This window comes from Neoarius graeffei, chromosome 3 (genome assembly GCF_027579695.1).
Source record: "Neoarius graeffei isolate fNeoGra1 chromosome 3, fNeoGra1.pri, whole genome shotgun sequence".
Taxonomy (NCBI): domain Eukaryota; kingdom Metazoa; phylum Chordata; class Actinopteri; order Siluriformes; family Ariidae; genus Neoarius; species Neoarius graeffei.
Window position 1 is genome coordinate 64,610,753 of NC_083571.1, and position 144,179 is coordinate 64,754,931.

A 144,179-nucleotide genomic window follows, 5' to 3' on the forward strand; every position below is an offset into this window, starting at 1 on the left:
TCCAACCAGACACAGGGTACCAGGATGGATCAGGCAGGTCCGAGGACACAGAGACACAGACAACCATTCACACTCACATTCACACCTACGGCCAATTTAGAGCCACCAATTAACCTAACCTGGTGTCTTTGGACTGTGGGGCAAACTGGAGCACCCAGAGGAAACTCACGCAGACACGGGGAGAACATGCAAACTCCATACAGAAAGGCCCTCGCCAGCCACTGGGCTCGAACCCAGGACCTTCTTGCTGTGAGGTGACAGTGCTAACCACTACACCACCGTGCCACCCATTACTGTGAGTTTTATTTTGGTTTATTTTATGTGGTTTATGATTTGTAGACAATGTATTCATGGGTTTTTATGAGAGTATTTGGGTCTTGCTTGTGGTCATTTGGTGTGTTTTTCATTGTGGTTTATCTGTAGTGTGTGAACTCATTCTTTGTGCTTTATAATGTTTGATTGTATGGTCAAATGAAGCTGTAAGAACAGATTCACTCTGTTTTGCTGACATTTCAATTGAGTGTGATAGAACAGCAGGAAAGTTCCGTTTGCTTTGTGTTGGTTTGTGTTTTTTCAAATCAAATCGCTCTCAGTGGTGTGTGAAAGCTGAATCAGGCCTTGAAACTTGGATTAGTAACCTGGTAGAAAGGTTTCCATCTGTTTTGTGGGTTTTAAATACTGTGTTTATGAGTTTGTGAGTGTCTCTGTTGGTTGTGCATTGTTTGTTTTGTGTATTTGTGGACTTTATTCATGTGTTTTTACCAGAACAGACCATGACGTGCTGCACACTCAGCCGTCACAGCATTGTTGTGCAAATACTAAACTGTGAGAACACAAAGGCTGAATTTAATCCGCAAGGACTATAGGTAGTGTGTGTGTGTGTGTGTGTGTGTGTGTGTGTGTGTGTGTGTGTGTTTGACTGGTCATTGGTGTTTTGCTTGTGTCAGTCCTATGACTGAGCCACAGCTCTTCATACACTTAATTCATTGAAAAGCACACACACACACACACACACACACACACACACACACAGAAATGGATGAGTAAGTTAGCCGGTACGGTGGCTGTCAGGTGTCCAGAGTGTACTTCCTAGTACTTCCAAAATGATGTCATCATCTATGACCACACCATCATTGAGTGGCCTGTCAACTGATGATTTTACTTTAAATAGATATTTAGAAATTGTATTTAGGTATTTGGGTGGCACAGTGGTGTAGTGGTTAGCACTGTCACCTCACAGCAAGAAAGTTCTGGGTTTGAGCCCAGTGGCCGACGGGGGCTTTTCTGTGTGGAGTTTGCATGTTCTCCCTGTGTCTGCATGGGTTTCTTCCCACAATCCAAAGACATGCGGTTAGGCTAATTGGCTACTCTAAATTGCCAATAGGTGTGAATGGTTGTTTCCCAAGCCCAGAAATGAGAGGGTTGTGGCAGGAAGGGCATCTGGCATAAAACTATGCTCCAATTAATATGACATGTGGATCAATAAGGTCCACATGGACCTCAACCTGGCAATAGTGCTGGACAAGGAAGAAGAAGAAGCACTTAGTTATTTAGCCTGTAAAACTATGGGTCATAACTTCTATGAAAGATAGTGCAGTACATTCCATGTTGTTCTAGCATTTTATTGCTGGCATTTTAGTTCTAGCATTTTATTACTCTGAGTAAAAATACCAACAATGATTACATCTGGTTCAAATTTTGATCACAAAGATATTTGAAAATTGCTCCAATTTTTATATTTCGCAGGAATGGATCCTTGATTTTATTCATTTTTGACTCCCTGTATGAAAATCTGTTCTAAGGAAACAAGACAAAATTCTATTTTGAGGACAAAATTGAGGAAAACGGCTCTATTTCCATTTTTCAAATGTTGTTCCAAACATTGATCATGAAAAAAAATTCTGATTTCAGTTTCAGAATGCTTAAACCTGTGGTTCCAAAGAAGAACACAGGCCACTGAGAACCTTCCTCCACTCCATCTTGTTCTGTGCTTCTTTCTCTAACTGCTTCCAGGTGTTGCCAGGTGTCTGGATCTCTGCTGTTGTGTTCCATCTCCAGGTATTCCAGGGGTGACCTCTCTTTCTTTTCCTCTGGGGGTTCCATTGTAATGCCTGTCTGGTGATGTTGTTCCTTGGTTTCCATAGGGTCTGGCTAATCCACCCCCATTTTCTTCCCTGTATTTGGGTTACCATGGGTGTTTCTTTTGTTCTTGTCAGCAACTCTTCATTGGTAATCTTTTCTGGCCACCATATCCTTAGGATCTTATGTAGGCATCTGTTGACAAAAGCCTGGCTCTTCTTTAGGAGTGTTTTTGTTGTTTGTCAAGTTTCCTTTCTAATGCTGGGTAACATCTGGAAGGCATGCAACATCTCGACCTCCACAAAATTGTGCATCTTCATCTCAAATGTGAAATCAGTTTTATTGTATGGGCAGTTTCAGAATACTGAAAAAAAAAAGAATCAGATTCCAAAAATTTTATTATGACTTAAATATTAATAAATAACACATAAATATGTAATTGTGATGACATATAGCACCTTTAAAGTACTATGTACAGGAGTTGCACCTTGAATGATTAATTAGGTATACCTATGAATGATACACATCTTCATACAATATTGCAAGTAAAATATACACATTCAAGGACAAAAGATGGACCATGAGGTTGCTACAGCTGTGGTAAGGAAAGGTATGGGATAGTACCCTGTTTTATTCTGAGAGTGCATCATATTATATCCATACAGGAGGGAAAACATGCGGCTGTTATGTGAGAACTGCAGATCTGGCAACATGGATGTGCACAGAGGTATCTGGGATGGAAAGGAGGAACAGCTCCACCCCCAGACAGCATCATTACCATCACCATCAGCAGCATCAGCATCAGCAGCAGCATTGCACAGAGAGTGAGAGAGAGAGAGAGAGAGCTCTTACACTCACAACCTGCTGCTGCTGCTGGCGCTCCTCTCCATGCATGTGAGTACTGTCCTGCTCATTACTACTTATCTTTAATAACTAATGCATGTTTCATTCATGAATTTTAGTATCTTGTCTTTGTTGGCGTGAAGTATCTTTTCATCCTGTCTTGATGGATACTCATGCCATCCTGACTTGACAATATTATCGCCTGATATTCACGTGCATGCACTAAATGTGTTGCAGCTTGGATCTCAGTGTAAATGTCATGCTGGGGTTTTATTTTTAAAACCCTGCTTGAAAGATGCCCCTTTCATAGTACATGCAAAAACAACAACAATGACAATAACAACAACGGGAACAGGAACAGCTCATATGTGTGTGCTGTTAGCCTGAGCCAATGTCCCATGTCCTGAAGTGTGAATGTGCACATCCTGAACCATGGCTTCATCTTACACAGCTGAAGCTATGCTGCATGGGTTTAGTGGCTTTAAGGTGAAAAAGCTTTCCTCTCATCCCATTATAAAGCAGCTCTCTCTCACATCCAGCTCTGTTTATTCTGAAAGAGATGTTTGGACAATTAAAAGAGTCATGCTCATTTAAAGCTGCAGCTGATACATGGCTGAGTCCTGAAAAAAATTCTGTTCATGCATATATATGTGCAGTACATATATATGAGAATGAGTCAAATGAAAACCTTATTTTTTTAAAAAAATTTTGCATTGTTGATAGGTGTGAAATGTTATAAATCATTAAAAATGTAAAATGTTATAATCTTTACAGATTGTTTAAAATATTTTCCCCCTTTTTGGTATTAAATTTGTCGCACTTTTAATGTTTTAATTTGATTCATACTCAGATATTTAATAAAATATTTACAGACATACTACTGTAGAATGAGATTATTATTATTTTGCATAATTAAAAGCACAGAATTACAAAATTATTTTAAATAAATAAACACACACACATACTGTATATTCATTCAATATATTTGCTATATAATAAAATATTTTCTTGCATGGGAATATTAACTAGCACATAACTAGTTATAATTTTTATTTTTATTAAAAAAAAAAAAATATATATATATATATATATATATATATATATATATATATATATATATATATATTCAATAGCATTTTTTTTTGTAATATCCAACATGTATTTAAAAAAATGCAAATGTACTGCCATGGGAATAATAACTAGCACATAACTAGTTATTATTATTATTATTATTATTATTATTATTATTATTATTATTTATTAGCATATAGTAGTTTTAATAGCTTTATCTATCTATCTATCTATCTATCTATCTATCTATCTATCTATCTATCTATCTATCTATCTATCTATCTATCTATTAGCATGGGAATATTAATTATCATATACCTAGTTTTTATGCACAAGTTCAGAAATGAAGAATATGCTGCTGTTTGACAGTGACCTGGCTGATTAAAAGGCAGAAGCACTGTGAGAGATAACGTGGTGTTATTCCTCCAGCTTGGTATCACATCAGTTGTTCCTGTGAGCACTGAGTCCTGCATAGAAATGCAGCACACACAGCAGTGTGTGTGTGTGTGTGTGTGTAGTTAGAACGTGTCAAGTATACTGTGAGCCCATACACACATACACGACTTGGACTGTCAAATGATTTTAAACTCCATGCATAATGGGGCTCTGTCCATTAACAATGTGAGTGATTTTGATTTCTGTTTTATTTATTTTTTTATTTTGAGAAATATCTTTAATGCAAAACTACTCTGACTTATGTGGGTGAGATGTGGCTGCTGATTCTGACTGGCATGATTTAAAAATGCAGTTTGCATCCCCCTGCTTCAGAGCAGTTATCAGTAGCTAATGCAAATCAGTCGCTCCTCAGCCGTTTCTACAGTAACCTGGAGGAGCTGATGTGCTGCTCCTTCACCCAGGACCTGCACCTGTCCGCCAGCCCATTAACGTTTTCAAAAGCGATGACTCCACAGACATCTCGCTCAAGACAGTCATGAACATTATGGAGTGATGCATCTGAAGGAAATAGCTTCAGACGGATTTAATCTCTTCGGTCAGAGGCAGTTTTGACATTGCATCGTTTCATGGTGACCTTGAGCGTACATGTACAGCTGAGCACAAAAGCCAGGCAGCGCTGTGGGACTTTCCCATGGGCCTGTGCAGGCTCTCTCTCTCTCTCTCTCTCTCTCTCTCTCTCTCTCTCTGCTTCTTACTCACAGATAACTTTTCGCTTAAATTAAACCATACAAAAATCTGTGATTCAAAATATTGCCATGTAATACATCAGGCTGTATCTCCAGACCATCTGAGCCTTGCCCCTTGTTTCCTGTAACTAACCAACTAACTAACTGACTAAAGGGTATCATGGTGGTACACTGGGTAGCATTATTGTTACCAGGGTTCCTGGATTGAGCCTGAGCTCGGGTTACTGTTCGACATATCTTCTCTGCGTATCTCTGTGGGTTTCCTCTCACCTCTAGAAAGTCATGCAGTAGGTGGTTTGGCAAATCTAGGTGTGAACCAGTGTGCTCTTGGTGCTTGATATGGACTGAATGCATTCCTACCTCATCCTGTGTTCCTGGAAACTACTGCAATCCTGAACCAGGGTAAAGCATTTACTGAAGATGGATAAATAACAACAACAACAACAACAATAATAATAATAATAATAATACACGGCACGGTGGTGTAGTGGTTAGCACTGTCGCCTCACAGCAAAAAGGTCCGGGTTCGAGCCCCGTGGCTGGCGAGAGCCTTTCTGTGCGGAGTTTGGCATGTTCTCCCCGTGTCTGCGTGGGTTTCCTCCGGGTGCTCCGGTTTCTCCCACAGTCCAAAGACATGCAGGTTAGGTTAACTGGTGACTCTAAATTGAGCGTAGGTGTGAATGTGAGTGTGAATGGTTGTCTGTGTCTATGTGTCAGCCCTGTGAGGACCTGGCGACTTGTCCAGGGTGTACCCTGCCTTTCGCCCATAGTCAGCTGGGATAGGCTCCAGCTTGCCTGCGACCCTGTAGAACACGATAAAGCGGCTAGAGATAATGAGATGAGATGAGATAATAATACAGATAATGTGATTGTAGTTTCCCTCCCAGGCAGTAGAGGGATCTAACAATAACAAGCTACACCCTCAACCATATACTTGACAGGCAAGCTGAATTTGTCACCAAATTTTTTCACTATTGGTGAAAAAGCGATACATCTAGAACTCTACAACTGAAAGTGATTTTGGTTTGTCTTTCTTGGGGAAAGCTTGTTTGCAGAACATAATGTTTCCCTAGCAGAGTTCCAAGTAGAACCTGTCAACTAACCCTTTTTTTCTTTCCCTCCTTCTCTTATTGTCATTTCCAGGCTACTATGAGGAAGCCACTGGAGTGCTAAAGGTCATCCGGATTTCCTGCACAGCAGCGGCATGTATCGTGTGTGCTAAGACGTACTAGCCGAGTGTTGCATCATGGGTCAGCAATCGCACCACGTTGTCCGGAGGAAGCTTCGTCCAGCACGGGTGCTCGCACTCCTCCTCGGGATCTTGGCAATAAGCTCCATTTCCTTCACCACCCTTGGTGCCTTCTTCTCCTCCTCCTCCTCCTCCTCCTTGTGGAGCTCCACCTCCCAGCTAGAGAAGCCTCATGGCCCTGTTTCTCACAGGACTCTCCTGTCAGTTAGTATTACCAATGCATCAGGGAACAAAGGCGAGTATCCTGAGGACATATTCACGTTGGAACAGCGTCGTCAGGGTGCAGTGATCCTGCACATGCTTGGCATGCTGTACATGTTCATCGCATTGGCCATCGTGTGTGATGAGTTCTTCGTGCCTGCACTCACGGTCATCACCGAGAAGCTGGCCATATCAGACGACGTGGCTGGAGCCACCTTCATGGCAGCCGGAGGCTCCGCCCCTGAGCTCTTTACCTCAGTTATTGGTGTGTTCATCTCTCACAGTAATGTGGGCATTGGCACTATCGTGGGCTCAGCTGTCTTCAACATCCTGTTCGTGATTGGCATGTGTGCTGTGTTCTCACGCGAGATCCTCAACCTGACGTGGTGGCCACTTTTCCGCGACGTCTCCTTCTACATCCTAGATCTGATCATGCTCATCGGTTTTTTCCTGGACAACATCATCAACTGCTGGGAGAGTGTGATCCTGCTGCTGGCGTATGCCACCTACGTGATCTTCATGAAGTACAACGCCCAGGTGGAGGCGCTCGTCAAGGGCTTGATGAACCGTAACCAGGTGGTGGAAGTGGCTGAGACACAGCCAAAGGTGAGCCAGATGCCATTCTTCTCCTTTTCCTCAAGGTTCATGCTTCTTTTTCTCCTGTCTTTTCCTCCCTCACTTCCATCTTCTCTTCAGGACCTTCTCTTTTCTTCCTGTCCTCCCCTCACTGCTCCCCACCTCACAATTCCTTCCTTTCTTCTCCTTACTTCTGACTTTCACTTTCTTTCCTCTTACTCCTTCTCCTTTCCTTACATTCTGTCATGATTCTCCTCCCTTCATTTCCCATTTTTTCTCTTCTACTCACTACACCTCCCATTCCCTCCTGACTGACACCTGACCTTCACTCACAATTGAATTCTTTCTTTCATCTACCTTTTCTCCTCTTTGCCTTTCCCCAAATCTTATCCCAACAATAATTTTTTTCATGGCTCGTGTTTCCATTTGTTCACTTTTTTCCTTTTCTGCCTTATAGCTTTCCTCTCATTTTGGTACATCCTTTCTTTTCTCTTCCTCTCCTCATCTCATCTTTTTTCCCCTCATGTTTTGTTTCTTCTCTTCTCTTCTCTTCTCTTCTCTTCTCTTCTCTTCTCTTCTCTTCTCTTCTCTTCTCTTCTCTTCTCTTCTCTCATACTCCCAAATTGATTAATCCCCTTCCTGTTCTCTCTCATTTGCCTCCTCTCCACTCTTCTCCTTTCCTCTCTTCCTCTTCCTATCTCACTCTCCTGCTCCTCTTTTCTCTTTCCTTTCCTTCTGACCTTTCTCCCCTCCTCCTTCTGTTCTCTCTTTTCCACTTCTGTCCTCTCCTTTCTTCCTCTCCTGTCCCTTTTCTCCCCATTCCTTTCCTTTCCTTCTGCCCTTTTTGCTCCTCTCCCCATCTCCTTCTGTTCTCTCGTTTTCTCTTCTGTCCTCTCCTTTCTTCCTCTCCTCTCCCTTCTTTCTCCCTTTTCTCTTCTTCTTTCCTCTCCTCTCTTCCTCTTCTGTCCTTTCCTCCTTCTGCACTTTCATCTCCTCTCATCTCCTCTCTTACCTTTGTTTTTCCTCCCTTCCCTCAAAATTCACTCCTGACCTTTCTGTCCTTCCTTTCCTCCCCTCACAATTCACTTCCTTCCTCTCCTCCCTTTCCTTTTCTTCTCCTCTCTTTATATCACTTCCTGCACTCTACTCACCTCTCCTTCCATCTCTAAAGACTCAGTCCTCTTTTTTCACTCATACCTCCCTCATGACTGACTCTCCTGCCCTCCTAAGTCTCTCCTTTCCTCCTTTCCTCTCTCTTCATGGCTCCTACTTTCTCCGTTCCTTTTCTTCACGTCTCTTTTCCTCCAATCCTTTTACCATTTTCCCTTCTTTACCTCCTCCAACCTTTTTTAACCTTCCTTCTTCCTGCTGATTAAGATCTCTCCTCCTGTGTCCTTCTTGTCCTGTCCTCACCTCATGTTTCACTCCTTTTCTTTTTCTCTTCCTCTCTCCACGACTCCCCTCTCATTTTCTTCCTTCCAACTCCGCAGTCCACTCCTCCCTCCCTCCCTCTTGCTCTGATCTGCATGTCTGCGTTTCAGGATTGAGCACCTGGTAGTGATGGAGCGAGACAGCAAGAGAGAGAGAACGATAGAGCGATACAGAGACAGATTGATAAGGAGCGATGGAGCCTTAGGGTGATGAAGTGAAAATGATTGAGTGATACTGACAGAGCAATACTGATATGGTGGTGAAATTTCACCCGGCATGCCTTTTTTTCTGCACTACATTTTCACCAACACGTTGCATGTTGCACACCAAAGAGTCGGCCCTCTAGGTTGCCTGGCAACAGGTAGCGGTTTGGTTAGCAGGCGAGACGGCTCTACTCGCACTCAAGCACACACAAGCATGTAATCATCAATGATTATGTTTCTTATAGTGCAGTGCACAGACTAAATACTCCAAGCTCCGCCTGCTCGTTTTCATGAACGGTAAACACATCCGAATAACATTTCATGCTTACGTAAATGCAGTAGAAGGAAGCACCTACTCTTCAGTGTTTCTCGCTAATGTTTAGCAAGATCATAGGTGAACTCACTATCGTCCTGGGATCTTGAGCTTGGACAGGGTTTTACCTGATCAGCTAATTACTGTCTGTAGTTAAATAGATAATTAAATCACAGGTGTAAAACCTTTTAGGAAAATTTGGATAATTTTTGGAAGTCATTACAATCATTACAATTACATGCATACTAATATTCCATGATTATTCTGAATATGACAATATCGGGAATTTGATACAAGTCTTGTAAACAGCATGTTCCATTTCAATATTCTGAATGTAGCATTTTCCAATTCATCATCATCATCATCATCACCATCATCATCATCCTTCGGCATCACAAGCCAGGTTGTTTTGCACAATAGATTGACACAGAGTGCAGTCCTGCACGACAGCTTCAAATCCTCTATTTCGATCCCTGTATCCCTTGATATCAACTGAGAGAACGTTGTCTTCTGACAGCAAATGGGGAGGTTTTGGGTCCATAACAGTAGTGATCATATGACCTCATTCTCTGCCCTCAAGCAGTGTCCGGTGAACTGAAGGCGTCTGCTTCTGAGCTTCTCTGATATCAGTGGTAGGTTTCTGTATATTCTCTCCCTTGTCGCATGCTTGGAACAGTGAATGTTCTGCACTCTACAAAAGAGATTTGTGTATGTTCCATCGAATCGTTTCTGATCTTTCTGTGTTAGGATCCAGGTTTCTGAGCTGTAGAGTAGAATTGGCTCTACTAGGTACTGGAACAAGTACTTAGTACCTAAAGTAGTCAAACTAAAGCAGTCATACCTAAAGTACCTAAAGCAGTCAGACCAGATGGTATCCCGCTTGAGGCTTGGAGATGTTTGGGTGAGGCGGCTGTGGAGTTCCTAACGAGATTGTTTAATAAGATCTTAGAGAATGAGAAAATGCTGAATGAATGAAGAAAGAGTGTGCTAGTCCCAATATACAAGAATAAGGAAGAGGTACAGAGCTGCAGTGATTACAGAGGGATAAAATTGATGAGCCACACCATGAAGTTATGGGTAAGGGTATTGGAGGCGAGATTGAGAAGAGAGGTAGCAATCTGTGAACAGCAGTACAGGTTTATGCCAAGGAAGAGCACGCCGGATGCAATTTTTGCTTTAAGAATGTTAATGGAGAAGTACAGGGAAGGCTAGAGAAATCTACATTGTGTATTTGTAGACCTGGAGAAGGCATACGATAGAGTGCCGAGAGATGAGTTATGGTATTGTATGAGAAAGTGTGGAGTGAATGAGAAGTATATTAGAGTGGTGCAAGACATGTATGAGAACAGTGAAACAGCAGTGAGGTGTGCAGTTGGAACGACTGAATGGTTCAAGGTGAAGGTGGGACTTCATCAAGGATCTGTTTTGAGTCCTTTCTTGTTTGCCATAGTGATGGATAGCTTGACGGATGAAGTGAGGCAAGGGTCACCATGGATGTTTGCGGATGATATTGTGATATGTGGTGAAAGTAGAAAGGAGGTTGAGTTGGGTTTGAAGAGATGGAGGTATGCATTGGAACAAAGAGGAATGAAGGTGAGCAGTAGCAAAACAGAATACATGCATCAATGTGCATCAATGAGAATGGGGATGAGAGTGTAGTGAAGATGCAAGGAGTAGACATAAAGAAAGTTGGTGAATTCAAGTACCTGGAGTCAACTGTGCAGGAAAATGGGGGCTGTGATAGTGAGGTGAGAAAGAGAGTGCAGGCAGGGTGGAGCAGTTGGAGAAGGATTTCGGGAGTCATTTGTGATAGGAAAGTCCCAGCAAAAGTGAAAGGTAAGATGTATAAGACAGTAGTGAGACCAGCTGTGATGTATGGATTGGAGACAGTACCCTTAACAAAGAGACAGGAGGCAAAGTTGGAGATGACAGAGTTGAGGATGATAAGGTTTGGAATGGGAGTGACAAGGTTGGACAGGATAAGGAACAAGCACATCAGAGGGACAGCACATGTGGACAGCTTGGGAATTAAGCTAAGAGAAATGAGACTGAGATGGTATGGGCACATCCTGAGAAGAGATGCAGAGCATGTTGGAAGGAGAATGTTGAGGATGGAGCTGCCAGGCATACGAAAACAAGGAAGGCCAAAGAGGAGATATATGGATGTGGTGAGAGAGGACATGAAAGTGGCAGATGTGGTAGAGAAGGATGCGGAAGACAGGGAGAAATGGAGATGAAAGATCCGCTGTGGCGACCCGAATCGGGAGCAGCCAAAAGAAGAAGAAGAAGAAGGTACTGGAACAAGTAGATTTTAGAATCATTTTGCAGATTCGAATGCCAGACTTTTCCAAGCTTGTTCCAAGCTGCCAAGCTAGTGCCTTTCATTCTTTGATGTCTTTTTTCAAGTCTATGATCCAGGATCCTGGGTATTTGAAATCTTCTACTCGTTTGATCTTTACAGTGGAGAGGGATTTCAGGTCTTTGGGATTCTGGCCAGTGTTGATGTACTCCGTCTTGTTCTCATTGCAATGTAATCCAATCAAAGCAGCTGCTTTTTCAAGGGACTGGAGCAAAGCCTCTGCGTCTTCAGTTAGTTCTGAGACCAGTGCTAAGTCGTCTGCGAAATCGAGGTCAGTGAGTTGCTGTGCCAGATGTCTTCAGCTACGTCTAAGTTGGATCTGCAGACCTCTTGTATCGGCCTTTCTTAATTTCCAAAATCCAAACTAAAGGCCGTGGGTGGCGTGGTTTCGGTTCAAGTTTACGCACAATACAAGTTTTCCAAAAAAGAGGTTCCAAGTTTATTCCAACGCAAAATAGTCCAGGTTTTCTTTAACTAATAATTCCAACAAAAATTTTCCATATACTTCATCCAATACTTTAGTTCATTTAGTGTGTGTGTGTGTGTGTGTGTGTTAAAAATCTTTTATCTCCCCAAAACCATGTCACGCCGCCTGACATTGCTTCCAAACTAAATTAAAGAGGCGGGCATGGCCTAAATACTTACACCTGCACCTAAGTAGGCATTTCCAAATCACAGGTCGTAGTGAACTTAACAAAAAGCAGAAATGGCCATGACACCTCTCTTATTCAGACTGTCAAGTGACAGGTGCAGAACGGCGTTGAGCACAAGGCTAAAGATAAAAGGAGCAAGGGTATTGCCTTGGAGGACTCCTGCTGAGATCTCAAAGAACTCAGTTTGTCCATCAGGCATGATGACAGTGGCCTCAGTGTTCACGTAGAGTGACTTTATAGCTTCCACAATTGGTTTGGGTATACCAGAGAGTGGGACGATATCAAATGTGGCTTGTCTGCTTATCGAGTCAAATGCCTTGCAGAAGTCTACAAAACATATCATTAGTGTCTTGTTATACTTCCACATTTCCTTGATGTGCCATAAGGACAGAATTTGAGAGATCATTAAACGCCCTTTTCTGAACCCATTTTTTGCACAGCAGAGGATTGACCTCAGGAACAATGCAGTTTAGGAGGAACCTGTTATAGAGTTTTGCAGTGATTGGAGTCAGAGCGATGGCACAGTAGTTTGTAGGTAGTGTCAGATCTCCTTTTTTGGGTATTGGAATGATGCCAGACTTCAGCCATGCTGAACGTGGAGCTAGTCAGTGAAATGTGTGATTACAGATGTCCAGCAACAGGTCGTGGAAGATGGGATCTTTCCAGATAAGAGTGGGGATGTTGTCCAGACCTGGTGATTTTTAAGTTTTTAGAGTCTTAACTACTGCTTTGAGCTCTTTTATGGTAAACGATTCTGTGTTTATGTTGAGTGCATCAGTGATCTGGATCTTTGGTAGCTCTTGATCTTCTGGAGTTGTCGGGCCTGTACCTAAGAGATTTTTGAAGTGGTTTAGCCATTTGTCTTTCCCCTCTGCAGCTGAGCCTCTTTTTACGCGAATAGAGGGCTTGCTCTTGCACTCTGTGAGGTCACTGATAGTGTCCCAAGTAGTAGCGTGCTGATTGTATACGTGTTGTCACAATATTTGGTCAATTTTGCCTTGGATGTATTCCGCTTCAGCGTTGGTGTAAGCTTCATCAAGCTGCTTCTGGGCTTTGTTGATATTTCGTAGCGAGGACTTTGATGCCTTGTTCTGGTGTTGTTTTCTAGCAGTGATGACAGCTTTATGTGCTGCCTTTACCAAATAATGGGTGCTAAGTGATGCACTTTTCTGTTTCTTCTTTTTGGGCAGTGTTGATATTGCAACTTCTTCAGTGCATCTAGTGATGTTATCATAAGTCTTTTCAATATCATCTTCTGGGTGTGAGAGCACATTATAGCAGTTTCTCACTTCGATGACAAATTGTTGATGAGTGTCTGCATCAGAGGAGATGAATTTCCAGTCAGTGGTTTTCATAGGATTGAAGTCAGACTTTTTCAAGGATCTAAGGCTCAAACAGGTGGTGCAAGAGACAATGCAGTGGTCAGAGCCAATGCTGCAGAACGAAGAGTAGGACTGGCTGTTTCTAATGCTGTTATTCTACTTCTTTCTGATTAGAATGTAATCTACCTGTGAGCGACTTCCAGACAGATGTTGGAATGTCCACAAGCTTGTTGCTGGTTTCATAAAGTTGGTGTTTATGACCATTAATTGAAACTCCTCCGCATAATCAACTAGCATTTCACTGTTACTGTTAGTTACTTCGTTGTATGTGTAGTGGTGCTCCTGCGCCTTTAAGTGCTGCCGTCGCAGCATATGGCGTCACGTTGACGTCATTACGTGTGCCAGTAGCCTTAGTACGGCTGGGAACCCTTAAAAGTGTACAGCCACCACCACCAGTGAGTAAGCTTTGTTGGTTGTACTCGTACCAGCATTTGATTCGCGTTGTGTTCAGCCTGGGAGCTGCTGCAGCTGTGTAGGCAGCGTGTGGTGGGCTCACGCTCTCAACGGAAGGTATGTGGACCAACATTTCCTTGGTTAAGAGATGAGACCTAATGTTGCATGAATTTTTGCTAATGCGAGCATCTCGCATTGTTTGTTTTAGCGTCTTTATTGGGAGGCTAACCACCATAGCCTGCTTGTCCGTACACCCGTACCAGCATCTGGTATGCTGTTGTGCCCGTCCTGGGAGCTGCTTCTGGTACGTAGCTCTCGCTAACATGGGGTTCAGCTTTATGTTTTTGCCTTGTCCCATGGCTAACGCTTTCTCCTTCCATGCAGGGTAACCATTTGTGGTGTTGTGTGTCTCTGAGCATTTGGCTCACTCGGTTTCTGCGTATATTGGTATCTATATCATCGGGCTTCGGGTAAGTAATGTTATTTTTAAGACTGATGTGTATTGCGACTAGTAACATTTAATAACTAGCTTAGCTAACCTCGGACCTGCTTGATCCATCCTGGTGCCCTGTGTCTGGTCGGAGTTTTATCGCCCCACTCCTGTGAAGGACGGCCCCATGAGGACAGTTGAGGGTTATACCTGTTAAAACTGTTAATATTATAGTCAGGCTGTCTGTTGTTGCCCAAATGAGGATGGGTTCCCTTTTGAGTCTGGTTCCTCTCGAGGTTTCTTCCTCATGTCGTCTGAGGGAGTTTTTCCTTGCCACCGTCGCCACAGGCTTGCTCATTGGGGATAGATTAGGGATAAAATTAGCTCATGTTTTAAGTCGTTTAAATTCTGTAAAGCTGCTTTGCGACAATGTTTATTGTTAAAAGCGCTGTACAAATAAACTTGAATCTGGCAACCATTGTTTGCCTTTAGGCTGCTGGGCGCTGCGCTACGACTGGGCCTGCCCTACGGATCTTCGTATCCACCTCTTCTGTTTTCGGCTGCTGTTCTGCTTTTGATTCATTTGGCTACGGCCCTCATGCTGTGGTATAGGAACATTGTTGTGCGGCCGCACTCGATTGAGGGGCCGCACCCCATAGTAGTAGCCGCCGCGAGTGAGTGAGGGCCCATTGTAACGAGTGTGTGTATGTTGGTGTGTGTGGTTGTATGTTGGTGTGTGTAGTTGTGTGTTTATGTGGAGGTGAGAGAGTGCGAGTGTGAGTTGGGTGTGAAGCGGGTGTTAGGTGCCCACTAGTGGGTACAGTGTTTTGTGTTTGACTGCTTTGGTTTTTGTATTTATTTTGGTTTGTTTTTGTGTATTTTGTTTGTATTTCTTTTGTACTTATCTCGTGGGGCATTGGTTGTACTATAGGGTTTGAGTGGGCTTCACGTTGGTCCTCACGAATGCTGTGCTGGTTAAGGTGCCTTGCTGTGCCCTTGGGCATTTGATATTTGCTGTGATTGGTGTATAGCGTGCTCTGTGTGTGTGCTATCACTTGAGTTGTGAATTGCCGATTACTGGCTCTGTGGGCTTGGCCGGCACCGCGAATCTGTGTACAGTGTGTTTTTATATTTTTTGTTTTTGTTCTTTTCTTTTGTTTACTCTTAATTGTTTTTTTTTATTGCTGTACTGTACCATTGGTGGGCCAATTAACCCCACCCCCACCACGGTGTGTGTGTGTTTGTGTATGTGTGTGCGTGGACCGTGCACTACCGACTGTTTAAAGATTTTATTAATGAGAATATTTAAAGGAAAATAAACATTTGTACGATTTGAAATAGAACCTTGTCTCTGTTCACTTTGCACTAACCTGAGCGCCTTTGGCGGGTAAACTGTGAATCTACTTTAGTTCCAGGGGGGATTTATCTTCCCCTGGTGGCGTAGTCGAAAATATCTTCTCTCGGCACTGCTGCTGCCATGCTATATTTTGGTGTAGCCAGCAGGATATGCATGAAAACAGAGACGGGTGTTCTATTGGGTAGATCGGTTTATTATTCTAGTGATATAAGTCGGTTGTATGGTCATTATATGCAAGGGTGTATGTCGTATGGGTGTCTGAGTGAATGAGTATTGCTGAGTGTCTGGCGTGAGTTCTTTTCCCTTTGTCTAGGAGCAGAGCAGCAGCCAGCTTCAGGAGACTGCAGCCCTTTGGAGTTCCTGTTGGCTATTTCTGTAAGTCTAAACATTCTAAATTTGTTCGGTGCTTTTGTACGGCATGTCTGAGGAGGATCGCGAGCTTAGGGACCAATTGGCTCAGATGAGAGCCGAGAATGAGCGCTTAAGAGCTGCTCAAGCCGCGCACGCTTCGACTGCGAGTGCAGCCAGTTCTAGTGCGTCTACAGTATCCACTACCGAACGACTAGTCTTTGCCCCTAGGGAAAAGAAGTGCCCATATTATAGGGGAAGTGTAGGTATAAGTATCGAGGCGTGGAAGGAGGAAGCGGAGGCCTGTATGTGGGTCCGTCACCTTTCTACAATTGATAAAGCCTACTTCCTCTTCGATCATTTGGAGGGCGAAGCACGGGAAGAGATTCGGTATAGGTCGAAGGAGGAAAAGGAAAACCCGGAGAAGATTCTTGAAATCTTGCAGGAGCTGTACGGTTGCCCACAATCATATGTTGCTTTGCAGGAAGCTTTCTTTTCTAGAAAACAGCAAGAGGGAGAGTCACTGCTGGAGTTCTCGATCGCCCTGATGACCTTGATGGATAAGGTCAAACGGAGCACGCCTGAGGGCATTTTTAATGCAGATGTTCTGCTGCGTGACCAGTTTGTGGAACATGTTAGTGAGGGTGCATTGCGTCGTGACTTGAAGAGTTTCATTAGGTCTAAACCAATGGCTATGTTAATCGAGGTCCATAAGGAAGCCATTCGCTGGGAACGGGAGGGCTCTTCTGTACCCTCACGGCTGCCTAGTTTCTCTTTACCCTCTGGTGATCGAGTCTTTGGGGTCCCTGGTACATCTTGTGTTGTGACCAGTGGTCCTCATGGGGGGCCCCTGACTAGGTCTGACATGGAGCAATTGAAGGCTGACATGGCGAAGTTAATGGAATTGGTGCAACAACAGCAGCTTCAGCTGAAAACTCTTTCCCAAGGTGCGGCTGCACGGGAGGAGCCGCAGCGGCGTGGCCGGTCTTCTCGGGAGGGGCCTATCATCTGCAGACGCTGCCGTCAACCAGGCCATTATGCCGGTGACTGCGACGGGGAGCGAGTCTTGGGGCCTTCACAAGTCCTTCCATACCGAGGCCCTAGGCCCCTAGAGGGTCGGCCTTCCCACTCGAACCAGTCATTGGAAAACTAGTGCCCGCCGGACTGAAGAGCCACAGTCCGGATGGGGCTTCTCAGGGCTCGGGCATTCAGCTTGCGTCTCTCACCGTTGCCAATGCTTTATTGTCCAATTGTCCACATTTGCTTGTCGTAATGGGAGGGGTTCAGGTTCCATGTCTTATCGATACTGGGTCTATGGTGTCGACTATAACTGAAAGTTTCTTTTTGGCCTACTTCGAATCTTTGGGGCTGGAGCATTTAGAATCATGCCACTGGCTGCAACTTCGGGCCGCTAATGGCCTAGAGATTCCATACTTGGGCTATTTGGAACTGGATGTCGAGCTCTGTGGTAAGAGTATGCATGACTGCGGTGTTTTGGTTGTTCGCAACCCCCTGGGGGGCATGGTTGCCAAGGTTCCGGGGGTTCTTGGCATGAATGTGATTAGCAGGTGTTACCAGGAATTATTTGGGCAGCATGGCCCCATGCTTTTCAATCTCCCGTCCGTGTCTACAGCCCCACAGCCGGTGGTGGAAGCGCTGCAGCATTGCTATCGGGCCGAAGTTCAGTCCCCAATCACGACCAGTGGTGTCGTGAACGTTGGGGGTCGAAGGCCATGGCGGGTTCCTGGGGGAACTATGAAGATGGTCACTGCCACCTGTTCAGAGCAGCAATCAGGACTTGGCACGCTGTTTGAGCCGACGGACTGGGGGTTGCCAGGAGGGTTGCTGGTGTCCCCAGCTCTTGTGCAGGTGGTGCGTGGCTCAGTGCAGGTCCCGGTAGTTAATGTGGGTTGTACTGACATTCTACTTTACCCTCGTACCAGGCTTGGGCAGCTGAGCCCCGTGTTTATTGTTAGCTTACCACGGGACGTGGTAGAAGTCCATTCGGTTCCCGCCATGACCGGTCCCCCTTCGCCTGCCCCGTTGTCAGTGGAGGAGCAGATTAGGGCGGTAGACTTGTCCCCTTTAGCTGAGGAGGAGCAGTCCCAGGTTCGTGCGCTGCTATTGAGATATTCCTCTGTGTTTTCTGCCCACGAGGGCGACTTGGGTTGTACCACCCTCATTTCCCATGACATCCCACTGTTGGATCCAGCCCTGGTTAGGCAGCGCTATAGGCGCATTGCCCCCTCCGATTACGAGGCTGTAAAAACCCACATTAACCAGCTTCTTCAGGCAAAGGTCATCAGAGAAAGCAGCAGTCCATTCGCCTCACCTTTGGTTCTAGTGAAAAAAAAGGATGGAAGCTTAAGGCTTTGTGTGGACTATCGTCTGCTAAATGTGAAGACTCGGAAGGACGCCTTCCCTCTTCCTCGAATTGAGGAGATGTTGGACATGTTGGCCGGTGCTCGCTGGTTCTCTACAATGGACCTAGCCAGTGGGTATAATCAAGTCCCTGTGTCGGAGGGTGACCGGGCCAAAACGGCATTTTGGACACCATTCGGGCTGTTCGAGTGGAACAGAATGCCGTTTGGTCTTTGCAATGCGCCAAGCACTTTCCAGAGATTAATGCAACGCATGTTTGGTGACCAACAGTGCCATTCCGTACTGTTGTATCTTGACGACATCGTCATCTTTTCGTCCACTGTAGCGCAACATCTGCAGTGGTTAGAGTTGGTCTTGACATGGTTGCAGGCGGAGGGGCTAAAGGCCAAGTTAGGGAAGTGTGCGTTCTTTAAACCGTAGGTTCGCTACTTGGGACACGTCATCTCCCAGCAGGGAGTTTCTACCGACCCTGATAAAGTGGAAGCGGTCTTAAAATGGTGGTGACCTACCAACGTGTCTGAGCTTCGCTTGTTTCTTGGTTTCGCCAGCTATTATCAGCGGTTTGTCAAGGGCTTTGCAAAGTTGGCAGCCCCATTACATCGACTGGTGGCCGAATTGGGCGGCAGCAGATCCAGACGGGCATCAGGGCAGAGGCTCCAGGATGCCTGGTTGGGGGAGTGTGAGGCGAGTTTCGAAGGGCTCAAAAATAAGCTTGTTTCTGCGCCGGTGCTGGCCTATGCAGATTTTAGCCGGCCCTTCATCCTAGAAGTAGACGCAAGCTATAGTGGCTTAGGTGCGGTGCTTTCCCAGGAAATGGATGGTAGGGTTCGGCCGGTAGTGTACGCCAGTAGGTCCTTGAGACCAACTGAGTGAAATATGAGCAATTATAGCTCCATGAAACTTGAGTTTCTCACCCTAAAATGGGCCATTACAGAGAAATTCAGGGAGTATCTATTGGGGCAGAAGTGCGTAGTTTACACCAATAACAACCCTTTGAGCCACCCCACCTCCGCGAAGCTGGGGGCTGTAGAGCATCGATGGGCGGCACAGTTGGCGTCTTTTGATTTCGAACTTAAGTACTGGTCAGGAAAGTCCAACCGTAATGCCGACGCTCTTTCGCGGCAATACTCACTGGACGATGAGGGTGCGTGTGATTTGGCTTCAGGAACTGCAGTCCCCAGACTGCTGCAGCAGGTAGCAGTTCATGGAGGCAGCATTAAAGCCACTCAATTGGTAGTTTCTGTGTTGCCGTCCCACGCCCCTCCTGACCTGCATGCTTTACAGGCGAGTGACCCTATTATTCAGTCATTCTTGGTCTTTTGGAAGGACCGTAGGCGGCCGACTCGTGCTGAAAGGGAAGCCCTCCCGCCCCTGGCTCTGGTCTTGCTGCGGCAGTGGGACCAGTTGATTGAAATTGAGGGGGTACTTTACCGTCATGTCTTGCATCCCAGTGGTCGTGAAGAGTGTTGTCAGCTGATTTTGCCAGCCGCTTTACGGTCAGAGGTCTTGCAACAACTCCATCAACAGCATGGCCACCAAGGGGTCAATCGGACCCTGGAGTTGGTCCGGCAACGGTGCTATTGGCTACGAATGTTCGTGGAGGTCTGCCAGTGGTGTGAGGAGTGCCCGCGATGCCAGGTGGCTAAGGAAACTGCTCCCTCTGCCTCCACATTCATGGGCCATCTGCTGGCCTCTCGGCCCAACGAGACGGTGGCCGTGGACTTTACTGTCCTGGAGCCCACGTCTGGGGGGATAGAGAACGTCCTAGTAATTACAGACGTTTTCAGCAAGTATTCCATTGCCATTCCTACACGGGATCAGCGGGCCCCAACTGTGGCCCAGGCCTTGATAACTGAGTGGTTCTATCGGTTCGGTATTCCCAGTAGGCTTCATTCTGATCAGGGGCGTTGTTTCGAGGGCATTCTAATCCAACAACTTTGTAGCATGTACGGTATCCAGAAATCACGAATGACTCCATATCATCCGGCCAGTAACGGCCAATGTGAGCGGTTTAACCGTACATTGCACAATCTGCTGCGCACTCTGCCAGCCTCCCGCAAGCGTGACTGGGCCACCTGTTTGCCACATGTGCTCTTCTGTTATAACACCACCCTGCATCAGGCTACGGGGGAATCTCCTCATTTCTTGATGTTTGGGCAGGAACCGCAGCTGCCAGTGGATTTTCTTCTTGGTAGAGTTCGGCCGCCGGTCCAGGGACAGGTGTGTGACTGGATACAGGAACACCAGACCGGGCTCCAAGTGGCGTTCGATGGGGCTAGGGAACGTTTGGCCGCGGCGGCAGAATATCACAAAAACAGGCATGATGCACGGGTGCGGGGTCCTGCTTTAAAAGTAGGACAGCTGGTGTATGTACGTGATCTTGGGGTGCGGGGTCGAAGCAAAATCCAGGACCAGTGGAGTCCCTTGGTGCACACAGTAGTGCGGGCTCCTTCAGAAGCTGGGGCTTTGTACACAATTGCCCCTGTCAGGGACCCGACGAAGGTGAAGCACGTGCATCGGAACATGCTGAAAGGACTGGTGGGGCCGTATGACCCCGCCAGTCCTTCAGGTTTGGTTCAACCAGGAGCCCCAATTCTCGCTGACTCAGGGGAGCTGTCTAGCGAAGATGATGTCCTCCTTGGGGAGCAGGTGAGTGGCTCCGGCCTGTATGTTCTTGCCGGGCATGATGCACCGTGGGGTGATGTTCATGGAGGAGGTGAGAGTACTCAGGATGCCCCTTCCAACAACCTGGCTGTGGGCCCGTTGGTCACTCAGCCGCCTGTACCCAGCCTTGGTAGTAGCGAGCAGCCTCAGCATCGCACCACTCGAGCCACGGCGGGACAACATTCTAACCCCCATCGGTTGCCTTGTGGGGTAAGGACCACTAATCGGTGATGGGGCTTCACTTTTGGGGTTCCAGGTAGCATGAGTTGTATCGTCAGGCCGATGATAAATGATGGGGGGGTAGATTGTAGTGGTGCTCCTGTGCCTTTAAGTGCTGCCGTCACAGCATATGGCGTCACGTTGACGTCATTACGTGCGCCGGTAGCCTTAGTATGGCTGGGAACCCTTAAAAGCGTACAGCCACCGCTACCAGTGAGTAAGCTTTGTTGGTTGTACTTGTACCAGCATTTGATTCGCGTTGTGTTTGGCCTGGGAGCTGCTGCAGCTGTGTAGGCAGCATGTGGTGGGCTCACGTTCTCAACGGAAGGTATGTGGACCAACATTTCCTTGGTTAAGAGATGAGACCTAATGTTGCATGGATTTTTGCTAATGCGAGCATCTCGCATTGTTTGTTTTAGCGTCTTTATTGGGAGGCTAACCACCGTAGCCTGCTTGTCCATACACTCGTACCAGCATCTGGTATGCTGTTGTGCCCATCCTAGGAGCTGCTTCTGGTATGTAGCTCTCACTAACATGGGGTTCAGCTTTATGTTTTTGCATTGTCCCGTGGCTAACGCTTTCTCCTTCCACGCAGGGTAACCGTTTGTGGTGTTGTGTGTCTCTGAGCATTTGGCTCACTCGGTTTCTGCGTATATTGGTATCTATATCATCGGGCTTCGGGTAAGTAATGTTATTTTTAAGACTGACGTGTATTGCAACTAGTAACATTTAATAACTAGCTTAGCTAATCTGGCAACCATTGTTTGCCTTTAGCCTGCCGGGCGCTGCGCTACAACTGGGCCTGCCCTACGGATCTTTGTATCCATCTCTTCTGTTTTTGGCTGCTGTTCTGCTTTTGATTCATTGGGCTACGGCCCTCATGCTGTGGTATAGGAACGTTGTTGTGCGGCCGCACTCGATTGAGGGGCCACACCCCATAGTAGTAGCCGCCGCGAGTGAGTGAGGGCCCATTGTAACGAGTGTGTGTATGTTGGTGTGTGTGGTTGTATGTTGGTGTGTGTGGTTGTGTGTTTATGTGGAGGTGAGAGAGTGCGATTGTGAGTTGGGTGTGAAGCGGGTGCTAGGTGCCCACTAGTGGGTACAGTGTTTTGTGTTTGACTGCTTTGGTTTTTGTATTTATTTTGGTTTGTTTTTGTGTATTTTGTTTGTATTTCTTTTGTACTTATCTCGTGGGGCATTGGTTGTGCTACAGGGTTTGGGTGGGCTTCACGTTGGTCCTCACAAATGCTGTGCTGGTTAAGGTGCCTTGCTGTGCCCTTTTGGGGGGGATGCAATATTCGCTGTGCCCTTGGGGATGTGATATTTGCTGTGATTGGTGTATAGCGTGCTCTGTGTGTGTGCTATCACTTGAGTTGTGAATTGCCAATTACCGGCTCTGTGGGCTTGGCCGGCACCGCGAATCTGTTTACAGTGTGTTTTTATATTTTTTGTTTTTGTCCTTTTCTTTGGTTTACTCTTAATTGTTTTTTTTATTGCTGTACTGTACCATTGGTGGGCCAATTAACCCCCACCCCCACCACGGTGTGTGTGTGTTTGTGTGTGTGTGTGCGTGGACCATGCACTACCGACTGTTTAAAGATTTTATTAATGAGAATATTTAAAGGAAAATAAACATTTGTACGATTGGAAATAGAACCTTGTCTCTGTTCACTTTGCACTAACCTGAGCGCCTTTGGCGGGTAAACTGTGAATCTACTTTAGTTCCAGGGGGGATTTGTCTTCCCCTGGTGACATAGTCGAAAATATATTTTCTCGGCACTGCTGCTGCCACGCTACATATGTAAAGGCTGCATCTTCTGGGCTAATTTGGGCATTCAAGTCCCCTACAATGGTCAGGATATTGTGTGCTAGAACTGACTTAGTAGAATCTTTCAGCTTGTAATAGAACTGGCTGATGTCAGCTTCGGCAGAGATATTTGTTGGACAATCACGGCGGATTTTGGGTTTCCACCAAAGTCTGCGATCATTATGCAAGAGGAAATCTTTTCCACCTTCAGCAAGTTGTCTGATGCTCTTGGGGACAGTAGGAGGCCTACTCCTCTGACTGTTGATTCCTGATCATTATTCTGTGTGGAAATTGTTATCAGCTGATATCTATTGGTTGTCTTGTACTGAGTTACTGTATCTGGGTGGTATAGTCTGTGTTCTTGAATGCTCATAACATCAATGTGCTGTTTCCTTGCACAGTAGATTAGTTCTTCGTATCTACTGGTGTTGGATAATGTCCGGACATTGAAGGTAACTGTAAATTACTGGTGTTTTACATTTCAACAGGCATTTGGATCCCCTTTCTCCTTTTTCACAAAATCCCTGTCCAGAAGGATTTAGGAGGGTTTGGTCATCCATTTCACAGGGAAACTGAATCGAATTGGGACCTGAAGTGGCAGGGACTGAGACCCTTGTGTGGTTATACTCTCCATCCTTTCATTAGCTTAAGATATACTATAGATGTGTTGTCACTACTACCTAAGGTTGCATGTTGGCTGTTGGCTTGCTAGGAGCTCACGTGTCCTTTGACAGGTATTGCTTTTCATCCTGCTGGGTGACATGCCACCTGCCTCACCAGCGTACACTGGTGGGGAAGCCGATTCAGATGCCAACCACCCATCCATGCAGCAGCTTGTACTGGGTTACAATGTTACCAGTAGCAGGGACAAATGTCTCTGACCTGACACAATTTTCCAATTCAGATGTGTGGGATGTACTGATATTACTTAGGTTTTAGGAGCATTCTTTGGACATGAATACAGCACATTCAGAATATGAGTCTCAACTGGGGGTTTTACGGCAGTTTCTGACACACTACCTTTTTTCTGTTTACGGTCAGCTCTATTCGTTGTAGACAAACCAACATGGCAGCGTTTTACGTTAACAAGATGGAGTGTGCATGGCTGCATGCAAACAGGAATATTAATGGAATGTTCATTTTCATTAGCCATGCAAACAGTTTAGTAGGAATATTGTCTTTTCCAGAATAAGGGCAAAAGCTGGCATGTAAACATAGTGGGAGACACGGTGGTGCAGTGCTTAGCACTGGTTTGAACCTCGTGGCTGACTGGGGTCTTTCTGTGTGGAGTTTGCATGTTCTCCTCATGCTTGTGTGGGCTTCCTCCAGGTACTCCGGATTCCTCCCACAGGCCAAAGACAGCTGGTTGCTCTAATTTGCTTTTTACACAGGCAGCGGGAACAAGTTGCACCCAGAATATGTTGTGCCCACTTTCCTTCATGTTTACACATTCATTCTCTCTCTATTGGTGGCAAACCGGAGGTTAGAGAGGCAAACACAAAAGTGTGTATGCATAAATCAGTGATCAGAAGCTTGTTGTTAACTCACTTTATTGTCCTCTTGTTGTTTGTTTTTATTTAAACGTTTGGTGATTTGGCGGTAAAGCCAACTTTCACATACAGAAAACTGATTCACTCTAAGTGATATGTCGTGTCATTCAGGGAACGAATTGACTCTTTGAGTTGGCTCTTTTAGATGAATTTGAAATTGAAAAAGCAAACAGTGATCTGCATCCCAGCACAACTGGATGAATGTAAGAACTTCTTCTTTAGTCCAGTTATCACTGCGATTGGCTCTGTAATCCCTCAACTCCATCGTTTAAAGGTGGACAAGTTTGACAAGGAAAACCACTTGAGAAGAACTGACCACTGAATTTGCTGTGAAGCTGTCTTGTTCGGATGATAAATGACCTGGATGAACACTACTGCGCATGTGTAAGTCCTCCTACTTACCACCGATTGTGTTTAGACAGTAAGCAGGAACAAGTTGCGCCTGGAACAAAATGTTCAGGAACAAATTGTACCACCTCATAAAGTGGGGCAAGTTGCACCCACTGGTGTCAAATTGTTCAGGAATAAATCGTGTTTAGATGGGCAGTTGTGTTGGGGCAACTTGTTCCAGTGCAAATGCCCATGTGAAAGTAGTTTAAAATGCCCATCGTGAATAATAAATGTGAGTGTGAATAGTTGTTCATGTCTGTGTTCGACAGATTGGCGACCTGTCCAGGGTGAACCCTGCCTCTCACCCAAAGTCAGCTGGGATTGGGTCCAGTTTATAGATAATGGATGGATGGATGGATGGATGGATGTAAATGTAGTGAGTGTAGCGCTACTGCTAATATCTACTCTATCTGTCACAGTATAACATTAGAGTCTGGACAATCCTTGAAATGCTAAATTGTTAAAAGTAAAATGTGAAGTTTGGTGCAGATGTCAGTGTGAGATGAGTGTGAGTGTGTGTGTGTGTGTGTGTGTGTGTGTGTGTGTATGAGAGAGAGAGAGAGGAACTCTATGATTGTGCACAGGATGCTGTTGCTTGTGTGGGAGTGTGTGAAAGTGAGAGAACATTATATCAGTGTGTGTGTGTGTGTAGGGGTGCAGGTGAACATGGTAGTTTTTGGCTGCTGCAGGAGGACAATCTGTTCATCACTGTCTCATCTGCTCCAAGAGTTTGTCACAGTTCAAACTGCAGCACAGATGCCCTCGACGCTCATCTGGCCCACACACTGCCATGGAATGAATTTTCAGAAGGCATGATCTCAGAGTTCGAGTTAGTTTGAGTGCAGCACGAATTAGTGGAACTGCAGACCATGAAACCATTCTCAGTGCATCAAGGTTCTTGTGGGATTACTCAAACTCCAAACGGCAGAGCAGCCAGCGAGTCTTAAGCCGAACAAATTGTGTCCTACTTAAAACAATCCTTTGAGACATCACTACTCTTCTGGAACAGTCTATCAAGCATATTTTCTTTGTCCAGTTCCATATGCTTGGACGAAGTGTTTTGGAAATGTTGACGAGCTTGAGCTGGATGTTCTCAGGGTTAGCTCAGCTCTGTGCTTGCTAGCATGATTCATGAAGTCCAAATCACAGAAGACATCAAACAAGTCCATACAATAAAATTTTAGACCTCTTTTAGGAGGCTTAAAACTCCTAATTATCTGAAGAACCCTAGTTTCTTTGTAATTTTTTAGTTCTTAGCTTCCAAAAAGAGCTCTGGTGGAGGCTTCAACAGAAAACCTTGAAGGATCATGGATTAGTTCAGTGGGTGGCATGGTGGTGTAGTGGTTAGCATTGTCGCCTCACAGCAAGAAGGTCCTGGGTTCGAGCCCAGTGGCTGGCGAGGGTCTTTCTGTGTGGAGTTTGCATGTTCTCCCCGTGTCTGCATGGGTTTCCTCCGGGTGCTCTGGTTTCCCCCAAAGACATGCAGGTTAGGCTAATTGGTGGCTCTAAATTGACCGTAGGTGTGATTGGTTGTTTGTCTCTGTGTCAGCCCTGCGATGACCTGGCGACTTGTCTAGGGTGTACCCTGCCTCTTGCCCATAGTCAGCTGGGATAGGCTCCAGCTTGCCTGCGACCCTGTAGAACAGGATAAGCAGCTACAGATAATGGATGGATAGATTAGTTCATATTAGATTATTTTTATTTGGACTCACAGCCTTTTAGGAATATCCCAGTCCTCAAAAAAAATCTCCCAGCCTTACTTGCTCAATGGGTGAGCAGTACCCAAAACATCTCATCTCATTATATCTAGCCGCTTTATCCTTCTACAGGGTCGCAGGCAAGCTGGAGCCTATCCCAGCTGACTACGGGCGAAAAGCGGGGTACACCCTGAACAAGTTGCCAGGTCATCACAGGGCTGACACATAGACACAGACAACCATTCACACTCACACCTACGGTCAATTTAGAGTCACCAGTTAACCTAACCTGCATGCCTTTGGACTGTGGGGGAAACCGGAGCACCCGGAGGAAACCCATGCGGACACGGGGAGAACATGCAAACTCCACACAGAAAGGCCCTTGCCGGCCACGGGGCTCGAACCCGGACCTTCTGGCTGTGAGGCGACAGCGCTAACCACTACACCACCATGCCGCCCCGCTTTCACAACATTCTGTTCCCAAAAGCTGATGTTGGGAAAAAGTCTTTACACAACGAAGGTTTTCTTGCTTCTGTAGCTTTTAAAAACTGTTCTTCTGTTTCGGGACTTTTCGGGAAAAAAAGGGTATATTCCAACATGTAGCTAATGCTAATGCTAGGCCACAAATCTGCACCGTCACTAGAGTCATTTCAAGGAATTTTGTACGGATCATAACCGCTAATAAACTTTAATTTCTGTGTATATCTATCATTCGCTTCTTTCTGACTAAGATTGTCCAAGTAATCCAGTAGTAGAACTTTTTTAGCTGTAGTTTTCTTCGGACAACAGCAACAGACGCCAGATATCTCTGCTTGGCTTCAGTATGTGAACAGCCAATCAGCGGGTCCCGTATGTTTTTATGATTTTTATGTCACGATTTATAACCAATGGGAGACACCCTTTGTTGGCTGTCCACCAATCATAGGCTCCCGTGCCACAATGGCAGTATGTTGATAAATATTTAGAAAATAAAAACGATATCATTACGAAATATGAAACCATCAAAAACAATTAAAAAATCGGTTTTATATATATATATATATATATATATATATATATATATATATATAAAACCGATTTTTTAATATATATACCAATATATATACCAATACCGATATAATATATAACCAGTATATATTCGTTAGAGGTAAGGAACATTATTCAGTGATATTGTTTATTATTAACTCCAATCATAAAATAAAAGTTCCAAGTTTGACACCTACCCGCTTCAACCGTGCTGCTGGCACACGATGTCCTTGACCCTTGTCGCCCTTAGCCAATAGATAGTTTTCACATGACATCACAGAGTCGGGGATTCCCTGGTGGCGGCCATCTTGTGTGGCAAGCTTACTGTACGGGTCACTGAGCACACATTGTAACGCATGAGTTACATTTATTTATATATTATTTACATTTATAGTTACATTATTACTATTTAAAGCTAGCAATGGTGCACACCTGTTGTATTCATGGCTGTCGTAATAGGTCAGGTGAGGACGTCAAGCGGAGCTTTTATGGAATTCCCACTGTACGGGAGCACTAAGGCGAGTAAACAAAGAAACTCAGCATACAAAGGAGAAATCTATTGGCTTGCGAGAATCAACCGCAAGGATTTTCAGCCTTCCAAACACAGCAAAGTCTGCTCCGATCATTTTATAAGTGGTAAGTTGTTTAAATAAACAATCGTGTAACAAGCCTACATACCAGTTAATTATATTACAAAGTTTATGCTGACATGGTACTGTAATACCACTAATGGATGTAAAATTTCTCTTAAATCAACTCGATATTATACACACACATATTTATATGCAGTGTTGAGAGCTCTAAAATTCCAATGTTTACATACCTTGGCTGTAATTAGGACATGACTGTCACTTGTTTTATATGGTGGACTTCGCGGACCCAGCCACAGACAAAATAATTGTATGACTCCAGTGACTTGTATGCTTTGAGGTCGTCAAGTGTGTAGGCGCTTTTAGTATTCACGAAATAGTTCACAATATCAGGGTATGATATGGATGGCAGCCCTGCATAGTCACTTGAAAATGCATCTTTGTCCACTTCGTAGGGGTCAATTCCCCCAATCAAGGCCAGTTTGGCTTCATACCGTTGTCGTGAGATGTCGTCCAATGTATCTATATATTTCCGTTTGCTTGATTTTGCCGACATTGATCTTTATTTTAGAAAACTGACTATATATTGTCGTGTTGATAAATTCGTCCAAGATAACATAGCCAGTAATGGCAATGGTCCGTTTTGTTTGCCCTACAAGATGGCGGCTGGGGGGCATTCCCTGGAATGCCGTGACGTCAGTGAAAACTATCTATTGGTGTGATTACGTCATTACGTGGATCCCTCTGAGCCGAACATTTCCAATACACTCGAACACATGCATACTTCAACGAATTAATATATAGATTTAGGCACTGCCTAAAAGCGGAGCTTCCATCTGTTTCTGGGTTGTAGAATTTTCTTATATCATAGCCAGCCTCTTTTGCTTTATTTCTTTACCGGCTAACAGTGGCCACTAGGCGGTATGTATGACTAGGAATTACTAACACTGGCCACTAGGCGGTGTGTACGACTGGTAATTATTAACACTGGTATGGTGGAGGCCCGCACAAGACCGAAACCATCAGAAAACAACTTGATGGGTTTCTTTATGTATCCACACTCTATGCCTATGGGGCTCTGCTCGCCAAAAACAAAGAAATTTGAATGATTTCCTCAAAATATTTTTGTATTTTTATATATTGTCGTGTTGATGAATAAAACTTTTTAATGCATTTCCCGTGAAACGAGACGAGCTACTTTAGACTGGTTCCCTGCTCTCTTAGTGCCTGTGTGCCTGTGTTGCTTAGGTTGTCAGCACTAACTTCTGTCGTCCGATCGGACAATTACCATTAAAGTTTTACTCATCCTTGCACAGACTTTAGTCATCTCAGACATGAGGTTTTTCGAGTATTGTATCCTTTGATAATGTTTAAAGTTACAGGAGAAGAACATCTCAGCCAAGCACTGGGAACTCATTATGTTATATTACAGGCATTTAGCAGATGCTCTTATACAGAGTGATGTACAACATACCCAGAGCAGCCTGGAGAGCAGTTAGGGGTTAGATGTCTTGCACAAGGGCACTTCAGCCATTCCTGCTGGTCCAGGGACTCAAACCGACAACCTTTTGGTCCCAAAGCTGATTCTCTAACCATTAGGCCATGCACTTTCCAGTTCCCAATACATGGCTAAGATGAAAATGGAGATATTGTTGAACTTTTGTAGATCTAAACAAGTGATAGATGGGTCCCAGGACTGTCAATGAGTAAATATATTATTTTACGCAGCATTTTGGGAAGGATACAGAGCTTCATCTCGAAGGAATGTTCGCTTCTATAACGAAAGAATTCTGATGCCAAGTCCTGAGTTATGTACAGCTGGTGTTGCATCATGTATAAATTTCATGAACTGTAGAATAGCAAGTTCTGGCATGATCCATCATTTAAAAAAAAGTGTGGGAGCATGGAGAGCATATTGTCTCCACAGACACAGGAACACACATTGTGCTGACATTTTAATGGTCCTCCTGGGACCAAAGCACAAAATGCTTCACTCAGTTGAATGAGTCAAGTCAGAAGATATTGTACTAGAGAGTTTAGGTACAATTATTGAAAAAAAAATTCTACAATTTATTTACAATTTATTGGAATCTACAGTTACGTTGATAGGACATTGTGAAATGTATTAAAGTGTCTCACTGAGTAGTATTTTATTTTGGGGAGGAGGGAGATAGCATCATGTTATAAAAACATAAAAATTGATGGATGGTGGATGTGCTGGATCATGGCAGGGATCTTCCTTGGCGAGATTATCCCTATGGATTTAGAATACATGAGCTGGGATCGAGTTTTTGAAATATGATTTGTAAAAGCTGTATGGTGAAGCTTTAACCAAATCAGGATTTATACTTTGCACATAAAGAAGTTTAACCAGACCTCCCCTTTGTCTCTCTCTTTCTCTTTCTTGTTCTCCATAGCTCCTTTCACATCTGAAATCCATTATTCTATGAGGTAAAACCAACACGGAACAAATCTTCATTCCCACTCAGTTTTCCAGAACAGAAAAATAACAGATATTGCATATTCCCATCTTACTGTGTTTAACAGACTGCTATGTAGTGTGAACATCTGTGAGACATGTAAAATATGTGAGACCGGATATGACGTATAATTCACGAGGCAGCAAGTCCACCGTTGTGAAATGCCCAAGCCGAGACATTAGCTAGTTAGCTAGTTGCTGTACATTGAGGCAATATCAGTAGTTCCATCGCAATATCACTACATCATCATTTGCGTCACTGCCAGCAACATCATGACTGTCATAACACATACAGTAAATCTTATGCTTCCGATTCCCATTGGAGCTGTAGCAAAAGATTTCTGTAAATGTTACTTGGTCGACAAGGGACTAGATTAATGTTTCAGTTTTACTGTTTTGCTCCCATCCCCACAGAACACCATTTCTACATGATAACAGAAAATTTATGGTTTTCAGTGTGAGTGGGAATGAGGTACGCATAATGTCACATTATATGATGAAGATCCTCTTACGATAGACTTGTGATTAAGGGAAAAATGACTCACGTCATCAATCAGTGTGATCCTGTTAATACCGAGTTAATACAGAGATTCTTTCTGTCTCTTAGCATGGTTCTAGGGATGTCATAAAATATCAGTATGTTGATTATTGATTCACACATTATTTTATCAATATGCTTTTGAGACATCAATGTATTAAAATTCGATGGCATTTAATTTCAAAGTAGTATAATATGTGTGCTTTCCAGTTCATTCATTTGACCACAAGGGGGCAGTATAAACTCTATAGGCCTTGTTTAGTTATTATGACGTTATCTCGGTCACCTCTTGCCCAGTCACAATCAGGTAGCTAATATGGCTCCACCTAGTGGTGATTTCTTATATGACACTGAGTACTGATAAGCTTTCACAACTTAGATAATTAAAGGTTGGTCTATTAATTTATTTTGAAATGAAAAATGCTGATATATATACAGTATATAAATATTGATGATTATCTGGAAACGTTCTTGATTATCGACGCATGAAAAAACATCAGTTCCAAGCTGATATGTTTCGCCATCTTCATGAGGGTATTTGTAGCTGTCCTGTGAGTTTCATTAGTCTGCGAATGGCTTATTTTCGTGGCAATGGTCACACTCTGAGATTTTAATGAAAAATTTCCATCACTGCCAGAACTTTGTTGTTGGCCATCTTTGGTTGCAACAGCACCCAATCACATCATGTTAGGCGTTTTTAGACTGCCAATCTCAACTCATGATGTGTGACAGCAAAATCAGGATGTATATCATACAGGATAAACACAACTTAAGCTTAAATTATATCTGTTACTCCACCCACCAGGTGTAACCCCACCCTCAAGGTCTAGACTGCCGTGAGGCTCTTCATGTTGCACCTGGATGTTGCAGGTTTTCATATCCCCCAACATTATAAGCTCATTTTGAAGCTTATAAACTGGATGATGTGTTTTGGGTGGATGGAACACTTCAGATGCTGTTCAAGGCCTCCAGAATCTGAGCTAAAAAATACCCCTCATATAGATTTCCCTAATAGATTATATGCACACTCTGGCAGATTGAATATGATTATTTAAATCCTAATTAAAATCCAATTTAAATCAGCTCAGAGTGTAACATTTGCAGATGATATTTACCTGCCTGAGGTAATTTTCTTCCCGGCTTAATGCGATTTTATAAAATAACCCATATGGGGCGTGAAACCATGCAATCAGGAGACACTGATTTCACACACTGATTGCATTAGTCTTGGAAATAAACTTTACGAGGACTTGAAATTGAACCCTGTTATTACGTTTGGCTGCTTTATACTGTATGTTTCACCACGTGCTAACGTGAATGTTAATTCTTTACACGGTGTGAGGTTAAAGACGTTAAAAACAATGATTTTCATGACATCATTTGATCTAATGTGATGTCCATTTTATCTCCAGTACACAGAGTGAAGATTTTCATGCAGTGACACATGGACTTCATCATATAATCTGATGAAGAGCAAGCAAATCAAAAGCGTATCACTTTTAATAAATAAAAACGTATGCGTTGATATGATGAAGCTTTCTTTAAGGAGATTTTTCAGCATCAGTGCTTCATAACCATCATGTAAGTTTTCTGAGACAGAGGACAGAGGACTTTGCACATTAAGGGTTTCTTGGTAACATGATGAGCTGAGTTTTTTGTTAAGTGTTAAATGGCACTGATTTGTTCTACTGAGCAAGAAAAATAAAACTGGGTTTGTTTCCGAGGCTGCAGTTTGAGTTACTGAGTGATTTATTGTTTACGAGCTCGAAACACTTCTGTATCCATGATGCTTTAATGAGTCTTCAGTCGTTAATAAGCTTTTAGTAAAAGCCTGTCACTGTGGAAACTTAACTGTGTGTGTGTGTGTGTGTGTGTGTGTGTGTGTGTGTGTGTGTGTGTGTGTGTGGACATGCAGCTGTGCATGAGTGCACTTTTGCATATATGTTCTGTGTATGTGTGCATGAAGATTGATGTGTATGCATGAGCGCGTGTGTGTGTGGTGTGTGTGTGTGTGTGTGTGTGTGTGTGTGTGTTGTGTGCTGGACTTAATTACAGTTGCTCCAGATCATTGTGTCGGTGCCAGAGCTCATCTCCATCATAAAATGCTCTGAATGATGAATGGAAATGTGCAGCTTGGAGCTGCAGTGTGACGCTTTACACTCACACAAGTCCTAAACACTGAAACACTGATTTGTGTGTTGTCCCCCCCCACACACACATGCAGATGTTCGCATTTAGTCAGTCAGATACAACTCTGTATCCTGTCTATTTCTTTTTCCAGTCCATCATGTGTCAGTGTGTCGATGTGTGTGTGTCTGAGGAAAATTCACGTCTTGGTTTAATCCCAGGCTGCAAGGTCACCTGTAGATGATGGCGGTGGGGGAGGACAGAAAAACGGACATAGAGAGAGACAGAGAGAGAGAGAGAGAGAGAGAGAGAGAAATTTGAGGCCCAATCAATGGAAGCTATTTTAAAAGATGAGGTAATAAGCTAATGTAGTAGGCACTGTACAGCCACTGCATCAAGGACACGGCTTTCCCTTACTGAAGCATGATATGATCTGGTGTGTGTGTGTGTGCAATCTATAATCTTAAGGCTGCAAAATCTGTAGTCGTCATTGTCCTTGGTGGTGCAGCCATTAAAGAAAAAGTCCAGCATTATTCCTGCAGCACCTGTCGTGTGATTGTGTGAAAATCTCTTTCCTCCAAATGTATTTGTATCTCACTTTTAACAACAGACATTGTCACAAAGCAGCTTTACAGAAATTTAAAGACTTGAAACATGAGCTCATTTGATCTCGAATAAATGTACTTATCCCCAACGAGCAAGTGTGAGGTGACGTTGGTGAGGAAAAACTCCCTCAGATGACATGAGGAAGAAACCTTGAGAGGAACCAGACTCAAAAGGGTGATAACAGATAGCATGATTATAAATAACACGCTTCTATAACTGTGTCCTGTATATTCACAAAGTACAACTGTATAACCAGGAAATTCATTATAGTTTTATTTGTTGAAGTTATCAACTGATCATTGCTGGAGACTTGAGTGCAAAACTGTTCATGACAACTGCAGTCCTAAAGTTATAGTGGTGCTTGAAAGTTTATGAACCCTTTAGAATTTTTTATATTTCTGCATAAATATGACCTAAAACCAGTGGCGGCTGGTAGTCTTTCAAACAGGGGAGGCTGGTCGATTATGATATTTTCAGATTTTAAAAGAAAAAAGAAAAAAAACATCAGTTTTGCCCATACTCTTGCCTCTGATCTGGCTGATTGTTGTCAGGGTCACAAACTGTGAAATAACAGGTTATTTTGGCCCATTAGCCTACTGTCCAATATACATGATGGTGGTGTTGGGTGGGGATATTTTAACATTTTATGTTTTAAAATTGTGGCATGTTGTTTAAAAAGTGATCATTATTGAAAGCAGCTCTTTGTCAGGAACCTCAGCATTCAACGACACTTTCCCTATATTTTACTTATTTTGACTGAGAAATGTTTTATTGACAATTTTGATAACCCTTCACGTTTAATCCAGGTCTGTAGTGTGAAATGTTCTCGGCTGTGTTTTTGTTTAAAAATGTTTTCCAAATTGTAGCTGTGTTTAATTTATATCCAGAGAAATATATATTCCAATATAATATACTCAGCATAAACATTTTAAATAGATTCTATATTTTTGGTCCATCCATGACATATTACTAAAGTAGCCTATTTACTGTTGTTGATGTGGGTCACTTGCTGTTAGCCAATTCACTTTCTCATACCAGGAGAGCTGAAAGGAACGAGTATTATTCCCTACCTTTTTCACCAAGTCAATTTGAGGTATTGGTCTACCCTGCTCTTTAATTTTAATTTTTTCCTCGAAAGGAAGACTGGCAAATGGCTTCGCCAAAATTAAATCAGCAATGCTTGGCATCCGTGCGCAGCTTTCTTGCTAGCTGACTAGCCCCCTCAAGTTCAAGTTCAGTCACTCAAATAAACGAAATTTCTGGAACTAAGATAGCAAACTTGACAACACTATATTTACACTTTATTTACAATGAAAATATATATAAACTAAAAAAGCTGGTAGAAACTGTATGTAATGAATGAAATCGAAATGTAAGCTGATCTCTTACAATACACCACAGCACTTGCGAATCTGCATGGGACTGAAGTGAAATTCACCGCTGCCTGTCTAAAGTTGAAACAAGCTGTCAATCAAAGAAAATATCCGGCCGCTTTCACCAATCACCAGTCTCCTCGCGGAAACTGCCATGTCCCTCCCATGTGAGGCTGGGAGTCCGTAGGCGGGCATTTTCGCAGTATTTGTCCAATAACAGTCTTGCATTTTGAGATTGAAAAGCGCATAGCTCCCAAATGCCATTGAAGTCCACTGAGGCTGGGAGTCCGTGAGACTCCGTGGGCGGGCGTTTTCGCAGTATTTGTGCAATAACCGTCTTGCCTTTTGAGATTGAAAGTGCATAGCTCCCAATGCCATTGAAGTCCACTTAATCTGGGCTGCATCGCACTGTCACGAGGGGGAAAAACTCACGCACACATTAGGCGAACTGGGGAAAGTTATAACGGAATGATTTCGCACTGTACAGTAGTTGGGTTGAGCACATATATTTCTATGATTCGATGTTCGTCATTTTTAGAGGAGGCTGAGCCTCCCTCGTTGTCTTAGAGCAATCGCCCGTGCCTAAAACATCACCAGATTTTCACACAAGTCCTAAAAGTAGATAAAGAGAACCCAGTTAAACAAATGAGTCAAAAATATTATACTTGGTCATTTATTTATTGAGGAAAATGATCCAATATTACATATCTGTGAGTGGCAAAAGTATGTGAACCTTTGCTTTCAGTATCTGGTGTGACCCCCTTGTGCAGCAATAACTGCAACTAAACATTTCCAGTAACTGTTGATCAGTCCTGCACACCGGCTTGGAGGAATTTTAGCCCATTCCTCCATACAGAACAGCTTCAACTCTGGGATGTTGGTGGGTTTACTCACATGAACTGCTTGCTTCAGGTCCTTCCACAACATTTCGAATGGATTAAGGTCAGGACTTTGACTTTATTCAAAACATTAACTTTATTCTTCTTTAACCATTCTTTAGTAGAATGATTTGTGTGCTTAGGGTCATTGTCTTGCTGCATGACCCAACTTCTCTTGAGATTCAGTTCGTGGACAGATGTCCTGACATTTTCCTTTAGAATTCACTGGTATAATTCAGAATTCATTGTTCCATCAATGATGGCAAGTGGCCCTGGCCCAGTTGCAGCAAAACAGGCCCAAACTATGATATTACCACCACCATGTTTCACAGATGGGATAAGGTTCTTATGCTGGAATGCAGTGTTGTCCTTTCTCCAAACATAACGCTTCTCATTTAAAGCAAAAAGTTCTATTTTGGTCTCATCCGTCCACAAAACATTTTTCCAATAGCCTTCTGGCTTGTCCACATGATCTTTAGCAAACTGCAGATGAGCAGCAATGTTCTTTTTGGAGAGCAGTGGCTTTCTACTTGCAACTCTGCCATGCACACCATTGTTGTTCAGTGTTCTCCTGATGGTGGACTCACGAACATTAACATTAGCCAATGTGAGAGAGGCCTTCAGTTGCTTACAAGTTACCCTGTGGTCCTTTGTGACCTCACCGACTATTACATGCCTTGCTCTTGGAGTGATCTTTGTTGGTTGACCACTCCTGGGGAGGGTAAAAATGGTCTTGAATTTCCTCCATTTGTACACAGTCTGTCTGACTGTGGATTGGTGGAGTCCAAACTCTTTAGAGATGGTTTTGTAAACTTTTCCAGCCTGATGAGCATCAACAATGCTTTTTCTGAGGTCCTCAGAAATCTCTTTTGTTCGTGCCATGATACACTTCCACAAACGTGTTATGAAGATCAGACTTTGATAAATCCCTGTTCTTTAAATAAAACGGTGCCCACTCACACCTGATTGTCATCCCATTGATTGAAAACACCTGACTCTAATTTCACCTTCAAATTAACTGCCAATCCTAGAGGTTCACATACTTTTGCCACTCACAGACATGTAATATTGGATCATTTTCCTCAATAAATAAATGACCAAATATAATATTTTGTTTCATTTGTTTAACAGGATTCTCTTTATCTACTTTTAAGACTTGTATGAAAATTTGATGATGTTTTAGGTCATATTTATGCAGAAATATAGAAAATTCTAAAGGGTTCACAAACTTTCAAGCACCACTGTATGTGAACCGCTAGGTTTAGTTAATTTGAAGGTGAAATTAGAGTCAGGTGTTTTCAATCAATGGGATGACAATCAGGTGTGAGTGGGCACCCTGTTTTATTTAAAGAACAGGGATCTATCAAAGTCTGATCTTTGCCACACGTTTGTGGAAGTGTATCATGTCACGAACAAAGGAGATTTCTGAGGACCTCAGAAAAAGCATTGTTGATGCTCATCAGGCTGGAAAAGGTTACAAAACCATCTCTAAAGAGTTTGGACTCCACCAATCCACAGTCAGACAGATTGTGTACAAATGGAGGAAATGCAAGACCATTGTTCCCCTCCCCAGGAGTGGTCAACCAACAAAGATCACTCCAAGAGCAAGGTGTGTAATAGTCGGAGAGGTCACAAAGGACCCCAGGGTAACTTCTAAGCAACCGAAGGCCTCTCTCACATTGGCTAATGTTAATGTTCATGAGTCCACCATCAGGAGAACACTGAAGAACAGTGGTGTGCATGGCAGGGTTGCAAGGAGAAAGCCACTGCTGTCCAAAAAGAACATTGCTGCTCGTCTGCAGTTTGCTAAAGATCACGTGGATAAGCAAGAAGGCTATTGGAAAAATGTTTTGTGGATGAATGAGACCAAAATAGAACTTTTTGCTTTAAATGAGAAGCATTATGTTTGAAGAAAGGAAAACACTGCATTCCAGCATGAGAACCTTATCCCATCTGTGAAACAAGGTGGTGGTAGTATCATGGTTTGGGCCTGTTTTGTTGCATCTGGGCCAGGACGGCTTGCCATCATTGATGGAACAATGAATTCTGAATTATACCAGTGAATTCTAAAGGAAAATGTCAGGACATCTGTCCATGAACTGAATCTCAAGAGAAGGTGGGTAATGCAGCAAAACAACAACCCTAAGCACACAAGTCGTTCTACCAAAGAATGGTTAAAGAAGAATAAAGTTAATGTTTTGGAATGGCCAAGTCAAAGTCTTGACCTTAATCCCATTGAAATGTTGTGGAAGGACCTGAAGTGAGCAGTTCATGTGAGGAAACCCACCAACATCCCAGAGTTGAAGCTGTTCTGTACGGAGGAATAAGCTAAAATTCCTCCAAGCCGGTGTGCAGGACTGATCAACAGTTACTAGAAACGTTTAGTTGCAGTTATTGCTGCACAAGGGGGTCACACCAGATACTGAAAGCAAAGGTTCACATACTTTTGCCACTCACAGATATGTAATATTGGATCATTTTCCTCAATAGATAAAAGACCAAGTATAATATTTTTGTCTCATTTGTTTAACTGGGTTCTCTTTATCTACTTTTAGGACTTGTGTGAAAATCTGATGATGTTTTAGGTCATATTTATGCAGAAATATAGAAAATTCTAAAGGGTTCACAAACTTTCAAGCACCACTGTATCATGTCAATCTCAGCCATCATAGCAAAACTGTAAGTGTACAGAGCCATCTTCCACTTCCGCATTTAGACTGTCCATATGGCGCCATCCTCCACAGGAGTAATGTGATGAGACTCCAGCCAGAAGTAGGGCATCAGGATGGATCAGGCAGGTCCGAAGAGCAGAAGTGGTCAGCACCACTGGTGTCTCAGGATTGACATGTAACTCAACAGAGAGAGACAGACAGAGGGAGAGATGGGGGGGGGGAGTGAGAGAAAACACAGGTTGTTAGGTATTAGATGTCAAGATTAGAAGTAAAGATGGTACAAGACTATTTTTTCTTTTCTTGAAAACAACACAGATACTGATATCTTGAATATCAGCTGATATCAATAGCTATCTAAGATTTTTGTTTTTAATTTCTTAGACCCAACAGACCTGGTACTGGTTCCAATAGAACACGACTATAATTGACTTCTGGTTAAAATAAATAAATAAATAAATAAAATCCTGTTTTGCTAAGTTCTACACTTACTAAAACATTTGCAGTATCTGTGCACTTTGTGGTATTTCTATTTCTATATGTCATCTTTCATATTTCTATGTGTGCCATTTTGGAGATGCTCAGACCCAGTCATCTCGCCATCACAATTTGTCAAAGTCATTCAGGTCCTTATGTTTGCCCATTTTTCCTGCTTACAACACATCAACTTCAAGAGCTGACTGTTCTCTTACTGTCTAATATATCCCACCCCTTAACAGGTGCCAGTGTAACAACATAATCAATGTAATTCACTTTACCTCTCAGTGGTCAGAATGTTATGGCTGATCGATGTATATATACATGCGCACAAAGTATATAGATCTCATCAATAAACTTTTATACAAAATTGTACATGAAACGATACTGTAAATCGGTGTATATAAGGTTCTGGCCTCACCTTGTACCATATGTGATGCTTGTGAGGTTCTGGCTCTGCACTACAGAGAAACAGCTGATTGCAATCAGGTTCGAAAATTACTTCTGAGAATGGCTAATTATCAAAATGACTGAACTGACTCGCTGAAGTCACCCATGTGGCCTTCCAGAAGCTTTAGCCAGAGCACAAGAGAGGAACTCGGACTGTATTCAAGGTGATCTCGACATGCATGTTTCCCTAAGGTGTGTGTGTGTGTGTGTGTGTGTGTGTGTGTGTGTGATGACTACAAGCTGACTCACTGTTGTGCTGTAAAATCTGCTGATTTCATTGTGAAACAGATGTACAAATTAAACCACTAAAACAGACAGCACTAGTTTTCTTAGATACAGTGCATATGCTGTGCTTGTTGAGTCACACAAAGACTAGATTATAGATTTGCCTTTGAAAAAAATTACACACATGAATATTGACTGCATAGATGAGAACTGCTCTAATAAACAGCTTCAGTGAGTAGATTGCAATCTGCCACTGTAAAATTCAACAAATGAGGCTTTAATTAATTGCACAAATAAGCTCGTCTCAAGAGAAAGATTTTAAACTATAATCCAAGGACATGATGGAAGAATCTGTCCTTTAACCCCCCCCCCCCCCCCCAATATAACATTAAAATACTATATGCATGTACAGTGTCTTGCAAAATTATTCATCCCCCTTCATGTTTGTCCTGTTTAGTCACATTACAAGCTGGAATTAAAATGGATTTTTTGGGGGGGTTGGCACCATTTGATTTACACAACATGCCACCTATTTTCAAGGTGAAATTTGTTGTTTTATTGTGACAAACAATAATTAAGATGAAAAAACAGAAATCTGGAACGTGCATAGGTATTCTCCACCCCCACCCCCCAAAAAAGGCAATACTTTGTAGAACCACCTTTTTCTGCAATTACAGCTGTAAGTCTCTTGGGGTATGTCTCTATTAGCTTAGCACAGCTAGCCACTGGGATTTTTGCCCATTCCTCAAGGAAACCTGCTCCAACTCCTTCAAGTTAGATGGGTTGCATTGGTGTACAGCAATCTTCAAGTTATGCCACAGATTCTCAATTGGATTGAGGTCTGGGCTTTGACTAGGCTATTCCAAGACTTTTAAATGTTTCACTTTAAACCACTCCAGTGTAGCTTTAGCAGTATGTTTAGGGTCATTGTCCTGCTGGAACGTGAACCTTCATCCCAGTCTCAAACCTCTGGCTGACTCAAACATGTTTTCCTCCAGAATTGCCCTGTATTTAGTGCCATCCATCTTCCTTCAGTCCTGACCAGGTTTCCTGTCCCTGCAGATGAAAAATATCCGCACAGCATGATGCTGCCACCACCATGCTTCACTGTAGGAATGGTGTTCTCAGGGTGTTGGGTTTGTGCCACACATGGCATTTCCCATGATGGCCAAAAAGATCAGTTTTAGTCTCATTTGACCAGAGAATCTTCTTCCATGTGTTTGGGGAGTCTGCCACATGCTGTTGAGCAAACTCCAAATGTGTTTTCTTTAGCAATGACTTTTTTCTGGCCACTCTTCCATAAAGCCCCACTCTGTGGAGTATATGGCTTAAAGTGGTCCTATGGACAGATACTCCCATCTCCGCTGTGGATCTTTGCAGCTCCTTCAGTGTTATCATTGGTGTCTTTGTTGCATCTCTGATTAATGCCCTCCTTGCCCGGTCTGTGAGTTTTGGTGGGCAGCCTTCTCTTGTAAGGTTTGTAGTGGTGATATATTCTTTCCATTTTGCTCTAATGCATTTAATGGTGCTCTGTGAGATATTCAAAGTTTGGAATATTTTTTTTATAACTCAACCCTGATCTATACTTCTCCACAACTTTGTCTCTGACCTGTTTGGAGTGCTCCTTGGTTCTCGTGTTGCTTGCTTAGTAGTGTTGCAGAGTCAGAGTCCTTCCAGAACAGGTTGATTTATACAGACATCATGTGACAGATCATGTGACACTTTGATTGAACACAGGTGGATCTTAATCAACTAATTATGTGACTTATGAAGTGAATTGGTTGGACCAGCTCTTATTTAGGGGTTTCATACAAAAGGGGGCGAATACTTATGCACAGTCCAGATTTCTGTTTTTTCATCTTAATTATTGTTTGTGTCACAATAAAACAACAATATGCATCTTTAACGTGCTAGGCATGCAATTTTAATTTCCCTGAGGGAACCCGCCCAAAGGGATCAATAAAGTTCTATCTAATCTAATCTAATCTAATCTAATCTAATCTAATCTAATCTAATCTAATCTAATCCAATCCAATGTTGTGTAAATCAAATTCTGCTAACCCTCCAAAAATCCATTTTAATTCCAGCTTGTAATGCAACAAAACAGCACAAACACCAAGGGGGATGAATACTTTTGCAAGACACTGTAAATATCAATCAAGTACAATCAAAGTATAAATAGTGTTTTGGAGTTTTTTTTTTTTTTTTTTAGAATATCTTGTGAGATTTGGTTTCTAAACCTCTCCTCAAGTCACCCCAGATACAATCCATTAATAATCCATTAATAATCTACAGATTTACTGGAGGAAGGACATGCTCTGTTTATTGTTCGTGCATCATAAAAAGATATGATCAGAAACCTGTGGCTTAACAAATGGGATTTTCAAAATATGATGATCAAACAGTTGACGGAATTTGAACTAGGCAAGTGGAAAGGATTTTGCTGGAAGATCATGAGTTTAAATTCCATCTACAGTGGGGAAAATAAGTATTTTCCCCACTGTAGATTATAAAGAGTCATGTGCAGCATTATTTGTTGATCTTTCAAAAGCTTTTGATACAGTTGACCACATAATCTTGTTACACTGGCTGTCTAAATGTGGGATGTCTGTTAATGCTATTGAGTGGTTTAAAAACTATCTGTTTAACAGATATCAGTGTGTCACATGTGAAGGCATTATGTCAGGGGAGGCAGAACTAATAGTTGGAGTCCCTCAAGGCTCCATATTAGGGCCTCTGTTGTTCACAATCTACATAAATGATATTTGTATAAATGTAGATGCAGCTGTACACTTATACGCAGATGATACAATCATATACAGTACTGCCAGATCTCCATATGAGGCACTAAAGAAAATGCAGGATGCTTTCACAATTTTACAAAAGAATCTATTGAAATTAAAACTGGTGCTTAATTCTAAAAAAAAAAAAAAAAAAAAAATGCTGTTTACTCACTCTAGTAACATGCAAGATTTACCTCAAATTGTCACTCTACATGGTCAGGAAATTGAAAAAGTAGCATATTATAAATACCTGGGTTTTTTACTGGATGAAAAGCTCTCATTTAAACTCCATGTAGAGAACTTGGTAAAGAAGTTAAGGGTTAAGTTAAGTTTTTATTATAGAAATAAGGCTTGTTTTAATTTAAAAGTAAGGAAGGAACTTGTGGCTGCTACCTTTTTGTCTGTTGTGGATTATGGAGACATTCTTTATATGCATGCAGCAAAGTCTGTATTACGCTCACTGGACTCTGTTTATCATTCTGTCTTGCGCTTTGCCATTAAGGCTGAGTGTTCTACACACCACTGTAGTTTATACAGTTTATCAGGTTGGCCTCCACTCTCAGTTTGTAGACAGCATCACTGGCTTATTTTCATTTACAACCCCGATTCCAAAAAAGTTGGGACAAAGTACAAATTGTAAATAAAAACGGAATGCAATGATGTGGAAGTTTCAAAATTCCATATTTTATTCAGAATAGAACATAGATGACATATCAAATGTTTAAACTGAGAAAATGTATCATTTAAAGAGAAAAATTAGGTGATTTTTAAATTTCATGACAACAACACATCTCAAAAAAGTTGGGACAAGGCCATGTTTACCACTGTGAGACATCCCCTTTTCTCTTTACAACAGTCTGTAAACGTCTGGGGACTGAGGAGACAAGTTGCTTAAGTTTAGGGATAGGAATGTTAACCCATTCTTGTCTAATGTAGGATTCTAGTTGCTCAACTGTCTTAGGTCTTTTTTGTCGTATCTTCTGTTTTATGATGCGCCAAATGTTTTCTATGGGTGAAAGATCTGGACTGCAGGCTGGCCAGTTCAGTACCCGGACCCTTCTTCTACGCAGCCATGATGCTGTAATTGATGCAGTATGTGGTTTGGCATTGTCATGTTGGAAAATGCAAGGTCTTCCCTGAAAGAGACGTTGTCTGGATGGGAGCATATGTTGCTCTAGAACCTGGATATACCTTTCAGCATTGATGGTGTCTTTCCAGATGTGTAAGCTGCCCATGCCACATGCACTAATGCAACCCCATATCATCAGAGATGCAGGCTTCTGAACTGAGCGCTGATAACAACTTGGGTCGTCCTTCTCCTCTTTAGTCCGAATGACACGGCGTCCCTGATTTCCATAAAGAACTTCAAATTTTGATTCGTCTGACCACAGAACAGTTTTCCACTTTGCCACAGTCCATTTTAAATGAGTCTTGGCCCAGAGAAGACGTCTGCGCTTCTGGATCATGTTTAGATATGGCTTCTTCTTTGAACTATAGAGTTTTAGCTGGCAACGGCGGATGGCACGGTGAATTGTGTTCACAGATAATGTTCTCTGGAAATATTCCTGAGCCCATTTTGTGATTTCCAATACAGAAGCATGCCTGTATGTGATGCGGTGCCGTCTAAGGGCCCAAAGATCACGGGCACCCAGTATGGTTTTCCGGCCTTGACCCTTACGCACAGAGATTCTTCCAGATTCTCTGAATCTTTTCATGATATTATGGACTGTAGATGATGATGATATGTTCAAACTCTTTGCAATTTTACACTGTCAAACTCCTTTCTGATATTGCTCCACTATTTGTCGGCGCAGAAATAGGGGGATTGGTGATCCTCTTCCCATCTTTACTTCTGAGAGCCACTGCCACTCCAAGATGCTCTTTTTATACCCAGTCATGTTAATGACCTATTGCCAATTGACCTAACGAGTTGCAATTTGGTCCTCCAGCTGTTCCTTTTTTGTACCTTTAACTTTTCCAGCCTCTTATTGCCCCTGTCCCAACTTTTTTGAGATGTGTTGCTGTCATGAAATTTCAAATGAGCCAATATTTGGCATGAAATTTCAAAATGTCTCACTTTCGACATTTGATATGTTGTCTATGTTCTATTGTGAATACAATATCAGTTTTTGAGATTTGTAAATTATTGCATTCCGTTTTTATTTACAATTTGTACTTTGTTCCAATTTTTTTGGAATCGGGGTTGTATAAGGCAGTGATAGGATTGTTGCCCTCTTATTTAGCAGTCTTCTGTCTAATAGAAAACAATAGGTACAATCTGAGGTCTAGCAATAGCATTCTTTTTACTACACCTCCTGTACGATCTGAATTTGGTAAAACTGCCTTCCGTTACAATGCTCCTTCAACCTGGAATGCTCTGCAGAAACCGTTGAAGCTAAGCACTTTTATCTCACTTAATGAATTTAAATTGTATGTTTCAGAGGCCTTCAGCTATAAGTGTGATTGTATGTAGTTTACTGCTCTTATCTCTTGTTTTTTGTTTGTGGTTTCTTATGCTGTTTGTTGTATGATGTCTTGGTTGTTGTATGTTATATTTTTGTGTTATATTTTGTTCTTCACTGTATTTAATTTTTGTTCTGTTAGGTGTTGTGTTTTGTTATGTTGCTGTGTAATGTGGTGTGCTTTGTGTGGTGTTTTTATGTTTTTGTGTAATATGGTGTGCTCTGCTTTTGTGTTCTTATGTCTGTATTAATTGGTGTTTGTTGCTGTTTATGTGTGTTTGGCTTTGTTTGATGTTGGTCTATTTGTCGATGAGGTTTCTCTATTTTTTTACTTAAATTTTAAAGTGTTGCCTTTCTTGGCCAGGGACCATTTGAAAAAGAGACGATAGTCTCAATATGACTCCCCTGGTTAAATAAAGGATAAATAAATAAAATAAATAAAATAAAAATAAATTTGAGTCAAGTCAAGTCAATTTTATTGTCAAATATGCTATACATGCTTGACATACAGCTGATTTTGCAAGTTTTCCCACTTACAAAGAATGGAGAGGTCTGTAATTTTTATCGTAGGTACACTTCAACTGTGAGAGACAGAGTCTAAAAAAAATCCAGAAAATCACATTGTATGATTTTTAAATAATTAATTTGCATTTTATTGCATGAAATAAGTATTTGATCACCTACCAACCAGCAAGAATTCTGGCTCTCACAGACCTGTTAGTTTTTCTTTAAGAAGCCCTCCTATTCTCCACTCATTACCTGTATTAATTGCACCTGTTTGAACTCGTTACCTGTATAAAAGACACCTGTCCACACACTCAATCAATCAGACTCCAACCTCTCCACCATGGGCAAGACCAAAGAGCTGTCTAAGGACACCAGGGACAAAATTGTAGACCTGCACAAGGCTGGGATGGGCTACAGGACAATAGGCAGGCAGCTTGGTGAGAAGGCAACAACTGTTGGCGCAATTATTAGAAAATGGAAGAAACTCAAGATGACTGTCAATCTCCCTCAGTCTGGGGCTCCATGCAAGATCTCGCCTCGTGGGGTATCATTGATCATGAGAAAGGTGAGGGATCAGCTCAGAACTACACGGGAGGACCTGGTCAATGACCTGAAGAGAGCTGGGACCACAGTCTCAAAGATTATCTTTAGTAACACACTATCCCGCCATGGATTAAAATCCTGCAGCGTGCGCAAGGTCCACCGCTCAAGCCAGCACATGTCCAGGCCCGTCTGAAGTTTGCCAATGATCATCTGGATGATCCAGAGGAGGCATGGGAGAAGGTCATGTGGTCAGATGAGACCAAAATAGAGCTTTTTGGTATAAACTCCACTTGCCATGTTTGGAGGAAGAAGGATGAGTACAACCCCAAGAACACCATCCCAACCGTGAAGCATGGGGGTGGAAACATCATACTTTGGGGGTGCTTTTCTGCAAAGGGGACAGGATGATTGCACCGTATTGAGGGGAGGATGGATGGAGCCATGTATCGCAAGATTTTGGGCAACAACCTCCTTCCCTCAGTAAGAGCATTGAAGATGGGTCGTGGCTGGGTCTTCCAGCATGACAGTGACCTGAAACACACAGCCAGGACAACTAAGGAGTGGCTCCGTAAGAAGCATTTCAAGGTCCTGGAGTGGCCTAGCCAGTCTCCAGACCTGAACCCAATAGAAAATCTTTGGAGGGAGCTGAAACTCCGTGTTGCCCAGCGACAGCCCCGAAACCTGAAAGATCTGGAGAAGATCTGTATGGAGGAGTGGGCCAAAATCCCTGCTGCAGTGTGTGCAAACCTGGTCAAGAAATACAGGAAACGTCTGACCTCTGTAATTGTAAACAAAGGTTTCTGTACCAAATATTAAGTTCTGTTTTTCTATTGTATCAAATACTTATTTCATGCAATAAAATACAAATTAATTATTTAAAAATCATACAATGTGATTTTCTGGATTTTTTTTTTTAGATTCTGTCTCACAGTTGAAGTGTACCTACAATAAAAATTACAGACCTCTCTATTCTTTGTAAGTGGGAAAACTTGCAAAATCGGCAGTGTATCAAATACTTATTTTCCCCACTGTATGGTGAGGATACAACAGAGCAAAGTTGGCTGTGCTCTCTGGGTGGGAGGGGCATATCCTCTCTTCCATGGCAATCACAGCATCACTGGCTGATGGTAGGCACCTGTGAGCTCATGTATGCAGAAGAGGGTAGATAGCGCTTTCCTCTGACTGTTTTATACTGCCCTGTGATACAGCCTGAGCAGCAGTTCAGAAAAGATGTGGTTGGACCCTGTGTCCTTCACGTGTTAGTCCTCAGGGAGAGATGGCTTGTGGGTAAGAATGGGCAGGTGGGGAAAAAATGCCTGGGTTAACAGGAGGTGAGTAGAGAAACTCAGTGTGAGGTTGATTTTTGTGAATTGCATTACAAATCTATAGGGTGAGTCAAAACACTGACACAAGACAAGATGAGGGAACTAGGCAATGGTCTAACCCAGGAACAACACTGAAATAACACAATTTCAGCCCCAACTTCTCCATCGCAGAATAATTTATGGAATCTGCGGCAAACCACAACTCCAACCCCTCAGCCAGAAAGCTTGGCAAAACATCACTGCAATGCAGTTTTCTCCATCTGTGAATTGTTGCAGATGCAGCAGTATTTTCAAACACATTCAATGTCCTTGACAACGATCACCTCTACTCCAAGTAGCAAGAACTGGCAATGCAAAATTATTTGGCATGTCATCACCTAATAGTTGTTAGGAACACCAAAAATAAAAACAAACAGAAACCAAGGCTATGTACAGCCTAAAAAGAGCTGTGTTCCTTTGCACTGTACCTCCAGTTCTCTTTGCAGAATAGACAGTTCTCACTGCCATGTATAAAGCAGCACTACTTCCAGTTTCTCAGGCTCTATCTCGGCAAAGTCATGGTCGACAGCTCTCGTGTTTATTTTCATCAGATCTGGGAATGTGGCTTATTTTGGCAGAGATGATTCCAGGTGAAAACAACAGATCACAAATGATAAAAGTCGCACTGAGTGAACTCCCCATCAATTATAAGACTTTGAAAGTTGTGTACTGACTGTGAGGCATTACAAGAACTAACTGCACAGTAGAAGCAAAGTAATGAAGAACTAAACACCAAAAAGGTGAACACAGTCAGGCAACAGAGCAATGATTGGACAGAGGTAGAGACAGGACTCGAACATCGAACAGGAACCAAAACAAACACAAACGTTTGCCACTATGGGAACAGTGACGTGAAGAGGGAAACCATGACAGCCTGGTTAGCATCTGGCAGAAGAGAAATCATGGAGAAATGATTTGGTCTTTATGGCAGCAAAGAAACCATTAACTATAAGAAGGCAAAGTGAGGAAGGAGGGGTGTCATTACTTTTGTGTTCTAGAATACTCCAAAGATTTTGCAGCGTCATCCTGAGGAGGAAAGTCTCATGGAAAAATAATCAAGTTCTCAACTTTTTGTTGTTTTTCCCATAGCTGAAGAGCAAACCCAGATGTTTTCATCACTCTGGTTTTGAATTTGTTTGAAGCTGTACATACTGTACTGCAAAACAAGTACTGAAATACCAAAGAGGCAGTAAAAGAAATGATGCCTGAACCCACAGCTGTTTTTATTATTCATTTATTACCCATCTGCTTTCTTTTCCATCGCAGATAAATTAACACAGCATGCGCTGTTCTCCATTCCTCATGCATCATTTTACAGCAGCAGAAAGTCCCTCTTTTGTCTGGCTATAACCTTTGGCAGCTCGGTTGTTGTTTGCTTCAGTCTCGATTGAGCATCAGATTTAGACATAATATTGAAAATTAAAAAAAAGCTTTTTTATTTTGTTATTATTACCAAAACAGACTGTGTGGCAAAAATCTTATCACCTGAACACACTGCAAGCACCATTAAGACCACGATTAACACGAGGTCATGCAGAGAATTTGACCGTCTGTGTTTAGGACTCCGTACTCCATCCTGACGTGTTTATGGGTCTGTGGTGTCCTGTGCTGCTTTGTTGGCGATGAGGGCCGTAATTAGGTCCCATAATTAGTCTCCTATAATGAGTTCTACTTGAAGAAAATCAGGTCATTAATTAGCAAGTGACTTGATTTGTTGTACGTGTGTTTTGTGCCTCTTGAGGTCGTTGATTGTCCACCAGATGTCTTTGAGGGCAGAATGGAAAATCACCAATGACTCAGAGACGAGGGCAGAGTGTGTGTGTGTGTGTGTGTGTGTGTGTGTGTGTGTGTGTGTGTGTGTGTGTGTTATACACATTCTTACATTGTAATAATTGACTAACCTCAAATCATCTCGTTAAGTAATTATGTAACAAAATATTTATAAAATTTATATGGGGAAGGATCTGGAGTAAACAATATGTTGATGTATTTTCCTAAGTCACATGCATCAAAAGACAGTGATCAAAATAAAGCATGCAGTCGTCCCTTATTACCTCCGCCAAGGAGGTGATGTTTTCGGTAGCGTTGGTTTGTTTGTTGGTTGGTTTGTCTGTTAGCAACATTACGGAAAAAGTTATGAACGGATTGCTCTGAAATTTTTTTCCGGAGGTGTGACTGGGCACAAGTAACAATCCATTAAATTTTGGCGGTGATCCGGATCACCGTCTGGATCCCGGATTTTTAAAAAGGATTCTTGGCGGAGGTCTGCGCTCTCCGAGTGCTTTTCTAGTTTGTTGAGTAAAACACGACGTGATAATGTCATGATGTTGTGACAGTTATTTTTCTCTTGCAACATGTCCTGAAATGTTTTAATTCTTCTGGAAACTTGGACTGTGTAACATCCATGAAACAAGCTAGTGATAATTTTCACATACAGTGCTGTGCAATAGTCTTCAGCGCATGTAAAGAAATGCTGTTGACCAAAAATGGCTTAAAAATAATGAAATGAAATGTTTCAACATTGAAAAAAAATACTATAAACAGCAGTCAGCCATAATAAATGAAACAAAGTCAATATTTGGTGTGAGACGACCCTTTGCTTTAAAAAAAAACGTAGTCTCAGGTACAGTGAGTGCAGTTTGATGCGGAAATGAGCTGTAGGTTTTACTGAGCATCTTGCAGAACCAGCCACAGTTCTTCTGCACACTTTGACTGTCACACTCACTTCTTCATTTTGCACCAAAACCCAGCAGCCTTCATTAGGTTTTCTTTTTTCATCTGAAAAGCGCTCTCTTATGGAATATGCTGCTCAGATACAAACAATTTTTTTCTGTAACATTTAATTTTGTGCTGGAAAACGAACGTTTGGACTCTAAAATGTTTTTGTACCGACTCAATAATATAGAGGTCATAAAATATAAATCAAGAACAAAATTTGTACAGAAAAAAATAGGGTGTCTAAGACTTTTGCACAGTACTATACATTATAGCAGCTATAAACCTATAATCACTCACCAGCCTGTCTTTGTTTCTTACTCTTGAAATTAATACGGCAAAACAAAAGAATTTCCCGTCGCTGACACTGGAGACTCCTTCCATAAATGGAAAACTTCCCCATGTTAAGAGTTATACATTGTTCTTTAATTAATAACAGTGTACTGATCAACATACTAATTATTAATAACTATTTATTAACTTCGCTTGCTTGGTATTTATGGGAAAATATCAGACCAAGGGCTTGACAGTATGGACCAAGCCATAGTCTGTATACTCGGTCCATACTGTCAAGCCCTCGGTCTGATATTTTATAAGGATTTTATTATATGGCTTTTTTATTTCTAAAATTAAAATAGATGGGCATTATAATGAGGTGTGATGCTACTTTCAGTCATGTCATATTTGCTACGTAGTTGAGTCACGCATTCAGAATTAACGGCTAGAGGTTTCAAAACTGAATTTCTGTTAGCAGTTAGCGGTTTCTGAATGCTCTTCGTTGCTCATTTCTTGAATAACGTGGTGACTCTTGTTTGTCTTTTGGCTGTTTTTGATTCTGTTTTGATTTCCAATTCATCTTTTTTGTCATTTTGTTTTTGTTTATTTTTTGCAAGATTGAAAGCCGGCGCCTTGGAAAGAAAATCTGTAATCGCCCACGGGCATTACGGGAAAATACTGCCTGCCAAGGAACCAATCAGAGTTTACGATTTTACCAGAAGTGGCTTGTGCCATACATAGGGTGACCATTCGTCTGGATTTCGTCCGGACAGTCTGGTTTTAGAGCCGTCTGTCCGGACGTCTGTCACGCGTACTCACTTTTTACATTTTGTCCTCATTTCGGACCCTCAGCCGCCACCGTAGCATCAATCGTCACAAATCCCCGCCCATTATTTACACTTGCTATTCTGCGATGACATACAGGCAAAGATAGCCTACAGGGATTTCTCGTATACAAACATTCGCGCTGCGCGCGCAGCTGATGGAGCCTCTGCAGCCTCTGATTGTCTGGAAGCTGCTGTCACTCAGAAGCTGCGCTCACGCGATTGACTGATTTTTACTCCTCTGAGCTGCGCGCGCAGTGCGAATGTTTGTACGGAAAAACCTATGAATGTTGGCACGCATGCTGTTGAACAATACTCATGCCGAAACGAAAGACATTCTTTAAAAATGCTTGGTGCTTAGAGCATCGTTTTGTCGGCAAGAGCCAAAAAGGAGAACATTTCGCCTTCTGCAAGCTCTGTCGCATTGACATTGATGTGGGGAGCAGAGGTAAAGGTGTGATAGACAGACACGCGGACACAGACCGCCACAGAGAGAATGCCTAAATGATGCCTGGATGAGCAAATGAACATTCTAGACTAATGTTTTTGTTGTTCAGTAATGTTTAATGATGTTTTATCCAAATTCCTGTGGATAAAGTTATAGGCCAAATGTAAATGACATGGTTGACTGTCATTTTTCATGTTTTTCTTTTTGATATTTTTTTGGATGAGCATAAATGAACACAACAATGTTTTGTTTTTAGTTTAGTTCCTGTGGATAAGCCAAGGCCAGTATAGTAGGCTAAATGACAGTAGGCCTACATGTTTCTTGATTCATTTTTCGATTTTTCATTTTTTTTTCTTTTTGATGGTCATTTTCAAGTGAATAAATATGTTGGCCTATGGCATGGCAAAGACTGTTTTTTCAGTGTCTATAGATGGACACAACTCTTTACAGTGACTTTACAGTGATGTTTTGTTTCTTGTTGACATGATCTTGACCATCATTTTCCACATTTCTCTTTTTGATAGGTGTTCCAAGTTAATAAATATATATTGACTTCATACGTTTTTTTCATAAGTTTTTCTTAAACCCCCCACCCCCCACCCCCGTAATACGACGGTGTCCTAACTTTAGGGCCTTTGTCCTCACTTTTGGACACAAGTGTCCTAACTTACAGACTCATGTCGGTGGTCACCCTAGCCATACAATAAAACTTAAATGGTATTATTTTGTCTTCAAATGGTAGAAAAAGGCTTCTGCAAATTTAATCCCTGCTCTCCGGATGTATGAATTTGCACTTCTGTGTTGCATAAGTGACATTTGTTTTGTTGTAAATCACACTGAAGGTGCTAAATTGATTTAGTTGGATTGACTCCTAGGTTGAAACATCTCACACGCCCTTACAAAAATCCGTCTGAGGTTGTGTCTTTTGTTGATGTGTGCTTGTCTTGTCAGCTCCTGAAGCCCCACATCAGAGATACAAGCTCTTTATTATACAATGCATTTTTAAAAATACTGACATCAGTCTACACAGCCCAGAAGTGTCTCTGCTCCGACAGATTGCTGACCGTAGCTTTAAGATTCTCCTCCACTCACCAGCTCCTGAGTGTGTGAGCTCAGTGTGTGGTGGTTTCGCTGGGTCGTGATGGGCAGCGGTATTTTTAGCACTTATTTTTCTGCACACAACGAATGATCTCGCCCTGTCTGTAAGATTACAGCTCAATAAAAGTCTTTCTGGGAGCTGGGGCATCAAGAGGCCTGAAATTGATTTTGCTGCATTTAAAACCTGCGGGAAATGACCTTCTAGGAACCTCAGCTAAAGCTAATGTAATACTAAGCACTAATGCTGCTTCACCCATTCCATATCTGAGCTTTTGTAATATGGTGGGAAACTGGGGATGGGGGGACGACTGAGGGGTACTGGTCCTAGATAAGCAAACATCCAGGAATGGGAGTGAATGTTGGCTGGATTTCAGACTCCATCCATCCATTATCTTTAGCTGCTTATCCTGTGCAGGGTCGCAGGCAAGCTGGAGCCTATCCTGGCTGACCATGGGCGAGAGGCAGGGTACACCCTGGACAAGTCGCCAGATCAACGCAGGGCTGACACATAGAGACAAACCACCATTCACACTCACATTCACACCTACGGTCAATTTAGAGCCACCAGTTAACCTAACCTGCATGTCTTTGGACTATGGGGGAAACCGGAGCACCCGGAGGAAACCCATACAGACACAGGGAGAACATGCAAACTCCGCACAGAAAGGCCCTCGCCGGCCACCGGGCTCGAACCCAGAACCTTCTTGCTGTGAGGTGACAGTGCTAACCACTACACCAATGTGCCCGGATTTCAGACTCACCCAAGCTAAATGAGCGATTTGATTAATATTAAATGATTTTGTGTCCAATAATTAGCATAACTACTAGATTACAGTTCGGCTGAAATGTGTGCTTAGTATCAAATAAAAATTTTTTTCACTAATTCTATCCTGCACATCATGTTGGCTGACACGGTAAAAGTGAGCACAAGTCGTATGCAAATTACTGTATGAAGTTGTTTTGTTTTATTTAACTTTGTAACAGAATATTGCTGAAATTTTTTTTTCGCTTACTTGATGTAATTAATTTCCATCTTAAGCAGATCGTTCGCTGAAAGAAAAATAACAGAAAAAAAGACACCATCTGTTTAGCAAGGCATTTTAGAGCACATTCACACTTTTAGTCTGAAAAAACAAACAAACAAAACACAATGTTAAAAAAAGACAAAAATGCCAGTTAAGAGGCATATAGGGCTGAAAATGTCCTTGCAAAACTCTTTCATTCATGGTCAAAATATGATGAAAAAAAGTTAAATAAACCTTTGCAGAGTGCATGTAGAAATCACAAAAACACCCGAATACTGAGAGTCAGAGCAAAGTAAATGATTATATTATAATATAAGGAACTCATTTCAAATCTGTAAAACACATCATGTTTACAGCGTCGGTCCTTTGGCTCAGTTTCAGGTTTAACACACTCAATGAGTCAAAACTTTGGACACACCTTCCAAACTTCATGTCTTAAAGTAAGGATGGATGTCGTTTCTCTTTACTTAGTTGAGTGGCTCTTGATATAATATATACAGATTCCTACAGTTGTGGCTGGAATAGGGCTGTTTACTGTATTTTTATTATTTACTATTTACTGTTTGATCTCAAACGCATTAAGAAGGCAAGAAACTCGTCCACTAATTAATTTTTGACGAGACACTCCTGTTAATTGAAAAGCATTCCAAGTGACTACCTCATGAAGCTGGTTAAGAGAATACCAATAGTGTACAAAGTGTCACCAAGGTAAACGCTGGATACACTGAAGAATCTAAAATCTCATTCTCATCTCATTATCTCTAGCCGCTTTATCCTTCTACAGGGTCGCAGGCAAGCTGGAGCCTATCCCAGCTGACTACGGGCGAAAGGCGGGGTACACCCTGGACAAGTCGCCAGGTCATCACAGGGCTGACACATAGACACAGACAACCATTCACACTCACATTCACACCTACGGTCAATTTAGAGTCACCAGTTAACCTAACCTGCATGTCTTTGGACTGTGGGGGAAACCGGAGCACCCGGAGGAAACCCACGCGGACACGGGGAGAACATGCAAACTCCACACAGAAAGGCCCTCGCCGGCCCCGGGGCTCGAACCCAGGACCTTCTTGCTGTGAGGCAACAGCGCTAACCACTACACCACCGTGCCAGAATCTAAAATATCAAACATTTATGTTCCAGATGTTATTTCATAGTTTTGATGTCTAGAGTATTGTTCTACAATGTAGAAAATAAGCACAATAGAGAAAAACCTATGCATGAATAGTAGGTGTTTCCTAACTTTTGACTCGTCCACTCTTGTTGTTCAGCAGCTTATAGAATAGCACTTGATCCAGCACACTCCATTATTTTGCATTTTATTTAATTTTTTGATTGTTTAATGGAGGCACTACATAAATCAAGGACCAGAACATGTGGTGCTACACTTTGCAGCACTACAGCTCTGTCCTTTGGCATTTCACAAATTAAAATTGGGGCTTATGATGACATTTTCACCTTGACATGTCCCTCAACTAACTTTTTTGTTTGCTTGTTTGTTGCTTTTGTTTTGTTTCATTCTGTGCAGTCTGAAAACGAACAAACCCAAACTAGCAACTTTGTAAAAAAAAAAAAAAAAGCACTCTGCATTTAGTTTCCTAACTGTTGCCATGGTTTCACTAGTAGCTATTAATACACATGACACGAATAGAATCCTGATTTCATTTACATGATGGTTCTGCTCATATATGTGTGACTGGACAATGTTTCTAAATATTGTCAGGACCATAAGTGTTGTCTCTTTGCATACTAACAATTTCTGAATGAACACTGTGTCTAAGAAAAGCAATGTGAATGATTTAAAGGAAACATCACACCTCGGTCATGTTACTCGTCATTGTTTTGTTCTGTTTTGTGGAGTCTTTAACGGTGTCCACCTGTTCCTGTCTCATGTCCTTGTCTTCTGTTCTCTCTCTTTCTTTCTCTCTTACACTTTTATATTATTTCTGTAAAGGTTAGCGCAGTGCCAACAGAGGATGACAGCAAGCTGTCGGTAGGTCCAGTCTACGTCTTTTGTCTGCATGTTTCTGAGTGTGTTTGTTGATTGTGTCTTCTGTATACGTGTGTTTATCTAATGGTTTCTTCACTTGATGCAAAAGCGTGATTCCAATTCAGAAAAATAAATCCTTCTGAAGGGGGAAGCAAAACAACAACAAAAGCAAAAAGGCTTTTGATAACCACAGTGCCTGATGATTATATACAGTACTGTGTAAAAGTCTTTGGCGCATGTAAAGAAATGTTGTAGACCATAAATGGCTTAAAAACTAATGAAATGAAATGTTTCAACATTAAAAAAAATATAAACAGCAGTCAGCCATAATAAATGAAACAAAGTCAGTATTTGGTGTGAGACGACCCTTTGCTTTAAAAAAAAAAATAGTAGTCTGAGGTCCAGTGAGTGCAGTTTGATGCGGAAATGAGCTGTAGGTTTTACTGAGCATCTTACAGAACCAGCCACAGTTCTTCTGCACACTTTGACTGTCACACTCGCTTCTTCATTTTGCACCAAAACCCAGCAGCCTTCATTGTTTTCTTTTTTTCATCTGAAAAGTGCTCTCTTATGGAATATGCTGCACAGATACAAACTTTTTTTTTCTGTAACATTTAATTTTGTGCTGGAAAACGAACGTTTGGACTCTAAAATGTTTTTGTACCGACTCAATAATATAGAGGTCATAAAATATAAATCAAGAACAAAATTTGTACAGAAAAAAATAGGGTGTCTAAGACTTTTGCACAGTACTGTACATTATAGCAGCTATAAACCTATAATCACTCACCAGCCTGTCTTTGTTTCTTACTCTTGAAATTATTACAACAAAACAAAAGAATTTCCCGTCGCTGACACTGGAGACTCCTTCCATAAATGAAAAACTTCCCCATGTTAAGAGTTATACATTGTTCTTTGATTAATAACAGTGTACTGATCAACATACTAATTATTAATAACTACTTATTAACCTTGCTTGCTCGGTCTTTACCGGAAAATATCAGACCAAGGGCTTGACAGTATGGACCGAGTCATAGTCTGTATACTCGATCCATACTGTCAAGACCTCAGTCTGATATTTTCTTGTAAAGACCAAGCAAGCGAGGTTAATAAATAATTATTAATAAGTAGTATGTTGCTCAGTACACTGCTATTAATGTAATAAATAATGTAATAAATAATGAAATGAAATGTTTCAACATTAAAAAAAATATAAACAGCAGTCAGCCATAATAAATGAAACAAAGTCAATATTTGGTGTGAGACGACGCTTTGCTTTAAAAAAAAATAGTAGTCTGAGGTACAGTGAGTGCAGTTTGATGCGGAAATGAGCTGTAGGTTTTACTGAGCATCTTACAGAACCAGCCACAGTTCTTCTGCACACTTTGACTGTCACACTCGCTTCTTCATTTTGCACCAAAACCCAGCAGCCTTCATTAGGTTTTCTTTTTTCATCTGAAAAGTGCTCTCTTATGGAATATGCTGCTCAGATACAAACTGTTTTTTCTGTAACATTTAATTTTGTGCTGGAAAACGAACATTTGGACTCTAAAATGTTTTTGTACCGACTCGATAATGTAGAAGTCATAAAATAGAAATCTATAAGAGTTTGTATGAAAAAATAATAGGGTGCCTAAGACTTGTGCACAGTATTATACGGATTGTGATATTTAAACAGTCGGCAAATTTATGGCAATATTTACAAGGTGAAAGTTACGCATATTTAGAAACTGATTACGCACCTGGCTACATACGTTGGTTTTCTGGGCTGTTCATGTAGATGATGCAAATCACCTGGGTGTTGTTCAGTTTTTTCAGCAGCATCTGAAGCACTCACCTTTAAGCTCCAAAAACTATTAGAGGATTAAAAATGACTTTAAAAACACAATGCATTACGAAGCTGTCATGTCAAGATGAGTCAGCTGTTTTTTTAAGCTAATTAAGATTTCTCATGCAAGCAGACGCAAAAAACAAAACAACAACAAAAAAAACCCCATCCTGACGACATCTGCTCAAAATATCATTAGGATGAGTTTAAAGTTTCTACTGTAGGACTTTAGTGTAGCTTAAGTGAGACTTTTTTTTGCAAAAAGATGGAGGCTTTATTTTTCTTGGAGTTGGAACATTTCATGTGCACTTTGTACGTTATTATGGCCCTTCAAGGATTATGAATAAGCTCTGTCAAACACACACACACACACACACACACACACACACACACCTGCACAAGTCTCTGCAGCTGACTCCTTCAAATAGTGCTGACGTGTTGCCATGGCAGCGAGCCGAATGGTGCCCTTTACTCCCCCCCTGCAATGCCGAGCTGCATTTCCACTACAGCAAGCTATGCTCCCTAGTCCCTAACCCCTACACCCTATGACCTCATTCTAAAATGGTTCATTCACTCTCACATGTTAAGACGTTCAGATGTCTCCTGGATCAGGGTTTCACACACTGCCATAGTTTCATGATCAGTCATTGTAGACAGCAGTTTGATTGACACGTCTCTCATCCAATCATAGGCCAAGCCGCGGCTGCAGAGAGGTGGAAGCTCAGCATCGCTGCACAACAGTCTGATGAGGAACAGCATCTTCCAGCTCATGATCCACACATTAGACCCGCTTAGTGAAGGTAACACACACACACACACACACACACACACACACACACACACACACACACACACACTTAAATCAGGATCTTTTGGTTTAGTTTCTCAAAAAGAAACTTTTGGATCACAAAAAAATAATCACTTCACCAAAAGCAGTCATTAAATGAATATACTCTCAACATTAATACATTATAATACAGGACCAGTTAAAAGCTTGGACACACCTTCTATCTAATCCAATGCTTTTCTTTATTTTTATTAGTTAAAAGTCACTTCATGTCTTAAAGTAATGATGGATGTCGTTTCTCTTTACTTGAGTGGTTCTTGATGTAAGATGTATGGATTGCTGCAGTTGTGGATGGAGTAGAACTGTTTTATTATTTGTGTTTTTATTATTTACTATTTACTGTTTGATCTCAAACGCATTAAGAAGGCAAGAAACTCGTCCACTAATTAACTTTTAACGAGACACACCTGTTAATTGAAAAGCATTCCAGGTGACTACCTCATGAGGCTGGTAAAGAGAATACCAATAGTGTACAAAGCGTCACCAAGGTAAACGCTGGATACACTAAAGAATCTAAAATATCAAACATATTATTGTTTTAACATTTTTTTGTTCACCACATAATTCCATATGTGTTCCAGATGTTATTTCATACTTTTGATGTATTTTGTTTTGTTCTACAATGTAGAAAATACAGAAAAACCTCTGAATGAGTAGTAGGGGTGTACAAACTTTTGACAGGCACTGTGTGTGTGTATATATATATATATATAAAGTGGTGCTTGAAAGTTTGTGAACCCTTTAGAATTTTCTATATTTCTGCATAAATATCACCTAAAACAATATCAGATTTTCACACAAGTCCTAAAAGTAGATAAAGAGAACCCAGTTAAACAAATGAGACAAAAATATTATACTTGGTAATTTATTTATTGAGGACAATGATCCAATATTACATATCTGTGAGTGGTAAAAGTATGTGAACCTTTGCTTTCAGTATCTGGTGTGACCCCCTTGTGCAGCAATAACTGCAACTAAACGTTTCCAGTAACTGTTGATCAGTCCTGCACACCGGCTTGGAGGAATTTTAGCCCATTCCTCCATACAGAACAGCTTCAACTCTGGGATGTTGGTGGGTTTCCTCACATGAACTGCTCGCTTCAGGTCCTTCCACAACATTTCGATTGGAATAAGGTCAGGACTTTGACTTGGCCATTCCAAAACATTCACTTTATTCTTCTTTAACCATTCTTTGGTAGAACGACTTGTGTGCTTAGGGTCATTGTCTTGCTGCATGACCCACCTTCTCTTGAGATTCAGTTCATGGACAGATGTCCTGACATTTTCCTTTAGAATTCGCTGGTATAATTCAGAATTCATTGTTCCATTAATGATGGCAAGCCGTCCTGGCCCAGATGCAGCAAAACAGGCCCAAACCATGATACTACCACCACCATATTTCACGGATGGGATAAGGTTCTTATGCTGGAATGCAGTGTTTTCCTTTCTCCAAACATAATGCTTCTCATTTAAACCAGAAAGTTCTATTTTGGTCTCATCAATCCACAAAACATTTTTCCAATAGCTTTCTGGTTTGTCTACGTGATCTTCAGCAAACTGCAGATTGTTGTTCAGTGTTCTCCTGATGGTGGACTCATGAACATTAACATTAGCCAATGTGAGAGAGGCCTTCAGTTGCTTAGAAGTTACCCTGTGGTCCTTTGTGACCTCGCCGACTATTACACGCCTTGCTCTTGGAGTGATCTTTGTTGGTCGACCACTCCTGGGGAGGGTAACAATGGTCTTGAATTTCCTCCATTTGTACACAATCTGTCTGACTGTGGATTGGTGGAGTCCAAACTCTTTAGAGATGGTTTTGTAACCTTTTCCAGCCTGATGAGCATCAACAACGCTTTTTCTGAGGTCCTCAGAAATCTCCTTTGTTCGTGCCATGATACACTTCCACAAACATGTGTTGTGAAGATCAGACTTTGATAGATCCCTGTTCTTTAAATAAAACAGGGTGCCCACTCACACCTGATTGTCATCCCATTGATTGAAAACACCTGACTCTAATTTCACCTTCAAATTAACTGCTAATCCTAGAGATTCACATACTTTTGCCACTCACAGATGCGTAATATTGGATAATTTTCCTCAATAAATAAATGACCAAGTATAATTTTTGTCTCATTTGTTTAACTGGGTTCTCTTTATCTACTTTTAGGACTTGTGTGAAAATCTGATGATGTTTTAGGTCATATTTATGCAGAAATATAAATAATTCTAAAGGGTTCACAAACTTTCAAGCACCACTGTGTGTGTATGTGATATATATATATATATATATATATATATATATATATATATATATACACCTGCATAAAGACAAATTAATAACTTGTATAATATGTACAATCTTAATTGATTTGTTGATAAAGCTCAAAAATATGGAATAAAAGTATTTGATGGTAAGAATGCATTTTTTAACTTTTCAATAATTATTATTATTATAGTATTTTTCACAAATTCCTACTGTCATTTCGCCAGTTTGTTTACATTCTAAGGGGAAATTATTTTGTCATACGTTTTGTATAAAGTTTTTATTGATCGAATTTGCAAAAAAATGCTCTGTTTCTCAAAATCCAGTGAATGTGGATCAAATAAAACAGTTATTCTACTCAATCTCGTCATACTTGGCTTATAGCTATCAGCTCATGTACGACTCGATGTCATGGAATAATTGTGAAATATGTATGTTTCTAACAATGTCCTTAACAGCCTTCGGAGAATGTTAAAAAAAAAAAAGATTAATTAACACAGTAGTTTATTCATTCTGAAGTTTATAGCTTGTTAATGATGTTAGTTCAGGAAACACTTTATTGTAAAGTAACACTTTATTTAATTATTGCTATGCATTACTTGAATCATGAATAATAGACAAATTTATTCATACAGTACATCTATAAATTTCATGAATAAAGAGCATTGTTTGAGTGAGTCAGAGTGTAGAAGAGCTGACTGTGTAGAAAGAAAAGTGTGTGTGTGTGTGTGTGTGTGTGTGTGTGTGTGTGTGTGTGTGTGTGTGTGTGTGACTCGTGCTATCTATTTATTGTTTAATTTGTCACATGAAAAAGAGATTTATTATTTATCTGAATTCATTTTTAGTTTATTTTTGAAAATCATGGACACATTGTTCTATAGTACATTTCTTTAAGAGAAGGTTTGGCATCTGAAAGTTTATATATGTGTGCCATGTAAATTGGTTAGGATTTATTTAACAGTCGCTGAAGTTGAGGTTATTATTCACCGATATTCACTTAGCCTGAGGCGGATAATTGTTTTAATATAAATACACAGATGATTATTTAAAAAATTTTTTAAAAAACATATTAAAAAATAATTTATTTCAAACTTCAAAAGCGGCATGCAAATGTAATAACGGTGAGGCACAGATTTGTGTCACTTATCTTTGTTGAGTCTCATAAAATACTTTGTTTTGAAATAGATAAAATAAAATCACAATTCCACCTTCCCTTTGAATAGTTTTAAACCAAACTTCGTAGCATCTTTAGTGCTATTAGGAACAGCATTTTCTTTCATCATTTGTAATTCTTCCTCACTTACGGTGACAAAGCAATTGGCCGCCATTTTGTTGAGTCGCTCAAGCTGATTATCAAGAAATAATCCGAATTTCTCAACCAATCAGAGTGCATGATTTTCTAGAATCAACTCCATATTTATACTAAACACTATTATTGCCAACAGGGCCGCTGACAGCTTTGGCTGGGCCCGGGACAAAATGCTCTGAATGGGCCCCCCTAACACCCCCCCCCCCCCCCCCCCCCCCCCGGGCCAACCCACACACACACCCACCTCTCTTATCCCAGTCTCTACTCACTCCAACCCTTAAATGACAGGTATTCAAAAAGGTATTCCTAAACTCGTGGATAGTCTACTATAATCACACGATTGGGGTGCTCTTGAAGGAGCAGCGATGGACGGGGGATTTCGGGCAGGGCTGGGGGCGAATATAGTATACTGTGCGTGCGTACTGTCCAGTGTGAAAAGCAGAGAAGAACACACCGCTCGAGAAACCGGCGGGATATGATTGCAGGCTAATGTGAATATTCTTAGCTTCAATCAGACATATGAAACACAATGTTATTAAGCCGTTGTGGTTATGAAATGATTCAATGCCCTGTGCGTTTGATATGGTGTTCAGTGTGACTTGCTCTCCCCTCGTTTGTAACATGAATTGCGTGCCGCGCGTGCCTTGGTTGGGGTTACTGTACGGGGCTGGAAAAAGTTGGCTGTGTCTTACCTGGCTCAGCTGCCCCACTGCCTTTGCTAGTACCTGCTGCATCATCCGAATCTTTTTTAAAATATTTATGCAGTGAGCCCCTGAGTCTCTTGGTTTCTTCCTCTCTTTTTCTCTTTTCTTTTCTGTGCTCCTGACTTGTGCATGTTGGCAAATGGCACGCACGCTGATTGTCGAAGCGCTATGATCGAACGATGTCGTTTTTTTCCCCTTAATCAAAGAGTCAGACCAAACCATTTTTGCATTAGGGGTGGTAGGGGGTTCTTGACGCCTTTTTCAAAGACAATAAAGGCAAAAGATCTAGAAATCATTTATTGAATGCAAATATAGCACATTTCTCCCCCAAATCAACACATTTTGAAATGAAATAAAATAATTTAATCGCAACTTCATGAGAGCCCAGTTCTGGGCCCTCCCCATTCCTGGGCCCAGGACAACATACCCGTTTGTCCCCCCCTGTCGGCGGGCCTGATTGCCAAAATAATGTGATGCAATTCTCTATGATGTTAATAATAATAATAATAATAATAATAATAATAATAGGTATCATTATGGCTGCACTCACTACAGCTATAGTTCTGTGCAAAAGTCTTTGCCAAGAAATGCTGTAGAGCAAAAACAGCTTCAAAAAATGATGAAATTAAATGTTTCAACATTTCAAAAACACAATAGAGAGCAGTAAACTGGAATAAATGAAACAAAGTCGATATTTGGTGCGAGACGACCCTTTGCTTTAAAAAAAAATAGTAGTCTGAGTCCAGCAGCCTTATGTTTTCGTTTTCCATCTGAAAAGTGCTCTCTTATGGAATATGCTGCTCAGATACAAACTTTTTTTCTGTTAGTGGTCTGTTATGTACAGTCATGTGCTGCTTTCGCTGAAAAACTAATGTTTGGAAATCAAAAATTTTTTTTGACTGACTCAAATCACTTTGATACAAAGAAAGTTTGTAACAAAAAAAAATAGGGTGCCTAAGAATTTTGGACAGTATATATATAAAACGATGATATACAGTACTGTGTGAAAGTCTTAGACATCCTATTTTTTTCATACAAACTTTGTTCTCAATTTCTATTTTATGACTTCTACATTATCGAGTCAGTACAAAAACATTTTAGAGTCCAAACGTTCGTTTTCCAGCACAAAATTAAATGTTACAGAAAAAAAGTTTGTATCTGAGCAGCATATTCCATAAGAGAGCACTTTTCAGATGAAAAAAGAAAACATAATGAAGGCTGCTGGGTCTCGTCTCGTCTTCTTCCGCTTTATCCGGGACCGGATTGTGGAGGCAGCAGTCTAAGCAGGGAAGCCCAAACTTCCCTTTCCCCAGACACCTCGGCCAGCTCCTCGGGAAGAACACCGAGGCGTTCCCAGGCCAGCCGAGAGACATAATCCCTCCAGCGTGTCCTGGTCTTCCCCGGGGCCTCCTCCCGGGGGGACATGCCTGGAACACCTCCCCAGGGAGGCGTCCAGGAGGCATCCAAAAAAGATGCCCGAGCCACCTCAGCTGATTCCTTTCGATGTGGAGGAGAAGCGACTCTACTCCGAGCTCCTCCCGAGTGACTGTGCTTCTCACCCTATCTCTAAGGGAGCGCCCAGCCACCCTGCGAAGGAAACTCATTTCGGCCACTTGTATCCGCGATCTTGTTCTTTCAGTCATTACCCAAAGCTCATGACCATAGGTGAGAGTCAGAACGTAGATCGACCAGTAAATTGAGAGCTTCACCTTTTGGCTCAGCTCCTTCTTCACCACGACGGACCGGTAAAGCGACCGCATCACTGTGGAGGCTGCACCGATCTGCCTGTCGATCTCGCGCTCCATCCTTCCCTCACTCGTGAACAAGATCCCGAGATACTTAAACTCCTCCACTTGAGGCAGGACTGCTTCACCAACCTGGAGAGGACAAGCCACCCTTTTCCAGTCGAGAACCATGGCCTCGGACTTGGAGGTGCTGATTCTCATCCCAGCCGCTTCACACTTGACTGCAAACCACCCCAGTGCATGCTGAAGGTCCTGGTTTGAAGAAGCCAACAGGACAACATCATCCGCAAAAAGCAGAGATGAAATCCTGTGGTTCCCAAACAGGATTCCTTCCGGCCCCTGGCTGCGCCTAGAAATTCTGTCCATAAAAATTATGAACAGAACCGGTGACAAAGGGCAGCCCTGCCGGAGTCCAACATGCACTGGGAACAGGTCTGACTTACTGCTGGCAATGCGAACCAGACTCCTGCTCCGTTCGTACAGGGACCGGACAGCCCTTAGCAAAGAGCCCCGAACCCTATACTCCCGAAGCACCCCCCACAGAATACCACGGGGGACACGGTCGAATGCCTTCTTCAGATCCACAAAGCACATGTGGACTGGTTGGGCAAACTCCCATGAACCCTCGAGCACCCTATGAAGGGTATAGAGCTGGTCCAGTGTTCCGCGACCAGGACGAAAACCGCATTGTTCCTCCTGGATCCGAGGTTCGACTATTGGTCGAATTCTCCTCTCCAGTACCCTGGAGTAAACCTTCCCTGGGAGGCTGAGAAGTGTGATTCCCCTATAATTGGAGCACACTCTCCGGTCCAGGCTGCTGGGTTTTGGTGCAAAATGAAGAAGCGAGTGTGACAGTCAAAGTGTCCAGAAGAACTGTGGCTGGTTCTGTAAGATGCTCAGTAAAACCTACAGCTCATTTCCGCATCAAACTGCACTCACTGTACCTCAGACTACTATTTTTTTTTAAGCAAAGGGTCGTCTCACACCAAATACTGACTTTGTTTAATTTATTATAGCTGACTGCTGTTTATAGTATTTTTTTAATGTTGAAACATTTAATTTAATTCTTTTTAAGCTATTTTTAGTCAACAGCGTTTCTTTACATGGGCCTAAGACTTTTGCACAGCACTGTCGATCATATTGACATTCCAAAAAATCACAAAAGGCCAAAAACAACTTGGGAGTGGTACAATGCTAAAGTGTTCACTGAGATCAAGAGTCTGCTGCAAAGCTCATGATGCCACAGAGATCCATGGCCAGGAGTCCAAAAAAAAAAAGAAAAAAGAATGGCCATCCTGTCTTGGTGGGAGGGGCATTTCCTTTGTCCCCTGTCAATCACAGCAACACTAGCCAATCACTGGTTTTTGTGCGCTCATGTATGTGGAAGAGGGTACATACGCTTTTCGCTGGGGTGTGTGAAGATGCCCTGTGATGTCACACAAGACGCAGTTTGAAAATACACTTGTGTGTCGTTTTCTTGGAGGAAGAGGGCAGGATTTGGCAGGTTATCAAATAAAAAGGCTCAGGTTTGGAAATATGATTATAACAAACAGTAAATTATGTCGCAGCATGCTTTCTGAAATAATGCGTGGATTGTGATATTTTAATATTTTTCAACACTTTTAACAAGTAATTCAAATTCAAGGTCCACTTTGAAGCAGGATATTTAATGTCAAAGATTTTAAAAGTACTGTTTTAAATCTTTAACCCTTTGATGCAAAACATATGCACACCCCTTCTAATGCACAACATGGGTCAAAAATGACCCACATTCATTTTCCAGGTTATTTCATGCTGACTGAGTTTTTCTTTGCTCTATCTTTTGAAATCAATTTATTTTATGATTGAATATTCCAAGTATTCTTTAAATATCTTGTTTTTAATTACCACAAATCATTAATTTAATTTTTTCTTTCCTACTTTATGAACAAAAATACTTTTTATATTACTACACATGGGTCATCCAAGTATGATTTAAAATTAAATGTCTTAATATTATAATAATAATAATTTGTTTCAAGTAATTACTTTAGCAGTGAATGGGGCCAGTTATTTATTTATTAACTATGTAGTTAGCTAAGCCAACTACAGTAAAATTAGCTAACTAAAGTAGAATATGTCAACAGCTCGGTAGCTAATAGTAATTACTTGTAACTTTCTGACAAGTAATCTACTCACTCTCAAGGTAACCTAAACATAATCAATTTTTTTCTAAGGTAATGTTAGAACAATTGAAAAACATTACTTCCATGTATTAGATGGGCAAAGGGCGCTGTGCTGTGCTGTGAAATGTCTGACACAAGCACAATTCACAGTTCCCACCAAACGCTGTAGTAAATGCATGCGGGTCGTTTCTGACCCATGTGTGTAAACTTGATGTAGAATTACAAAAGCTGTGCTTGTTCATAACTTAAGAAAGGAAAAATAAAAATGATGATTTGTGCTAAACAAAAACAAGACATTTACTGCATATTTGGAAAAGTAAATGACAAATGAATTTATTTCAAAAGTATATCATAGAAACACTCAGCCATACATGAAATAACCTGGAAAATGAATGCAGGTCGTTTTTGACCCATGTTGTGCATTAGAAGGGTAGTGATATAAAAAGGGTTTTTATTCAAAAAGTAAGAAAGGAAAAATTAAAATAAGGATGTATGATGATCAAAAACAAGTTAATTGAGGAATACCTTGAATACTGAATGATGGAATTAATTTATTGCAAAGATATAGAAGATAAAAACTCAGCCGGGTCACTTTTGACCCATGTTTTGCATCAAAGGGTTAAATTATTAATGTTTAGATTTCATTATTTATTTCTGTGGCATTAAACTCAGTTTTTAAAACTTAGCCCTCCTGTTTTGTTATACTTTGTAAGTGAACCTGTATACCATGATCCATGTTGTGTATCGTAAAAATCTCCTCTTATATCATGATACGATATTTTGGTCATATCACCCATCCCTACACCAACAGCTTCACTTTAATCAACGTTATGATTGAATTGACGCTGCATTTACAGGTGTACACGAATGCATACTGGGTTGATCCTGATCCATTCAGACACATTTAATTCTCGAAGAACACAGAGCCATGTCATGTTAACCATGTCGCTTTAACCAGCAAGTTAAACTTCAGAGGAACCGGAATGATGAGGACATCCACAGTGTCCTGGGACCTTCAGTGAAAACATGAAATCCGCTGCAGGCTGTTTTTCCACTTGAAAAGCTTTCCTTGGTTGAAAACTGACCTCTCAGCCGGCTGGCGTGTTTTGATCAGGAGTTTCATCCTGTTGATCTGAAGGAAGTCGTTCTGAAAGCAGGGCTAACGGACTTGTCATCATATTTAAGGCAATAAAATAACTTGAGTTACTCGTACACTGTTAATACTTATTTTGATCTTTTCGGGGGGTTTTGTTAATGCTGCGCTTCTGAGCTTCTACTTTTATTTCAACACTTTCTTCTCTCTGTCTTCCTTTCTGTCCTTCTGTTTCCTCAGAATTCGCTGACTCTGGTGAGTGAGTTATTCTCTAAAGCTTGTCATCATAACCTCCCTGTCCTTCTCCCTCCGTCCCAGTATAATTTGTCACACTGACACACTTTGTGCTTCCTCACTGACTGATAATCATCAAGAACGTTTTTGCTGCTCATTTCATTTCTTTTGTTTTGTTTCTCTTCGCTGCCATTCGTCCATGTGGGTTTTGCTTGTCTCTGTGTGTGTGTGTGTGTGTGTGTGTGTGTGTGTGTGTGTGTGTGTGTTTATGTGGTAACCCTTATTGGACATTTTTCCCCTCTGATCATGTCGTGACCCTTCACTCCAGCTGTTCACTCCGAGCATGCACTTCAACTCTTCAGTATGCAGCTCAGATCAGATTAAATCAGATTTGCTTAATAATTTACGAAGGGCAAATAAAGCTACTCAGCAGGAAGTGGCATGAGATCACCAACTCTGGCTGTGTGAATGAAGTGAGAAAGGTTCATCAGCAGAGACGTTCGTTCTGATTTCTCACTGATTAAATGAGTGTTCCAGGGCTGGGCAGTCTGGTTTCAAATCATTTGCATATTTTATTCTTTTTTGATATATTCCTGAAAAAAGTCGAACCGTATGCACAGTATTGACGTCCTTAATTTTGGTGGATGATGTCTTTTTATTGCTCAGCTTCACAATATAAAATAAAAGTACAATTAAATAAAAAAGTGTTAAAAATTAAGATAAATAAATAATTTTATTCGACTTATGATGCAAGGCAGGCGGCACAGTGGTGTAGTGGTTAGCACGGTCACCTCACAGCAAGGTTCTGGGTTCGAGCCCAGTGGCTGGCGAGGGCCTTTCTGTGCAGAGTTTGCATGTTCTCCCCGTGTCTGCGTGGGTTTCCTCTGGGTGCTCCGGTTTCCCCCACAGTCCAAAGACATGCAGGTTAGGTTAACTGGTGACTCTAAATTGACTGTAGGTGTGAATGTGAGTGTGAATGGTTGTTTGTCTCTGTGTGTCAGCCCTGCGATGATCTGGTGACTTGTCCAGGGTGTACCCCGCTTTTCGCCCGTAGTCAGCTGGGATAGGCTCCAGCTTGCCTGCGACCCTGTACAGGATAAGCGGCTACAGATAATGGATGGGTGGATGGATGATGCAAGGCAATCACACTGAACATTTTATTATTTTATTTATTTATGCATTTATTTATTTATGTATTTATTTATTCAGTCTTCTGTCCAGAAGAAATGGAAAGGCCATTATATGTATTTATATCTTGAATAAACAAGATGGAGAGCCCAGATAAAAGAGCATGTTTGACTATCAGCTCAGGAACATTTGGTTTTATCACATAATAAATTGAGCTGAATGTTTAATGCTAAAAAGATAATCATTAATCACAATCACTGTAGTCAGTATACCACAGTATCAGAAATAGGGCATAATAGGAATCCATTTCTGTTCCCCACGGTACAATCTACACTAATGTATCCTCGAGGGCTCATTATTGGTCCTTACATTAAATATGCATACCTTTTTAGGGACAAAAAGGTACATATATTTTCCCAAGCAGCACCGGAAGAGTCCAAATATGTACCTTAGTGGGTATTGTCCCAGTGACAAGCTGTTGTACTTTAAAGGTACAATAATGTGCTTTATTTTTTTGAGAGTGCACTTAAATATCCCTTGGAACAAATAAACTATCCATCCATCCATCCATCCATCCATCCAGGCCCTGCGATGATAGATGTTTGAGACAGGACAATTTTCAAAATAATTTCTTTTGTTGCCTTTCCTTATTTTAAACCAACAGAAAACAACCTACTTTTACATTTTTTTTTCCATTTATTTTAGGCCTTTTTTCAATTCAAATGTGTAACTCTTTGAATTACACTAATGCCGCTTTTCCACTACAAACGCGGCTGAGCCGTGCCGTGCCGAGTCGAGCTGAGTCGGGCTGAGCGGGGCTGTTGGAGTTGCATTTCGACTACAACCGCGCTGAACCGTGCTGGCTGGAAGTGGGTGGACACATTGGGTGGAGTTAGCGAAAGTGGGTGGACGTCATGTGATGTCGTTAAGCAGCGCAAACAGTGACATCAGTGACAGTGGCGGAACAAGTCAGAGCCGGGCCGGGGGCGGGGCAAATGACCGGACCCTTTATTAAAGCTTATCATAACATCATTTTAGGCTACAAAATGTCCGCAACTGCGGTGTTTACCAATTTCAACACTACCGGGTGCAACTATGTTATTTAGTACATCAAGTCCTTCAAACGAACATGTAACTCAGAAACAAAAAACATTAGGATACTGTACATGGCTCATAATAAAACATCAATAGCCTATACTGCGCACATTATTTGAAGGGCATACGAATGAGCGCTCAGAGTGGTGACAGGAAGAGTCAGAAATAAAAGGAGGGCGGTGCAAACCTCACTGAATGCACTGTGTTTACCAATTTCAACACTACGGGGTGCAACTGTTATTTTGTACATTAAGTCCTTCAAACGAACATGTAACTCAGAAACAAAAAAACATTAGGCGACATACTGTACATGGCTCATAATAAAACATCAATAGCCTATACTGCACACATTATTTGAAGGGCATACGAATGAGCGCTCAGAGGTTGCAACGCTGACAGGAAGAGTCAGAAATAAAAGGAGGGCGGTGTAAACCTCACTGAATGCACTGTGTTTACCAATTTCAACACTCCGGGGTGCAACTATGTTATTTTGTACATTAAGTCCTTCAAACGAACATGTAACTCAGAAACAAAAAAACATTCGGCGACATACTGTACATGGCTCATAATAAAACATCAATAGCCTACTGCGCGCATTATTTGAAGGGCATACGACGAGCCTTGCGCTCCGCGAACTCGTCCACGATGCTCTGTATGTCACTGATTCAGTGATCTTTTCAGCGGTAGTCTCACGACCCGGAGAGTAAACAATAAACATGGAGGACATGGAGTCGTTAGTGTTGCTGGTCTTGGTGCTGTGCTGTGGCTTGTTGTCACCGACAACGCGGACAGATACTGGCAAGAGCGTATAGATGAGGCGAGGCGCATAAGGCTTCAGAAATTCTCGTAATTCGTAATTATTCTTCTTCCGGGTTTGCGGTGTTTACAGATCCCAGCGCGCTCGCGGGGCGTGTGTGGGCATGTGAGGACACGCCTCCTCACCAATCAGTGCACAGGGGAGTGTCTGCTCACGCCCCCAGCCTCAGTCAGCACGGTTTGGCTCGCTTCAGCCCTACCCCAAAACGGTGTGAGTTTTAGGGGCTAAGCAGGGCTGAAACGAGCTGAGTCGTGCTGGTTTTTGGTAGTCGAAACGCGAGCCGTGTCGGGCTGAAGTGAGCTGAAGCGAGCTGAAGTGAGCTGAAAAAGGGTAGTGGAAAAGGGCCATAAGGCCACTCCCTATTCTCATTAATGATGTAGATCTTTTAAATGCTAAATATAAACACAAATATCACTCAGTGAAAATGTGAATTTAATTGCATTTAATCGAAACCTTGAAAAAAACCTTAAATTTAGTCGTGTATTTCAGTTACCTTTAAGACCAGCCCTTAAATTTAGTAGTAAATTTAAGTTACCTTTACTGAACTTTTTAAATTCATTAAATATACTTGTAACTTTAAGACCCTTTATTGATATTCTTAAAGCTAGTAGTGACTCTTTTTAAGTACATTTAAATGTTAAATTTAGTAACTTTAAGTGACCTCTTAAACATTCTTTTTAACAGCATTGGCATTCTTTTTAACAGCATATAAACATTTATAATGTTGCCACAGGACAAGACATGAGCAATTTCCTTCAGCTCATTGATTCTGTCATGGCTTGTCGTGACCACCAACTGCTTTAGCTTATCTTGTGCCATCTTTCTTGCACATCCAAATGTAGGAAAAGGTGCTCATTCCTTTTTTTTCTTCAAATGTCCAAAAAAAAAAAAAAAATTGGGGATGCTGTATTATTCTGTTCAAGCTTTATCTGTTGGAACCCTGTCATTTTTGTTCAAATTTTTCCTCTCCTTTGTTAAAACAATATGTAAAGCAAAAACTGTAAGTATAGAAGCACCAAATCTGGTGGAAAATTGCACAATGCCCCCCCACTTACCCAGGCACATTCGGGCATTGCAATTTTCCTAATGGTGGCGCTATAGTGCAACATTTTACCTTTTGGTCCACATCTCCTGAACCATATAACGTACTCACAAAGTTCTTGTTTTTCTTGATTAATTGGATAGGTCAAAACACAAGAACCTCAAAATCCTGTAAGCTCCACCTACTACATCTCAATCTACTTGGTATAATATGTGGAAGCTGAAAGTCCTTGGATTTTGGATTAATCATCACAAAATTGGAGTCAAAATAGTGGTAAACTCAATAAACTGACATTTTTTTTAACAACATGGCTGTCGTATGCCAATCATGGTTTCTTGGGCAGAGTCTGGGTAATTGAAAAATCTCTAATTGGTGAGGGGTTTGTTGGGTGCTTATCAAACTTGAAAGACACCTTCATGAGGGGATTCTGAGCAGGTTTATTTCTCCGGTGTTCATCATTTTGTTAAAACCCCCACCTTGTTTTTTTTTTTTGTGTGTGTGTGTGTGTGTGTGTGTGTTTATTGCATGTTTTTGCCAGATGGATTATAATTTTTGCTTGGAGTTTACAATTGTATTAAAGCAACACCCCAAGTATGAGTGAAGGGGATTTTGTGTGGTAAGTGCAGCCTTATTTGCCTTCATGCATTCTTTATGTTGCACTTTGTGCTGCCTTTTCACATGGCTAAATAATAGCCACTATGCAGCACTGACTCAACCCTAAAGCACACTTTGCATTGAGTCTGTATACACCCAGTAACAATATGTGGTTCAGTGATAAGGACTCTGAAATATTGGTTGGAAGGTTTTGACTTCCAATCCCAGGACTGCCAAACTGCCACAATTGGGTCCTTGAGGAAGACTGTTAACCCTCATCTGCTTCAGTTTCCCTCAGGATCAATGGATCGATCAATCGATCTGTCACAGTCAGTCAGTCACATCTGCACTTGCTCAAGACTCAAAATCCCAGCAGCCTTCAAATCCAGAATAGCCAGTGAGCCAATCCCAGCAGCCTTCAAATCCAGAATAGCCAGTGAGCCAACCAGGACAGCGTGTGCTTCCTGAGGGCTGAGGGTGTTCTGTTTTGAAAACCAGAGGGATTGGGTTCAGTTTCTACCCTGGCCAGGATATGCACAGAACTCCTTAAGACACTCTGCCACACAACTCACACCATTTCAGTGTGTACTACGATACCAACCTCAACTCTTACTTTGGGACGACCCTCCCACTGACGTACCAGCAGTAGATCATTGGTTCAAACATAGCAAACAAGTATGGCAGAGTGTTCACCAGCACCTTGAACAGGTAGCGCAGAGGTAGAAGCACTTCACAGTGCACTGAATAAATGAGAGTCCTGAGGTAGTGTGTGGTGATTGGTTTGTTGAAATGTGGAACAGGTGTAGTGCTGATCAGAATTCTGGAGACGGAAGGCAGTGTGGTGCTTGTTGGTGATTGTAGTCTGTAGCAGCCATGTTTGAAGGCTGCTGTGAATTCTGGGATTTTGAGTCTTGAGCAAGTGCAGACATGACACTATCTATCTATCTATCTATCTATCTATCTATCTATCTATCTATCTATCTATCTATCTATTAGGGCTGTCAAACGATTAAAAAATTTAATCGCGATTAATCTCAGGATTTCATATAGTTAATCGCGATTAATCGCATTTTTTTTAAATCTATGTAAATGAATAAGGCTTTTAAAGTGAAATGTTACAATTAAAATGGTGAACACATTTTATGCTAAAAGTACTTGCTAAACTGCTGGGACAAGACAAAATGGTAAGGGAGTTTATTCACTCACATACTAGGCAGTATCTCATCTCATTATCTCTAGCCGCTTTATCCTTCTACAGGGTCGCAGGCAAGCTGGAGCCTATCCCAGCTGACTACGGGAGAAAGGCAGGGTACACCCTGGACAAGTCGCCAGGTCATCACAGGGCTGACACATAGACACAGACAACCATTCACACTCACATTCACACCTACGGTCAATTTAGAGTCACCAGTTAACCTAACCTGCATGTCTTTGGACTGTGGGGGAAACCGGAGCACCCGGAGGAAACCCCCGCGGACACGGGGAGAACATGCAAACTCCACACAGAAAGGCCCTCGCCGGCCCCGGGGCTCGAACCCAGGACCTTCTTGCTGTGAGGCGACAGCGCTAACCACTACACCACCGTGCCGCCCCTACTAGGCAGTATTGAACATAAAATCCAATTTTGTGTTTTGTGTGATGGATTAGGGAGCTGTAGTCTCAAATATAAAACATGTAGTCACATACTACTGTGTCTCAGTTCAGACGTGTGACAAAAGAAAATAATGAAATAAAACTTCACTTGTGCTGGAGTTGTATTCAGTCACAGCCTATAGGACTTCACAGTGCTGTGCAAACAAAAATAAACTGCAGTTGGACTTTAATAAAGACATTTAGTGTCATATCACAGTGCTACAGCATACTGAAATCTCATGTTACAAAAGTATTTTAGAACTGCAAAGTGCATACCAAAACCAACTCAATCACACTCTTCTTTTGAAATGAAACTTTTGAAATGAAACTTCCCGTTTAACAGACCTTTCTCCATCACTCACCATAGACATATAAACATAGACGCCGCATTGAGCTGGTGGCCCCGTTGCTGGGATACGTCAGAGTGTCCGCCATATTGGATGTGGCAAATCTTCCCCGTAAACCAATGCAAGTAAATGGACTGAACCTCATAAAGCCCCTTTCTACAATAATATTTAACTCGATGCCTTTTATTCACCCATTAAGACACACACGTATATATTTGGGAAACAAACAGGCATCAAAACAACATATATAACTTTTAATGTGATGGTTATAAATAGTGTGCGAAATACCCTGTACACTGCAAACTAGCGACAGATACGCAATAGATAGCGCAGGTAAGCTAATCAGTCAGCATACCGTAGCAAGCTACCAAAACCTGAGGCCACAATAACCAACCTACAAGACTGAATATGATAAATGATGGAAATAGTGGAAAAACTGGAAATAGTGAATGAAAATAAAAATGTACTATTTTATTTATTGAGTCACCACACAGACCTACTCTCCTTGAATAAAGTGAGCTGAATGACCGCCAAACTGAGTTCAGCCAGGTTCTAACGTCATACCAAAACAAAATACATCACTGATTCCTTCACATTCAGAAAGGTTAAAAACATTCATCATATGTTCAAAAACGTTCATCATAGTGTGGCACTGTATTATCTAATTCTCACTGCTTATAACTCTACACCTACCCGGTGGAGATGAGCTGGGAAACTGAAGACTGAAGGAACAGTATTGAAAAGTATTTTTCCAGTCTCACCTGTGAAAGGTAATCCCATGTGATCTCGTTTGGACGGTAAACCTGTTGGTACAGTTAAACGCAGCACATGAATGAGGCATCTTTATTCTCGGCTACTGTCTAGACGCTATACCAGAGACGGTTGAAGAATCTCCACTTTGCCACATCCAATATGGCGGCGAGGATGACGTATGATTCTACGCAGAATGCGGCGTCTATGTTTATATGTCTATGTCACTCACACTTACTTTTATTGAAGCAGCACGCAACAAGCCTCAACAGGAACTACGGGTGACTCGCAGGGCCAAATTAGAATTTGTGTTAACGGCACTATTTTTTTTAATCGCGATAAATTGAGATTGCGTTAACGCGTTATTATCGCGTTAACTTTGACAGCCCTACTATCTATCTATCTATCTATCTATCTATCTATCTATCTATCTATCTATCTATCTATCTTGCTCAGCTCAAATTTAAGTCACTGACAAATAGACTTGGGTGGTATCTATTTTTTCATACCTACCTATATACCGTAATACCTTGATACCACCCAAGCTTACTGCCAAATGAGTAAAAATATAAACTGAATAGCTGTGACCCTGTAGAACGGGATAAGTGGCTACAGATAATGGATGGATGGATAAACTGAATAGTCGTTCTACCCAATAGTATATTGCTTGCCTTGAGGTTGTAATAGTTCTAGCAACATATAATGGTTTGTTTCTAAGAACTACTTTCTCACGTTGTTGGTTCTGCCAATTGTTTGGCCGTTTTAAGATCTCACCTACTTTGTGTTGCAAATTGCAATGTCTTTATTTCTCGCATCATTTTGAATGAAATTGCAGCAGGAGCATCCAATCTTATCTGCCAAGTGCTCCTGCTTGGTTGGAATGAAATCCTGCAGTTGCAGCTGCTTTTTGCAGATAAAACAGGACACTCTTGGGTTCAGAAGCCATGAAAAAAAAACCAGAGTTAAAGCCAAAAATCCTGATTGCTACTAAAATATCTTTAATATTAAAGCTTATCTGCAAAATGCTTGACTGTGCCTTTCCGAACAACTGGTGCAGTCAGTGTTAATTACTTGCTGTTGTGTGAAGAATTGACAATGTTTCTCACAATACTGGAAGCAGCAGGGGATTTGTTTGGGACGATGAATCATCACACGAAGTGCCGTCTCACTGATGGTCCTAAAATAGAGCAAACTTCTAAACTTCTTACAAAACATGTCGTTTCCTTCCATCCACTAACAACATTTCAGCTGTTAAACTATAAAACAAGCTCAAATATACAATGTAAATCAGGAACCTACTGTCTAAATCCAATAGTTGATTATGTCCCAGGATTGTTAAACATGGCCTTTTCTTCATCACTTCATTCATCCACTGGGGTGGCTGAAGCTCAGAACCTTCTGATCCATAGACCAACTTTTTAACCATTTTAGCCAGTGCAACCTTGCTACCTCAAGACACAAACTAAAGAAAGTTGTGAGTTTGAATCCCAGAAGAAATATAATTAAATAAGGAATAAAATACAATAGGAGGTCATGTGATTGGGAACGAACCAACAATACGGTGGTGTGATATGTGAAATTCCTCTTATACCACAGCAATTTGCCAATGATTAAAATTTTTTAAATTTATTAAGATAATGTAATAGCTGTAATTTTTTAATCTATTTATAGTCATACTTTAATGTTGTTGAAAGTCCATGAAAGAAACTAGTTCTAGAAACCTGTTATTAGTTACATTATAGCAGCTTGTCATCTCATCTCATCTCATTATCTCTAGCGGCTTTATCTTGTTCTACAGGGTCGCAGGCAAGCTGGAGCCTATCCCAGCTGACTACGGGCGAAAGGCGGGGTACACCCTGGACAAGTCGCCAGGTCATCACAGGGCTGACACATAAACACAGACAACCATTCATACTCACATTCACACCTACGCTCAATTTAGAGTCACCAGTTAACCTAACCTGCATGTCTTTGGACTGTGGGGGAAACCGGAGCACCCGGAGGAAACCCACGCGGACACGGGGAGAACATGCAAACTCCGCACAGAAAGGCCCTCGCCGGCCACGGGGCTCGAACCCGGACCTTCTTGCTGTGAGGCGACAGCGCTAACCACTACACCACCGTGCCGCCCTCATCACAAGGCTGACACAGAGAATCACCACCTCAATGATTAGATTTTCTTTGTGGAAATAATTACGCATATTGAATCTGTTTATAATTCGCCATAGATTATATAGATAAGATAGATCATCCACCATAAAAATCCCTGTGAGTTAGCTGTTAGTAAAGAAATGAAAATGAGTGCATGAATATAAAGCTCACTAACTGAACAATCCAGTTCAAGAATTCAGCAGTGCTGTGGTATAAAATATCCTTTTATAATCATATCCTTACTCAAACTGAGCCCTATTTATAAATAAGGAAGATTATAGATCTGTGACGTTTACACGAAACCACAGCGTCTGATTTCGTCGGTGCGGAGAATTTCTGCGGCCCACCACGACTCATGTGGTGTTAGATCTTGTTAATTGGTGTTGAGTCCCTTCTGATTAATGACACCAGACTGATATTGACACTCAGAGCACACACACACACACACACACACACACACACACACACACACACACTTTTACATGGCAATAACTGAGTGCGATGTTCCAGAATAAATAAAGCTGGACTGTGAATTGCAGATGGTACAAACCAGACAAGAGAACCACAATACACCATGGGTGTGTTTGCGCATGTGTGTGTGTCTGTGTGTTTCAGTCTCTGGCCTTTTGCCGAGTAGTGGATATTGATCTTTCTGTTTGACCCCTAAGCAGTGCTACATGTATCTATTTTTAAAGAACGAACACACACACACACACACACACACACACACACACACACACACACACACACACACACACACACACACATATATACAGCCCTCCTCTAATCACCTTGTCATTTGTCCCCCTGCAGTTGCACACATGTATACAGAAACACATCCAAACACTAATAATCATCTGATTAATGAATCAACTGATTACTGGGTTCAGTCGTCATTATGCAACATTTCTTCACACGCCCACATTAATACACACTCGCAAACACAAACCCAGACACATACACACACTCTTCCTGTGCGGCTGAATCGATATTAAAAGCTTTGTGCCTCCCGGTGGGCCATAACTCTACAGGTCGTTCTGCAAGGTCATCAGCATCACTGTTTAACAATAACAACACACACACAAAAAGTAATTCTAGTTTTCTGTTTTTTTAATGACTTGTAAATCTGCCTTTGTGCTTTGGAGTTACTTTTCTTCTCTGTCTTCTTTTTTTAACTCCAAATCAATCTGTATCTAATTATTAAGTGGTAGTAGCATCACGGATAAGTGCTTTTATATATATATATATATATATATATATATATATATATATATATATAAAATGCAATTTAAAACTCGGTACAACCCTTTAATGCGCCATTCTGAGAACACTGCAAGCTCTGTACATCATAATCTTTTAGTCCAGCCAGGGAACAGGCAAACTCATGAACTAGCGTTATAGCAAAAAAGTCTAAAACATGACCTAACATTACAGTAAACAGGCTACAATAAAAATTAGCTTTACCGGAAACAAACTAAAAGATAAACTAGCATTACAGTAACCTGGCTAAAAAATAAACTAGTGTAACCGTAAACAAGCTAAAAGTTAAACTAGATTTCCAGTAAACAGATTAACAGATAAACTAGCTTTTCAGTAAACATGCTAAAAGATAAACTAGTTTTACTGTAAACAGAATAAAAGATAAACTAGTTTTACTGTAAAGAGGCTAAAAGACAAACTAGCTTTACAGTAAACAGGTTAAAAGATAAACTAGCTTTACTGTAAACAGGCTAAAAGACAAACTAGCTTTACAGTAAGCAAGCTAAAAGATAAACTAGCTTAACAGTAAACAGGCTAAAAGACAAACTAGCTTTACCGTAAACAAACTAAAAGATAAACTAGCTTTACAGTAAACATGCTAAAAGATAAACTAGCTTTACAATAAGCAAGCTAAAAGATAAACTAGCTTAACAGTAAACAGGCTAAAAGACAAACTAGCTTTACCGTAAACAAACTAAAAGATAAACTAGCTTTACAGTAAACATGCTAAAAGATAAACTAGCTTTACAATAAGCAAGCTAAAAGATAAACTAGCTTAACAGTAAACAGGCTAAAAGACAAACTAGCTTTACCGTAAACAAACTAAAAGATAAACTAGCTTTACAGTAAACATGCTAAAAGATAAACTAGCTTTACAGTAAGCAAGCTAAAAGATAAACTAGCTTAACAGTAAACAGGCTAAAAGACAAACTAGCTTTACCGTAAACAAACTAAAAGATAAACTAGCTTTACAGTAAACATGCTAAAAGATAAACTAGCTTTTCAGTAAACTGGCTAAAAGATAAACTAGCTTTACTGTAAACAGGCTAAAAGATAAACAGGTCATTCTGCAAGGTCATCAGCATCACTGTTTAACAATAACAACACACACAAAAAGTAATTCTAATTTTTTTTTTTAATGGCTTATAAATCTGCCTTTGTTTGCAGTTACTTTTCTTCTCTGTCTTCTTTTTTTAACTCCAAATCAATCTGTATCTAATTATTAAGTGGTAGTCACGGATAAGTGCTTTTATATATATATATATATATATATATATATATATATATATATATATATATGCAATTTAAAACTCGGTACAACCCTTTAATGCGCCATTCTGAGAACACTGCAAGCTCTGTACATCATAATCTTTTAGTCCAGCCAGGGAACAGGCGAACTCAGGAACTAGCGTTATAGCAAAACAGTCTAAAACATGACCTAACATTACAGTAAACAGGCTACAATAAAAATTAGCTTTACCGTAAATAAACTAAAAGATAAACTAGCATTACAGTAACCTGGCTAAAAATTAAACTAAACCATAAACAAGCTAAAAGTTAAACTAGATTTCCAGTAAACATGCTAAAAGATAAACTAGTTTTACTGTAAACAGAATAAAAGATAAACTAGTTTTACTGTAAACAGGCTAAAAGACAAACTAGCTTTACAGTAAACAGGTTAAAAGATAAACTAGCTTTACAATGAACAGGCTAAAAGCTAAACTAGTTGTACTGTAAACAGGCTAAAAGACAAACTAGCTTTACAGTAAACAAGCTAAAAGATCAACTAGCATTACAGTAACCTGGTTAAAAGATAAACTAGCTTTTCAGTAAACATGCTAAAAGATAAACTAGTTTTACTGTAAACAGGCTAAAAGACAAACTAGCTTTACTGTAAACAGGCTAAAAGACAAACTAGCTTTACAGTAAACAGGCTAAAAGATAAACTAGCTTTACCATGAACAAACTAAAAGATAAACTAGCATTACATAACCTGGTTAAAAGATAAACTAGCTTTCCAGTGAACTGGCTAAAAGATAAACTGGCTTTGCAGTAAAAATGCTAAAAGCTAAACTAGTTTTACTGTAAACGGGCTAAAAGATAAACTAGCATTACAGTAAACATGCTAAAAGATGAACTAGCTTTTCAGTAAACATGCTAAAAGCTAAACTAGTTTTACTGTAAACATGCTAAAAGACAAACTAGCTTTACAGTAAAAAAGCTAAAAGATAAACTAGCTTTACTGTAAACAGGTTAAAAGATAAACTAGCTTTTCAGTAAACATGCTAAAAGATAAACTAGTTTTACTGTAAACAGGCTAAAAGACAAACTAGCTTTACCGTAAACAAACTAAAAGTTAAACTACCATTATAGTAACCTGGTTAAAAGATAAACTAGCTTTCCAGTAAACAGGCTAAAAGATAAACTAGTTTTACTGTAAACAAGCTAAAAGACAAACTAGCTTTACAGTAAAGCCTCGGTCACAACCGGCCGTACGTGCTCCTACGGCCGGTCTACGTGCAAAAAACGCAAGAAACGCATGGAGGGCGCGCGTGTGACGTGCTGATTTTCGAGCCGTAGACCGGCCGCAGAGGTTCTTTGTCATGTCAAACAAACTCTACGGGTGCTTACATTTTTTTCAGGTTGCAAGACAAACTTACGGCCAACGTGCGTCTTTCTCCATGAACAAAAAAAACCGCAACGATTTGTGAAACGCCAAAAATCACACGGCCAAAAAATCGTACGTCCGGTTGTGACCTAGGCTTAAGCAAGCTAAAAGATAAACTAGCTTTACAGTAAACAGGCTAAAAGATGAACTAGCTTTACCGTAAACAAACTAAAAGACAAACTAGCATTACATAACCTGGTTAAAAGATCAACTGGCTTTCCAGTAAACAGGCTAAAAGATAAACTACCTTTACAGTAAACAGGCTAAAATCTAAACTAGCTTTACCGTAAACAAACTAAAAGATAAACTAGCTTTACAGTAAACATGCTAAAAGATAAACTAGCTTTACAGTAAGCAAGCTAAAAGATAAACTAGCTTAACAGTAAACAGGCTAAAAGACAAACTAGCTTTACCGTAAACAAACTAAAAGATAAACTAGCTTTACAGTAAACATGCTAAAAGATAAACTAGCATTATATAACCTTGTTAAAAGATAAACTAGCTTTCCAGTGAACAGGCTAAAGGATAAACTAGTTTTACTGTAAATAGGCTAAAAGATAAACTAGCTTTACAGTAAACATGCTAAAAGATAAACTAGCTTTACAGTAAACAGGCTAAAATCTAAACTAGCTTTACTGTAAACAAACTAAAAGATAAACTAGCTTTACAGTAAACATGCTAAAAGATAAACTAGCTTTACAGTAAGCAAGCTAAAAGATAAACTAGCTTAACAGTAAACAGGCTAAAAGACAAACTAGCTTTACCGTAAACGAACTAAAAGATAAACTAGCTTTACAGTAAACATGCTAAAAGATAAACTAGCATTATATAACCTTGTTAAAAGATAAACTAGCTTTCCAGTGAACAGGCTAAAGGATAAACTAGTTTTACTGTAAATAGGCTAAAAGATAAACTAGCTTTACAGTAAACATGCTAAAAGATAAACTAGCTTTACTGTAAACAGGCTAAAAGATAAACAGGTCATTCTGCAAGGTCATCAGCATCACTGTTTAACAATAACAACACACACAAAAAGTAATTCTAGTTTTCTTTTTTTTAATGGCTTATAAATCTGCCTTTGTCCATTGCAGTTACTTTTCTTCTCTGTCTTCTTTTTTTAACTCCAAATCAATCTGTATCTGATTATTAAGTGGTAGTCATGGATAAGTGCTTTTATATATATATATATATATATATATATATATATATATATATATATATATGCAATTTAAAACTCGGTACAACCCTTTAATGCGCCATTCTGAGAACACTGCAAGCTCTGTACATCATAATCTTTTAGTCCAGCCAGGGAACAGGCGAACTCAGGAACTAGCGTTATAGCAAAACAGTCTAAAACATGACCTAACATTACAGTAAACAGGCTACAATAAAAATTAGCTTTACCGTAAACAAACTAAAAGATAAACTAGCATTACAGTAACCTGGCTAAAAATTAAACTAAACCATAAACAAGCTAAAAGTTAAACTAGATTTCCAGTAAACATGCTAAAAGATAAACTAGTTTTACTGTAAACAGAATAAAAGATAAACTAGTTTTACTGTAAACAGGCTAAAAGACAAACTAGCTTTACCGTAAACAAACTAAAAGATAAACTACCATTATAGTAACCTGGTTAAAAGATAAACTAGCTTTCCAGTGAACTGGCTAAAAGATAAACTGGCTTTACAGTAAAAATGCTAAAAGCTAAACTAGTTTTACTGTAAACAGGCTAAAAGATAAACTAGCATTACAGTAAACATGCTAAAAGATGAACTAGCTTTTCAGTAAACATGCTAAAAGCTAAACTAGTTTTACTGTAAACATGCTAAAAGACAAACTAGCTTTACAGTAAAAAAGCTAAAAGATAAACTAGCTTTACTGTAAACAGGTTAAAAGATAAACTAGCTTTTCAGTAAACATGCTAAAAGATAAACTAGTTTTACTGTAAACAGGCTAAAAGACAAACTAGCTTTACCGTAAACAAACTAAAAGATAAACTAGCTTTTCAGTAAACATGCTAAAAGATAAACTAGTTTTACTGTAAACAGGCTAAAAGACAAACTAGCTTTACCGTAAACAAACTAAAAGATAAACTACCATTATAGTAACCTGGTTAAAAGATAAACTAGCTTTCCAGTAAACAGGCTAAAAGATAAACTAGTTTTACTGTAAACAAGCTAAAAGACAAACTAGCTTTACAGTAAAGCCTCGGTCACAACCGGCCGTACGTGCTCCTACGGCCGGTCTACGTGCAAAAAACACAAGAAACGCATGGAGGGCGCGCGTGTGACGTGCTGATTTTCGAGCCGTAGACCGGCCGCAGAGGTTCTTTGTCATGTCAAACAAACTCTACGGGTGCTTACGTTTTTTTCAGGTTGCAAGACAAACTTACGGCCAACGTGCGTCTTTCTCCATGAACAAAAAAAACCGCAGCGATTTGTGAAACGCCAAAAATCACACGGCCAAAAAATCGTACGTCCGGTTGTGACCTAGGCTTAAGCAAGCTAAAAGATAAACTAGCTTTACAGTAAACAGGCTAAAAGATGAACTAGCTTTACCGTAAACAAACTAAAAGACAAACTAGCATTACATAACCTGGTTAAAAGATCAACTGGCTTTCCAGTAAACAGGCTAAAAGATAAACTACCTTTACAGTAAACAGGCTAAAATCTAAACTAGTTTTATTGTAAACAGGCTAAAAGACAAAATAGCTTTACAGTAAGCAAGCTAAAAGATAAACTAGCTTTACAGTAAGCAGGCTAAAAGCTAAACTAGTTTTACTGTAAACAGGCTAAAAGATAAACTAGCTTTACAGTAAACATGCTAAAAGATAACCTAATTTTACTGTAAACAGGCTAAAAGATAAACTAGCTTTACAGTGAACAGGCTAAAAGCTAAACTAGTTGTACTGTAAACAGGCTAAAAGACAAACTAGCTTTACAGTAAACAAGCTAAAAGATAAACTAGTTTTTCAGTAAACAGGCTAAAAGCTAAACTAATTTTACTGTAAACAGGCTAAAAGACAAACTAGCTTTACCGTAAACAGGCTAAATGATAAACTAGCTTTACTGTGAACAAACTAAAAGATAAACTAGCATTACATAACCTGGTTAAAAGATAAACTAGCTTTCCATTGAACAGGCTAAAAGATAAACTGGCTTTACAGTAAACATGCTAAAATATAAACTAGTTTTACTGTAAACAGGCTAAAAGATAAATTAGCTTTACAGTAAACATGCTAAAAGATAAACTAGCTTTTCAGTAAACATGCTAAAAGCTAAACTAGTTTTACTGTAAACAGGCTAAAAGGCAAACTAGCTTTACAGTAAAGCTAAAAGATAAACTAGCTTTACTGTAAACAGGTTAAAAGATAAACTAGCTTTTCAGTAAACATGCTAAAAGATAAACTAGTTTTACTGTAAACAGGCTAAAAGATAAACTAGCTTTACAGTGAATGGGCTAAAAGATAAACTAGCTTTACTGTAAACAAACTAAAAGATAAACTAGCATTACAGTAACCTGTTTAAAAGATAAACTGGCTTTCCAGTAAATAGGTTAAAAGATAAACTAGCTTTACAGTAAACAGGCTAAAAGCTAAACTAGTTTTACTGTAAACAGGCTAAAAGGCAAACTAGCTTTACAGTAAAGCTAAAAGATAAACTAGCTTTACTGTAAACAGGTTAAAAGATAAACTAGCTTTTCAGGAAACATGCTAAAAGATAAACTAGTTTTACTGTAAACAGGCTAAAAGATAAACTAGCTTTACAGTGAATGGGCTAAAAGATAAACTAGCTTTACTGTAAACAAACTAAAAGATAAACTAGCATTACAGTAACCTGTTTAAAAGATAAACTGGCTTTCCAGTAAATAGGTTAAAAGATAAACTAGCTTTACAGTAAACAGGCTAAAAGCTAAACTAGCTTTACAGTAAGCAAGCTAAAAGATAAACTAGCTTTACAGTAAACAGTCTAAAAGAAGACATATTGTCACAGCAAACAGGCTCAATTAACAGTACAGTAAACAAGTTGATAGATAGATAGATAGATAGATAGATAGATAGATAGATAGATAGATAGATACGTTATTGATCCCAAAGGAAATTTAGAGTAAATGAGCTAAAACCCAAATGCATATTAAAGCTGAAACATGAACTAGCATCACAGTAAACATGCTAAAACATGAACTATCCATCCATTATCTGTAGCCACTTATCCTGTACAGGGTCGTGGGCAAGCTGAAGCCTATTCCAGCTGACTATGGGTGGGAGGCGGGGTACACCCTGGACAAGTCGCCAAATCATTGCAGGGCTAACACTTATGCCGCTTTTCCACTACAAACGCGGCTGAGTCGGGCTGAGCCGTGCCGTGCTGAGTCGAGCTGAGTGGGGCTGTTGGAGTTGCATTTCGACTACAACCGCGCTGAACCGTGCTGGCTGGAAGTGGGTGGACACATTGGGTGGAGTTAGCGAAAGTGGGGTGGACGTCACGTGATGTTGTTAAGCAGCGCAAACAGTGACATCAGTGAGCTTTTAAGCGGTAGTCTCACAACCCGGATAGTAAACAATAAACATGGAGGACATGGAGTCGTTAGTGTTGCTGGTCTTGGTGCTGTGGCTTGTTGTCACCGACAACGCCAACAGATACTGGCAAGAGTGTATAGATGAGGCGAGGCGCATAAGGCTTCATAATTCTCGTAATTCGTAATTCTTCTCCTTCCGGGTTTACGGTGTTTACAGATCCCAGCGTGCTCGCGGGGCGTGTGTGGGCATGTGAGGACACTCCTCCTCACCAATCAGTGCACAGGGGAGTGTCTCCTCACGCCCCCATCCCCACTCGGCACGGTTTGGCTCGCTTCAGCCCCACTCCAAAACGGTGCGAGTTTTAGGGGCTAAGCAGGGCTGAAGCGAGCTGAGTCGTGCTGTTTTTTGGTAGTCGAAACGCGAGCCGTGTCGGGCTGAAGTGAGGTGGAAAAGGGCCATTAGAGACAAACAACAATTCACACTCATACTTACACCTACAGTTACTTTAGAGCCACCAATTAGCCTAACTGCATGTCTTTGGACTGTGGGGGGAAACTGGAGCACCCGGAGGAAACCCACACAGACACGGGGAGAACATGCAAACTCCACACAGAAAGGCCCCTGCTGGCCGCTGGGCTTGAACCCAGAACCTTCTTGCTGTGAGGCAACAGTGCTAACCACTACACTGCCGTGCCACCCTAAAACATGAACTAGCATTAAAATAAACAGATGAAAACAAACTACAACCCCGATTCCAAAAAAGTTGGGACAAAGTACAAATTGTAAATAAAAACGGAATGCAATGATGTGGAAGTTTCAAAATTCCATATTTTATTCAGAATAGAACATAGATGACATATCAAATGTTTAAACTGAGAAAATGTATCATTTAAAGAGAAAAATTAGGTGATTTTAAATTTCATGACAACAACACATCTCAAAAAAGTTGGGACAAGGCCATGTTTACCACTGTGAGACATCCCCTTTTCTCTTTACAACAGTCTGTAAACGTCTGGGGACTGAGGAGACAAGTTGCTCAAGTTTAGGGACAGGAATGTTAAGCCATTCTTGTCTAGTGTAGGATTCTAGTTGCTCAACTGTCTTAGGTCTTTTTTGTCGTATCTTCCGTTTTATGATGCACCAAATGTTTTCTATGGGTGAAAGATCTGGACTGCAGGCTGGCCAGTCCAGTACCCGGACCCTTCTTCTACGCAGCCATGATGCTGTAATGCAGTATGTGGTTTGGCATTGTCATGTTGGAAAATGCAAGGTCTTCCCTGAAAGAGACGTCGTCTGGATGGGAGCATATGTTGCTCTAGAACCTGGATATACCTTTCAGCATTGATGGTGTCTTTCCAGATGTGTAAGCTGCCCATGCCACACGCACTAATGCAACCCCATACCATCAGAGATGCAGGCTTCTGAACTGAGCGCTGATAACAACTTGGGTCGTCCTTCTCCTCTTTAGTCCGAATGACACAGCGTCCCTGATTTCCATAAAGAACTTCAAATTTTGATTCGTCTGACCACAGAACAGTTTTCCACTTTGCCACAGTCCATTTTAAATGAGCCTTGGCCCAGAGAAGACGTCTGCGCTTCTGGATCATGTTTAGATACTGTTAGGACTGGGACTGTTTTGGCCTCTAGAGGCTGCTGTTATTTCCTTTTCGTGTCATGTTTGTTTTGGCCTCTAGAGGCCGCCACTGTTCCTGTGTTTTGTGTTTGTGTCAATTGCCTGTTTAGTCCTGATTATTTTCACCTGTGTTCAATTTAGTTTGTGTATTTTTACCCCGAGTTCAGTCCTCTTGTCATGGAGTCTTTGTGCTGTTATGTTTATCTACAGTTTCCTCTGTACCGTGTTCTTTGTTTTGCACTTTGCTTTTCTTTTGGACCTAAGTATTTACTGTGTTTTTGGATCTTCTGAGCGTTCAGCATTTTGCCTTTCCTTTTGTTTTTGGACTTTGCACCTTTGGATATTTTTATTTTTGTTATCTTCTGAGCTTTTGGATTTTCTTTTTTTTGTTTTTTCATTGGATTGTAAATATTGTACATAGTGTAAATAAACTGTTGTTTGATACTTTTTCTACTTCCGCCTCACGCCTCTGCATTTGAGTCATCCCCCTGGTGGCCTAGTGGGGGTTTGCTGGATTATCACACCAACGAACCTGGTTCGAATCCCAGCAAATCCCTAACAGATATGGCTTCTTCTTTGAACTATAGAGTTTTAGCTGGCAACGACGGATGGCACGGTGTGTTCACAGATAATGTTCTCTGGAAATATTCCTGAGCCCATTTTGTGATTTCCAATACAGAAGCATGCCTGTATGTGATGCAGTGCCGTCTAAGGGCCCGAAGATCACGGGCACCCAGTATGGTTTTCCGGCCTTGACCCTTACGCACAGAGATTCTTCCAGATTCTCTGAATCTTTTCATGATATTATGCACTGTAGATGATATGTTCAAACTCTTTGCAATTTTACACTGTCGAACTCCTTTCTGATATTGCTCCACTATTTGGCGGTGCAGAATTAGGGGGATTGGTGATCCTCTTCCCATCTTTATTTCTGAGAGCCACTGCCACTCCAAGATGCTCTTTTTATACCCAGTCATGTTAATGACCTATTGCCAATTGACCTAATGAGTTGCAATTTGGTCCTCCAGCTGTTCCTTTTTTGTACCTTTAACTTTTACGGCCTCTTATTGCCCCTGTCCCAACTTTTTTGAGATGTGTTGCTGTCATGAAATTTCAAATGAGACAATATTTGGCATGAAATTTCAAAATGTCTCACTTTCGACATTTGATATGTTGTCCATGTTCTACTGTGAATACAATATCAGTTTTTGAGATTTGTAAATTATTGCATTCCGTTTTTATTTATAATTTGCACTTTGTCCCAACTTTTTTGGAATCGGGGTTGTAATATTAACATCAACAGGATAAATTAAATGAGCAAATACAATGACTGGAATTACAGGAAACAGATTAAATAGTAAACAAGCAAATGTATGAACTAGTATAACATTCCAATCAAGAATATCTGTATGATGTAGCATTACCACTAAATTATGAACTAGCATTACAGTAATCAGCCTGAATAGTAAAGAGGCTAAAACATGGACTAGCATGAAGAAGTTTTAAGATTACTTCCACCAATTGGATGATTCGTTCTAAGACAAGCATTTCCTCAATATTTGCTAAGAATGCCCAGGAGTAGGAAGCAGAAACAAGGTGCTTTTAGAGTTCTGTAATGTTTGGTATCGCTAATCAAGATAGATGAAGATAGAGAAATAAGGAAATTGGAGAAGTTGGCCATCTTGTGCCACAGTTTGGCACTACAGAAAACATGCTAGCTCCCAGACAGCTAATCATCATTGCGTCTGGACGATCGTATGGCGTTATAAAGCCACTTGGGACTCAGACAGAATTACTATGTAGCCTGGGAGACACTAGCTTTATCTACCTCACATTTCTGTTGCCAATTATCCTGTAGCTGACTTGTTATGAATTCACCTCACTGCCTTTTAGTCTGATAATGTTATCGCCCAGCCATGAAGACTCTCTGTTACAAAAGAGCTGTGGCGCTGCTTGAGTTATTTATGATCTTTGAGCAGCCTGGGAGTTTAGCCAGTCTGTCTGGCAGACGTCCAGTTCTATACACAGCTAATAACATTAGCCTTGGTATTTTTATTTTTTTTTGGTTTGTGATCAGATGAATCGTGACATGTTAAATTTGGATTTCGATCTCTAAAAACCTGACAGTAAACAAAGAACAAAGCATCGAACAGATTAGTGTTTCTGAGCTGAGGGTGACATTACACAGGGTTTGTGAGACTATGATGGAAACGTCAATGTTACATGAAATTAAAGTTTAATAATTTACTAGATCACTTTTCTGTGGTCACAGCTAACACATGGAAAAATACACCTTCTTAGCAGATCATATTTTATGCCATACAATTAAAAATAAAAACAATAATTTGTTTTTGCTTTATACTGTATACTGTAAAGGCTAAAATACTACCTAGCACTGTAGTAAACAAACAGGCTAAAATCTAAACTCGCATAAAATATGAAATGTTTAACAGATTTAAAAAAACATTATTATTATTATTATTATAGCCCTGCTATAACCTGGCGACTTGTCCAGGGTGTACCCTGCCTCTCGCCCATAGTCAGCTGGGATAGGCTCCAGCTTGCTTGCGACCATGTAGGGCAGGATAAGTGGCTACAGATGATGGATGGATGGATATTATTATTATTATTATTATTATACAAAAGAAACTAAATCATGAACTTGCAACCAGGAAACTGAACTAACTAGCATGATAGTAAACTAGACCCCGAAGCCGTTTGTTTTCAGGATAATGGCTGGCTGATGAAATTATTGGCTGGCTAGCTGACTCAGCCAAAACCTTAATGGCTGCTGCAGCCACCAAAATGTTTATGGCTACAAATGGCTGATACTGTTTCTTCACGCCTATGGTCTACGTTCAATTGATTATAAGATGCAGTGTACTGGTTACACAGATACGTAGGCTATTTCCACAACACAGTTTGGTTAAAAAACTGATTGTACTACAACAAATGGTGTATTTATGATAGCATTTATTGATTATAAAAGTTATTTATTTATTACATTTATTTATTATAAGTACTTAGATGTATTATTATTATCTCTCTCTCTCTCTCTCTCTCTCACACACACACACACACACACACACACACACACACACACGGGTCATTTAACTGGTCTCTTACTTCATTGTAAATATAAATCTAGCAAGATTGTAGTTCAATGCTAATAATAAGCTAATCTGGATTGTTCGAGGAAGGCATCTAGCTATCTACTCTCACTAGCAATGACCAGTGAAGGACTGGTAGCTATCTTACTATGATGAAAGTAGAGTGGTGGAGTACTTTTTTTTTTTATCAATCTCGAAGTATGTGAAACAAACAAACAAACAAAAATACCTTTACACTTTCCCTCAGCAGCGGCAAAGAATGCAGCCATCTCGTCGATATCGGAGTCGATTGATGCTCTGGGTGGGTTCCCGGGTTCCCCAGTGTATCGTGGTAACGGTGTGAGGGGCGGGAAGCCAGACAGGTAGTCACAACAGCAAGCTTGTGGTGGCTCTCTGTGCTGTGATATCAGTTCTAAATCTCTACAGTGTATGCCTATACGTCTCTATTGTGTTACTACTAGTGTGTACAGTTGATCATGTTTGTGTCACTTTTCTTGTAGCTCATGATGTGGATAAACCCATTATTTGATGTACACAATTCTTAGTGGCTCAGCCAAATTTTATTAGATAGCGGCTCAAATTGGCTTACAAAATTATTGGCTGGCGGCGGCTCAAATTCTAAATGGCGGTTTTAGCGGCGCCTGGCGGCGGCTTCGGGGTCTATAGTAAACTGATCAAACATGAACTAGCAGGGGAACTAGCATTACAGTAAATGAGCTGAAACGTGAACTTGTATTATATTAAAAACATTTTTTTTTAAAGTGGCTAGCACTACAGTAAGGAGGGTTAGATATGAATTAGCATTAAACTAAACATAACAATAACTGGCATTACAATACACAGGTTAAATCACTAATAAAACAGCATCATACTAAATAACTTCAAACATAAACTAGCATCTATGAAGCAGATAAAATGGCAGTATATTAAGCAGGTTAAAATACAAACTAGCATTGTGTTAATGAGCTAAAAATTTTAACTAACGTTATACTAAGCTGGTTAAAACATGAACTAGCATTATATGACACAAACAAAAACAATAACTAGCATGATATGAAGCTGGTTAAAACATGAACTAGCATTATACAATGCAGATAAAAACAATAACTTTATATATTTTATGTACAGCATTATACTAAACAAAGTTCTCGTGTTAAACTGTAAATTGCAGATTTGAGGTGATGTAGAGTCGCGTATTCCACTTTAATAATGAACTTCTTAAACATTTTCTATTATTTGTGTATGGTCAGTCAACATCATTACATTGATGGTTCTGGCATTCCAAAGGGGTGTGTGTGTGTGTGTGTGCACTGTGGGTCTGTTAAACATCTTTGTGTTGCTGTACTTCCTGTTTTGCACTTATGTTAGTGAGACTGAGTGAAGGAGAGAGATTTTCCTGAACCATGTACGTCACATTACTCTGTCATGCTCACCTCCACTTCTGTGTGTGTGTGTGTGTGTGTGTGTGTGTGTGTGTGTGTGTGTGTGTGTGTGTGTTGCCTTACACTTGTCTCTGTGTGTGATGTTATAGAGCTGGGGACTTATGGCAAGCTAAAATATTATCACTCAATGACCGAAGAAGGTAAGATCCTTTCTTTCTGTGTGCAAATCATCATCCATGTTCACCTTCCCTCCTCACTATTTCCCTCATCACACTGTGTGTGTGTATATGTGTGTGTGTGTGTGTGTGTGTGGTGTTTTCAGCCTCTCTTGGTGAGATTTCACTAACATAAGTGCAAATCGTGTATGACAATTTCATTTTTTGTGTTTTTTCCTTTCCTTTTCCTTTTTTTTCCTCCCCCAAGCATCCTGCACCTTCATTTCGTTGTTCGGATTCTTTTAGCATTTTGTTGGTGTTTTCTCCTCCTAAATTGAAAACCTGAGAACACGACCATGTTCATATTTAGAAGTTAAATATAACACACACACACACACACACGCACACACACACACACACACCATGCTCGTGATGGAGCTGACGTGAGGAAATAGTGTGAGTCACTCTGGGAGGAGTTAAGGAGTAGCAGCAACATACAGCTAATGTAATAATAACGATCTCCCCTCCGACCCCTCCCATCTCTCTCTCTCTCTATCTCTCTTGCTTTCTGTCTAAACCAATAACAGCACTTCTGGGATGTCTGGTTCCAGCTGAATTGCTTTAGTGTCTTTGAGGATGGGTTAGGCTCGCATAACGGTCAGCACGGTGACAAATCGGCTTGTGCGGTTCCTCTGATGTTGGAGAGAAAGAGCCGACGCTGGCTGCTAATTTTAGCTCCATCCTCATCGCTACACACTCTTCAGACTCTTTGATGTTGCATAATAAAGCATCATTTGGCCTGCTAATTTTCCACACGCAGGAAACAGGGGTGTTTTTCAATAACGCGTTATTATTTACTCTTGCTTTCTCGTGCTCTCGTTTGATGTCATCTTCTGTCATGTCTCAAATTAAATTTCAGCACCGATGAGTGAACATGAAATTATGAAGAATGAATTGGAATGAGAAGACGCGAGAGCAATGTGGTCGAGTTTATACTGAGATGATGTATGGGCTGAAATTTTTATACAAACTGAGTCATGCCAATTCCAAATAGTCTTTAGAAGTCAGCGACTAGCCAATACAAGTTATTTAAAATGATAATTTACTGTGATGGCATCACAAATGTAGATCATGTGACTTTACTTCAGCTAAACAGTATGTTAACATCTGTTCTGAAGTCAACAAGGTGGGAACTGTGTATCATAATCATCAAATAATTCATAGTTATTTCATGAAATCCAGTCATACATGAGCTGATAGCCAATGAGGCGTGATGTGCCTCATTGGCTATAAGCCATGTACAACGAGACTGAGTGTTAGGAGATTGTTAGGAGATATTTACGATTTTTGGTATGAATTAGAGTGTCTCTCACTTGAGGATTTTATCACCCAAGCTTGCTGACCCTCTAAAGGTCATGTGATGCAGATGTGCACATCTGTAGGGGTTAGATTAACCAGTCTGGGCCACTGCTGAGGGCTACAGACAGCCTGATGGGCTGAGAGCCAACTGGAGTTAATGATTTTGTCAGGAAGGTCATGGAGTGATAATCAGTGCGTTATTGAGAAACAGAGTTTAAGCGGTGTGTTTGATGCGAATGTGCTAACACTCTGTCACATGCTGTTCCATGAATGCTAATACACCTTATAACCTTTAGTGAGTGCCAGGTATTACGCTAGAATGTGTTTGAGTGCATAAATTATCTAAATACACATTAGCTATTGCTGTGCAAACGAGTGGTTTTAAATTAGCAAATTGTGTAGCGTATATTAGCGTTATTGATATGATTAGCTAAAATGCCATAATCTAAACCTCTGTTCTAAGCAAGTGCTCTCTCTTCCTTCGTGTTTCAGGAAAGTTCCGTGAGAAAGCGTCCATCCTTCACAAAATTGCCAAAAAGAAATGCCAAGTTGAAGATGCTAACGGAGTGGCTGGTAAGTTGCTAACAGAGTGGGTGGTAAGTTGACCTGTTAGATTTCAACTAGCATTAAAATCCTCAAATCACTTCATTAATTTTTTTTGTCATAGTGTACACAGTGACCAGTGTATTAACACCTGCATTACATCCACACAGAGAAGGTAATGCATAGCATTCTCTGTTTACTAACTATATATTAATATTAGCAGTTAACGTTACCCTAGATTAACGCTGTCAAATTCCTGGAATAATAATTCCATTTGAATATTAATGAGACAACAGACAGTATATTAGCTATAGCTAATGTATCACTTTCTTAAACATAGAAAACTCATTCTCTGCATTTTACTTTTTCTTTTTTTTTCAGTTAGAACTGCAAATTACATCCATATCAATTTGCATGGACGCCATACCCACTTATCATTCCATGAGAGTTATTGAGTTCTTTGGCTATTCATACATTCAGGTTACTTTAATGAATAAACTTGGACCAAAAAGGTTGGGACGCTGGGTAAAATGCAAATAATAAAAACAGAATGTGAAGATTTGCAAATCATGTAAATTCTATATTTCATTGAAAATAGTACAAAGATAAGATATCAAATGTTAAAACTGAGAAATTTTATTGTTTTTTGAAAAATATATGCTCATTTTGAATTTGATGTCAGCGACATGTTTCAAAAAAAATTGGGATGGGGCAACAAAAGACTGAAAAAGTTGTGTAATGCTAGAAGAAAAAAAACCTAATTTGGTTAATTGGCAACAGGTCAGTAACATGATTGGGTATAAAAAGAGCATCCCACAGAGGCAGAGTCTCTCAGAAGTAAAGATGGGGATGGGTTCACCTCTCTGTGAAAGACTGCATGGGCAAACAGTGAAACATTTAAGAATAACGTTCCTCAATGTAAAACTGCAAAGAATTTGGGGATCACATCATGTATGGTACATAACATCATTAAAAGATTCAGACAATCTGGAGAAATCTCTGTATGTAAGGGACAAGGCTGAAAACGGACACTGGATGCCTGTGATCTTCAGGCCCTCAGGAGACACTGCATTAAAAGCAGACACACGTCTGTAGTGGAAATCACTGTATGGGCTCAGGAACACTTCAGAAAACCATCGTCTGTGAAAACAATTCATTACTGCAAACACAAATGCAAGTTAAAACCAGATATAAACAACATCCAGAAACATTGCCACCTTCTCTGGGCCCAAGCTCCTTTATGATGGACTGAGGTGAAGTGGAAAATTGTCCCAAGGTCTGATGAATCAAAATTAGAAATTTTTTTTAGAAAACATGGACACCACGTCCTCCAGATTAAAGAGGAGAGGGATCACCCAGCTTATTATCAGTGCACAATTCAAAAGCTATCATCTGTGATGGTAGGAGGGTACATTAGTGCATTTCTGCACATATGAAAACTGCATGGCTTTGTAGTAAAAGAGTCTGGGTGCTAAACTGGCCTGCCTGCAGTCTAGACTTGTCTCTCACTGAAAACTTTTAGTGCATTATGAAGCGTAAAATACGACAAAGGAGACCCTGAACTGTTGAACAACTGAAATTGTACATCAGACAAGAATGGGACAACATTTCTCTTTCAAAGCTACAGCGATTGGTTTCCTTAGTTCCCAAACATTTACATAACACAGCCGCACTTCATATTTTCCTGTAGAAATGCATTTCTAGTTTGTAATCTAGGTTTTTTTCCACCCATCGGATCCGCATTTAGCCTGATCAAAGTGAACACAGACATGTCTCTTATTTCCACACACCAATTATGCTAACAGAGCCACATTACCATATTAGCATCTTAACACAACTCAAATGGCACACATAATTCACACACGCTTTCTTTGATGTTCTGTCTGACCAGTATTCTGAGTGTTCAGACTTATTTTTAAACACACACACACACACACACACACACACACACACACACACACACACACACCTCATGCAACCAACTGTGCTCCAACAGTGTGTTGTGTTTATTTTAGATAAGAACCTCCCAAATAGCTCCAGCGTGGAGGTGGAAGTTTCTCCACCTCTGAACGGCACTGCGGGCCAAGAGGGCGACGCGGTGAGTCAGTATAACAGCGCACACACACACACACACACACACACACACACAAAATCTTTAATAAAGACTGTGCACCTGATGTACTAAACAATCTGTGCCTTTTTCTCTTTCATTTGTAATTCTGTTGCATTCTGCACAAAAAAAATCAGCAGATGCAACAAAAAATGCGATGTCTGACTCCATATTCCATTTGATGCACTAGACTGTTATCTTCAGCTGTTATCTTTTGTGCTAAACTTTGAATTTGCCTCCCAAAACCTCAGAGCAGTACAGACAGTGTTTTTGGGTGCAAACTTTTACTCCAAAATTGATTGGTTTTTTTTGGAGCCCATCGTGATATCTGTACATAATAAAAACAATGTGCGGTCTACACTTTTGTACCATGTTCTAATTGGATGATTAAAATTAATTGCAATAGCTTCTTCCCTAAGCATGTGGTTGTTTCTGTGAAACCCTGTAAACTGCAAACAAGTTTAGTGACATCACACAATAATCACGCCGTATTAAGATGTAGCTATGACTTAATTGTCACGTTCCCTCTCATTGCTAAAGCCCCGTTCACACCTAGCACTAAGGTGCGTCCTGTACTCAGGGTGTCCAAGGTGTCTCAGGCCAAGTTTACATTAGACCGTATCTGTCTCGTTTTCTTCGCGGATGCACTGTCCGTTTACATTAAACCGCCTGGAAACGCCAGGAAACGGGAATCTGCCAGGGTCCACGTATTCAATCTAGATCGTGTCTGATCTGGTGCTGTGTAAACATTGAGATACGCAGATACGCTGAGCTGAGCTCTAGCTGGCGTCGTCATTGGACAACGTCACTGTGACATCCACCTTCCTGATTCGCTGGCGTTGGTCATGTGACGCGACTGCTGAAAAACGGCACGGACTTCCGCCTTGTATCACCTTTCATTAAAGAGTATAAAAGTATGAAAATACTGCAAATACTGATGCAAATACTGCCCATTGTGTAGTTATGATTGTCTTTAGGCTTGCCATCCTTCCACTTGCAAGTGGTAAGTGATATGCGCTGGGATCACACACACAGCGGCTCAGTCCCGAAAACACTGCTTGTTCACTTCACTCGCGCGCTGTGTGAGCTGCGCAGGGCCGGAGTGCGCACCCTCCAGAGGGCACTCGCTGTTCAGGGCGGAGTGATTTGGAGCGCAGGATGCCTGCGGAGCCGAGCGTATCCGTGTATTGGTGTTGCTGTGTGCACGCAAATCGTGTATTGGTGTTGCTGTGTGCACGCTAATCGTTTTAAAAACGTTAATCTGATGATCCGCTGATACGGTCTAATGTAAACATGGGCTCAGAGGCCTTGTACACACTTGGCATTAGAATGTGTCTACACAAGTGTCTCCAGTGACCCCTTATGATCAAATCCTATATGCAAATAAACACATACATCATATACACCTGTAATTGGAGACCACTTGTGGCCTGAGGACGCATGGTAATACCAGGTGTGACCTGGGAGACGCATTCTGAGCTGATCAAGCTGTTTTCGGATATGGTCTGGGACACGCACAATCACGTCACACTTGCAGAAGCATCTCAGTGCGTCCTGGACAGCGTTGAAGATCAACAGTGTCATTGCACTGCTTCAGCAAACCGAATTCTCTACCACTAATGGATCAATGCTAAAACAACAGAGATGAAAACAGCTGCTTTTCAGAGCTTCTTTCTTTCTTTCTTTCTTTCTTTCTTTCTTTCTTTCTTTCTTTCTTTCTTTCTTTCTTTCTTTCGTTCTTTCGTTCTTTCTTTCTTTCTTTCTTGTTAGAAGTTTCAGGAGCAGGCCACGTGCTTGAAACCGAAACTTTGAAACAGAGTGTATGTTTACATAAGATAGGACTCCAGGACATGGCAGGTGTCACCAGCAATGCATTTCAGCTGTCCACTTGCACCCAGATCGCTCTGGGCAGATGTTAATACCAGGTGTAAACAAGACCATTATGATCTTATTCCTGTGTCATTATAAATCGTAGCCACGTATGACTATTTCTTTAAGTAGGGACAGCACCAGTGGGGCTCCAGCCTAAAGTACCAATTTCACAGTAAAATCTTATGGCCCTTTTCCACTACCCTTTTTCAGCTCACTTCAGCTCACTTCAGCCCGACACGGCTCGCGTTTCGACTACCTCAGAACAGCACGACTCAGCTCGCTTCAGCCCTACTCAGCACCCAAAACTCGCACGGTTTTGGAGTGGGGCTGAAGCGAGCCAAACCGAGCCGAGTGGGGCTAGGGGCGTGAGGAGACACTCCCCTTTGCACTGATTGGTGAGGAGGAGTGTCCTCACACGCCCTGCGAGCACACTGGGATCTGTAAACACCGTAAACCCGGAAGAAGAAGAATTACGAATTACGAGGATTTCTGAAGCCTTATGCGCCTCGCCTCATCTATACGCTCTTGCCAGTATCTGTTGGCGTTGTCGGTGACAACAAGCCACAGCACCAAGACCAGCAACACTAACGACTCCATGTCCTCCATGTTTATTGTTTACTATCCGGGGCGTGAGACTACCGCTTAAAAGGTCACTGATGTCACTGTTTGCGCCACCTAACGACATCACGTGACGTCCACCCACTTTCGCTAACTCCACCCAATGTGTCCACCCACTTCCAGCCAGCACGATTCAGCGCGGTTGTAGTCGAAATGCAACTCCAACAGCCCCACTCAGCTCGACTCAGCCCAACTCAGCACGGCACGGCTCAGCCCAACTCAGCCGCGTTGGTAGTGGAAAAGTGGCATTACTCTGGATATTCGGACCATCAGCGCAGTTTGTTTTAGATTTTAAATTCATTCTCATTAATGCTGTTTACTCATGATATATACTGTATGTCATAACGACGTTTTAATACTGATTCTGATGTTGGAGGCCTTTTTTACACATCTGGCAACCCTGGGCAATATACAGTATCTTCACATTTAGTGAAAGATTTAACACCCCAAACAACAGTATTTAGTGTGTGTGCACGTTAAGTTACAGCTCATGTGTTCGACTCCGCCTTTGACATAAAAGTCACATGATACATATTCACGCGTGAATACTGACATGAACGCTGACACAATTATCGACTGGATTTTTCGCATAATTTTTATAAACTTCTTTTATGGTCATGTGTTAATCCGTCACCAGTCACGCATTTTTTATTTTCACGTCACGTGATGTTCACACGTGTGTGTGTATGTGTGTGAGAGAGAGAGTGAGTGTTTGAGGTCAAAACTAACTGAGAACAGAAGGTAATGAGTTTGCACTTTATACTCAAAGGGAAGAACACTTTTCATATTTAACCTTCCTACTGTATCCCCCCCAACACACACACATGCTACTCCCTGGCTTCCCTCTTGTTTGGCTGATGAAAAGCCTACCACCTCCTGCCCTCTGTTGGTGCAGCACGGTGCCAGGCAAACAGATGGCGCAGCTTGCGTACAGACAGGAACAGTGCCCTCTCAATGTCACCGTGACAACTGGGTCACCGGGGACCAGAAAATACACACCCCGTTCCAGCTCTCTTAGACACAATATTGGTTTATACAGCCTGCCTCTCTCTTTCTCTCTCACACACACACACACACACACACACACACACACACACACACACACACACACAAAATAAGAATGCATATGGGTGCAAAAACAGGAAGTGTAATTCACCCTGATTGTAATCACTGAATTAAAATCCTCGCTGACTTCCCCTAGACACTTCCTCGAAATCATACATTAATTTTACATGAACTATATGGTGCAAAAGTTTGTACACCCCAAACAAACATATAGTATAGAATGAAATTAAGGTGGTTTTTTTCATAACATACCTCTTAAATTAGCGCTTATGAAATGTATTGTAAAGATGCACATTAAATTGTACACAAGTCAAAGTTTTGCTTCAGAAATGAAAACAATCAGAGGTGGTTATAAAGGCATGGGATCGACATAAATGTTTACAAGTTAGATAACATTTCTATCATCCTCTGACAGAGGGGGTACAAACTTCTGAACTAATCACCTTCATTTTCATTGTTTTACAATTAATATCTTAAGCTACACATTTTTTTGGTTTGTTTGTTTTACACTGATCATCTGTGAAGCCAAACACAAAACATTCATTTATATACACTCTATGGCCACTTTATTAGGAATACCCCTACATCCACCTGCTGTTTGATGCGGTTCTCTAATCAGCCGATCCCTTGAAAGCAGCACAATGCATCAAATCATGCAGATACAAATCAAGAGCTTCAGTAGATACAAATCAAGAGCTTCAGTTAATGTTCACTTTAAACATCAGAACGGGAAAAATTGTGATCTCAAAGTGTGACTTTCTTTCACTGTGGCATGGGTGTTGGTTTGAGCCAGATGGACTGGTTTGAGTATTTCAGAAACTGCTGATCTCCTGGGGTTTTCACACACAACAGTCTCTAGAGTTTACACAGAATGGTGCGAAAAACAAAAAAACATAGAGTGAGTGACAGTCCTGTGGGTGGAAAAAAATGCCTTGTTGATAAGAGAGCTCAGAGGAAAACGGTCAGATTGGTTCAAGTTGCTAGGCAACTCGTATAATCACTCTTTACAACCGTGGTGAGCAGAAAAGCATCTCAGCATGCAACAGCAGAAGAACACATTGGGTTCCACTCCTGCAGCCAAGAACAGGGATCTTAGAATCAAGAACAAGTTCCTATTAAAGTGGACAGTGAGTGGATATCTCATCTCATCTCATTATCTGTAGCCGCTTTATCCTTCCACAGGGTCGCAGGCAAACTGGAGCCTATCCCAGCTGACTATGGGCGAAAGGCGGGGTACACCCTGGACAAGTCGCCAGGTCATCACAGGGCTGACACATAGACACAGACAACCATTCACACCTACGGTCAATTTAGAGTCACCAGTTAACCTAACCTGCATGTCTTTGGACTGTGGGGGAAACCGGAGCACCCGGAGGAAACCCCCGCGGACACGGGGAGAACATGCAAACTCCACACAGAAAGGCCCTCGCCGGCCCCGGGGCTCGAACCCAGGACCTTCTTGCTGTGAGGCGACAGCGCTAACCACTACACCACCGTGCCGCCCGTGAGTGGATATACCAATATAAAATATATGTAATTATTTATAGCATCTGTACAGTGCAGCCAACTGGAAGTAGTGCATTTATTACAAAACATCCATCATAAATATGAAAGTGAATCTCAATAACATTATCAAAGCAACAAACACAATGAAATGATTTCAATATTTATGAGCATACGGTGAGAATCAAATTTAATGATATTATAAAATAATGAGATTAAAGACATTTCACATCAGTCGATCAGGAGAAGTTTGTTTAGCTCTGAATTTTTGTTACACTTTTCATATGTATTGCTATTGCTTTTTTTATTTAATATTTTTAAAATAATAATGTGTCTGATTTAAGATTTATAGGGGTTTTTTTGGGGGGGATTTTGTTATTTAAATCATGTGTCCAGTACTCTGTCAGAATGTGGTTTGAGTCGCCAGATGTTCAAAATTAATTTTTAATCTCCAGTTTTTAATTGTTTTGTGCATTATTTATTTATTTATTTATTTATTGAGCTGGATCATTTCTGTCTTTCCAGCTGTTGTTTTGCAGGGACTCCCATCATTTTCTTTCAAAAACAACTTTAACCCCAGAGGAAGATGAATCCTTTTTGGGTTTTAAGTCTAAGTTTCTGCTTCATGCTCTAGTTGTACAATTACTGCTGTTTGCATCTGCGGCAGAAACTCAAATCTGTCTTGAGACCATTAATCTGAACCCTCAGTGACTTCCTGTTACCTCTGACACTCTTGTGTATGTTTGTGTGTGTGTGAGAGAGTGAATGAGTGAGTGAGTGAGTGAGAGAGAGAGAGAGAGAGGTTTTGCTGACACTTCGCTCTCCCCTCTGCCAAACTCCCGCTGGATATATTTTCGGCGGCCCACACATGCTGCCGTCCCACGATGCACCTGTGTGCGTCTGGCAGGAAGCAGGTGCTGGTTTGGCACCTAAGACTGATGCAAGTGTTCCTGTTCGATAATTACACCACTCCTCCTGCTTGCTGCCCCTGATTTCTCTCTCTCTCTCTCTCTCTCTCTCTCTCTCTCTCTCTCTCTCACACACACACACACACACACACCACACAAGCTCAAGGTCAATTTAAAAGCCAACACCTCAAACTGCAGTTATTTTTACTTAACAACGGCAAAAAAACAGAGCTATCACCTCTGTCACCCCGGGGAGGAGTGAAAACCGATTTAGAAAATAACGCAACGCTGATTCACTTCAGTCCACGTCGAAGTTTTGGTCTCCTCTCTTGAGAAAATCACTTTCTCCTAAAAATATTTCTGACCATTATGAGTGTATTTTCTTTTTTATATATATATATATATATATATATATATATATATATATATATATATATATATATATATATATAGGCAGCACGGTGGTGTAGTGGTTAGTGTCACCTCACAGCAAGAAGGTCCGGGTTCGAGCCCCGTGGCTCTCCCCGTGTCCGCGTGGGTTTCCTCCGGGTGCTCCGGTTTCCCCCACAGTCCAAAGACATGCAGGTTAGGTTAACTGGTGACTCTAAATTGAGCGTAGGTGTGAATGTGAGTGTGAATGGTTGTCTGTGTCTGTGTCAGCCCTGTGATGACCTGGCGACTTGTCCAGGGTGTACCCCGCCTTTCGCCCGTAGTCAGCTGGGATAGGCTTCAGCTTGCCTGCGACCCTGTAGAACAGGATAAAGCGGCTACAGATAATGAGATGAGATTAACCTATTTTCCTATTTTACAGTATTTTAACGGTACTTAAATGTGAGCTGTGTCCGAATTCTCAGCACAAAGTCAAACACGTTCCTGGTGGGTGTTGGACTCCGCCAAGCCTTCCCCTTGTTTCCGATCCTGTTTGTGATATTCATGGATGGGATCTCGAGGCGCAGCCGGGGTGAGGAGGGTGTCTAGTTTGGGAACCTCAGAATTGCATCTCTGCTCTTTGCAGATGATGTTCTGTTGGCTTCTTCAGAGCGTGACCTTCAGCATGCACTGGGACGGTTTGCAGCTGAGAGTGAAGTGGCTGGGATGAGATTCAGCACCTCCAAGTCTGAGGCCGTGGTTCTCTGCCGGAAAACGGTGGAATGCTCTCTCCAGGTAGGGAGTGAATTGCTGCCCCAAGTGAAGGAGTTCAAGTATCTCAGAGTCTTGTTCACGAATGATGGCAAAATAGAGTGTGAGATGGACAGGCGGATTGGGGCGGCACCAGCAGTAATGCAGGCGTTGTACCAGACTGTCATGGTGAAGAGGGAGCTGAGCCGGAAGGCAAAGCTTTCGATTTACCAGTCAATCTATGTTCCAAGGTCATGAGATTTGAGTAGTGACTGAAAGGATGAGATCGTGGATACAGGCGGCTGTAATGAGCTTTCTCCGTAGGGTGGCTGGGCTCACCTTTAGAAATAGGGTGAGGCGCTCAGACATCTGGAGGGATCTTGGAGTAGAGCCGCTGCTCCTTCATGTCGAAAGGAGTCAGCTGAGGTGGTCCGGGCATCTGATTAGGATGCCTCCTGGGCACCTTCCTTTGGAGGTTTTCCGGGCACGTCCAACTGGGAGGAGACCTCAGGGTAGACCCAGAACATGCTAGAGAGACTATATCTCTCATCTGGCCTAGGAGTGCCTTGGGATCCCCCAGGAGGAACTGAAAAGCATTGCTGGGTAGAGGGACACCTGGAATACCCTGCTTAGCCTGCTGCCACTGCGACCTGAATTTGGATAAGCAGAAGAAAATGGATGGATGGATGGATTTTAATGGTATTTTGTTTCTTTTTTCTTTCTGTTTTAAAGCACTTGGAGCTGCTTTTTAAATGTCACTAATATTTATTTGTTTGTTTGTTTGTAATGTATTGTCATTCTTTTTTTTTTTACATTTTTATTATTTTTAGATTATTATGTTTATCCACAGAGTTCAATCAGAAATTTCATTCAAATTTGCCATCAGTGAGTTTACTGTACCTTTCTAATTCCCAGAGAATGGTTAGTAAACTTACATGATCTTGCTCTGTGTGTGTGTGTGTGTGTGTGTGTGTGTGTGTGTGTGTGTGTGTGTGTGTGTGTGTGTGTGTTCCCTGATGCACTTCCAGAGCATATTCCTGGATGTTTCTCCCATCCTCATACAAATCAGGAGCTGCTGATCGCCTGGGAATGTATTAAAGATGGAGATCACACATACACACACGCACACATGCACGCACGCAAGCACACACACACGCATGGGCTGTTCTACAGCGAGCTGGCTGTTATGATTCAGCAGTTCCCTTAATGAGCTGCTGCCTGAGAACAACAACAACAACAACAACAACAATGTGCACCGTTTAACATCCAACACATGATGCATAACTAATGAGCGCAAACATCTAGAACATCATGACATTTACACTGAGTCCAATATCAAGCCCCAGGTAGGTCCCAAGGAGTGCAGAAAGACCGAGTAGCAACACGTTACATGTATGTTGTAGGAATTGAGAAGTCAGGGTTTTCCCAATCTCTGACCAGGAAAAATCACTCTCCAGTCCCTCAACTCGGAATTCCCACTCAGGAACTCTGGGTGGTCTTCTCAACACCGAGTCCAGCAGGTGACATCAAAGCAAAATGGCCGCTCACAGCATCAGCATTAAATTAACTTCAGCTCCATCAACATACAGACATATTCGCCTGTTAAATCTATAACACTGACTCGACAGTTTACTGTTTTGAAGCGCAAAATGTACATCTCTCATCCCTACATGTACATGTACATGTTCCTACATCCCTACAAATATACATCTCATTGCTAGCTGGCTAGCAATCCCTTAATTTACTTCTTTTGTCAAGAGAAATGATTAAAATGTCAAATTTCAACCTTGCTAATAAAAAAGTACATCTCATTAGCACATTTTGTCAGTAGCTGAGCTTATAGTCTTTGCTTTTAAGTTGCTCTTTTTTCAGTTATGGTCCAAACATGTCACATCAGAGCAGGAATTGGCATCCACATAGACTTTGTGGTCACCATGGACTCCAACTCCTCTCCTCATCCACACGTTCTAGTGCACTTGCTTACTGATCAAGTTCACCAGGACTCAGTCAAACACACACACACACACACACACACACATATATATATATATATATATATATATATATATATATATATATATATATATATATATATATATATATATATGGACACAAGATTTTTACTGGGAAATACACCACTCATATTTTTCATATGAGCTCCATCTGGGACATGGAGAACCAAAACCAGGACATAAATCTCTATATGTCACTCATGAGGAAATCGATGATAAATTTTGTTTTGATAAATTTGGGTACATTTTGTTTGTGAATGTATCTATACAATAAAAAGAAAATCACACGTTGGCTTGAAGATATGAAGTTTATCTTCTCGTGTTGAAAAACTCGCATTTTTCATACAAAATACATCATGGATCTGAGTGACGTATTTAAATAATATTGACTGGCTCTTTTCATGGTATATCAGATATATTCCATTCAGCTAGCATGCTATAGAACGAGTTGAAGACGAGTTCAATATCATGCTAGATGAATGGAATATATCTGATAGACCACTCAATGCCAGCCAACATTATTTAAGTATATAATATAAAAACAGAATTTATTGGAGATGATTACATTTTGTTCGGTGTAGCACTCTGTTTCTTTCTCACAACAGCTGATTAGCATTATCATAAACTACCACTGACACATTGCACTGAAATTTAATTCGCATTTAATTCCTTCAAAGTCGTATTCATTTGTGTTCGAATATTAATTAGTCTCGCACAGAAGAGTGAACGTAAGCAGCAGTGCAACACAAAATATTTTTTTTAAATTGTCATTTTCTTAAACTTCAGCCAGCCAGCAGCAGCTTTGTGTCTTCAGCCTCAGTTTCACACAGAAGTCATCACAGATGCAACCAGACGGAGTTTGTCCTGTCACACCATCTGTTTTGTTCCACAACTTTTCGTGGAAGTTTGGTGATAGAAGGAAATGTTTCATGCTGACAAACTGACTTGCACAAGTTACAGCGATGTCTTGTGGATCACAGTAAAAAATATATTTTTTAAACTGATTTAAAAAAATTTTTTTCATATAGCAATTGATAATTTTCATCTGATCATGTCGAAATATTTCTTTAAGCCAACGTGCAGGAAATAAATTTACACTATACACACAAACTACTTAGGGTGTAGTACATCTAATACAGCGATGATGTGCTCAGCTATCAGAAAGGAACAAACATTTTGGAAAAGAAAACTAAATATTTGTCATTTTAAACAGCTTGTAGAACAAGTGCATTTTATTTACATTTAGTTATCCAACAAATAAGAAAACATAAATGATGAAACTAATAATTGGCACAAGCTATGACTAAATTACTCATGGAGTGATCACATAAGTAGGAAAGATATATTGTTCAAGATATTGTTCATGCGGCTTTATGGATATTCCTACATTTTTAATTCGATAACCTGGAAATTTAATTTCTGTTGACTGATGAGAAAAATACGATGAAATGAAAATAATTTAGCTGTCTATTTTTGTGTCTTCTTGTTGTGAGATGAGGATGAGAGCGGATAATAGTGTCATCAATTGAAAAACAAGGTACTATGAGAACCCAGCTGTAAAATCACATTTTTTTCTAAAACAATAGCCTATATTCTATGACAATAATTTTTAGCTTGCTGTCCAATCAGAACAACTCAACATAAAGGAAACCCGCCCCTTTAATTTGCATGTTGAAGTCTGAACTCCTTTAAAAATCATAAAATAAAAATGTAGTGATATATAATGGCACTGAAAGGCTGACTACGAAGTGTGTGTGTGTGTGTGTGTGTGTGTGTGTGTGTGTGTGTGTGTGTGTGTGTGTGTGTGTGAGTGATAAAGAAGGAAAAAATGTCCCCCAGGAACGTGTTCATGTTGTCAGAGTTGCCTTTGCACTGCCTGCTTCAGGCATTTGACCCATTTTTGATGATGCTCACTTCCTTCTGTCAGAGATGTTGATGGAAAAGTGTGTATGCATTTGCATCTGAGACTGAAAGAGTTTGAGTGTGTGTATGTGTGTGTTGATGCAAGAGTGTGTTAAGCTTTTTTTCTTTGGCTCTGATCACCAAGGTTACAAGAAGTAACCAGGTGACCAGTCAGTTCAGCAGGAGCATCTCCCAAACCATACAGATGGGCGAGAAATTAAAGGAAAAAACAGAAAAGTAGTATGTCTTAGTCAGGGACTAAGGTAACGTGGTTTATAACTTAAAGATGTGATGAGTGTGAAGGTCATAGCATATGATTTGCATCATTTTCATTCTCATCAAACGATTCACTGAACCCTCATGACCTGTAAATGAGGGCAGGGTAACCCTGGAAAAGACCACATCCTTTTATAAGAATAAGTATAAGTATAAGAAATGTTTCATTGTAAATTAATCAGAAGAACATTGTATTGACTTGCTTTTGCCTAAGAGTACAACTGGCAAACCGAGCACACCTAGCTGATGTGGCATGCTCAGACAAGTGTTCATTGTCCAAGTGGGAATTTCCACCACTCTAATTGGAGAGGGTGTGTGTGTGTATATGCACGACATGACAGTTTGAATCTATGCTCTTCAAACAGGGTGATGAAGACGAGGAAGAAGATCAGCCCCTGAGCCTGTCGTGGCCCGAGAGCAGCCGTAAGCGCTTCACGTATCTCATCTTCCTCCCCATCGTCCTACCGCTGTGGATCACACTACCCGATGTCCGTAAGCCTGTGAGTGTGTGTTTGAGCTAAGAGCTGACTACTGTTCTGAAAAACTATGAACGCTCAGGGTTTTCCAGAGTTGCTTCTAGAAGCGTTTTGAGAAGCATAAACCAGAATTTAAAGGTATGCAATGCAACTTTGTGACCACTAGAGGTGCTGTAGAACTCTGCCGGAGAAAGCAGGACCTTGTTTCATTGGACGTAGCTTTAATATAGAATACGTCTCATCTCATCTCATCTCATTATCTGTAGCCGCTTTATCCTTCTACAGGGTCGCAGGCAAGCTGGAGCCTATCCCAGCTGACTACAGGTGAAAGGCGGGGTACACCCTGGACAAGTCGCCAGATCATCACAGGGCTGACACATAGACACAGACAACCATTCACACTCACATTCACACCTACGGTCAATTTAGAGTCACCAGTTAACCTAACCTGCATGTCTTTGGACTGTGGGGGAAACCGGAGCACCCGGAGGAAACCCACGCGGACACAGGCAGAACATGCAAACTCTGCACAGAAAGGCCCTCGCCGGCAACGGGGCTCGAACCCGGACCTTCTTGCTGTGAGGTGACAGCACTAACCACTACACCACCGTGACCGCCCATAATAATAATAATAATTATTATTATTATAATAATAATACTTTTGACCACGAGCTGGGCTAGTGGTTAGTGTGTCTGCCTCTTGGCTGGGAGATCATGAGTTCTACTTGCAGTTGGGTCATTCCAAAGACCAATATCAAAATGGTACCTACTGCCATCTGGCAAGGCACACTGTAGTACAGATACGAGTAGGGCTTCAAACTCTCGTGATTACTAGAGGACTGGCCCCCCACTTTAACCCTAGCAATGTAATAGGTGACAGCCCAAGGGCTACTGAAACGGAGATCGGTGCCACCCAATGCGCCTCAAGGGCCTGGTTAGTACTGGGACAGGAGACTGCCTGGGAAGACCAGGTCCTGGCATGGGAAGGGACTAGGAACTTGAACTTGATTATGCTTTTGAAGGTTTAAACCAGCATTCCCACTGACTTAAGGCATGATTATACCTACTTGAGGGTCCTTATTTCATGTTTTAAAGCGACCTGAAGTGTTAAAAAGACACATTTCTTGACAGAATAAAGAATGAAATTGAACAGTAATGATCATTATTATGTTTATTACTGCAGACATCCAAGAAGTTTTTCCCCATCACGTTCCTGGGCGCCATCTGCTGGATCGCTTGCTTCTCGTACCTGATGGTGTGGATGGCTCACCAGGTGAAATATAAACACACAGCACGTGAGACAAAATACAAAAGTGCTTGAGTCAAAACGTAGCCAAAAGTCTTACCAGTGTTTTGTGTTTTGTGACTCACTGACAACACACTTAAACAGTCATCTCACATTCTCACACACACACACACACACACACACACACACACACACACACACACACACACACACACACACACACAGAGCAGATACACAACACTATGCAGGATATCAGTAATGCAGGAAAGAAGCTTCAGGAAGCTGCAGTTTAGGAACTCAATGTGAGTGAATAATGAAGTACAGGAATATTTTCACAAAATGGTGCTGAGCACAAGCCGAACTTCTGTCCTAATTCTAGAAAATGACATCAGCTGGATCAGTGACACCTCATCCTGCGGCTGCCAAAAATGCCGGTGCTGTTTTGTGATTCATTGGTGCACGGAAGAGTGACTCAACGATTTAAATTGGCTTTATGAGCAACGTATCAACGCCTTTTTCTTTTCTCTTTTGTCAGTAATGGAGCGTAGGCTGATGTGTCTAGGGAGGAACATTTGGCAGTTTGTGAAGTTGCAAAGCAGCAGGAATTAGGACAGTAATAACAGGGTTTTAATCCTCACAGGAAAACTGGAATGGTTTGTGCGGCTAGGTTTGTCGAGTTAATTACCAAAGAAGGTTATGTTTTCAGGACAATTTGTTTGTCTGACTTTAAGCAGCCCTGTGTAAAACCTACCAACCTGATTTCCATGAAACTTGGTGGAAAGGTGTAGTATGGGCCAAGGAAGAACCTGTTAAATTTTGGAATGGAGCCAAGTCATGGGGTGGATCCATTAATTTAGTTTTACTTTCGCAATTGTTATAAGACAGCATTTGACCTTGGAGGAAACCTGTGATCAACGACGCAATACAACGATGTAAAATCCAGTAGATGGCAGTAAAGTTCAATAGTAACAAAACATAGCCAATGCAGAAATATGACGACTCCATTTCACAATCCACATTCATGGGTACCAGTAATCCTCTGGGATACACATGTAGGTACATAATTTTAATAGTTTTGGAAATATCATATATCTAGACATATAAAGTGGTTGCACTTGCAGATTTGTAGATAACAGAAGAGTCGACTATTTTTGAAGGAAGTCTGTGCTCTCCGAGTGCCTTTCAATTTATTTTTTTTTTGTGCATTCTAACATTATTTATGCTCTTAAAACCATGGCATAATGGAGTTAATGGTCTTCATATAAATAATACATTTTCAAAGCTTTTAAGAATATAATCCAGGACACCTCTGTGTTTATTTATTGCAGACATTAAACCTATTTTTTTCCCAACAACAGATCCCAAAACAGTATCTTTATGCCATTGTGTATCATATTAACACCACTGGGTCCTGGTTTTATTAAAACTGCACTTGTTTTCAAATTGGTGATTGTTTTTTTAGATTAGAAAATGGTGTAATGTTAGTGAAATAGTGGATAATGATTTCCATGATTGTGACACGATTTAAAAGATCCTATTTATTAAAAATGCAGGTCTGCAGGTCTCCATATCCCAGTTTGAGGAGGTTGATGTACAAAATAAAGATGTCTAGATCCATTGTCTCACCAGGATAGTGGAGAATCAAATATAAATAAAAAGCATATCCAGTTCCAGCGCTTTAATTGATAGTGTGGTATTAAATTGCAGAAAAAAATAAAGGAAAGATGATAGCATTACCAATATTTGGATGTACCTTCAAGCTTATGGACTGTAATGTTACTCAGCTGCTGCTGTACCTCAGGACTGTGTGGTCTTATAGCTTGGGTGCGACACACATCCATCCAGACCATGTTTGTTAGCATTTTTTTTTTTTTACTTTGTGGATGAGACAATCTATTAATTCCAGCTGTATTATCTCTTGCGCAATGTTTCACATAATACTGTAGGTGCAATTTGTGATTAAGTGATCAATCTCATTAAATCAGTCTCATTAAGTCATTAAATCAGTCTCATTAAATAATACCTTTAATTTTGATGCTTAATAATAAATTATCAAACAGCTAAATTATGGTATATTCCAAATTATTATGATCACTTACCATATTACACAACCTATATGCACCTTGGAATCCTTTGAGATTGAGTAACTTCAAAAATATCGGAACAACAAATAAACACACACAGTTTCAATAATTAATTGAATTTATTATAACAAAGATAAAATGAATAATGGCAGTTGAAATCTTCAGATAGTCAGCAGCAAACAGTAAGATGTGTGTGTCCATAGGAGTGTGTGTGTGTGTGTGTGTGTGTGTGTGTGTGTGTGTGTGTGTGTGTGATAAAAAATTAAATATTAGCAATTGAAATACATTCAAATGGTCATCCGTGATATATGTGGATTTGAATGTGGGCACGGGGGAATGCGCTATAAAGGTTGAATTGAATCAGGGCTTGGAATATTATCTAAAGTTGAGACAAAGGACCTCGTGATAAAGAACAGAGGGGGGAAGGGTCACCACGTGTTTCTTTATAGAACAAAAGAGTTAGCTTCGGTTTGCTAGCTAAGGTGTGTTGTGGGGCCTATGGCCTAACCAAAAGGCTAGCGTGGGATGCTGACTGAGGTGTATTTTGTGTGACCACGTGGTGAGGCCTTATAGTCCCTGGAGACAATACAATTAGCCCTGGATGCTAATGAGACAGAAGAATTAGCCGTAGCAGCTAACCCACTAGCTTTATAACATTACCAAATTCACTGAAATCTTGATGAGGTCAAAATATGTGTAAATAATGAAATTAAAGTGTTAGAAAGGAAAAGAGAGAGAGAGCATGCAAAACCTTATCTATTAAACAAATGACTGAGAGAACATAGAACAATTATGGAACACAAAAATCAGTGTGCACACTTAAACAGTTCCTGAGTTTAAATTCACACTACGTAAATAAACTAATTCCTAAGACTAGTCTTTTTGCCCAAAATGCCAAATCTGCTCCAGTACCTTGCCTCTGTGTAGGAATACAGAGAAGCTACGAAGATGCTGAATTTTACAGGAGCTCGTGAAGACTTCTGTAGAAGGCAGAGAATTCTTGATCTGACGCTTTGTAGTTTGTGGGAAGAAAGTCTCTGATTAAAATAATGTGCACAGTGCTTTATTAGAAGGAGCCAGTCGCTTCTAACATTAATTAACTGCTTGGGCTGCAGTCCGTACGTACTTATAATGAATAACTGAAAACCGGTTGTAACTCAATCTGAGTTTAAAATCGCACGATTCTAGAATCTACCGTGGCCAAAGGTGAAAGAAAAGCGCGAAACTCTGATTCTTGAGTAAAAAGAAAAGATGTCTTTATCTGGTTTGCTCGGCGGAGCGGATCTCTTTGTACGTGCAGACAGGAACAGTCCAGATGAGAGAGAGAGTGGAAACATGTTCCGTTACTTATGGCTTCAAAGAGGATGTGACGTAGGTCAACGCGGAAGTTGGTTGATGGGAAATGTAGTTTCTTAAAGGGACTGTGTGTACCTACAATACATACAGTATATATATATATATATATATATATATATATATATATATATATATATATATATATGCACAGCTTTGTTCACATGAAAACCAGTTAAACAGCTCTGGTTCGAATTTGGAGTGAATCACTTAAAGGTCCCATGGCATGAAATTTTCACTTTCTGAGGTTTTTTAACGTTAAAATGAGTTCCTCTGACCTTCTTAAGTCACCCCAGTGGCTAGAAATGTCATAATGTGTAAACCAAACTATGCCCACCCTTTGTCAACATTTGAGAATGGCGCGTCAAAATGGCGCGTTGATAGGCTCTTCCCTTTACTACGTCAGCAAGGGAGATGATCCCCACGCCCCCCCTCTGGATTCCCACCCACTGTATGGATTGCCCGCCCAGCTCAAAAGTTGTCACCATAGATACGTCATTTCAATTTTGTAGTGAGGAGACCATAGAGGACACAACAACATGGCACCACCTAAGCGAGCGAAACATGGAAATTGCGCTGTACATGGATGTGACAACACAGAAAGGAGTCTGTTTTTACTGCCAACGGGAGAGCCCCTGAAGACGCAGTGGCTTAATTTTATTTACTCCAATAATACGCCGTCGAGTCTACCTAAGACGGTGTATGTTTGTCGGAAGCATTTTCCTGATGAATGTTTCCACAACTTGGGACAGTACAGGGCAGGTTTTGCACATCAACTGTCACTGAAGCCTGGGTCCGTACCAAGCATCCCTGCCGCATCAGCCACAAACACCGAACAAGTAAATGTATAACTGTTAAGTCATTTTGCCGTGTTTTAAAATCGGTGCGTTAGCCTTGCAATGGCTACATTAGCTGTGCAGCTAACCGCTTCCTGCAGTTAGCCAGGTACTCTGCGCTACAAAACCAAAAAGCATGCAGCATGCTCTGTTAAACGGAGTTTAGTCTGGAAATTGACTGTAACTTATGAGCTTATGTTTGACTATTGCTCCGCAATGCATGTCTTCTGTTGGATAAGTGATATGTTGCTGTAGTTGCTGCTTCTATCCTCTTTGGTTATGGAGTGCGTGTTCAAGCCTAGGGTATTATACGTTCGTAAACTACCACTCCGAACACTCTCACTCTCTGTTCTCTGTGTCACATTGAGTTTAGGAAAGGAGTCCAAGGGGTCAAAAGCGAAAGCTTGGACTGTTGCTTGACCTGCCATTGCTACTGTTCACACACAGGTAGCATGCCCGCAGCTTGGTCAAGCCCCTCCCCCTCCCCCCATGGCCCGCCCCCACCCTCTACCCTTCCCCGCCTCCATGCTTCTCATTAGCAAAACGACGCACTGGGAAAAGGGCTGAAATGGGGCTTTCTCCCAGGAGGCTATATCTACGTGCCGAGGGTTCATTTCGAGAAAGGCTGCGGATATAACATCCGGAAACCTCCACGAACCTGTTTAAAGCATCAACAAACCACCATGCCATGGGTCCTTTAAGCATTTACTCTGGAGAAATTAGAAATTGGCTTTTGCAGAATTTGTTTTAATACTACGATGTTGGGCGTGTCCTTCGCAGGTTGGCGAGACTATCGGCATCACGGAAGAGATCATGGGGCTGACAATCCTGGCAGCTGGAACCTCCATCCCGGATCTAATCACCAGTGTCATCGTGGCCCGGAAAGGTCTAGGGGACATGGCTGTGTCCAGCTCAGTTGGTTCCAACATCTTTGACATCACCGTAGGGTAAGAAACATGCCACACCGGCTGCAAACGGGCTTCTTATAATAATTATTTGTATGAATACGCAGGTGATTATAGAAACTCATGTGCTTCTGATCTACAGTGGTGCTTGAAAGTTTGTGAACCCTTTAGAATTTTCTATATTTCTGCATAAATATGACCTAAAACATCATCAGATTTTCACACAAGTCCTAAAAGTAGATAAAGAGAACCCAGTTAAACAAAGGAGACAAAAATATTATACTTGGTCATTTATTTATTGAAGAAAATGATCCAGTATTACATATCTGTGAGTGGCAAAAGTATGTGAACCTCTAGGATTAGCAGTTAATTTGAAGGTGATATTAGAGTCAGGTGTTTCCAATCAATGGGATGACAATCAGGTGTGAGTGGGCACCCTGTTTTATTTAAAGAACAGGGATCTATCAAAGTCTGACCTTCACAACACATGTTTGTGGAAGTGTATCATGGCACGAACAAAGGAGATTTCTGAGGACCTCAGAAAAGGCATTGCTGTTGCTCATCAGGCTGGAAAAGGTTACAGAACCATCTCTAAAGAGTTTGGACTCCACCAATCCACAGTCAGACAGATTGTGTACAAATGGAGGAAATTCAACACCATTATTACCCTCCCCAGGAGTGGTCGACCAACAAAGATCACTCCAAGAGCAAGGCGTGTAATAGTCGGCAAGGTCACTAAGGACCCCAGGGTAACTTCTAAGCAACTGAAGGTCTCTCTCACATTGGCTAATGTTAATGTTCATGAGTCTACCATCAGGAGAACACTGAACAACAATGGTGTGCATGGCAGGGTTGCAAGGAGAAAGCCACTGCTGTCCAAAAAGAACACTGCTGCTCGTCTGCAGTTTGCTAAAGATCACGTGGACAAGCCAGAAGGCTATTGGAAAAATGTTTTGTGGACGGATGAGACCAAAATAGAACTTTTTGGTTTAAATGAGAAGCGTTATGTTTGGAGAAGGAAAAGACTGCATTCCAGCATAAGAACCTTATCTCAACTGTGAAACATGGTTTTGGTAGTATCATGATTTGGGCCTGTTTTGCTGCATCTGGGCCAGGACAGCTTGCCATCATTGATGGAACAATGAATTCTGAATTATACCAGCGAATTCTAAAGGAAAATGTCAGGACCTCTGTCCATGAACTGAATCTCAAGAGAAGGTGGGTCATGCAGCAAAACAACGACCCTAAGCACACAAGTCATTCTACCAAAGAATGGTTAAAGAAGAATAAAGTTAATGTTTTGGAATGGCCAAGTCAAAGTCCTGACCTTAATCCAATTGAAATGTTGTGGAAGGACCTGAAGCGATCAGTTCATGTGAGGAAACCCACCAACATCCCAGAGTTGATGCTGTTCTGTAGGGAGGAATGGGCTAAAATTCCTCCAAGCCGGTGTGCAGGACTGATCAACAGTTACCGGAAATGTTTAGTTGCAGTTATTGCTGCACAAGGGGGTCACACCAGATACTGAAAGCAAAGGTTCACATACTTTTGCCACTCACAGATATGTAATATTGGATCATTTTCCTCAATAAATAAATGACCAAGTATAATATTTTTGTCTCATTTGTTTAACTGGGTTCTCTTTATCTACTTTTAGGACTTGTGTGAAAATCTGATGATGTTTTAGGTCATATTTATGCAGAAATATAGAAAATTCTAAAGGGTTCACAAACTTTCAAGCACCACTGTAGTCAGAAATTCGGACTAGTTCTCGATAATCACCTCAAGCGACTTGACCAAATGGCGGTTAATCACTTCTTCACCGCAAGTGAGGATGAATTACAAATGATGAAAAAAAATGCTGTTCCTAAAAGCACAAAAGATGCTACAAAGTTTGGTCTAAAACTATTCAAAGGGAAGGCAGAATTGTGATTTATTTTATTTATTTCAAAACAAAGTATTTTATGTGAGTTGGTATAGATAAGTGACAAGTCTGTGTGCACCGTTAATACCTTTGCATGCTGCTTTTGAAGTTTGAAATAAATTTTTTAATACGATTTTTAAAAAATAATCAGCTATTTCTACTAAGACAATTTTCTACCTCAGGCTCAGTGAATATTGGTGAATAATAACCTCGACTTTGTCTCAGTTATTATTCGCTCGGCAAATAATTGTGAATTATTAGGGTTTTAATTAATAAGAGTCCAAGCAAAAAGGAGGTTTTTTTTGTTGTTCTTTGTGTACATGTACTGTATTAGGACCTCACATTGATAGGACAGGGTCAAATGTCCTCACAATGATCCAGTCCTTACCTAAATGTTTTGACAGATATTTGGTTTAGGTTTGGACACTACATTAATTATCTGCAGTAATAAATATGTCAGTGAAGGTCCTTTCAAAGGTGTGTGTGTGTGAGAAATGCATGTAAGGTGTAATATTAAACCTCAGGCACACACAGAGTCCATGACAACCATTACTGCTGTCAAAAGCATGATAACAAATGGCAAGTACACTGTCATTTCCTGTCTCTCTTCAGGTTACCGTTCCCATGGCTCTTATACACTTTGACGCATGGTTTGGAGCCTGTAGAGGTGAGCAGCAACGGCCTCTTCTGCGCCATCGTGCTCCTCTTCATCATGCTCCTCTTCGTCATCATCTCCATTGCCGCCTGCAAGTGGAAGATGAGCAAGCTGCTGGGATTCATCATGTTCCTCCTTTACATCGTCTTCCTGGTGGTCAGCGTCATGCTGGAGGACAAGATCCTCATCTGCCCCATTTCCATCTGACGCACATCCATTTCACTCACACAGTCCAGCAAAGGACCCTTTCGGCGAAACTCCGCCCCTTTTCATCAAAGCAAGAACTTGAAATTAAGCCTGCACCTCAACTGTAGTTCCTTTAAAATCTACCCCTTTAACACATCAGCATCTATTTCCACTCTGTCTTTTGAAACATTCCTGGCATATTGCAGCGTCCTCTCCAGAAGCCTCATCTGTGTCTATCCAAACCCTGCTTTTGTCATGTAAGAGCCCACTCTTTCTTGGCCTTCAACTGGGATGGCTGGATGTTGTGTGAATTTTGAGACTTTCTGGAGGTCGGATCTGCTGTAGTGGAGTTTTTTGGAAAGATAGTTAGCTACTAATGCTGAGCGATACATCAAAATATCAAAGGTTCCTGGACCTGTAGAGGAAAAAGATCCTTCAAGACCAGGGCAATCATTAGAATATTCCTTTTTTAACCTCTCGATATATCCTTTCTTTCTATCAGACAGCTGTCGAAATCCAGAGTTGCGAACAAGCATATTTTTATCTTATTTCAATAACTAGTTTCTTTCTTCCTTTTTTATTATTTGTAAGGAAATCGCAGTGTTTACGAGGGCAGTTCTACAAAACCTAGTTGTGATGGAAAGTCTGGATTTCAACAACAGAAGCTGATGATTATAAACCTGGAAAACTAGTCAAATGTTGTAGCCATAAAACTGAAAAACAGGATGCAGAAATCAGGAGAAAACCTAGAAAATTCTCCCTGATGTAAAAAAACCGAAACAAACAAACAAACAAACAAACAAACAAACAAAAAACCTAACGTAATGTTTCCATTAATCAATAAAATTATTTCTCATCATGCTGAAGAGAATTGCTGATATAATGGTTAATTAGCGCAAAAATAATAAATAAATAAATAAATAAATAAATAACAAGACAAACCAGGTGAAACGTGAGGCAAGTAACGACAATCAGGTCACAAACATAATCAGTCCATTATGTTTAATTCTGTGGAGATCAATAATCATTTGCGATGTGATGAATTATGAAAAAGATTTACAAAACAGCAATAAATAAAAATAAAAATGTAAATATACTTATTAATTCATAATTATTGAAGCATTATTGAATAATAAGCTGTGAATTTTTAGGACGTTAAAGGTAGACTGTCTTTCAGATTTTCCAAGTGTAGGTGGTCATAAAAAGAGTTTTCCCTGACACGCAATTATTTTTGTTTAGTGGACTGAAAGCTACTGAATTCGAGTCAGAGACTTCCAATTTTATTAGTGTTTTTTTTTAAATAGAACAATTAATGAATTTAGGGCCACATGGCCCTAAATTCTCCGCTATTTTTTCCTGCTTCACCATGACCCAATTCATGATACTACGTCATGCATCACGTGGTGGGCTTTCCCCGTTCATGCAAGGCATTGTGGAATACAAACTTGAAACAGGAGAGAAAAATGGAAGACGTGAGTGTGTGAATGAAATGGGGAAGACTGACTACAGTAACAGAAAGCGAGAAGAAAAGACGTTATATGTTGCGAAGGCAAGGAAATGCAGGACCAAACTAATAAATATCGGCGGTCAGCAAGCACCTCGGTGTGATCAGCTGTTCATTTAGGGGGTCATTTCACCGAGAAATCTTCCCGGAAGACTGAGCTGCAATCTCAGAGCATGGCTTGGTCGCCGCAGGTCGTACGCAGTCGACGGTTGACCGAGGGTTGGTCATGCCTTGGTCTCCCGTGATTGCACGTGGTCGAGGAATGGTCTCCCTGACAAAGAGATCATAGCTCGTTTCTTTGACATGTCAAAAAACTGAGCCTCGACCTAAAAGTTGCACAGAGAGCATCAAAAGAGCGAACAAGGTCGAGGAAAGGATGCATTGGTTGAGAGACAATCGAGGCTAGAATGGGGATGAGCGATGCTCAGTTTTCTCGAGCGAGAACTGATTGCGCGCATGGTTGTGCTGCTCGGCCCGTCCTCGACACTCACTCTATCCGTGCGATCTAGCTTCACTCTTTTGCGATCAAGCCTTGCTCCGCGCAACCTGTCCCAGACCTTTCCTAGACCCATACGCTCCCTATTCTTCCCATGGGCACGACTGGATTCTAAAGAGGATTAAGGTGCGACCTACTTCAACCAATAAAGATCGACCATCGCTTAAGTTGCGACCTACCTTTGCCTAATCCTATTAAAGCTAGGCGTACTGAATGTCATAAATAGGGCGCATAAATAGGGCGCATAAAGAGGATTAAGGTGCGACCTACTTCAACCAATAAAGATCGACCATCGCTTAAGTTGCGACCTACCTTCGCCTAATCCTATTAAAGCTACATGTACTGAACGTCATATAAATAGGGCGCAATAGCATGATGCAGAGCGATTGGGTCCATGTTGTCCCTTCGGAGGCTGGTCAAAAACTGATGGTCGGCCACCGATCGCCGGGCCTTTTTATACGGTCACAGTGGGTCGCACACAAATCCGGGCAACCGTGACAAATTTGCACGTAGCTCAGGCGAGAATCTGTCTAGAAAAGATCGAGAATTGAGCATACAGAGCAAGGCTAGAATGTATCGCAGGCTAAATCGTATTAATCGAGGGTACGTTGCAACTCGTACGTAGCTAGATTGGCCAAGATTGAGCCTTGATTGGCCGAGGTCACGCACTTGTGAGGATAGATCGCCGAGAGATTGACGCTATGATATACGCTATACTGAGCTCCATATCAATGCGCTGCCAAAGTGTGCAGGAGGTGTTAGTACGCCTGTCATTATAGTGCGGACTTTCCATAGCATAGAAAATCGCTACGTTTCAATTTGTGTAACTGAACTTGTTTCATATCACTGGTCATATAAACCTATGTAAACAGGAAAAACGCAGAAGAGTTTGGTCGCATCTAACTACAGCCCCAAAAAATACCGTTGGCCATGCTGAGCCTAGCTACATTGCTAACAGGAGTGACAGCGCGTCTGACTGACTGGGAGGTCGCGCAAAGCTCGGATAGGTACGGAGCAGCTCGTCTCAATTCAGATAAGAGCATATTTCATTATGGAAATACGGTGGACTGTTCCTTTAAGGCTTTCACTTTATACTATACACTGATACTGGGATGGTGGGACATTTCTATTCAATTTCATTGTTTCCTAAAATAATGATTTGATTGCAGAATTCCAGCAAAGAAAATAGGACATAAATGCTTACTTTGCTATCAGCTACTGCAGTTATACTTACAGTCCTATGCAAAAGTCTTAGGCACCCTATTTTTTTAACACAAACTTTGTTTTTATGACTTCTACATTATCGAGTCAGTACAAAAACATTTTAGAGTCCAAACATTCATTTTCCAGCACAAAATTAAATGTTACAGAATTTTTTTTTTTTTACCTGAGCAGCATATTCCATAAGAGAGCACTTTTCAGATGAAAAAAGAAAACATAATGAAGGCTGCTGGGTTTTGGTGCAAAATGAAGAAGCGAGTGTGACAGTCAAAGTGTGCAGAAGAACTGTGGCTGGTTCTGTAAGATGCTCAGTAAAACCTACAGCTCATTTCCGCATCAAACTGCACTCACTGGACCTCAGACTACTATTTTTTTTTTTTAAAGCAAAGGGTCGTCTCACACCAAATATTGACTTTGTTTCATTTATTATGGCTGACTGCTGTTTATGGTAGTTTTTTCAATGTTGAAACATTTCATTTCATTAGTTTTTAAGCCATTTTTGCTCTACAGCACTTCTTTACATGTGCTGAAGACTTTTGTACAGGACTGTATATACAGTACAACAGCATGAAGCTGTTTAGTCTTTGACCCCTAAAAATATTGTTTCAAACAAGCAGAAAGGATGATGGATAATGATGTTAAATCTTGTGGAAATTGATCTTCTGAAATGTGAAATCCCCCCCTCCAAAAAAAACCCCAAAAAACAGTTTGTAGTGTAGTGGAAAGCGATTTGTGGATTTTTGCAAAAAAAAAAAAAGTTAAAATCGTTAATCAGGAAAGCTTTCATTTAAAATCTTTTTTTTACCCCCCCAGTGGATAAACATTATCGCTCAGCAGTAGTGGTTTTATTATAAGCGAGAGACAGAGAATGGGAATGTGCTATGCACAGCATTCGCTTTGTTGAATCTGAAACTGGGAATTTTCTCCACCAAATTTCTGAGGTTGAATCTGCAGCTACATATTGCACGAGTGCTACACGGTGCGGTTTCACATCGGCTGGAGATATTCTCACATGAACGCTCCTGGAACACCTTGAAGTTTTTACCTTTCATGAAAACGTGAATGTTTCTGGTCAGACAGTCAAAAACAGGCAAGCAAGCAAACAAACAAAAGTGATCACTCAAGACAAGAAGAAGCAAATTTGTGTGAATTTAGGGCTCCATTTTGTACGTCCAGATGTGTCCCCCCCCCACATCCTTTACAGTTCATCTACTCAATTATTTTTGTTTGTGTTTCAAACAGCCGAGTCACAATTCCACCTGGCTGTTGCTATGATAATCAATATAGCGAGTAGACCTAGTTGAAGCTGAAGCGCAGTATTGAAAAAAAAGGGAAAAAAAAAGATTCATGATCTGTAACTTGGCACGCCCCCATTTCACACTCGAGTATGCCGTGGTATATCCATATAACATAGATTAGCCTCCTAAAATAGTATGCAAGAGGAAAAAACAACAGCGACAACGACAAAGGAGCGGACTGTTGTGTAGATGCTTATAGAAGTAGTAGTTCAGTGTCAAACTAGCCTGTAGATAGTTCCTATATATATAAATAAATAAATATAAATAAAGCATATATTATATAATCTCTCACACTGAAGAGGCTATGTGCAATAATCTCATTAAATATTCAAAGCTTGGAGTGCAAATGGATTTCCAGATCATAGTTAAAAATACATGCGTGAACACTGATGTAGCCTGATTCACCAATGCTCATGAATATTAATATGAACATTAACATTAATAACAACATTTAATACTTCAGTACAAGCCGCATTTTCAAAGGATACTTCTGAAACTTTCCTACGCATTTTGTACATCGAATAATACAGCAAAGGGTAAAATTTGTTCAAACACACTTTGGTTTGGACTGATGTGTGGAGCGAGTCTCTGACCTTTTATCCCATTAAACGTTCAGCCGTAGACTCCATTACAGTCTCATTGATGCACTAAACAGCACTCAGAACATATCAGTACAAACTCAGCAGTCATTTTTGACTCACTCTGCAGTATAGAGACTCGTAACAGGATGACTAATCACGAGGACAGAGTGATGTACTGTATCCTGACCTGATACACACTTACACATTGATATGGGAAACACACTCATTTTGATATTGATTAATCACTGACAATAATCACTTTTAATGGCAGAGGGTTGAAAGTGTGTCTGATTTGATACACCTTGATACAAGGGAATGGAAAATTCCCTTGATATTCCCATTGGACAATTTCAAAATGATGGCTTTCTGAATGTAACCCAAAGGAAAAAAAAAAACCACAGAAGCTTATAAAAATTCAATGGCTTGTTCTAGAAACTATATTCAAATCACTAAACCATAAAAAACAATGAGCCTTCACTGAAATCTGCCCTTAAAAAAACTCACTATTTATAATGAACTCTTTAAATTAAAATTCACCTTGGACTTCAAACTGAATATCCAATGGAAATTTGGGAATTCAACAGGAATTTTCCATAAACAGTGAAGACACACTGGGCTGCATTACATTCTTCATCCACTATACGCATAAATGAATGAAAGCTCAATTTTATTTTGTAAATCTGAGCTATACAAACTGTAGTATTGATATATTTCAGGAGAAGCTGGCGAGGTTGGTGTAATGTACTCAATGTCTGTTTATGTACAAGGACCTTGTTCATTTCCTGGCCATCTTTAACCCACGACATACATTGTAAGACTAATTGTTATTTGAGATTTAATTCAACATCTCAGTTTGATTTTTTTTTTTTTACTGGAATGTGCACCAAGTGTATTCAAACGAGGGGTTTCTGCAAACACTTTGCCTCGTTGGAGAATGCAAGGGGAAAAAAGCTATGGAGTAAATTTACTTTCAAAAGTATTCGCTTATCTGTAAATTATTATTGGCTATATTTCCATTCAAGGACTGGTTTTTGTGTTGTTGTTGAAAATGCTGGATTTCGGTGATAGAAATGGAAATTGACAGTAATATTTTCCCAAATGTTAAACTTCTTTCTCCAGCAGATAACCCATTTCTTGATCCCTGAACTATTGCAATAAACTTTTACAATGGAAAAATTTTGTCCGGAAAAATAACGCACTTGCGCATAAATTAAGAGTTATGTGACAACTTTTTTGTTGATGACAACTTCTCGGAATGTCATAGCGATGACAAAAGGTACACAATTTGCAATAAATGTTGAATTACAGATTGAAAAATGCCATGACAACAAAACATTCTGAAATAATGTAAAGCAGGTTTGATGGAAATGACCTACAGGGGAGCAAAATTCATAAATCAATTTCCATGTCTTTTTAATTTTGTCATTTGCTTTTTTTGCGCAGAATGTTCTGGAAACTTAGCCATTTTTACGTGCAATTTATACTTTAGAGTTACAGACAACCATTTTACATCCTTTTGGCCGCTTGTACGGTAGCTGCAACTCAGAAAAGATTTAAGTTCAGCTCCAGCATGTCAGCTATCTGGAGCTACCTGACTAGCCCCGCCCACTCAGCTCTCTTTAACTAGATGCTTGGCTCCACCCCTGAAAATACTTCAACAGTGAGGCGTTTCAGTTAAATCCAAAGAGTTATAATTGTGTATTTTGGCACATGACTAACAGGGAATAAAAACGTAGCATGAACAGGATGTAATGTGATTCATAAACAATAATCACATGATTTGATCATGGAAAGATGTTTATTAAAAAAAAGGATATATAGCTATAATATGTGGAGTCGATAAAATCAGCTTTACAAACTGAAATTTTAAAATCACAAATCTTGCATCATGATTATTGATTTTTTAAATGATTTATTTTTGTGTTTTATTTTTTACAATGTATAAATTTGGCAGCAAAATAACTCCATTATGTTTCCAATTTAGGTTATATTTTTATTCTTGCACTCTTTGGTTGCACATTTACAGGTTGACACATCAATTTCTTGATCAGAAATTAAATTATTTTATAGATATATCCTGTATGAAATAACATTCAGAATAATATCATAGGAAAATTAATATCCTTGCTTGGAAGATTAACTCTTGCTGGATAATTTATAGCGAAACAATAATGATCAAGATCACTCCAGAACATAACTCAGCATTTGATCACACTAATTTCCCCCCAAAATATAATAATAATAAGTATTACATAAAACGTGCTCCTTTATAGCATACAAAATATGTTTTGATTTCTAATTTATATTGTTAAATTGATTCTGATTCCAAACTTTTGAACCGCAGTGTATTTTTGTGATTTTTTTTTCCTCACACTTGAGAATTGTATAAACATTTAAAAATTTTTAGGACTCCAAATTTATCTGGATTTGCAGAACACTATAATACTTTGTAGATCATCAACATTCACCTGGAACATAGAATCAGATTCAGTTCTAAAGTTCATTCGGCGCAAAATAACTTGAACTTCTGATTAAGTCACTGCTGCATTTCAGTCTCGCCTGGACAACAACGGACATTTTTCTACACACGCTTATGACTATGGGATTTTCTTTTTGGTATGAATGCAGAAAGACAACTCACGCTGTTCATAATCATCACAGAGACAGAATTTAATGCTAACACTTCACACTCATCATTCTCATCACTGAATGTGTACAGATATACATACACACACTGGATCATGTAACTTGTGTAAAAGAAAACAGTCTATGTATAAATGCAAAGTATGTAATAAAAGAAATAAAGGTCAATATAATGATAATATCTTCAGCTGAATTTTTATCAAGTAAAATGATCTGCAACAACATCAATAATAATTATTAATATTCTGTGCTCTTTATTTACTTATTTTTAATTTGATTTATTACAAAATCTGACTTTGAGGGCGGGGAATAGACACAAGTTCACACTAATTAAGCACAAGGACATGATTTCATCCAACATTACCAAGGGTGCCAATATTTCTGGATCACACCAATTGGTCAGATGATGTTGATTAATTTTATATAATAGCAGTATTCTCTGACACTAATGCACGTACAAATCACAAGTTTATATTTAATGTAGTCGGGAACTACTGCCCGAGTCTTCCTGTTATACAACAATAACGCACAACTTGTGCGAGCATCCGTCACTTCCGTCTTCCTCTGGCGGGAAAATTCAGAAAGGCAGTGAGGCGAACAGCTGGCTGTGCTAACAGCTGACGGCGAAAGCTGGTTGTCCCAGCAATTTGCTACCGGGCTACATGGGCCCAAAGAAGATCCCCACTGCTGAGGAAGTCGATGACATAAAAAGTCACTCGACTTCATAACCGAAGAAGTTTCTCCTGTCAGGCTGCAGCAGAAGAGCATATTGGACTTGGTGGAGGAAGTGAAAACGTTGCGGATCCAGAATGCAGAGAAAGACAAGCGGATTGACGACCTGGAGCAATACTCCAGAATGAACAACGTTGTCGTCACTGGGCTCCAGGTAAAACCTCGGTCATATGCTCGGACGGTGACCGCTATCAGCGGGGGGGGGAGCCCGGGGAGCTGGATGCGAGCTCCACGGAGCAACAGGTAGCTGCTTTTCTGCAGTCCAAGGGAATTCACCTGGACTGCGATAACATCGAGGCTTGCCACCCGCTACCAAGGAGGAACACCAGCGACAAGCAGACCATCATCATGAGGTTTGTCAACAGGAAACATAAGACCGCACTATTAAAGCAGGGGTACAAGGGATCCAGCGTCTACATACAACCCCGATTCCAAAAAAGTTGGGACAAAGTACAAATTGTAAATAAAAATGGAATGCAATGATGTGGAAGTTTCAAAATTCCATATTTTATTCAGAATAGAACATAGATGACATATCAAATGTTTAAACTGAGAAAATGTATCATTTAAAGAGAAAAATTAGGTGATTTTAAATTTCATGACAACAACACATCTCAAAAAAGTTGGGACAAGGCCATGTTTACCACTGTGAGACATCCCCTTTTCTCTTTACAACAGTCTGTAAACGTCTGGGGACTGAGGAGACAAGTTGCTCAAGTTTAGGGATAGGAATGTTAACCCATTCTTGTCTAATGTAGGATTCTAGTTGCTCAACTGTCTTAGGTCTTTTTTGTCGTATCTTCCGTTTTATGATGCGCCAAATGTTTTCTATGGGTGAAAGATCTGGACTGCAGGCTGGCCAGTCCAGTACCCGGACCCTTCTTCTACGCAGCCATGATGCTGTAATTGATGAGGTATGTGGTTTGGCATTGTCATGTTGGAAAATGCAAGGTCTTCCCTGAAAGAGACGTCGTCTGGATGGGAGCATATGTTGCTCTAGAACCTGGATATACCTTTCAGCATTGGTGGTGTCTTTCCAGATGTGTAAGCTGCCCATGCCACACGGACTAATGCAACCCCATACCATCAGAGATGCAGGCTTCTGAACTGAGCGCTGATAACAACTTGGGTCGTCCTTCTCCTCTTTAGTCCGAATGACACGACGTCCCTGATTTCCATAAAGAACTTCAAATTTTGATTCGTCTGACCACAGAACAGTTTTCCACTTTGCCACAGTCCATTTTAAATGAGCCTTGGCCCAGAGAAGACGTCTGCGCTTCTGGATCATGTTTAGATACGGCTTCTTCTTTGACCTATAAAGTTTTAGCTGGCAACGGCGGATGGCACGGTAAATTGTGTTCACAGATAATGTTCTCTGGAAATATTCCTGAGCCCATTTTGTGATTTCCAATACAGAAGCATGCCTGTATGTGATGCAGTGCCATCTAAGGGCCCGAAGATCACGGGCATCCAGTATGGTTTTCCGGCCTTGACCCTTATGCACAGAGATTCTTCCAGATTCTCTGAATCTTTTGATGATATTATGCACTGTAGATGATGATATGTTCAAACCCTTTGCAATTTTACACTGTCGAACTCCTTTCTGATATTGCTCCACTATTTGTCGGCGCAGAATTAGGGGGATTGGTGATCCTCTTCCCATCTTTACTTCTGAGAGCCGCTGCCACTCCAAGATGCTCTTTTTATACCCAGTCATGTTAATGACCTATTGCCAATTGACCTAATGAGTTGCAATTTGGTCCTCCAGCTGTTCCTTTTTTGTACCTTTAACTTTTCCAGCCTCTTATTTCCCCTGTCCTAACATTTTTGAGATGTGTTGCTGTCATGACATTTCAAATGAGACAATATTTGGCATGAAATTTCAAAATGTTTCACTTTCGACATTTGATATGTTGTCTATGTTCTACTGTGAATACAATATCAGTTTTTGAGATTTGTAAATTATTGCATTCCGTTTTTATTTACAATTTGTACTTTGTCCCAACTTTTTTGGAATCGGGGTTGTAAATGAGCATCTGACCAAACAAAATACGGATACAGCCAGGAGTGCACGTGCCTTAAAGAAACAGAGGAAAATTCAGAACACTTGGACTACAAACTGTAAAGTGTTTATTAAACTAAACGATACACCTGAGGAGACCAAAATATTGGTTGTGAAAAACATCGAGGACTTGGAAAAGTATCAGTGACCAACATGAGTGGGACCATAAGCCACACATCTCAGAGGATTACAGAACAGGATTTACTGGAGCTAAAATTGTTTGAGTACACTGATTACAAATCACAGGATTTGGAATATGACATAGACCCGGACAATAATTTCTTCTCTGCCATTCACAACAACTGCTGTTATTACACTGATGAACAGTTCAATCGGAGCATTAAAGCAGATGGCAAACTCTCAATTATCCACTTCAATAGCAGAAGCATGTATGCAAATTTCAATCTCATCAAGGAATATCTACAACAGTTTTCGCATCCGTTCAGCATCATAGCAATATCTGAAACTTGGATATAACATCAAAGGCACGGACTTTGAGCTGGAGGGCTAAGAATTCAACTACGTAAATAGACAAAACAAGAGTGGAGGGGGAGTGGCTATATTTGTGGATAGGGGCTTGAAATTCAATGTAATGGAAAGTATATCAACAGTAATTGACCACACACTGGAATGCATAACAGTTGAAATTTGCAGAGAGAAACATAAAAATGTAATTGTTAGTTGTATACACTACCGTTCAAAAGTTTGGGGTCACTTTGAAATGTCCTTATTTTTGGAAGAAAAGCACTGTTCGTTTCAATGAAGATCACTTTAAACTAATCAGAAATCCACTCTATACATTGCTAATGTGGTAAATGACTATTCTAGCTGCAAATGTGTGGTTTTTGGTGCAATATCTCCATAGGTGTATAGAGGCCCACTTCCAGCAACTCTCACTCCAGTGTTCTAATGGTACAATGTGTTTGCTCATTGCCTCAGAAGGCTAATGGATGATTAGAAAACCCTTGTACAATCATGTTAGCACAGCTGAAAACAGTTGAGCTCTTTAGAGAAGCTATAAAACTGACCTTCCTTTCAGCAGATTGAGTTTCTGGAGCATCACATTTGTGGGGTCGATTAAATGCTCAAAATGGCCAGAAAAATTTCTTGACTATATTTTCTATTCATTTTACAACTTATGGTGGTAAATAAAAGTGTGACTTTTCATGGAAAACACAAAATTGTCTGGGTGACCCCAAACTTTTGAACGGTAGTGTATATAGAGCTCCAGATTCTAGTATTGAGGTCTTCAATAACTGGATAGAGGAAATGTTTTCAAAAGTGAGTCACAAAACAGTCTTCATATGCGGAGACTTCAATATTGACCTGCTCAATCCAAATAAACACAAAATGACAGACAATTTTATCAACACAATGCACATTATGGCCTTTTTCCCGAAAATTACTAGACCCAGCAGAATCACCTCACACGGAGCCACCCTCATAGACAATATATTCACTAACAGTTTTAATGACAATTTAGTAAGTGGACTATTGATAAATGATATCAGTGATCATTTACCAGTTTTCTCAGTTTATGAAACAAAATTTGGGAATAATAAACCAGAAAACAAAACTTTTCAGATGACTTAGATCAATCAATTAACACTTTTAGAAATGACTTGCTGGCACAAAATTGGGATGAAATATACCAACTAAAAGACATAAATAAAGCATATGAGGAATTCTTGAGGATATTTATATCATTATATAATAAAAATTGCCCAATTGTTCAATACAGTAAAAAAGTCAAACATACAGTATGTCCATGGATTACAAGGGGTTTACAAAATGCCTGTAAAAAGAAAAATACTTTGTATAAAGATTTCATAAAGCAGAAAACTAAGGAGGCAGAGGATAGATATAAAAAATATAAAAATAAATTAACTAATATTATAAGGGCTGCTAAGAAAGAATATTATAAGAAGTTATTAAACGATAACAGAAATAATATCAAAGTAATTTGGAGCACTTTGAACAGTATTATAAAAAATGGGTCAAGATATACAAATTATCCAAGGTACTTTCTTAATAATGACAAAGATGAATATAATATGGATGTGGTAGTTAATAGTTTCAACCATTACTTTGTAAACGTAGGACCAATCTTAGCAGAACAAATCCCGGATCCAGGAACATCTGCTGAAAATCTGGGCAATTTGATAGATGATAATTCTTTTTCAATGTTCCTTACAGCAGTGGAAGAAAAAGAAATTGTTGATATTGTTGGGAAATGTATGAACAAAAAAATCTACCGACTGTGATGACATTGACATGGTGATATTGAAAAATGTTATTTGATGGAATATCCAAACCATTCACATATATATGCAATTTGTCATTTCTAACCGGTACATTTCCAAACAGAATGAAAACAGCTAAAGTCATTCCTCTGTACAAAACTGGGAGCAAACACCACTTCACAAACTACAGACCTGTCTCACTACTTCCACAATTCTCGAAAAACTTTTCAATAACTGATTGGATAAATTTATTGACAAACATAATCTACTTAGTGACAGTCAATATGGATTTAGAGCACATAGATCAACATCACTGGCTTTAATAGAATTAGTTGAAGAAATCAATTCCATAGAGCAGAAAAAACATGCAGTTGGAATATTCATTGAATTAAAGAAAGCATTTGATACAATAAATCATGACATTAATAAAAAAAACTGGAACGATATGGCATCAGGGGTATAGTTTTAAACTGGGTTAAAAGCTATTTAAGTACAGTACCTTGCAAAAGTATTCATACCCCTGAACTTTTTCACATTTTTCCACCTTACAACCACGAACTTAAAAGGTTTTTATTGAGATTTTATGTGATAGACGAACACAGAGTAGCACATAATTGTGAAGTGAAATGAAAATGATAAATGGTCTTCAAAATTTTAAACAAATAAAAATCTGAAAAATGTGATGTGCATTAGTATTCAGCCCCCCTGCGTCAATACTTTGTAGAGCCACCTTTTGCTGCAATTACAGCTGCAAGTCTTTTGTGGTATGTCTCTACCAGCTTTGCACATCTAGACACTGAAATTTTTGCCCATTCTTCTTTGCAAAATAGCTCAAGCTCAGCCAGATTGGATGGAGAGCGTCTGTGAACAGCAATTTTCAAGTCTTGCCACAGATGCTCAATGGGATTTAGGTCTGGACTTTGACTGGGCCATTCTAACACATGAATATTCTTTGATCTAAACCATTCCATTGTAGCTCTGGCTGTATGTTTAGGGTCATTGTCTTGCTGGAAGGTGAATCTCCTTCCCAGTCTCAAGTCTTTTGCAGCCTCCAACAGGTTTTCTTCCAGGATTGCCCTGTATTTAGCTCCATCCATCTTCCCATCAACTCTGACCAGCTTCCCTGTCCCTGCTGAAGAAAAGCATCCCCATAGCATGATGCTGCCACCACCATGTTTCACAGTGGGGATGGTGTGTGCAGGGTGATGAGCAGTGTTAGTTTTCCGCCACACATAGCGCTTTGCATTTAGGCCAAAAAGTTCAACTTTAGTCTCATCTGACCAAAGCACCTTCTTCCACATGTTTGCTGTGTCCCCTACATGGCTTCTTATGCCTGTCTTTCAACAATGGCTTTCTTCTTGCCACTCTTCCAAAAAGGCCAGATTTGTGGAGTGTACGACTTATAGTTGTCCTGTGCACAGATTCTCCCACCTGAGCTGTGGATTTCTGCAGCTCCTCCAGAGTGATCATGGGCCTCTTGGCTGCTTCTCTGACCAGTGCTCTCCTTGCTCGCTCTGTCAGTTTAGGTGGACGGCCATGTCTTGGTAGGTTTGCAGTTGTGCCATACTTTTACCATTTTTGAATGATGGATTGAACAGTGCTTCTTGAGATGTTCAGAGCTTGGGGATATTTTTTTTATAACCTAACCCTGCTTTAAACTTCTCCAGAACTTTATCCCTGACCTGTCTGGTGAGTTCTTTGGTCTTCATGATGCTGTTTGTTCTTCAGCGTTCTCTAACAAACCACTGAGGCCTTCACAGAACAAGTGTATTTATGCTGAGAGTAAATTACACACAGTAGGACTCTATTAACTAATTAGATGACTTCTGAAGGCAATTGATTGCACTGGATTGTATTTAGAGGTATCAGAGTACAGGGGGCTGAATACTAATGCACACCACATTTTTCAGATTTTTATTTGTTTAAAATTTTGAAGACCATTTATCATTTTCGTTTCACTTCACAATTATGTGCTACTCTGTGTTGGTCTATCACATAAAATCTCAATAAAAAACTTTTAAGTTTGTGGTTGTAAGGTGGAAAAATGTGAAAAAGTTCAAGGGGTATGAATACTTTTGCAAGGCACTGTAACAGGAGACAGTTTGTGAAGCTGGGAGATTGCTCTTCCTCATGTTTGGACATAACTTGTGGTGTTCCCCAGGGGTCAGTGTTAGGACCAAAGTTTTTTATACTATATATACACACATCAATGACATATGTAGTGTATCTAAAGTAATGAAGCTTGTCTTGTTTGCTGACGATACAAATATCCTCTTTTCTCGTGATAATTTAATGGAACTATTGCAGGAGATCACAACAGAAATAAGTAAATTAATAACATGGTTCAACAGTAACAAATTATCATTAAACTTGAACAAATTCAAAGTAATATTATTTGGTAACAACAAAACAAACAAATAAATATTCAAATAGATGGGGTTATTATAGAAAGAGTTAAGGAAATCAAATTTCTTGGAACAACTATTGATGAAAAACTCAGATGGAAACCACATATAAAAAACATACAATCCAAAGTATCAAGAAGTATTGCAATATTAAACAAAGTTAAACAATTTCTAGATCACAATTCACTCCAGGGGCGGCACGGTGGTGTAGTGGTTAGCGCTGTCGCCTCACAGCAAGAAGGTCCGGGTTCGAGCCCCATGGCCGGCGAGGGCCTTTCTGTGTGGAGTTTGCATGTTCTCCCCGTGTCCGCGTGGGTTTCCTCCGGGTGCTCCGGTTTCCCCCACAGTCCAAAGACATGCAGGTTAGGTTAACTGGTGACTCTAAATTGACCGTAGGTGTGAATGTGAGTGTGAATGGTTGTCTGTGTCTATGTGTCAGCCCTGTGATGACCTGGCGACTTGTCCAGGGTGTACCCCGCCTCTCGCCCACAGTCAGCTGGGATAGGCTCCAGCTTGTCTGCGACCCTGTAGAACAGGATAAAGCGGCTAGAGATAATGAGATGAGATGAGAATTCACTCCAGACTCTTTACTGTTCCCTGGTTTCACCTTATTTAAGTTACTGTGCAGAGGTATGGGGCAATAATTACAAAAATACAATACATTCATTATTCATTCTCCAAAAAGGAGCAATAAGGATTGTACACAAGGCTGGTTATTGGGATCATACAAATACATTATTCTTACAGTCAGAAATACTGAAATTTGCAGATCTGGTGGACTATCAAACAGCACAAATCTTATTCAAAGCAAACAATAATCAACTACCACATAATATTCAAAAACTGTTCACTGAAAGAGATGGGAGTTATAATTTAAGGGGTTTATTTAAATGTAAAAATTATAGGGTGCGCACAACCAAGAAAAGTTTTTGTATTTCTGTTTGCGGGGTGAAGCGGTGGAACAGTTTAAATGAGGACCTCAAGGGATGTCCAGACATGAAGCGGTTTAAAAAGACGTACAAAAATTTGATTTTCACAAGGTATAAGGATGAAGGGGATTAATCATAACTGGCTGTTTATTGTGTAAATTTTCTTTTTTGAGTCTTCATCTATTTGTTTTGTTTTTATTTTGTTCTCCATTGTGAGTGTGGTATTTGTAGTAAACTTGTGTGTAGACAGATGGATATACACATATAATTAATTAATTAAATGATATAGTCATAAAGAATTGATATCTGAATAGTTGAAGTAATAAGTAATATACAGTGTCAGTGTATGTATGTGTGTACCATATATATATATATATATATATATATATATATATATATATATATATATAAAAAAGGAAGCTCGATAATCAATTTATATACACTAAAGTAGAGGGGTGGGATTAAATAAGTTTTTACTTCAGCCCACTCCTTTTCGGACATGTAAACTCAAAACTGCTTAGTGCGTCCTTGTTTGTCTTTTTGTCTTGTTTTCTTTTGTTTTGACATTATTATTACCTATATTATTTAAGGTTTATTTTCTAAGACCCCGTCCACATGTAGCCGGGTATCTGCTAAATCGAAGATATTTTTCTACGTTTTGTATGAAGGTAGGATAGTGCCATATATCCGAAGAAGAGCAGACTATGATTTGCACTTGTAAAACCCGTAATTCGCAACTTGTGAATGCGCATCTCAGAGTTTGTAAGTGTAACTTCAGATCCACACATCTGCAAAAAGCAAACTGCAAGCATATTTCACAACTTGTGAAAGCGCATCTTCGAATTTGCACTTGTAACTTCAGATCTGCAAAGCTGCACAGCAGGATTTGCATGTGCAGGTTCCTATTTGCTCGCTCAGTTGCGTCATCCTTCTCACGTGATTTTTGGCACAATTCACTCGGATGGAGATTTGAAGGAAACGATTTGCGCGCAGAGACCAGGAATGCCTGTTCTACCACTTTTGTCCAGGAGGTGGCAGTGTGGTTATTGGCCATGCAAAGTCGTATATAGGAAATAATATCTCAATAAACGGCTCTGTGGCCATGAATCTTGGTCTGCGACACGGCGCCACGAAAAGCATGGAGGATACCTTCGTGAATTTATTGAGAATGGTAGGTGACCAGTTATTTGTAACGTCTAAAGAATATTTTCTATATTTTACTTTGTCATGTAAACATGCTGTGTCAGTTAATGTCTGACTGTTCTCGGTTTACGTCCATGTCCACTCATAATCAGTATTAAGTGTCTTAGTATTAGTATCTTATACCATCCATATACATGCTGCAGCTAATACTGATTATGACTGGACATGGATGTAAACAGAGACCACCCAACTTCAATTTGTTCAAGAATCCATCATTTTGTAAAGTATGGTCAACAGACATCTGGTCTTTCACCTGCAGCATCCAGCAATGACCGGAAAGAACTGCTGCGTTTTTGGACTGGATGGGAGGTCTTGCCCCGTGAACTCATTGTCGCGATGACTTCATCAAAGTACCCAAGAGCAGCAACTTGTTTTGAAACACTCCGTCTTCCCACTCATTACACTGATTTCAGGCAGTTTCAAAAGGACCTAGAGGCGTGCATCAAAACAAGCAACACTGGATTTGGGCTCATATAACAAGTGACACAGGCATAAAGTTATTTTGATTGACTTTCTACAGTATATGCAACCTTTCATGTAATTTCATTCAATTTTTTTAAGGTTTAGGTTCTCTGGAATGACTGTTTTTGTCTTTGTAGAAGCACTGCCTGTTAAGTGTGTCAACATCTAAAAAGTGAAGAAGGGAAAAAAAAACATTAAAAGCACTGTAAAACATCAGCATGTTTATTTATTTAAGTAAAAAAAGTGGACATTAACATTGTGGTAACTACAATATTTTAACTTGCAATCATATTCTGCACCACTTGCAGAGTTGCCAGGTACTGGTCTGTGCCAAAGGACAAAGATGGAGCCGTTGGATTGACCCTTTGTTTCAACTCCTCCATTTGTGCACTGCTCAAAGGGCAAGCAATTGAAGGCACAGTAACCCCAGGGTTTGGATCTGTTCTCAGTCCACTGCTTTCCCAGTCAAGCAGGGGAATGTTTAGCACCTGAAAGTGATATTAAAACAAAGTCATGATCCCATGTGAAACACTTGTTCACTATCTTGGGATAAAATGTATATTTTAAAAAGGTGCAGTCTTCTTCTCCAATCTAAAAAAATCTTTATGTTGGAAAACTGGTTTAGAACAGTACATTATTTCAGTCTCAAGAGCACAGAAAGGAGTGTCATAATTTGACTGTGGAACAATACAAAAATCCATTTGCCAGAATGGCAAATTGCACCTTATAGCTGTCTGTGTAGATTCTCATTCATCCAGGTCATGGTAGTCAAAGGAGTTAAGTTGTAAGCAACTGGACTTCTTGTTGGAGCTTGAAGACATTTCACCTTTTATCCAAAAGGATTCTTCAGTTCTGGCCTGATGTTGGAAACCAGGAGTTATATCTCACTCCAATTCACACCTTGACGGGTGACTTATGTGACCCTTTGTCATGGAATGAGGGGTGTGGTTTACACCTCCAGTGATCCAGAGATATAATTCCTGGTTTTCAAACATCAGGCCAGAACTGAAAAAGCCTTTGGGATAAAAGGTGAACGGTCTTCAAGCTCCAACAAGAAGTCCAGTTGCTTACAACTTAACTCCTTTGACTATCTTCCACACAGTTATGTAAACTCCTTTAGTTCGATGGTTGTGAATATCACCACTTTTAATTAAACATCAGGCATGATTAAACAAAAAAAACTAACCTGATCAGTTTGTGATTGGTGTCAATGTGCATGAGAAACCTTGGGCTCGGAACAAAGTAGCTCCGTCTCACCACACACCCAAGGTTTATCATGCGGGAATACACACCAAGGGTGTCCACCCTATGCAGTGATGCTCGGATACGATCCCACTGCACTTTGTGTCCTTCTGCCTCCAATGCCCCTTTCATCATGCGGTATCCTGCATGTGGCATCCTGGTTTTAATCTCAGACACAATCCCATCAAGCTGCTCATTTGAGAGGTTGCTGTAGGCAGGGCCGTAACTACCATTGAGGACACCGAGGTCATGTCCTCGGCATTTTTTTCCCACGGTATTTTTTTTTTTTCCACTCAGAAATGTGAAATTAATATATGATGAAAATCGTTGTGACTTTGATCGGTGGAAAATTCTAAATTCAGCTTGCATCCCCCTGTTCTCATTTGTTTGTCTAAAAATAAAGTCCACATAATCATTTTTAAACGAAGCTGAAATATCTGACATTGGAAACATTTCATATTCGGCAGCCTCGCGATAGTCAGCTAAGCACCATGGGATATACAAGAGCTGAGAAGTGTTCTCATCAAGGTCCGACTCCGCAGCCAGTCAGTTTGTCAATTAGTCGTGGAATCTGAAAATTGACATAAGATGAAGAATTCTACTACACTAAAACAAACCAAACTCAGCTCTGGAAAGTCAACAAGTGAGAGAAAAAGAAAGAGGGAAGAAGGTGAGTTAATTTTGCCAGTGACTGACAGTTATGTGCCGAAATGCTTATGATCATTAACAGTGCAATTTTAATTAGCATTTCAAGCAACAACAGTCGAAGCCACTTAGCTAGATAGGATTTTCGTTTTCCAGGCGGCACAAACTCTTTTATTCTCTCTCTCGATTTGATTTGGTGCGTTTCAGATCAGAAAAGGCTGGACAGTCGTGACCTGTTGTTTATGAAGTTATTGGGTAGCTACTGACGAGACTTGAGCTATTTTGCTAACTTACCAGACTATAGGCTAACGTGAACACAAGACACTATTGTTTTGATCATTGGTTGTATTTTCGAACGGAAATGAAAACGGGTAGCAAACTTATGTTCACATTTTATTTACAACATGATGTACCGCCTCTGACTGCTTTCTGTCAATCATGAGCAGCCCAGCCGCGATCACAGCTCCTCCTCCGATCACCAGCTGGAGATGAACCTCCTCTCGGGAAGTCTTGTCCCGCCCCTCTTATTGACTCCCATCTCCAGTGAGGCTCAGTCTCCAAATGTAGCGTTTTAGTTGGTTTTGTCCAATAACCGTCTAGTATTTTGCTATTGAAAAGGCATATATTTTTTAAAAAGCAGTTGAAGTCCATTCAGGCTCGGCTAGATTGCGTTGTCACTCTCACTCACTCACTCACTCATTCACTCACTCACTCTCACTCACACTCACACCCACTCACACTCTCATTCTCACTCACTCACACTAACTCACTCACTCTCTCATTCTCACTCACACTCCATCACTCACTCAAACTCTCACTCACTCACCCACACTCACTCACGCACACACACACACATTACTTTTGTGATCGTGCAGTTTTGAAATTGTTAAAATAAACATGTTCACCTACATGTTCATCTTGTTGGGCTTGTGATTTTGACTCGTTTCCAAAATGTATGAAAAGTCACCATATTAGGACATTTTTTTTTTTGGCAAATAAGATGTATCGCAATGTTTGACCTCGGGATTTGAAAAATCCTGGTTACGGCCCTGGCTGTAGGAGGCCCTAACACTAAGGTTGAACTCCTCCATCCGCCGACGCACTGTTCTGATGGACACCCCAAGTAAATCAGCAATTGTCGGTACAGGGAACGACAACTCCAACAGGCTGCTTATTTGCTCGTCAGAAATGAGTGTCTTTGGGCGCCCTCTTGCACCTTGCTCCATACTCAATGCTGTTACTTTTTCTTGATCAATCTCAGTGTTGATCGCACAGTCCAGTTCATCTATTCCTGCAATTACCTCTGCTGGAATAGTGACTTGACCTGCTATGGCACTGAGAAAAACTCTCTCCTGACAACATACAAACTGCATGAAGTCCATGTCCAGGTGTGGCTGTTGCAGGACATGTTCCAGGCGTGTAAGCAGTCTTTGAAGGACATGACGCAACAGTGCCTGTAAATAAAAGACAATTTTCCATTGTTATTGTACTATACATGAAGGGCACTTAGCAAACATACATAGGTTCTGTATCAGTTACTGCACTTTTATCTCCCTTAACAATGGGATCCTCTTCCTTGATTGGCTGATGGGGTGGCCATTAACGTCATATAAATGGCCTACCTTTGAAGTAGTCCCCAAAAAAGTAATCACCGTTCCATATCAATGCGCTTATGAATGGTAACAATAACAGTAGTAAAGTACCGGTAGCCAAATAACTATTGACTGACAAATCATGGACAGCGGAGAAAATATCGAAAAACCATAGTCGTATAAACATGTTTATATGTCTAGGGGAAAATGATGTACAAAATAGATTTAAAAATGGTCTCTCCTTATGTCAATTAAGTTCTCTGTTTGAATATCGTTTTTTTCCTGAAAAACAGGAGGGAAAGCCGCCAATAGTCACTGCAGCACTCAGGAAAAAATAATACTGCTCCTCTCCTCTCTCAGTGGAGGCGGATACTCTGTGCAGCCCAAAGACAGGCAGCGCGTTTTAATATACCACAATCCAATGTTGCCCATTGTCATAGGTGTGTTTAATTGCTTACTATATTATTGCTGGTGAAGTTGACTGTTTAAATCAGGCTAACTGTCAGGCCACCAGGAGTGGTCCCGATGGTCAGCTCGCCACTGCTGTGAAACGTTAGCCTACTATATACAGTTAGCAACGTAGCTTCTCAAGATAACTACCTATACTCTTCAAGCTGTATCGCTCGCAAATTTCCTCTATTAGGATAATTTCGCTAAGTGTAAATGTTACTACATGTGTATTACAATATAGTTAGCCAACTTAGCCTGTCAAGATAGCCTAATTACCTCATTCTTCAAGGCTGCTTTTACGTGCACATTACCTCAAATAGGATAATTTCACTAACCGTGTATATTACAGAGTTAGTTAACTATAAGACATTTAAACCATAATGTTATTTACACGTTGTTGAACACCTCTTCCCTCCATGCTTTCGTGGCGCCGTGTCGCAGACCAAGATTCATGGCCACACAGAGCCGTTTATTGAGATATTATCCCTATATACGACTTTGCATGGCCAATAACCACACTGCCACCTCCTGGACAAAAGTGGTAGAACAGGCATTCCTGGTCTCTGCGCGCAAATCGTTTCCTTCAAATCTCCATCCGAGTGAATTGTGCCAAAAATCACGTGAGAAGGATGACGCAACTGAGCGAGCAAATAGGAACCTGCACATGCAAATCCTGCTGTGCAGCTTTGCAGATCTGAAGTTACAAGTGCAAATTCGAAGATGCGCTTTCACAAGTTGTGAAATATGCTTGCAGTTTGCTTTTTGCAGATGTGTGGATCTGAAGTTACACTTACAAACTCTGAGATGCGCATTCACAAGTTGCGAATTACGGGTTTTACAAGTGCAAATCATAGTCTGCTCTTCTTCGGATATATGGCACCATCCTACCTTCTGTCATCCACATGAAAACACATCAAAAACGAATATTTAAAAAAACTCCGGGCAAAGTGAAGATGTTTGAAAACTCCGTGTATGCCTTTTCGTGTAGACAGAGATAACCGGAGTTTTGCGTTTTAGAACGTCACAATCTGCGCCAAAAAAATGACAACAAATCTGCCCTGACGTCAAACGTGCGACCTTTGTTTATTGCAGAAGCCAGATTAAGCATGGACTTAAGCTAGCCGCACACTACGGCGATCCACGCGGTACCGAACCGACCCATTTCAGAGCCGACTCCCGACAGTTGACGAGTGCAGTCGCGATTGAAGCGACACGTGACAACTTAATAGCTTTGTGATTGGCTATTGGATATAGTTACTGTTAAATCCAACACTTGAAGATGCTACAGGCTGAATTACAAATGACACAAGACGGAATATGTAGCGCACTATCTAGGCTGCATGAGCTATTATTCCCAACCTTAAATAGTGCACTTATATAGGGGAGTTAAAGCGATTTGGAATTCAGCCACACAACTTGAGCAGAGTGGCTTTCCAGCCCACTGTGTCTATGGATAAAGCTTCAGTCTATGGAATTACAGTATATACCTGCATTAGGTGCTACCAACACGTATTTCTCGCGCTAGAAATTGTGTTTAATGATGTCACGTGTTATATGCGAAAGATATGATTGGCTATTGCTAGCGACTCTCGCCGATCAGTCTGGCTCCCGATTAGTTTTTCGAATCGGCTGTGAGATGAGTCGGTACCATCGAAAACTAGTCTTTACGCCTGACTCGCGACTTCAGTTGGCTCGGTACGCTGAAAATCGGCGTAGTGTGCGGCTAGCTAAAGAGTAATGGATCGGAGTAGTGCCTTGAAAGCGTTAATTATTGTGCAGGTGCTATTTACATGTTTAATTTTAGAAGCCCAACTACTGCTCCAAGAGCACAGGCGATGTGATTAGGGGGTAGGATTTGGGGAAATAGCCATCTACAGGTTTGGAATGCTTATGAATGTGATTGAAAACGCAGATGTTCGGTTATGTGTGGAAGGGATTTTTTTCGAAGACGAGGTGGTGTGGATAAAACATTTTTATAAACGGAGGGGGGGGAAATGTTCGGTTTTAAAAATACCCGGCTACGTGTGTACATGGCATGTGTTTTTGTTGCAAATGCTGTTTTGTTTTTCTTGTTATCTGCTTATTTATTCATTGTTTGTTTACATGTTTGAAATAAACTATCATCATCAGTGTGCTTGTTCTAATATGTTATCATAATATAACATCCATTCATTATCCATAGCTGCTTATCCTGTGCTGTGTCATGGGCAAGCTGGAGCCTATCCCAGCTGACTATGGACGAGAGGTGGGGTACACCCTGGACAAGTTGCCAGATCATCGCAGGGTTGTCACACAGAGACAAACAACCATTCACACTTACATTCACACCTACGGTCAATTTAGAGCCACCAATTAGCCTAACCTGCATGCCTTTGGACTGTGGGGGAAACCGGAGCACCCGGAGGAAACCCATGCGGACACGGGGAGAACATGCAAACTCCACACAGAAAGGCCCTCGCCGGCCACGGGGCTCGAACCTGGACCTTCTTGTTGTGAGGAGACAGTGCTAACCACTACACCATCGTGCCACCCATAATGTATCATTAAAAATTAATTTTGTAAAATAACGAGGTGCATTAAAAATGACGCAGATTATCAAGCTGAAATTATAGCACTTAAAAGCGGACAAAAGTATTTGAATATGAATTTCATTTATTTGAATATTAAACACACACACATTAAACAATGTTTAAAATATATACACCCTCACTAGCCACTTTAATAGGAACTTGTTCTTGATCCTGGCAGAAGTGGAACCCAATGTGTTCTTCTGCTGTTGCATGCTGAGATGCTTTTCTGCTCAGCACGGTTGTAAAGAGTGATTATATGAGTTACTATATCCTTCCTGGGAGCTCGAACCAATCTGACCATTTTCCTCTGAGCTCTCTTATCAACAAGGTGTTTGCTTCCACCCACAGAACTGTCACTCACTCAGTGTTTTTTGTTTTTCGCACCATTCTGTGTAAACTCTAGAGACTGTTGTGTGTGAAAACCCCAGGAGATCAGCAGTTTCTGAAATACTCAAACCAGTCCATCTGGCTCAAACCAACACCCACGCCACAGTGAAAGTCACACTTTGAGATCCCAATTTTTCCCATTCTGATGTTTGAAGTGAACATTAACCGAAGCTCTTGATTTGTATCTGCATGATTTTATGCATCGTGCTGCTGTCAAGGGATTGGCTGATTAGAGACCTGCATCAAACAGCAGGTATATGTGTGTTCCTAATAATTTCCTAATTTATATAAAAAATCTAAATTTCAGAAAACTCTCACAGCTATTAGTTTAAGTGACTGAAAAAGTTTTGAAAAAACTTCTACACTATTTACATTATACTATATACTTTATATATAAAACTATATATGCTGAATTTGCTTTTTCTTTTCCTTTCATAAAAATGTCTTTCAAATCTAGAATGTTAAAGCATTTTTGATTTACGATTCGCTCCAACAGCTTAAAATCGAGTGATTTTTCTTTTTTGTAAAATAGTCATGAACACTTTCACCCAATTGTTCACCCAAGAATGCATTAGTTTTAATCTGCCTAGGTTCTCCAGTTAAAAACTTCATCATTCTGATTAACGTGCTACACACACTGCAAAAATTATATTTCTCAAAGAAAAACATGTAAGAGCAAACTTTTAGAATAAACTAGCATATACTAAGGTGTCTGTTTTTATGAAACTGGAAGAATATTCCAGTGTCGGTTATGCGGAGTGAAATAAAACAGCAAACTCAAAAATAAGACCGGTGAACAAACCACAACTGCAAACTCAAAAACAAGTCAAACTCCAGTGGTGTGCATGGGGAAGCCCCTGCTGCGAACAGGTCTAGTCCTGATTATTACTAAACTGCAGGCCTGAAAAACCCTGAAAATCTCCTTCAAACAGATGAAAAGATTAAAGAAATAACATTTTGTACCTGTGACCATGATCCTGTGGAAACAATGTCAATATTATTCACTACATCACCTGATTACACTGATAATTCTGAACAAATCCTACAAACTAGAAGCAAAGAAGAGAAGAAAAACAGCAAAATACAAGCACAGGAGGGGAAAAATGGCAAACTACAAACTATTACCATTTTGATAACATGCATCTAGTCAGTTGGAAAACACCGGGGGTGACGTCATCGAAGTGCAGGAATTCTTATACATACAGGACACTTTCAATGGAATAAAAACGTGTTCTATTCCCTTCTAGCAGGTTTCATTTATTTGGTTTGATATCATGCAATATTGTGAGCATATCGCTTATCTTATGTGTTTTATGTCACTCTACCCAATGGAGAGCGTTGAATATGGTTTACGATATTGCATGGTTGTCAAGACAACATGTCACATGTTGAAGCTTTGCTGGTGCAAATATTTGCTGGTGCAAATATCCAATGAGAGAGTTTTCAGCTGCGCGTGCACAGAAACATTTCTGTGTTCGGCAGGAAAGAGAAAGACGTGCTGAACACCCAAAAGGCTACCAAAACTTCATTAGATATTCTTCACACATTTTACAAGAGAAAAACATACCAACAGACATCTAAAAACTGGAAAAGAGAGATGTTGGAGACGTAAAATGTCTGTGACAATTTGTAAACAAACGTGGCCGCCAGGTTTGCTTTGTTAAATACAGAGGTGTACAGTAACGAAGAACATTTACTTGAGTAAGGTACTTAAGTACACTTTGAGTATCTGCACTTTACTTGAGTATTTTTTTGGAAACTTATGACTTTAACTTGGGCGGCACGGTGGTGTAGTGGTTAGCGCTGTCGCCTCACAGCAAGAAGGTCCAGGTTCGAGCCCCATGGCCGGCGAGGGCCTTTCTGTGCGGAGTTTGC

General features: G+C 40.7%; 1 protein-coding gene across 1 annotated transcript; it reads left to right on the forward strand.

Moving 5' to 3' along the window:
• The first annotated feature begins 6,339 nt into the window (after window positions 1-6,339).
• LOC132883466 (sodium/potassium/calcium exchanger 2-like) lies at window positions 6,340-117,660 on the forward strand. Its single transcript, XM_060917137.1, has 9 exons — window positions 6,340-7,191; window positions 56,180-56,218; window positions 58,735-58,843; window positions 94,539-94,619; window positions 96,605-96,687; window positions 108,340-108,474; window positions 109,634-109,723; window positions 114,750-114,916; window positions 117,411-117,660. The coding sequence occupies exons 1-9, from the start codon at window positions 6,382-6,384 to the stop codon at window positions 117,658-117,660; spliced, it is 1,764 nt and encodes a 587-aa protein (XP_060773120.1). The 5' UTR covers window positions 6,340-6,381.
• Window positions 117,661-144,179: the final 26,519 nt, after the last annotated feature.

Bases quoted from the DNA above. Each gene is read 5' to 3' on its own strand.
- LOC132883466 (XM_060917137.1), top strand. From the start codon at position 6,382: ATGGGTCAGCAATCGCACCACGTTGTCCGGAGGAAGCTTCGTCCAGCA. The intron at 7,192-56,179 runs GTGAGCCAGATG...ATTTCTGTAAAG, and splicing joins TGGCTGAGACACAGCCAAAG to GTTAGCGCAGTGCCAACAGA. The intron at 109,724-114,749 runs GTGAAATATAAA...TGTCCTTCGCAG, and splicing joins TGGTGTGGATGGCTCACCAG to GTTGGCGAGACTATCGGCAT.